At 45.3% G+C, this 142,683-nt stretch overlaps 8 protein-coding genes and 1 pseudogene across 13 annotated transcripts in view; 5 read left to right on the top strand and 4 right to left on the bottom strand.

The window, feature by feature from the left end:
- Window positions 1-2,405: 2,405 nt before the first annotated feature.
- Window positions 2,406-9,192, bottom strand: LOC136496436 (SWI/SNF complex subunit SWI3A homolog). The gene is made up of 12 exons (XM_066492105.1): window positions 8,974-9,192; window positions 8,310-8,848; window positions 7,092-7,583; window positions 6,824-6,987; window positions 6,676-6,728; window positions 6,416-6,567; window positions 5,553-5,737; window positions 4,619-4,759; window positions 4,142-4,239; window positions 3,675-3,956; window positions 2,780-2,864; window positions 2,406-2,701 (listed from the first exon to the last, which is right to left on the bottom strand). Exons 1-12 carry the CDS (start codon window positions 9,062-9,064, stop codon window positions 2,620-2,622), a joined length of 2,364 nt encoding a protein of 787 aa, XP_066348202.1. The 5' UTR covers window positions 9,065-9,192; the 3' UTR covers window positions 2,406-2,619.
- A 5,722-nt stretch (window positions 9,193-14,914) lies between these two features.
- LOC136497785 (probable high-affinity nitrate transporter-activating protein 2.2) lies at window positions 14,915-17,099 on the top strand. The gene is made up of 2 exons (XM_066493645.1): window positions 14,915-15,196; window positions 16,451-17,099. Exons 1-2 carry the CDS (start codon window positions 15,043-15,045, stop codon window positions 16,927-16,929), a joined length of 633 nt encoding a protein of 210 aa, XP_066349742.1. The 5' UTR covers window positions 14,915-15,042; the 3' UTR covers window positions 16,930-17,099.
- A 5,539-nt stretch (window positions 17,100-22,638) lies between these two features.
- Window positions 22,639-27,107, bottom strand: LOC136497011 (eukaryotic translation initiation factor 4B1-like). Its single transcript, XM_066492795.1, has 3 exons — window positions 25,876-27,107; window positions 23,457-23,849; window positions 22,639-22,993 (listed from the first exon to the last, which is right to left on the bottom strand). Exons 1-3 carry the CDS (start codon window positions 27,033-27,035, stop codon window positions 22,969-22,971), a joined length of 1,578 nt encoding a protein of 525 aa, XP_066348892.1. The 5' UTR covers window positions 27,036-27,107; the 3' UTR covers window positions 22,639-22,968.
- A 21,102-nt stretch (window positions 27,108-48,209) lies between these two features.
- On the top strand, window positions 48,210-51,598 carry LOC136496691 (isocitrate dehydrogenase [NAD] regulatory subunit 1, mitochondrial-like). Of its 2 annotated transcripts, none has more exons than XM_066492431.1 (4): window positions 48,210-48,865; window positions 49,619-49,846; window positions 50,625-50,703; window positions 50,957-51,598. In XM_066492431.1, exons 1-4 carry the CDS (start codon window positions 48,338-48,340, stop codon window positions 51,229-51,231), a joined length of 1,110 nt encoding a protein of 369 aa, XP_066348528.1. In that variant the 5' UTR covers window positions 48,210-48,337; the 3' UTR covers window positions 51,232-51,598. The 2 variants fall into 2 exon arrangements, with proteins under 2 accessions (XP_066348528.1, XP_066348527.1); XM_066492430.1 differs by having other exon boundaries at window positions 49,607-49,846; window positions 50,957-51,590.
- Window positions 51,599-68,769: 17,171 nt separating this feature from the next.
- LOC136496618 (protein FLX-like 4) lies at window positions 68,770-72,747 on the top strand. Of its 2 annotated transcripts, none has more exons than XM_066492347.1 (4): window positions 68,770-68,933; window positions 69,596-70,144; window positions 70,231-70,370; window positions 71,913-72,747. In XM_066492347.1, the coding sequence occupies exons 2-4, from the start codon at window positions 69,600-69,602 to the stop codon at window positions 72,476-72,478; spliced, it is 1,251 nt and encodes a 416-aa protein (XP_066348444.1). In that variant the 5' UTR covers window positions 68,770-68,933; window positions 69,596-69,599; the 3' UTR covers window positions 72,479-72,747. The 2 variants fall into 2 exon arrangements, with proteins under 2 accessions (XP_066348444.1, XP_066348442.1); XM_066492345.1 differs by having other exon boundaries at window positions 68,773-68,933; window positions 71,910-72,747.
- A 2,305-nt stretch (window positions 72,748-75,052) lies between these two features.
- Window positions 75,053-79,479, top strand: LOC136498109 (uncharacterized). Its single transcript, XM_066494047.1, has 10 exons — window positions 75,053-75,315; window positions 75,439-75,509; window positions 75,904-75,968; window positions 76,050-76,094; window positions 76,177-76,231; window positions 76,479-76,519; window positions 77,397-77,468; window positions 77,705-77,749; window positions 78,602-78,762; window positions 79,128-79,479. Exons 1-10 carry the CDS (start codon window positions 75,122-75,124, stop codon window positions 79,189-79,191), a joined length of 813 nt encoding a protein of 270 aa, XP_066350144.1. The 5' UTR covers window positions 75,053-75,121; the 3' UTR covers window positions 79,192-79,479.
- A 15,984-nt stretch (window positions 79,480-95,463) lies between these two features.
- On the bottom strand, window positions 95,464-100,511 carry LOC136498213 (pachytene checkpoint protein 2 homolog). The gene is made up of 14 exons (XM_066494161.1): window positions 100,208-100,511; window positions 100,033-100,096; window positions 98,965-99,071; window positions 98,808-98,875; window positions 98,349-98,452; window positions 98,173-98,277; window positions 97,957-98,046; window positions 97,812-97,887; window positions 97,350-97,419; window positions 96,968-97,038; window positions 96,788-96,878; window positions 96,268-96,395; window positions 95,936-96,061; window positions 95,464-95,839 (listed from the first exon to the last, which is right to left on the bottom strand). Exons 1-14 carry the CDS (start codon window positions 100,419-100,421, stop codon window positions 95,699-95,701), a joined length of 1,455 nt encoding a protein of 484 aa, XP_066350258.1. The 5' UTR covers window positions 100,422-100,511; the 3' UTR covers window positions 95,464-95,698.
- Window positions 100,512-135,194: 34,683 nt separating this feature from the next.
- LOC136495884 (nicotianamine synthase 9-like) lies at window positions 135,195-136,158 on the bottom strand (annotated as a pseudogene).
- A 4,293-nt stretch (window positions 136,159-140,451) lies between these two features.
- Window positions 140,452-142,683, top strand: part of LOC136498220 (uncharacterized) — a 4,709-nt gene continuing 2,477 nt past the window's right edge. For 3 of the 4 annotated variants that reach the window (XR_010769541.1, XR_010769539.1, XM_066494166.1), the window contains exon 1: window positions 140,712-140,946. Coding sequence is in view for 1 of the 4 variants with exons in the window: in XM_066494166.1 (XP_066350263.1) it covers window positions 140,897-140,946 (50 nt within the window). In the remaining 3 variants the exon portion in view is untranslated. Of the gene's footprint in view, window positions 140,688-140,711; window positions 140,947-142,683 lie in introns of those variants that run through there. The other variant, XR_010769540.1, reaches the window with a different exon arrangement.

Below are 142,683 nucleotides of genomic sequence, written 5' to 3'. Positions count from 1 at the left end.
AAATAACAATGAGTACTATGGCGACTTGTGAGCCGGAAACAGCAAAAAGATTCTAAACTTTGGCTCCCGTGAAGTGCGTGGCCCGTTATTAAACAAACGTGGCAGCTGCCGCACCCTTGGAGTCTTGGAGAAAAACGACGTCGACCGTCCGTGTCGCGGTCCGTCGTCCTTACAATTAATCAGCCTGCTATAGCTAGAGACTGGACCATCGATCGGTGTTGTCGTCTCTCCGTTTTTTTTACTGCAAATATATGTACGAATCCAGATGTGACACATGACACATACTCGTAATACTATATTCCTACTGTGCGTGTCAGCTCAGTTCGATGGAATCGACCCAATCAGTGCTGGAGTCAGGAAGCCTTGCTGCACTTAGCTTGCACATGATGGTTATGGTGTGTTTGATATGATGCCCGGTTCGCTTATCTTGTAATTCGTTTTTTCAACTTATTTTTTTAGTCGGAATAGTATTTTTCTCTCGTAACAAATCAGCCAGAACAGTGTTTTGGTTTGTTTTTTCAGCGAAGCGAAAGGGGAAAAGAAAGTGACTAGTCAAGAAGCCGAAAAATGCTTATAAAAATGTAGCAAAACAAAATTCAACCGGGGTTCGAGCCTAGGTCTTTGAGTTAAGTCGTGCATGTCCTAACCAGTTAAACCGCAATGACATCGTAGCATGTTCCTCAGAACAATTATACTTGTTTCATTTCAAACGCCAAGATCTATAGGGTAACAGCTCGGCGTCAAGATCTATGGCGCCGAGGCCTTGTCCACGTCGGCGTCAGGTCACCGCCACGTCCGAACGCCTCGCCAAGACCCCGGCGCCATTGGCCATGGCGTCGAGACATGTTTCCTCGGCGCCAAAAGCCATGGCGCCGAGGTCAGGGTCCATAAACAAAAAAAAAAAAAACCAAACCACCAGAGATCTATTTGTGAATATTTTTCAAAAAAAAAAAACTGAAAAATAAAAAAAAAATTGGGCGGATCCACTGGCCCACAGAGGCGTTCGGCCGTCCATTCAGCACAACAGTGATCGTTGCCCAGCCTCATCTGCCAGCAAGCACACTGCCCACATCACGACGCCGCCCGCCGATGGTTAGCTAGGAGGGCACACACCCACAAGACAACTAGAAGGTAGAAGCCTAGGTAGATCTCAAATTCACGATTCGATTTCTTCCTTGATCAAATTTAGAGGTAAAATCTCAAATCTCCTTTGGTCTTTGCTTAACCAACTTTGAAATCCTGGGTCCGCCACTGCTCCTGCGTTAGGAATCGGATTCGAGGAGCTGTGTACGTGCTCCGTTACGCATTCATGTGTGAAACGACGAGCGCTTCCGGATCGGTGCACGACGTCATTCTCGAACTGATATGGCAAGTATGGTAGATGATGACCTATACTAGTTGCACATCGGCAACAGGAGTTTTGTTTGTTTTTCTAGAGTGCCGCCGTCACGAGACGCGGACGGCGCGACGGGCGCTGCTCCAAAGCAATCAGCGGTGCGCAAGGGCCCGTTTGTCAGTTTTCGCGTCTGTAATGGCCGGTTTGGGCTCCGACAATCGGACTGCGGACTACGCTCGTAGCTAGGCCTTTGTGCCCTTGCAAAGTCCAAAAAATGACAAAGGCGTGTAACCACTTCGCTGAAAAAACAAGCCGAAACATTGTTCCGGCTGATTTGTTGGGAGAGAAAAACACTCTTCCGACTGAAAAAACAAGCTGAAAAAGACAGATTATAAGATAAGCGGGCCGTGTGTTGCAATAAAACTACAGTAGTATATAGAATATAGATGGAAGTGTGTTGCAACAATACATACGAACTAGCAGTATACTATAGATGGAAGAAAGTAAGAAACTTTCGAGTGAACTAGGAATATATCAAGGTTTGAGCTTCTGGCAAAATGAATGAAGCTTGGCTGATTGGATCAGTTAAGTTTTGTCTACTATTACTAGTGTTCTGCGCAAGTGTGGATGGGCCATTATGTGACCACTGTTGTGTAATTGCTTTGCATATTAATTTTGTTTTATCAATACATTCCCAGTCCAGTGTTTCAAAAACAAGAAAGTCTAAGGAGGTATTTTTTTTAATAAAAAACATTCTATGGCAGGTCAGGTAAAGACACATTTCAAGTTAATAGCTTTGCTAAAATATTTGTCACTGAATAGAACCTTTGGCAGTAACAGCTTATACTTCTTGCATTGTAGTGAACAAGTGAGCTTTTTTTAAGGACGTGCTGACCAGTGTAAATTACCAGCAATTCTAGCTTCCCATCTCCTCGAGAATAGGTAACTGCAAAAAAGTGTTTGTTTGTGCAGTATGTGTATTAATCGATTCTGTATTCACTCAATGAGCAAAAAGTGATTGATCCAACCAAAATCTTGAGTCACGCAGCAACGCAAAGGCAACTGATAGTTGACCCTCAATGTTTTCCAAAAAATTCTTGTAAGGTACGTGCAAATGTAGATGTATCAAAGCTGACAAGTGACAAGCGTTAACCAGAAACATGCTAACACAAATCCAGTCATTGATTACCCAAATCTCAGGAAACACAACCCAACAGATAACGCTTCTTCCTCTCATCGATACCAAATTCTACATTTGAGTCTCAATATAAATCGTCAATGCCTTACTGCTCCTTCTTGGGTTTTTTCTTCCTTGAAGCGAAGCTACTTGGCCCAACTGCTTCTATTGACATTCGCTTTGTCCTGCTACAATAGTTGAAAACCTTGCTTATTTATGTGACAGCAGGCATTATTCATTGAATCGAGCAAAAGGTATGAAGATACCTTTCAAGTTCCCTTGATTCAGCATCATCCTTGTCAGCCGTAGCATCCTCATCACCACCGTCATTATCACCACCACCATCATCATCTATGATACGAGACAAGGAAAATGTCATGGTTTAACAGCTGATCTCGTCATGATTGAAAAAGAGACTATTACACAAATTTCAGAAGCAGGGAGATAACTTCTGAACAGCATTAGGTAGGTACAATCTAATTACAACATGAACCTCACATCTGTACAGTTGGATAAAAACGGACTGTAAACTTCAGTATGCTAGGGGACATCCAATAAATATGTACCAAAAGTGCAAGCATAAAACGAAATTTCTTATCCATAACCAACATCTGGAGTGTGGATGATCTTCTTAGGGCTGTTTAATGTGTATATCATAGTTCAGCAACAAACAACCTTTTATAAAAAAAAGGGTGTACCCAGTGCAGAGAGCTCCCGCTCTGTGCGGGGTATGGGGAAGGGTGTCAGTGGCAAGCCTTACCCTCGCCTGTGCAATGCGAGGAGACCGCGACTCGAACCCGGGACCTTCCGGTCACAGGCGGTAAGAGTAAGACTCTACCGCTTGCACCAGGCCCGCCCTTCACAAACAACCTTTTATGGACATGGAATATTTCGATGTTTTTTTTTTACATGTTGGGGATGGTTATTCTCAAGCTGGATTCAAGAAAATATTTTCCAAGGAACCCTTCATGTTACCAATAAATTCCCAGTCCCAGTGTTTCATAAACAAGAAGTCTAAGAAAAGTGATTGATTTAACAACTAAAATATTGAGCAAAAGTTACCTATGCAACAAAAATTTCTAGAAAATGTGATATAAACTATTGATCATTACTAACTTCAGGGATTGCCTATGCAGTTTAGTCTAACAAACTCAGACATACCAGAACCACCTTCGTTCTTTGCTGAGTTGGGCTTTCCTGGTGATGACTCCCATCTGTCTTTCCCGTCGTCGTCATCCCAGCGACTTCCAACAGGAGGCACCCAGAAATCTGGATCATCTGAATCATCCATCTCTGGTTTAGGTTCTCTTGGCAAAGAAGGACTGGCAACATTAGCTTTCTTCTTGTCCTTCTTTCTTGACTTGCTCTTCTTTGCCACTTCATTTGACTTCACAGGTTCTCCATCAGCCATCTCGCCAGAAGCCATCTGGTCTTCTAGTTTTTCTGTTACACAGTGATGGGCACGTTAAATGGGTTATGCGTACAAATATTCTGGTGCAGGCTTTATGCAGCTGGTTGCATTGGTAGCATAATTCCAGCCAAGTTCTACTGGAATCTGCGTTTGATAATAATGAATTGTTCTCAGCAAGGTACAAACAATTTGTCTGACATTAACAGTTAACTTTTACCTAGCTTGTTAAGAAATCTCTTCCCATTGATGTGCTTCCATATGTGATCCTCCAACTTGTTAACCGTATCCCCTGTAATCTTGCATACCAGCTTCGATCTTGGACAAAAAGGCTAGCTCAGATTATATATAAATGACCCAAATCGCAATAGTAGTGCATGTTATGATTCATCAAAAGGATGCACATCAACTTTTTGTCACTAATTTATCTCGGGGTAAGATGTGACATCACCACAGCATCATGCCAAAATACATTTTGATGCAGAACTCTAACATCATTTTTAGTGCAGCGCACTGCACCAATGCGTAGCCAGTTGAGCCCCTGGGCTTGCACTAGCACTAATGGATGTCCAATTGAACCCCTCGGGGTCGCATCAGGGTAAGTGTTCGCGAACAAATTCACATGAGCTACGAGTAGGCACAGGCACCGATACAGAGCAGAATAGCAGCAGAAGGAGCAGAGGGGGCCAGTACGTACTTGTGCTCGGGGTGGGGCTTGAAGGCGTTAAGCGGCGGCTTCTTGCGCGCGACGGCGTGGTCAATGAGCGCGAGGCGGCAGGCGCGGGACCGCGCGTAGGCCTCCTTCTCCCGCTCCGGCAGCTCGTGCCCCGTCTCCGCGCACCGCCACCGCCCGCCGCCGGCGTCCTCCCAGGTTGGCTCCCCCAGAAGGAAGGCGCCCTCCTTCTCCCCGGCGCCCTCGCTGCCGTGGGCGGAGCCCTGGGGACTCGCGACGCCCGTCTCATCCGCCGCCGCCGCCGCCGCGGGGGCCGGGCCTTTGCTCTTCTTCGCCATCAGGTTGTTTGCAACTGGACTACTGGAGGATGGAATAGATTTGGGAACGAGGGTTTTGGCCGTTCTGCGTGATGTCGAGGGCCTTGAAAATTTACAATTCTCCTGACATGACTACGATGAACACTCTCCATCCTGGCCGTCCATTCGAAATCTCAAAATTCCAGATTGGTTGAAAACTCGAAATAGTAAAAACAAAATGCTAGATTGCTCGTCACCATAAAGTTGCAAAAATGGTACACGTCAACCCTCGGGTTGGCGATTTTAGAGGCCACATCTCCCCATACAACATTGCCAAAGCAATCTGCTAACAGATCAAGCAACATGTGAAACTCCAAAACTGAAGTAACATTTCCACATCCATACCAACGAAACCATACATGTCAACTACAGGAAAATTTCAGCAATTTTGTCATCTAACCTAGTTGGTACAACAGGGCAAAGATGTTACAAAGGGTGGTTGTGATCCCGGTCCCAAAATTCTGAGAAATCGAAAGCTCAATCAGCACCTTTACAGACGCGCCCTCATACACGCAGGAAGCTATCAACCAGCAACAGTCAGGGTGATGCACATCAGAGGAGGGCTACTCGACTGCGGCCAGCTTCCTCATGGGGTGGGCTAGTTCAGGAACAGCTTTGTGAGCAATTCATCTCTCGGTAGTGAGACTCCAGCCCGGAATGCATGCTCGAGGACCTTTAGCCATTCATTCATGAGGGATCCCTTCATTTGCTGTATAGTGGTGTACTCTTGATCCATGACTGACTCTAGCTCCTCAAAGTGTTTGATCTTGTATTGCATCTTTCTTAACTGGTAAACATAGACAGACAGACCAAAAAAACTTCAGTGATCAAACAAATTCCATATTAGTTTTTGAAATGATATGTAAAGGTGTGTTTGGTTTGAGTAATGGGGTGATCCATCATCTCACGCCACTTTTTTTTTGTTTGGTTTGTGGAATGGAATGGGCTGATTCTCCTCCACAATCCCTCACAACCTAATAATTAGTACAACCATAAGGAATGAGGTGATTCCAGTATTCCACCAAAATTCATGGAATAAATAAACTCATGATGCACCACCTGTTCCTCAAACCAAGCACCCTTAAAGTTTGTTCCACTCCAAATAAAAAAGATGGCAATGTACTAGTCGATCACCAAGACTACATATAGAAGCTATTAATAACTTCTGTTATAAGCACAAGGTAACTGGGTGGGAGCGGAATGTGAAATCTAAGTGAACACAGTGCCGAACCAACTTTAGCTCATTATTAGTGACATCCTAGAGCTATACAATATTGATATCCTACTCTAAACTTATCATGTCCATTAGCCATTGATTAATAAGCTATGAAGCCAAAATTGTTTGTGGAATTCTGATGAATTTTGCTCGGAATATATCGTTTCACACATGCGGTTAGCAAGTAAAAACTAAAATCCAGAATACTGTCGTGGCAGAAGTTTAGGCAGGAAAGGACTAAAGTTTCACCTGAGTTTCAATCACAGATGCCATTAGGAGCTCCATTTCTCGCTCCTCCTGATCTGCAAGCATTTTAGCACGGGCAGCAGCTACACCAACAGCAGTAGCAACAGCTGCCCTCAATTGATATGCGTTAGCAATGAACTTCTTTTCCTGCTTATCTGAATCACGAATGGAAGACAACAGATTTTAGATGAGCAAAGTAGAAAAGATGAGGTGGATACTGTATTTATATTAGCTTGGAATGTGAGAAAATAAATTTGACCAACCAGAACCAGGCTGGCCATGCATTTTCACATCCTTATCGCCAATTTTGCGGTCGCTGTAAGCATGCCGTGCAAAAAAATAAAATAAATAGAAGATCGCACCACCTCTGGCCACAAAATGAACATATGAATAATACAAACTCATTCTTACATCTGTTGGACATGATTAGAAGCGAAGGCATTAGTCTTATATTCTCGTTCGCTGAGGCGAAAGGCTTTCCTTGCTTGTGGGTTTTCATTGCTGAACGCTTTAATTGCAACATCAGCAGCTGCAGCAACAACATCTGGACTAGCTGTTGTGGTCAGGAGCGCTAACTGAGGTAGCATAAACAAATGTTAGTATCCTTCTCATTTAAAACTTATAAGCATCCTTACACTAGCACGTGAGTTTCATGACATTTTGTCGTAGATCTAGTTACCTGCTCCATTAATGAAGTGGTAGCATCCATTGAAGGAAATAACCGTCTGCGTTTTGTAGGATATTCTTCAACTGAGTTATCAGCACTATCTTCATTTCCATCAATCTGCATGCCATCAGCCATTTCAGTTGTGTGGCTTGAAGACTCCTTCATAATGTGCTGGTTTGTTTTTCCATCAGTTGCCTGGTTTATGTGGAGCCTGCTAACGGATTTACCATTTATTGTGCCCAGCATATGTTCGCCAAAAGGTAACTGAATAAGCCTTGCTATGCATTCTGATTTATTCTTTGTACGGACATGCTGGGCAATAAGATCCCAGTCATCTCCATGTTTTAGGACTCCTTCCAAAAGGAGTAACGTCTCCGCGTCTGTCCATGCACTGGAAGCATGATTTTCCATACTGTCCTTTTTGTCACCAGGACATTTATTCGCTTCTTCCTTGTTATTATCATTATTGCTTTTGGAACATTTTGAACATACTTTAAAACCATCCTGAAAGTGAATGTGAGAAATGTTAATGAATACAGAGCAGATATTTCCCAATTTTCATCACTGCTTGATGCACCCATAAGACCAAAATGTACCACTCAGTCAATGCGTAGCTGATACCACAGCTTAGTGAAAAGAGCCACTTTGCAATACGACAAATATCCACTAGAGCTGAGTGAGCAGATTGTGTGTGCATTTTATCATCTACCAACCTCACGTTGTCAGCTAGTCCACAGAAAAAATATATACTTCTTTTTTCATATTCCATAGCAACTATTATCTACAAAACATGCTAATGAGTGAATTCTCGGATGTTACCAAGTGAAAATTGTAGGTTTCAAAATATTCCGATCCTAGAACCTAGGGACTAGACATTTACATAGCACCCCTATCAACTTAATAATATACAGTAGCACCACAGTTATCATTTGCCCCCTCTTTCATTTTCTTGAATCGAACGCTAGGTTACCTGTTTTAACAAAAATGGATATATTGGTTCAAAACAACCTTCACAAGTTTGCAATGTTTCTCAAGCATGTTTGAAACGTCCATGAACCTATACCTGAGACAGTATGAGTTGCTTTGATCTGAGCTGTAGCTTTTGGCACTGCATATTCCACATTCTACCTTCTAGGTTTTAGCACTTCATAGTCCTAAACCCAAAATCTACTAAAAAAACAACAATCATGGAAAAAATCCTCAGACAGTTTTTTGGAGCTTTAATAGTACCTGCAGCGTCTCAACTTTCGCACCATTGCACTCCTCACCGCAAAAACCACATATACACGCCTTCCCAGGCGCCCATTCCCCAAACACATCACTGTATGAGGTCAGTGGCGGCAACCGGAATCCGTTCTCCTTCTCCCCGCTCGCCGCTCCACGCTTCTCCTCGGCAAAGTAGGACGCTGGCGGCCGCGGTGTCACCTGCAGACCCACGGGCGCCTCCACGACGACCCCCACCTCCTGCTTCCGCGAAGCGGGGCCAGAGGACGAGGAGGAGGCCGAGAAGTTGATGAGGCCAGAGGAGTCGAGGAAGGCGAAGAGCTTCCGGAGAAGCGTGACGTCCCCGACAAGCGCCCTGCGGACCTCGGTGAAAGTGAGGCGGCGCGCCGGGTCCTCCCGGTACTTGGCGATGATGAAGTCGCGGTACTCGCGGTAGATCCGCGGGTTCCGCGTCGCCGTCCCGAACCCAGCGCCGCCTGCCCCGCCGAAGAACTCCGGCAGCGCCCGCCGCTCCGTCTCGTGGATCCCGTCCCACCGGAACCAACCTGTGGGGTGGCGGAAGCAGACACGGAATTCGGTCAGGCGGCCGGCTCAGCGGGGGGTCACCCCTGTAACCCTAGGAGGAGCACGACGGGGAAGAAGGGCGCGTCGAGAGAGAGAAAATTCTTACCGGATGATGCCGGGATGGTGTAGAGCTCGCGCGGCGACGGCGGTGGCCCGTCGCCGGAGGTGGCGGCCGCGCCGGCAGCCGGCGGTGACATGGCGAGAGGGCGGGAAGATGGGGAACGGACGGGCAGAGGGAGACGAGAGATCTGGGCCGTCGGATCTCGGATTGACGGGGTTTAAGGCGTGGTTTGGCTTCGGGGTCGGGCGGTCGGAACTCGGAAAGAGCAAGAGACTTTTCCCTGTGTGCCCTTATAAAAGATCGCAATCCCCTCTGTGCCCCTGGAAAAATTCAGCGGTCTTCAGCGCCACTACTTCAACTTTTTCGGGTCCTCCATGCCACTTCCGTCAGTTCAGGCTCTAACGCCGTCAAACTGCTGGTGTGAAAAGACGAAAATGCCCTTAAGTTCAAATATGTTATTAATTTTTTTTGAGCATCTTAACGACTTCAAATGAAAAAACTCAAAACTAGAAAGTTGTAGATCTCGTCGAGATCTATAATTTTTATATAAAAATTATTTTCATTTAATTCCGCAAAAAAAATATGATTTGATATGATTAATATATCTTAGAAAAATCATCATAGTTTTTTTGCAGAATTAAATGAAAATAATTTTTATATGAAAATTATAGATCTCGACGAGATCTACAACTTTCTAGTTTTGAGTTTTTTCATTTGAAGTCGTTAAGATGCTCAAAAAAATTAATAACATATTTGAACTTAAGGGCATTTTCGTCTTTTCACACCAGCAGTTTGACGGCGTTAGAGCCTGAACTGACGGAAGTGGCATGGAGGACCCGAAAAAGTTGAAGTAGTGGCGCTGAAGACCGCTGAATTTTTCTAGGGGCACAGAGGGGATTGCGATCTTTTATAAGGGCACACAGGGAAAAGTCTCAAAGAGCAATGACCGGGCAGGAGCCGCAAGACGTGCGGCCTGCGGTGGGCGGTGGCGGCGTGGTCTGCGCATAAACAGCCTCCTCGATTAGGCTGTTCGTACAGTTGTTGATTGGTTTACATGAGAGAGAAGTATTTCTGTTTGGTTTATGTAAATAGTATCTATGTGAGGGGCTGGTCAGCCAGTCCAGCCAGCCAGCCCCAGCCGATCACGCTGAAAGATGGCAACGGGCTCTCATACCCGATACCCGATACCCGACCGGTATTTGATTCATTAGGAGATAGGATGGGATATATCTTTACTCGTGGGTATTTAAATGGGTAAAAATTTATTTCCGATGGGTATAGCGGGTACGGGAACATTTCATGTTTATCCGTTCCTGGTACCTGTTGGGGAACCCGACTATTTAAACTGTCATGCGAGCATTAGGCAAAAAAAAAAAACTTAATATAGGTATTTTGGTCCAAATCTAAACAATCATATATATAGTTTATGTGTTCTAGGAACTCGAGTTCAATTTTTCCTCATCATCTCCGCCAGCAGCATAAGCACGTCAGCCTCACGAGCGCTCGTGCCCCTCGTTTCCTCAGTTCGGTCTCTCTACCACCTTTGCTCGTCCTCCTCGTAATCTTGCTCCTTCTTCTCGGCATCTCCGAGACTCCGACACTTTTAACCGGATAAAGAAAAAACGTCTCTGATCGTAAATCTATAACCCCAAGTATCCTTGTTTATCGGGTATATAGTACCCAACGGATATCTGTTACCTGACCGATATCTGACGGATATGAAAATAGACAAAAATCTATACACGAGACAGTTAACGAGGACGAAGACGGAATGAATTCCTCGTAACGGGAACGAAAATGTTCCGACGATACCCGATCGCTACGTCCGGTTGCCATCCTTATCTGCGCAAGGTCGCAAGGATGACGAGGATTTCTATGTCTTCGTACTTCGTAGGGCCACGTGTGTAAGTTGGTCCCGTGGTATGGGCCTTAACTGGCCTGGCTTCAATTATGTTGGGCCGGGATGGAAAATTTCGCAAAGCGGAATCCATTCTCCTTCTCCATGATGGACTTGTGCAAAATTAAAATTTAAAATTAGCACAATTAAAATTTACTATGCACAAATAATCGTCCACGAGGGAATTTAGCATGTTGGACTTGTGCAAAAAGCAACTTTGGTCGACCAAAAGTCTCAATCACTTCCAAGCCAACGTAGCCAAATTGAAAAATCAATACACCTTGTGGTTTTTCTTTTCGTGCCCACCAGTAGAGAAAAAATGATGATGGAGCCAATTTCCTAAAACCTCGGTAAATGAAAACATGGCATAAATAGGGACAGCTTGGGTACCAGCTCTAATCAAGATTCTCTTCCAGATGTTAGGGCATGTTTGGTTCAAGAGACTAGAGACTAAAGCAGGAACTAAACTATAGCCCCATATCCTATTTGGTTCAAGGGTAAAAGGGACTAAAGGCCATTAAAGTTGTTGGACAATGACCAAAATATCCCTATTCAATGCTTTTTGAGATACCTGGGAGGCCAATAGTTGAGGGGCGTGGGCTGTTCTTTTGGGCCAGAAGTCCCAAATAACTATCCTCAAGTGACTACTGGACTAGAGACTATTAGTCCCTTATAAGTACCTCCTGTTTGGCAAACTAGGGACTAGAAGGAATTAAAGTAAGCTCACTAGTCTCTAGTCCCTTATAATCAAACAGGCTCTTAACATCAATTAGGCATGGTTTAGAACCAAGGAGATAGTAGTTAGCTGTTAATAATTAGTTCCTTCGATCCAAACAGGTCTAACCAATAGTTTAGCTAGTGTTAGCTGAATACTCAACTAACAACTATTTCACTAGTTAGATCAAAATAGCTAATAGCAGCTAATAATAGTTGTGACCTATTAGCGATATATCTAACTATTATCCGCTAATAGATCCAAATAGATACTTCTCATTTTTATCAACGATGCCAAGAAGCTGCTAGGTCCTCCATCCTTGCCAACTCCAATGGGTAGCAAGGCAAGGAGCAAAAAGGAGTGTGATGTGTGGAGTGATGGCGTGTAGAGATAGATGCATCGTAGATAGATATGGAAGGACACATGAGGTTTCATCGTGATGGATGGATAAGGGCGATGAAGGGGGGGGGGAGGGAGAGAGAGAGAGTGCAGGGATGACACTGTGGATGGAAAAGGGAGGGCAACATCTGGTGAATTGGAAAGGGAGAAGTAGTGTTGGTTGACTGGTGGGCTGGGCCAGACTTTCTTCCTTCCTCACCAGAAAAAAAACGGTGGAGACAACATGCATTGCGCGTCCGTGCATACCGCCTACAGATTCTTGCCACGTGGACACAAAAAATAATCTGACGAACGCCACTCGCTTGGCTCGCAACTCTCCCACACGATGCCTGATGGCTTGCACGATCGCACAACTCCCTCGTCTCCCAGCCAACAAGCAGCGTCGTGCGATTTGTTTCAACTTGGGCGTTTGATTTTAACCGACGGTTCGGTTCGGTTTTTTTCGGTTTTCCAAAATTTCGGTTTCCAGAAAATGACCCCCGATCGGTTTGCTAAAATTCCAAAAACCGACCAATTTCGGTTCGGTTTTTTAGTTCGGTTTTTCGGTTAAAACCGAATAAACCGATGCAAGAAAACATCAGACAGGATTTAGAACTGACAACACAGCACAGTATATTATTTGAAGACTCAAGACTGTTACAAACTTAACAATTCAATGCTCAAATCAAATATTACAAATTTGCAGTTCATTCTTGATAATAAACCACAGTACTCCATCAGTTTTGATAAACAACAGGAAAAAAAACAGGGTTCGGTTCGGTTTTTTGGTACTTCGGTTTGGTATTGCATAGAAACCGAAGCCGAACACCGAACTTCACAGAACTAGAAATCGAAACCGAACCGAAAAACCGAACTACCGACTATTCGGTTCGATTTGGTTCGGTGTTCGGTTTTCGGTGAAAAAGTGCCCAGACTGAGATTTGTTTCACGAACACGCGACACAAATCTAGAGGTGGTATGCACGGACGCGTTGTGCATGCTGTCTCCACCGGATTTTTTTTCCTCCTCACCTCTCCTTTTTTTCGCCCTCCTTGTTGCTATTTTGCTGCTTCACATGTTATGGTATTGCCTCACCTCGTCTTATGAACACCTAGTCATTCTAAGAAAAAGGATACAGGTCGTCACACTTCGTCTTACCGCCTTAAAAATCATGGTCATCATCTCTAGGTCATGGTAGACGTACTGTTATCAAATGGTAAATCCCCGCTATACATAGGAGCAATCGGATTAATGGGACACATAATGCATCTAATATGGAGTTCGGTCTATCGTGAGCAAGGATGGAGGTTTCCTTGTTGTAGAGAAATGACTTATAGGCTATAATTATGATTGTAGTGGTTGGGTGATAAATCAATAACCGGTACTAACATGGTTGTTAACTTGTTATTTACACGTCTTAGTTTAGCGGTACTAACCGGTACTAACACAAGACGAGAAACAACCCAAGCCAACATGAAATTTGTTGGTACGGTTGAATGTGAGGAAGTCGCAATAAATATGTTCTCAACAGATAGTTTAGCGGTTAGAAAAAACACGAGAGCACCAAATAAATAATGCATATCATCTTAGGTACGGTGTAGAAATCTCTACATCCAAAGGGCTGCTCCCGTGAGCACCGAACATTCACTATAGAGATCTCTTCACTATATGGGCATATATGAATACTCCCTCGTTATAAATCCTAAGTTATTTTTTTTTCTAATTTTAATCAAGTTTTTAGAGAAAAATTACATCAACAACTAGGACATGATTATTAGTGTAGTTGATTATATTTTTCTAAAAACTTTGGTACTAACTATGGATAATGATACTAAAATGATTTATAATTTGGAAGATTGCCGTCGGATGAGCATTGGAAAAATGTCCAACACCAGAGGATGTACAATACCATTCCAATGGACGTATTATTTTCTGAATGTAAACAGCAGGAACTCTGCCTTTTCATTGAAACAAGATCCAATGGCAATGTTGACCAGGTGTCCATAAAGTCTTATTTGTTCGGTCACCTCTACCTCATGGATGGCGCTCGAAGCCATCGTACTACATGATGCCATGGCGGCACTGCCCGAAGCCCGATCCGTAGTTCCACACTGTTACCCTTTGTTCCGTGCCAAGGAACGAAGTACTCCATCCGTAAAAAAAAATGCAATTCAAATAAAACAGTTTAAATTTTGATTAAAATTATATAAAAAAGTACGATATTCATGAGATAAAATAAATATCATTAGATTAGCTATACAATATGTTTTTATAATAATTTTATTTGGAGATATAAATGATAATAATATTTACTATAAACTTAATATATCTAGTTTGATCGGCATTTTTTCATAATTGCATTCTTTTACCACAGAGTGCGTATAGTACGGCGGTAAGATTTGTCAGGCTAACGCACCTGCGACGACAGTCTATGCGTAACTGGTCTGGTCGGTGTGACGGTGTGTACTCGGTACAATCTTCGTCAACGCCCAGAGGCAGCCGTCTTTGGCCCCGTTCGCTGGTCTGAATCTTGGCTGAAACTGGCTGAAAAACACTGTTCCGATTGAATTGTTTTGAGAGAAAAATACTGTTCCAGCTGAAAAAAACAAGTCAAACAAGCCGAATATGGAGTAAGCCGAACGAGGCCTTTGTCGCCGTCAGACACTGAACTGACTACGCGAGAGCTACTGGAGCAGCAGCTACTAACATCTGAATTCAACGGCGGAAGGTTGAAAAAGTCGGCGGTGTGTTACTCTCGACCCTGACTCTTTGATTGGCTCGGCGTCAAAGAGCAGGCCAGGCGACGATACTGTTCGCCGCGAGCACGAGGACCAGAGAGCCCAGCCCCGACCCCTCGATCAGTGACCAGGCAAGCTCGTGCTGTCGTGCAGGCGCAGCTGCATTGGTGCCGCTTCACATGCGTCGTCCCGTCCGCCCGCCCAAGCGCTAAGCTAGCAGAACCAGCTCCGGTCAGTCGTCACTCGACAGCCACCTTTTGTGAGTCTCCGGCCGCTTGCCACGAGTCATCGGGCGCGAACGCACGGCACACCGACGCGCGGACATATTAGCGGCCCATCTCGTCTTCTCAGCGGCCTCAACTGTTTCGAGCGCTAGACCACCTGGCATGATGGCTCGTTCTGGGGCGGCTTTGCCGCCGTTGTTGCTGCTGCTGCTGCTGGTCGTGGTCGGCGCTTGCTTCGCGAGGCCGGCGGCGGCGGCGCACCTCTCCGCGCTCGGCAGGACACTCGTCGTCGAGGCGTCGCCAAAGGCCGGCCAAGGTGCGTTCTTGTTTCCGCGCTCGGGAGATCGATTCTGCCGTGTGACGACGGAACCTGGATTATCGTTCGCTTCTTTCGGTTCCATTGAACTCAGCAGGCAGCGCAGTCGTTCGACGATACTATTTGCATTATTGCATATATATACTTTCTCCATCCTAAAATTTATTCCAAGGTATTATGAATTGTCAACCTTATCTATACGTGTCTACCTTTTAGACATCTTCTCGCTCAAAATGAGTCATGTAATTAGTAACCAAAATGAATGACATGTATACATGTCTTTTAAAGCTACACCTTACTAGAAAATTAAAGTTAACAATGGAACTAACTGAAGGACAAGTTAGTCTTCTGCTAGATTCTTTATTTGTTCTTAAAATTGCTTGGATATCTTGTATTTTAGGATGGAGTGAGTATTGTATATAGAGACTATTAGAGCAACCTTAGTGTTTAGCATATATAACAGATTGCTAGAACATGTCCACGCCATAAAGCTTAGGTAAGCAAAATTTGCTCCAAAGCACTTAAATATGAATCCATCTTCTCCTTTCAATTCTTGTGGTCACTATGCAAAAGAGGGAGAATGTGTTTTTCTATTTTATTGCACCTGGTGCAAAATCTAGCACGGGTGCCTTAGCAATTATAGAATCTAGCAGGAACTACCGAAGTAGGCAAGTAGCTCTCCTCCTGCCGGAACGCGAGTTCCACGTGAAAGCTGAAAGAACGGTTACGTGCTGCCGATTGTGGGAAGCGCATTAGTGGTAGAGGTTACAGCGATAAACTGATATGATGTTTGGTTTATTTTTAGTATTGTGCATGGAGCTTTCTAATGGCTACTTTCTCCACACAAATAGCCCATCATCTCTTCGAAAAAGAAAATCAACAGATCTGGTAGGAGCAATTACAACAGAGTAGATTTGGGCCTTAAGTTTTTCTCAGCACAAGAATAAGGAAATTTGGGTCTGTAGCTTTGATTCTGCTGCTGCTAGCTCAACAGACTCGTCACAAAAGAGACGGGACAGAAACAAAATGGGTACCAGCTAGCCCATTGCAGTGATTGCAGAGCAAGGATTTTTGGGTTCTTGTTCTAGTGCCTGATATTGTTGACTTGTTTGGCACAGTAGTTTGTCTCATGTGTATAACGCGCTTGTTTTTAGCGCAGCAAATAGAAAATGCACGCAAACGTGCGAGAGCGCAGACTCTTGATGTGATGGACAAATTCAAACATTCATGCTGGCATTCCTGTCAAATTCACAGTCCTGTACGCCGGCGAGGACACGATCACCGTGACATGGCGCCTCAACGCGTCAGCGCCGGCCGGCGCGGACGCCGGGTACAAGGCGGTGAAGGCGACGCTCTGCTACGCGCCGGCGAGCCAGGAGGACCGCGGGTGGCGCAAGGCCAACGACGACCTGAGCAAGGACAAGGCATGCCAGTTCGAGATCGCCCAGCCGCAGCCGTACGCGTACGCCGCCGGCGGCCCGGGCACGCGCACGCTCCGGTACAGGGTCGCCCGCGACGTCCCCAGCGCGTCCTACCACGTGCGCGCCTACGCGCTGGACGAGTCCGGGGCGCCCGTGGGCTACGGCCAGACCGCGGCCGCTTACTACTTCCGCGTCGCGGGCGACACGGGCGTCCACGCGTCCCTCCGGGTCGCCGCCGCCGTGCTCTCCGCGCTCTCCGTCGCCGCGCTCGCCTTCTTCGCCGTCGTCGAGAAGAGGAGGAAGGACGAGTGAGCGCTAATACACGGTGTCAGGCAAGCGCCACCGTGCGAGCGCTTGGTGAACCGTACGTCGTGCTGCGGTGCAGTTGTAATTGTAAGTTGTAACACGAGGACGTAGTAGAAATGGCTCGGAAGTGATACTGTAATAATCAAATCAGGGGACAAATTATCTCCAGTTCTCCATCATCCTTGCACAAATTAAACTGAAACCGAAACCAAACGGCAGTCACAACTCAACCATCGCAACAGTTTCTTTACAGAGGAATCGGCAACCTCAAACTGACTGGCACAAAGTTTAAGAGCGAAACTGAAAACAAGGTTAAGACGCACTGGTCCATCTCACAAACATGAACTCGATCAACAAAGCACAATGCAGCTAGTGACCCATTCAAGTAGCAATCTGTTCGACGCTGTCATGCTCTTCCAATACGGCCTCCCGAACCGGTCGCAGCCGCAGGGACTCGATCAACGTCACCCTCAGCGTGGCCAGCGCGGGCTTGAGGGCCGCGACGGCGTCGGCGTCCGTGGCGGCCGGCCGGGTCGTAGGAGGAGAGCACGCGGATGGCAAGCTGATGACTAACCACCGATCTGGTTGCAGAGCAAAACACGGGAATCGAAAATGTCCAGGAAACTGAAACTGCAACGGTCGATCGCAAATTGTAGACGCGCCTGTTCAGCTTTACTCTGGGTCTCTGGTTCAAAACACTCTGAACGTAACCAACTGCGAAATCGGAGTACATCTCCTCTTATTAAGCCAGTTTGGTTTGGCCGATGTTCAGGGCATCCACGTCGCTATAAATTTCTCCAGCCGTTCGATCTCGCGTTTAACGGCCAAGATCGCTTGAAGTGGATTCTCGCCTGTAGCCGATGTTCAGGGCATCCACGTCGCTCCAAATTCCCCCGGTCGTTCAATCTCGCGTTTGACGGCCAAGATCGCTTGAAATGGATTCTCGTTCGATCTCGCGTTTGACGGCCAAGATCGCTTCAAGTGGATTCTCGCCTGTAGCCACTTCTGGTTAGCTTCTCCCATTTCTCATCTGCTTCTCCCGCTTCTCCTCAGAATCCCTAGAACCAAATATATATCGCGTCTCCTGCTTCTCCTTGCAGATTCTTTCCCCTCCTCTCTCCATCTCATCGCTCTCTCTCCGTCTTCCTCCCGACGCAGATAGGGGCGACGGCGCTGGCCGCCAGCGGCCTACGGCGGCGGCGTCCACCCTCCTCCTCCTCCTCCCTCCCTCCCTCCCTCCCTCACCTGCCTCTGACTCCGTTTCCCCCTCACCTTCCTTTCTCTCTCTCTCCCCTTCCCTCCAGACACGGCGGCGGACACGACGCGTGGCCGCGGCCGCGCCCCCTGCGGGCGGCGCTCCTGCTCGGGTGGGGCCCGGCGGCTCACCTACCTCTTCCCCATCCTCTGCACGCGTGCTTCGCTCCTCCATGAAACCCTAGCTTCGTTAGGGTTCCTGCATTGTTCCTGTTCTCCGTTTATCTACGGCGCCAGTTAACTATTCTAGCTTCACAGATAAGTGTGCTCCATCTCCAACCCCAGCACCATTTATGTTTTGTTACGTTTTGTACTTGATCTTAATCCCATGTCTCGTGTTGTACTGTTTAACATCAAAATATAATTAATTGCTAAACTATTTCCAAATAATTGTCTTCTGCCTTAATCAATCAGCTACAGCTCTTGCATCTCATATATTGAGTACCTGAGGATATGATTGTGCTCAATAATGACACACGGAAAAAGTTCTATTCATATTTTATGCCATACATAGATTGTCTTGTGTCTTAATTAATCAGGTACCTGTGTTGCATCTTAAATATAGAGTAGCTGAGGATATACAGCCTTGCTATTGCCATCTAGATCATGATATTTTCTATTTTCCATTGCGAAAATACGTGTTCTCATCTTTGTTTCACCTCTTTGAACCTGAACGTAGAGCATAATGTTTTCTATTTTCCATTGGAAATACATGTGCTCATCTTTGTTTCACCTTTTCAGCCTGATCTTTGTTTATCAAAACGGAATATGGGGTCATGGTCCGATGGATCAGGAATATTAAAACATATGCCGCTATCACTGCTTACCTTGCATTATGTTGCTTCCTTTCTTTTATTGAGATCTTTCGTATTTAACTATTGACAGAAACTTATATGTATACCTTATGACATCAATGGTTTGCAGTGGCAGTAGACTCCTGCGTAAGTTTTTTCCTTCAATTCCCTAGGATTGATTGATATGGACAGACGGCGATGTCGTATTACTACATGTCTTTCTTGCAGCCAATAATTATTTCTGATATTATAAGTCACCTTAATTGGTTATTTATGAGTTTGACACATCCATGTCACCTTAGTTGGTTATTCCCATTGTCACCCTTCTCGTTCACTAAGACTAATCCTTTATTACGATACAATATAATGAACAAATAGTAAATACATTACTTTTATGGGATTACTTGGTTTCCTTTATATGTATGCTCTTTGTCATTGCATGTCCCTTTTAGTTAGCTTGTTGGTCACAGGAATTTTTGAGTGCTGAACTTTTCCTTCTTGATTTATACACTAAAAGTGTTCCATCAAGTGCCATGATTTTCTACCATCCGCGACCCTGTTTTTTGTTTGTTACTGAAAAAAAATTTCTATAGATTTTTTAGCCTGGCATCCGCAACCCCGCTATTTATTTGGTACTGATAAATGTTTTGTCCTCGGCTGTTTTCTCTCTCCAAATCATCCTGGTAGAAATACTTGCAATTATATATCTTCACCTCAAGTATTTGAATGGGTCCATCAATAATACTGATGTGAGACTGTCAGCATAGGTAGATTTCCTTTTAGAGTTTCGATTAGAGAACTATGAGTTTGCATCGTAGATTTTTTAAATCAGTTCTTCAACCTTACATACCTTATTTTGGATTTTAGGGACCTACTCATGCAGCAAGACATTGATGGGCTACCTACGTCACTTCCGCCTGTATCTGCTTATGGTCTAATGTTTTCTTCTTTACAAATTTCTCCTAACACATGCCACTGTTTGTTACCTGAAACACATGCCTACTATATGCCTGCGATGAAAATTCAGTATCCATTGCTCAAGGATACGATGTGATGTTCGTTTGCCTGTGAGGTACTGGACATGGCCTGTTACCTATATTATGGAGTTTTTTTAGAGTTACCCAGCTGTCAGCATGCCCTGAAGTTATAGGTTCATGAATAAATGATGATTGAGACATTACTGAGGCCTTTAAGAATCTCTGTCAACTTTCTATATGTTCTAAGCCTATTTGCTAATAATCTCTTGTCCTACCCATTTGCCAATTCATCTTGTGCATTCCACATTCGTTAATGGTCTCATGTTCAGACCATTTGCCATTTGCTATTTTTTTCCTACTTTGGCCTGCTATGAAAATTTGGCATTCGTTACTTATGTTTTTTACTTTTATGCCTCTGATTACGTCATCTGACACGGTGTGAGGGATTTCTGGTGGTCATCTTTCATGTTTTCTAATTTAAGTCAGCTAATTGGGTTTTGATGGATTTCTTGCTGGCGTTGCTTAGAGCATGTTGATCCCAGTTGCAAAGTTGTATTCATGTTTTTGGGTTCTATAGTCGGCCAACAAATGCTACTTACATTCTCTCTCAAATATTTCTAGATAAAGTACCACCAAGGTCTGTCCATCAATATTGATAAGCCTTACAACCCTTACGTACTCTTATAACCCATCCGATATGTGGGCTTAATTGCTGGAGCATTTTCTATCTGCATATACAAAACTATATTTACACGTTACCGTCAAACGCTGTACAAACAGGAAAAAGGAACTCTTATCCAATGCTAGTTCAAGGTTATAACCTCTTCATGTCTCGATTTAGTTCTATTAATCATGCTATATCGACAAGCACAAAAGCCTAGACAATTATTGCTTATATGTAAAGCTCTTTGAGTGTATGGTCATGCTATGTCTATTTTTTTGCTGTGTAATTAGTTCTCCCATGCCTATTTCGTTAGTAGTAAAGAATTATTACTCACGTCTTACATGTTACCTTTCTTGTTATAATAAATGACGAAATTCAGAGCTAGGATCACGTAAAGTTAGTGCTATATCTACATAGTCTACTCTTCAAAATTGAAACTATATCTATTTTGCCAGTCTTTAAAATTCCCGATGCAAACAGATTAATGAGTTCCATCCTCTACTCTTGCCATTTCATTAGTTTCTTCTATAATTTCTATACCTAATGTGCAACTTACCCTTGCAATCGGGTGTTCTGAGATGCGACCCCCACAGGTAATGCTTGCAGCTATTTTTCTTCACATATAAAAAAGTGTTCATTCTAGACCACTATTTATAGCTACAGTCAATGCGATAATTACAAATGGCACGTACTTACGGTCAATGAGATACAATACGATTACTAACTTTAAAATCAGCATATAGTTCTACAAAACTTCTCCAAAGTTCCTAGACTTCAATTGATTACAAACTCTTCTTGATCTTCATGTTTCCCATTTTTTTAGACCTCACTTTTTAAGGTATAAAACTATTCGTTTCTTTCAACGATGTTTTAGAGATGACCTGCCTATGCCAAATACCATCTTGAAATTCATAGATCCTCATATGTATTGTTTTTATTTTGCTGAGTCGGTGGCAAAGGTCTAAAATATCAGCCCAGATGTTCATGTGCAGATTTTCGTCTTTTTGCTGTGTGTGTGCGCATGTGCCTTTTTATTTTGTCATTCTGTTTGTTTGCAACTGAGGTAACATGTCTTGCCACTTCAGAATCAAACTACATCTTGAAGTCTGGTGTACAATGGGGGAGGGTGCTAGCCTGGCTTGGCGCTTTACAATTATGGCGGCGGCTTCTGCCTTGACCCAATAGAAGATCACACGCCAACGGCCGCTTCTTCCTTGGAGGTATGCTATTTTTTAATTGTTCCTACATTTGTCCTTTCTTTACTATCCTAAATGTGATTGAAGGTATGTTTATAAAATATTTATGGTTTGGGAAAGTAATATTTTAATCTAATATAGCTTTAGTTTTCCCTCTCAATGCCGCTTCATTGAGGGTACCTTGACAAAGTTCATGTCTCGGGATGATTAGTATAGTTATAGCTTACCTTATTTGTGGAAGACAGAAAAATCTAGATTTTAACATCCCATCAATTTTAAGGTATAAACGTCGTTACCTGCATGGTTTGATTTCCGTTTAATCGCCTACGCGCGTGATGGACTGGTGAGATTCAAGACAAGCAATGGAGAACACTGCTGGTGGTCCCACGTGTACTCAAGATCCTTGCAGGGCTGCAGCTTCAAGCTTCCTACAAGACTCAACAAGCTCTACACTACTGCAGTTACCAGATTTAGCAGAGGTCCGACGCTCGTATCATGAATCCGAGACAAGTAAAGTAATCAACCAATATGCCCGACCACGCTTCTCTTTCAACTTCCAGCAGAGGATGAGAAAAGCCTGGCCATCTGGGGAAGCACAAAGCATTTCACACCATGTGGGAAACTGAGCCATCAGCCAATCGCCCACATATAGAACTTGAATACAAAACTCGCTAAAAAAAATATTCGCACATCATCTGAAACCAACCCAGCGCACGGCATGACTTCGCAAGACAGATGTTTACAAGGCAAAAACGACTGGGAATCACATCTTCTTGCCTCGATATACAGACACTGGTTAAAAAACGAGCAGAAGGATGACACAGCATTAGTAGAAGTGCAAATTCAAGGTTTCCATTACTCAATGCACGAACAAACGACCTGTGACAAAAGCTGAACTGGAATTCAGTAAGCATGAATAACAGTTAGTATCGGAGGTTGCCGGATACTGTTTTGACATGGAAGGCGGCAAAAGGGAAATGTAAAACATCCTACGGCATACAGAGTTGACAACCAATAACTTCATGTGGAGTTATCTCCATCCTCAACAATCTTCTAGACAAAACACGACAAATAGAAAACGACTTATTTTGCCCATCTTTTCAAACAAAAAAGGGACTGGGAAGCAGAAGTATCCCTATGAGATGCTTGTTGTCACAATTTCACCATCTCTGTCTTGCCATTGGCCTGAAAAGAAAAAATGATGAAGAATAGAATGATTACAAATCCCAACAGCATGATGTTTAACTGCACAACAATAGAAAGATGATTGATTTGCATTCTAAAAGGGACAGATTACACTATGTTGACACCTTTGAAACCTACACATTAAACAAAGCACAGGCACAATGAACTCAGGCCATAATATCTGAAGGATGATTATGCCAAAATCATGCTCATGATTAATTGATTAATCTACAACCTCAGTCTACCAATGTGCATCGATCCTGAAACAGAATCACTGGCTTGGCATGTGATGATGAGAAATAACATAAGAGGGCAGGCATTTAACCTAAAACATGATGAACCATCAAAGCACAGGTTTCCAAAACTTCACGCATGCTACTTTCTAAAAAAATAAGTTCCTGAGCAAAGCATCTTGATTCTTGAGATAATACATGATCAAGTTAAGCAAGCAAAATGCACAAACCTGTCTGAATTTCTGCTTCCAACAAAAGAGCCCCTTTCTCTGCTTCCTTGAAATCCCCATCTTTCTTCCTGCCTTGGGGGTGGTTCCATACCACCACGAGAACGCGGTCTGTCCACCACTGTAGCCTGTGGTTCCTCCCCAAAACTAGTTGGTGCAAGTGTTGTAACCCTGCCTGCACCAGAACGTGGCCTTTGCCCAAATCGAATCTTGTCATCCAACTCCCTTGAAAGCTGCTCAAGCTGGCTTTCCAACTGGGATATCTTCTCAGACAAATCTTTTGCATCTACCGATGTCTGGTCAGAACCATTACTCATCTTTCCCTCAATTTCTTTAAGATCCACCTTCAGAAGGTTGATTTCTTCTTTCAAATTTCTTTCTTCATCAGACTCTGGCCTGAAAGGTTTGGTGCATGAATATTCAAATCACATGGTAATACGTCCACAGAAACTAAATGGAAGGATTTTCAAAGAAAAGGAATCAATTTTGACAGGATATAAAGTACCAAAGTAGTTAATTTACTTCAAATTCTTAACAGTTCAGGGAGGATTCAAAAAAATACTGAAACTGAATTGCCCTAAAAAATACTGAAGCTGATTTAGATGAACAAAAAAAATGTTATTTTCCCAAATAAAATTTGTTAGTATCAGATCATGTTGAGAATCATTTAAACACCGACAGCGAAAGGGTGGAATAAAAGAAAATTCATTTACCCTAACATCTTATCCCAAACTTAGGTGTGTTGAAAGTGGTTTAATAATCAGCAGTTTCAGACATCAAGCCTTAGCATAATATAATAGAAGATAAAACCAGAGGCGATCCCACGATCATCAGTAAGTTATAAGAGTTCAAGAAGACATAGCACCATTGTGTGGAATCCCAATTATACAAAATCACAGAAGAAAATGCAGGTGTGTTTTTTGAGTGGGACACAGGAAAATATTGCCATATCAATGTGGAACAAAAGTAGAAAACAGAACCTTTACATTGAAAAAATTTCAGCAGCCTGAAGGTCTGCTAGTAGAAACTATAAAAATTAGATATACAAATTTTTAATGCTTGTTTAGATGCCTCAAATCAGCACAAATTCACATGAAATGTGCTAGGATCCAGGCAACCCAAACAGGACCTAAGTGTATGTAGAAAGAAAAGCTCCAACTGACAACTGAAAAGAGATGTACTCGTGGCAACAGTGTCAAATATAAAATTATACAAACATCTTCTGATGGATATTATGTGCACAAGTTCACTTGAGTGTGTCAGCATATTAAAACAAAAAAATACTAAATTTTTATTTGTAGTCAGATAAATTAAAATAAACCCCACCAATGGTAACCAAACCATCAACAAAGATCACAACATGCACGTTTTAACTATAGTTAATGCGCTTCACATATCACACTTAACCAGAGGCAAATAAATAACATAAACATTATCAACCCTGTTCGCTTGAACTTATTAGCCCGGCTTATCAGCCATGGTACAGTGTTTTTCTCTCACAACAAAACAGCATCAGCCGCAGAAACCATCAGCCGAAAAGCCCGTAAAGTGCTACCAGATTAGCAAGGCAGAGCTGTTGATGTGGAGGATGGGGTGCTTGGGTTTGTTCAATCATCTAAAAATCTATTTAGAGTTGTTTTGTTCTAATGCTTATTCAGGACAAGGAAATTATACAGCAGTGAGTGATGTAAACAAAAACTCCAAGTGATAGAAATACAACTTTACCAATATACCACTACAATCCCACCAAAAATGTCACACCAGATATCATTTCAAACATTTGCTTCACTTGCTATTGCTGCAGGTCCATGACCATGACCTTAACAACACACATGATTAATGATTTACTAACAAGGATGCTACATTATGACAAGTATATCAAGAATAAAATTCACTAAAATAAGCATTGATTAACTGCACAATGTTCAAATAATTATGAGTAAGGATGACATTATACGATCAAGGGTCACACATCAATATCCAATGCCTCAGGCATGACAAACCCAGTGTATTGCTGATGGCCATATGGTGAGCTGTGGTGGTGGTAGCATTCTATCACATAATGCCTCAGTGCAAACATAGTACCTTAGTGTTGACCCACTTACATGGAGTGAGAACAAATGCATGTGATACCAGTGTGTAGGCATGTCAAGATTATGCTTGGATGTACTAAGCACCAGGGTGCTACAACAAAACATGACTCACTTGTGACTGGAACATACCAGTAGTGGTGTTCAGTTTTAGCAAAGCGAACTTGTATGATACAACAGATAAAAGATATGCCATAAGCAAGTGCTTCCATTACAAAATCGAGGTTGAGTGAGGTTGTAGCTTTCTAACTTATGCCAGTACTCGGCATTGCATTGCCACAAGTAACAGAAATTCTATGCATAATCAAGTGGTAATTCCACGGACATCATACCTATTTATAGCACGATGCTCGAGCTCAAGATCAATCTTCCTCCAATCTTTCCCTTTTTCCTGCAACACCAATTCTCTTGGCTTGGCATCACCAAATGGGTTAACCTTTGGCCGTGCCCTCGGAGCTCCTTCACTCCCAACGGCAGAAACCTGCGACCCAGGGGTCCCCGGGCGGGAGGAATGAGCGCTATTCGGCCTGCTGGAGTGCGAGCTGTTAGGCCGGCTGGTCTTCTGCTCAATCTCATTCTCAAACTTCCTCCAGTCCACCCCCTTCTCGGCCAGCACATCCTCCCGGGGCCTTGCAGCCCCAAACGGGCTTGGGCGGTTGCGGGCCACCTCAGCAGGTGGGGTGGAGGCAGCTGCCGTCGGGTCACGTTTAGGAGGATTGAGGACGATGCGCGGCCTCTCCCCCGCCCCCTGGCCGTTGTGTGGCATCGGGGTGGCTCCACGGACCCAACGGTCAGAATCAGAAGCAGCTGATGAGTCGCGGAAGCCCGGCGAGTCACGGAAGCCACCTCCAGAACCGAGGCTGGGGTAGCGCGACGGGAGCGGCTTCTTGTCGCGCGACCAGTCGTCAATGTCATCAGCACGGCCGAGAGGGGAAGGCCCGCCGAACCTATCACGGCGGCCAGAGTCGGCGGGAGCCGGGGTGAACTTCTTAGTGGCGCCCCAGTCGTCAGCCTCGTCGGCGCGGGAGGGCATGTCAAGATCCGAGCTTCTGCCCGGCCCGCGGCGGTCCTCGTCGTCGAAGCCGCCGCGGCGCTCCCCTCCGGCGCCGAAGCCGCCGCCGCCGCCGTAGGAGCGGAACCCGCGGGAGCGGTCCAGCTCCTCGGCCGAGCGCTCCCGGGGTCCCGTGGGCAGCATCATCATCTCCTGGTGGGTCAGGCCCTTGGGCTCAACGGGCGCCGCGCGCCGCTGGGCCGCGGCCGCGCCGTAGGTGGTGAACTCGGACAGCGACAGCGTGGTGCCCTTCTTGTTCTTCTTCGACTTGCCCCCGGCGGCCGCGGCGGCCGCCTCGCGGAGGCTCGGGAAGCTGGCGGCGCCGCCCGCGGCCGCGGGCGGCTCGGGCGCCGGGAAGGACAGGGCCTGCTCGCGCTCCTCCTCCTCGGCGCGCTCGGCGTCCAGCGCCCACGCGCCGACGCCACCCCAGGGCTTCGACATGGCTGGCTGCCGCCGGTGCGAGATCTAGGGTTTGGTGGTGCTCGGAGGCGGAGGGAGGTGGGGTGTGGGTGGGTGGAATCGAGGCGAGCCGGGGGTCTTGTTGGCTCGGGTCGTGGGGTAAAAGGCCGGGTGGTGCACGCTAAATCCCGCGGTTCCCAGGGTCGGAACCGAAAAACGGCGTGCCCGTGTCGTGTGCGTTGCGAGCTGTGGTTTGTGGGCGTCTCGATTCCTTCGAGAGGACGCGTGACCAGACTAGCGACCTGGGCCGTCCGATCAGGCATCGAAGGCTCAAAGCACTTCTTTTCCGAGGAGGATAAGGCCACTATCAGTGGGGGTTTCATCTCCCAGTTTTCAACATACCTATATTTTGAAAATAGTGCAGAAGAGTTTTATCTCCATGAAACTCTCTCTACTCCCATTAAACTTTTATCTTCTCTCTTCATCAAGACAGTGTTATATCAGCATATTTAATGCCCATAAAACTCTATAAAATCTCCATTAAGACTAGCCTAAGAGGCACGAGAGGAGGTCTGCCGGGGCTGGAAGCACTTGGATCGTACAGGGGAAAAGACAAGTTCAGAAGATTAAAAGGCTCAGCACCACGCCAAATGAAGCTTTTCGCTGTCAGCAAAGATCGATTTGATTTGGATCCACGTGTACTCCTACATGCCTTTAGGTTTTAACGATCGCATTAAGCAAATAATTGAAAAGCTATGCCAAGGAGAGAGATTTGTCAAATAATTAGGTGATTTGTCATCAAAGAATTCACTACGGAGGAGAGAGGTTGGCACGAGAAAGCATAAAGCTATGCCAAGGAAAGAATTGGAAAAAAAAACGTAAGATTGAAGAATTGAAGGGAATCAAAAAAAATCTTGAACACATTAAGCACATGAGTAGAGAGGGAATCTCATGAATATTTAGATGTTTATAAATTCATGATGTGCATCTTATATGATTGTTTGCATAGAAGTTTAAACGAATATATTTGTGTGATGATTTGCTAGAACCATATAAACTTGCCTGAATGTGATGAGAACCGGAGATAGGGTTTAGATTCATTTGTGCTCTATTATGTTTATTTCCAAATTCTAAGTGGTATCTAGCAAATGTTGATGCTAAGAGTGTTTTTTTCCATGTGGTATATGTTGGAGTTGTTCCAAATTCACTCCAGGATATAGGCCAGGCTTCTGACGGAGCGAAGCGGAGGCCCGTCGCCGGAGGCTTGGGCCGGAGCGTAGCGGAGTCTGAAGCCGGCCCATCGGGTCTCGCCCCTGTGTTCGGGGGGTGCGGGGGGCGGAGCCCCCCGCGGTACGGTACGGTATATATACCCTTGCTAGGGTTTCGTGGAGACTTGATTCTCTTGTAAGCCGCCATAGGCGTGTAACCCAAAACTCTTGAGATAGTGAGATTGTTGCTGGCTGGTGCCCGTGGTTTTTCCCCTTCACATCGGAGGGGTTTTCCACGTTAAATCGTGTGTCTCCTCTGTGGTTTGATTCTTTACTTCATATTCCTATACGTCGTTCATAACAAGTGGTACCAGAGCTTTGGTTGCTGTTAGGGTTCATGACGACGTCGATGAAGTTCGATCTTCCGCTGCTGAACTACGACACGCGGTTCTCGCTATGGCAAGTCAAGATGCGGGGGATTCTGGCGCAGACTCATGACTATGATGAGGCGCTGGATAGTTTCGGAAAGAGGAAGGCCGAGTGGACTCCAGAAGAGATCCGCAAGGATCAGAAGGCGCTCGCCCTAATTCAGTTGCATCTTCATAATGATATTTTGCAGGAGTGTCTGAAAGAGAAAACTGCTGCAGAACTATGGCTGAAACTGGAATCGATCTGTATGTCCAAGGATCTAACCAGTAAGATGCAGATGAAGATGAAGCTGTTCACCCTGAAGATGAAGGAGGAGGATTCAGTGATGAGCCACATCGCTGAATTCAAGAAGATCGTCGCCGACCTAGTGTCGATGGAGGTGAAGTATGATGATGAGGACTTAGGTCTTTTGCTGCTATGTTCTTTGCCAAATTCGTATGCAAATTTTCGTGACACCATACTTTTGAGCCGTGATGAACTAACCCTAAAGGAAGTTTATGAGGCTCTCCAGTCTAGGGAGAAGATGAGAGGCATGGTGCAGAATGACGGGACGTCGTCCTCCAAGGGCGATGCTTTGCATGTGAGAGGCAGAACTGAAAACAGATCCTCCAATGATGGCAATGATGGTAGAAAGAACTACGAAAGGAGAGGCCGTTCAAAGTCCAAGCCACATGGTAATAAAAAGTTCTGTGTTTATTGCAAGTTGACAAATCATAATATTGAGGATTGCAGAAAAGTACAGAATAAGGAGAAGAGGAAAAACAAGTCGGCTGGTAAGGTCTCTGTTGCTGCTGCTGCGTCTGATGATGATTCTGGAGATTGTCTGGTAGTATTTGCTGGTTGTGTTGCTGGTCATGATGAATGGATTCTCGATTCCGCATGTTCATTTCATATTTGCACTAACAGAAATTGGTTTAGCTCGTATAAGTCTGTGCAGAAAGGGGATGTTGTGCGGATGGGAGATGATAACCCGTGTGACATTGTGGGGATTGGATCAGTTCAGATCAAGACTGATGATGGCATGACACGCACGCTGAAAAACGTCAGGTATATACCAGGGATGTCCAGAAATCTTATCTCATTGAGCACGCTTGATGCAGAAGGTTACAAATATTCCGGTTCAGATGGCGTTCTGAAGGTATCAAAAGGTTCTCTTATTTGCTTGAAAGGTGATCTTAATTCTGCAAAGTTATATGTCCTTAGAGGGTGTACTTTACCTGGTTCTGATTCCGTTGTTGCTGCTATTACTAATGATGAACCTAGTAAAACTAACCTTTGGCATATGCGTTTGGGACATATGAGTCACCATGGTATGGCAGAATTGATGAAGAGAAACCTGCTGGATGGCTGCACTTCGAGTAAAATAAAGTTTTGTGAGCATTGTATTTTCGGGAAGCATAAAAGGGTACATTTCAACACTTCAGTTCACACCACTAAAGGTACTCTTGATTATGTTCATGCTGATTTATGGGGTCCTTCCCGTAAGTCCTCACTTGGTGGTGCTCGTTATATGCTTACAATTATTGATGATTACTCTAGAAGGGTTTGGCCTTATTTTCTGAAACAGAAAGATGATACTTTTGTTGCTTTTAAGGACTGGAAAGTAATGATAGAAAGGCAAACTGAAAGGAAGGTAAAATTGCTTCGTACTGATAATGGTGGAGAATTTTGTTCGCGTGAATTTAATGATTATTGCAGATCGGAAGGCATTGTTAGGCATCACACCATACCCCATACTCCACAACAGAATGGTGTGGCCGAACGCATGAACAGAACCATCATGTCCAAGGCCCGTTGCATGCTGTCTAATGCCAGGATGAGCAAGCATTTTTGGGCTGAAGCTGCTAATACTGCCTGTTACTTGATAAACAGGTCGCCTTCTATTCCACTAAATAAAAGAACTCCCATTGAGGTATGGTCTGGTACGCCTGCTGATTATTCACAGTTGAAAGTTTTTGGATGCACTGCTTATGCTCATGTTGATAATGGAAAATTAGAGCCTAGAGCTGTTAAGTGTCTTTTCCTTGGTTATAGTTCGGGAGTCAAAGGCTATAAATTGTGGAATCCTGAAACAGGAAAGACTTTTATGAGCAGGAGTGTTGTTTTCAATGAATCTGTGATGTTTACTGACAGTTTGCCCTCAGATCATGTTCCAGAAAAAGAGCTGCAGCGTATGCGCATGCAGGTGGAGCATGTTGATGATGATACAGGTGTGCAGGTGGAGCCTGTTGATGAGCATGGTGACCATGATAATGATGTTGCTGAGGATGATGCTCATGATGATGTTCAGCAAACTCCTCCTATTTTGCAGTTAGAGGAGGATTTACCTATTGCTCAACGCAAGTCAAAAAGGACAATTGCACCTCCTAAGCGTCTTATTGAAGAGTGTAATTTGTCTTACTATGCTTTGAGTTGTGCTGAACAGGTGGAGAATGTTCATGAGCCAGCAACCTATAAAGAAGCTATTCGTTGTGGTGATACTGAGAATTGGATTTCTGCTATGCATGAGGAGATGCAGTCTCTTGAGAAGAACAGTACATGGGAGATTGTACCTTTGCCTAAGAATAAGAAGACCATCAGCTGCAAATGGATCTTCAAGAGAAAGGAGGGTTTATCTCCAAGCGAGCCTCCAAAGTATAAGGCAAGGTTAGTTGCTAAAGGCTACAGTCAAATTCCGGGTGTTGACTACAATGATGTGTTCTCTCCAGTGGTAAAACACAGTTCAATTCGTACTTTCCTTAGTATTGTTGCTTCACATGATCTTGAGCTTGAGCAGTTAGATGTGAAGACTGCGTTTTTGCATGGAGAGCTTGAGGAGGACATATACATGGACCAACCAGAAGGGTTCATAGTGCCTGGCAAGGAAAAATATGTGTGCAAGTTGAAGAGATCCTTGTATGGTTTGAAACAGTCCCCTCGTCAGTGGAACAAGAGGTTTGATTCATTTATGTTAGCACACAGTTTTAAAAGATCTAAGTATGATAGCTGTGTTTACATCAAGCATGTTAATGGATCACCTATATATTTGCTGTTATATGTTGATGATATGCTGATTGCTGCCAAGAGCAAGATTGAAATCACTAAGTTAAAGAAGCTATTGAGTAGTGGTTTTGATATGAAAGATCTTGGTAGTGCTAAGAAAATTCTTGGTATGGAAATTAGTAGAGACAGAAAATCTGGTTTGCTATTTCTTAGTCAACAAAATTATATCAAGAAAGTTCTTCAGCGTTTCAACATGCAAAATGCTAAGGTTGTTAGTACCCCTATTGCACCTCACTTTAAGTTGTCAGCTACTCAGTGTCCTAGTACAGATGCAGAGATTGAATACATGTCAAGGGTTCCTTATTCTAGTGCTGTTGGGTCTTTGATGTATGCCATGGTTTGCTCTCGTCCAGATTTGTCATATGCTATGAGTCTTGTTAGTAGATATATGTCTAATCCTGGCAAAGAACATTGGAGGGCAGTTCAGTGGATTTTCAGGTACCTCAGAGGCACAGCAGATTCCTGTTTAAAGTTTGGAAGAACTGATAAGGGTCTTATTGGCTATGTGGATTCTGATTATGCTGCTGATCTAGACAGGCGAAGATCACTTACAGGTTATGTGTTTACTGTTGGCAGTTGTGCTGTGAGTTGGAGGGCTACTTTACAGTCAGTTGTTGCTTTGTCTACTACTGAAGCAGAATATATGGCTATTTGTGAAGCGTGCAAAGAATTAATTTGGCTGAAAGGTTTGTACGCTGAGCTTTGTGGAGTTGAATCTTGCATAAGTTTGCACTGTGACAGTCAAAGTGCAATTTACCTCACTAAAGATCAGATGTTCCATGAGAGAACTAAGCACATAGATATCAAGTATCATTTTGTGCGTGATGTGATTGAAGAAGGTAAGCTGAAGGTATGCAAAATTAGTACTCATGATAATCCTGCTGATATGATGACAAAGCCTGTTCCTGTTGCTAAGTTTGAGCTGTGCTCAAGCTTAGTTGGTTTAATTGGATAGTCCAAGAGAATATTGTTGGCACCAGTGGTTTTCTATCTTTGTTATGTTCAGGATGAAGGGTTGATTTATGATACAAGATGAATTTGTCTCAAGGCGGAGTTTGTTGGAGTTGTTCCAAATTCACTCCAGGATATAGGCCAGGCTTCTGACGGAGCGAAGCGGAGGCCCGTCGCCGGAGGCTTGGGCCGGAGCGTAGCGGAGTCTGAAGCCGGCCCATCGGGTCTCGCCCCTGTGTTCGGGGGGTGCGGGGGGCGGAGCCCCCCGCGGTACGGTACGGTATATATACCCTTGCTAGGGTTTCGTGGAGACTTGATTCTCTTGTAAGCCGCCATAGGCGTGTAACCCAAAACTCTTGAGATAGTGAGATTGTTGCTGGCTGGTGCCCGTGGTTTTTCCCCTTCACATCGGAGGGGTTTTCCACGTTAAATCGTGTGTCTCCTCTGTGGTTTGATTCTTTACTTCATATTCCTATACGTCGTTCATAACAGTATACACTCTACACAGGTACATTCTAAATCTGTAGACCTTAGCATCACTTAGAAGTGAGATCTTTCCCATAGTTTTCACATTAATACATATGTGCATGACTTGAAATCGAACCATATATGTAGGTTAAGTTGTCGCTAGTAAGTTGAATTTTGTGAATTTTATCAATCATATACCATGATCTTCATACTATGGTACAAAACACAAATTCGAATCGCAATACACACGTGTGTGTGTGTGTATAGTGTGATCTTAGAAATTTTAATTGTCTCTATACCTTTTAGAGTTGTCATCAATTACAAAAAAATGGAGAGATTGAAAGAATCGGTTTGATTTTGGTAATTGAGTGACAACATTAGTGGACTAATGCATTTCATATAAGTAGAATAGGTGATTTAGTTCACAAGCATGTTAAACAACATGAAGACCATGGTCACGAAGATGATGTTGATCGTGGATGCGCATGTGCTCAATATGTGAAGATGAAGTGATGGAGATGAAAGCAAGGTCCCAAGGCAAAGATATATGAATAGGTTTTTGCTTTCACTGGCCTAAGGTGTCTAGAGAAGACAATGGCCAATGTTACTGTAGATAGAGAACGTACTATAAAGAGAGAAAATCTTGGTTAATGTTGTTGTCTATTGCCACTGGGTGAGCTCTAACAATGCATATGTCTTGGATTGAGTGGCATGGTGTGGAAGCAAGCAAAAACCTTTAAAAATAATATGAAAATGTAATGCTAAAGGTGTTGGTTATCCTGTGAGTGCGAGCAGTGAGCACCCTCTAAATTAGTTAAGCTAAATCAAGGATCTTCCCTTGATCACTCTCAGTTTAACCTAACCAATCTGGATTGTCCTTAAGCATCATCACCCATCTTTGCAACCTTCATCTAGGATCTATTACAAATCAAGAGGCATTCATAGTTTACACCATTATACTGCCGCCTAACTCCTGTTGTTTCTTCACTTGTACGAGTGTGACTGCCTTCCCCTACTATTTCTCCTCTTGCTCGCCAACCCTAGGAGTTGGATCATCCATTCGAGCACCGACAACATCCCCCATTCACAAGCATCGAAGGTACATTCTATGCACTGAATCCCAAACAATAATGCAGGGTATTATAACCATCGCGCAGCAAAGGTCAACAAATCCTAGCTTCCTATAATTCAGAATGCCAAACAACACTGACTTTTTACAATCCAGATTTTCCGTAATCCACAATCTATACCATGTTTTTCACAATATGTAGTGGGGACAAAAGAGCCTAGATTTGTATTTTTCGACGTTTTTGTTAATTCTGGCAATTAAAGCATAAAAGCGGTTCTTAGCATAGGGGACTAAAAGAGGAGATGAATTTGTCGTGAGCTTAATTGTGCTTGGCGTCGCTTTTCGGGATTTTAGAAAGGACAGGCCTCATTAAGTAATGACGACCCAAGGGTGTATTTTTGGAAGAGCTTTAGCGTCAAAACAGGTGCAATAGCCATAAGAATATTTTCCTTCTAGGAACAAAAAAATCTTTGGTATTTTCCAGGTTGCTGCGGGGTACCAGAATAATTTGTTGGTTTCCCTCATCCTTCAATTCTTCATAACATACTTGTTAAAAAGCTCTTTTTTACCTAATTTTTACAAAAGTTATGCACCGTCATATTCTACTTAATCTTTATAAATGCGACGTTCTTCATCATTAACTTTTGCAAAACTTTGGACGTACCGTCATATATTCTACTTATTTAGCTGGCTTCTGGTCGAGAAGACCATGTAAGTCAGCTCTGCGCGGTCGATTGAAAGTATTTTGTAAATGCGTCGTCGTTGACTTTTGAGAATTTAAAGGAACAATAAAATCGTCAGCTTTCCACAGACGCATGGAACTGAATCACTGGCGATGAAGAACGAGAGGAGATAACGATTGGAGGCCAACCGGTAGGGGGTTGGTAATGGCGTAAGGCAGTTAGCTTTGCTATTTGTTGATCTGATCAACCAATTCGCATTTGTTTTTGTTTTCGTTTTCGTATGCGCCGCCATCGCCATGCAATCGCAAGGTGCGGTAGTGGCATCCCTGCTCTGACGGCTGACCAGCTGACGCTGCAGCACGAACTCCTGCAACTTTTGGCTTCCAAAGCCTACCTGAAAAAGTGAAAAGGAATTTTACGACGACGCAGTCTAGCAGACCAGGCCTAAGAGCAGTTTTAGGAGAGAAAATGGTAAAAGAAAAAGCAACATATCGAAGAGGAAAGAAAGAGTTGTGGAGATAATAAAAATATAATACCTTTATTGGATAGATGATAGCTTCAAAAATTTTCCATTCTTATTTGGACATACTATTTTTAAATGAACTCAGTATTACTGTAAATCTGCATTGGACATGTCCAAACCTGAATATGTGATACTTGCAGAAACCACTAGTTGAAGGGAGCTTTTCATCGTGGGCGAACACTAAGGGAACGGTATGTGCCAGCGTGGAGATCAGCATACCGATACCGTGGATGGCATTGGACAGACCACACCACCGTTTCCCAACCTGATTGAAGCGAAGGTGGTGGGATGAGATGCCATGAGCCGAACTTTCACGAAGAAGGTTTCTGAAGCTGACGCAAAAGCAAGTAAAATAACACGAGACAGCTTCAGAAATGCCATCTATCTTCGCCTTTTCAAGAAGGGAACCTTCAGAATCCCAAAAATGTTATTCAACAAGTGTACGCGCGGAATTGATCATTTGATCGGTATCCACATGATGTACAGCGCAGAGAGCTCCCGCTCTGTGCGGGGTCTGAGGAAGAGTGTTAGTGGCAAGCCTTACTCTCGCCTGTGTAATACGAGGAGACCGCGACTCGAACCCGGGACCTTCCGGTCACAGATGGTAAGACTCTACCGCTTGCACCAGGTCCGCCCTTATGGTATCCACATCATGTATAATCTTTTTTTCTAACATGCTCAAGTTCACGTCAGCTCTACTGGCTGATCTTTTTTTTTTTTGAATGGGACTGGCTGAATTTATTGGGAATGAGCCATCTGTACCTACATCCTGTTCCATCCAAATATTCTAGTAATCAGCAGGTTATATAAGATGTAAAAAGGTTCTGGCACACTCCATACCATGGGCTAACATGTGATAAAAATGAGCGGCCCAAAATGGCTAAAGTCTATGGGTCTGTTCCTGTTCAGAAGTACTTGCCGCAACCACACAAGAAGTCAAGAACTACTGTTTTTTTAGGACCTGGAACATTGCCGGCTTGTATTTTCAATAAGAGCAGCGAAGTTTTACACGTGCGAAAGGCGCAACAAGCCCGACCTGTTGACCACAAGGCGGGCTTGAGAACAAGAAAGCTAATTACTCATCGAACTTTTGAACCACGAGGGCTCCTAGTGAGTTTGTTCCTCCCCTGCACCAAATGGACACTTCGTCGTGTATCTCACAAAAAAAGCTCATAAAGTCATAAGTATGGATGTGTATAGCTTCAAATTTTTTGAGAAAACTCATAAGTATGTTTTTCTAAAAGATTTTCACGGTTCAATTGAGTAGAGGGTTTGCACCGAATATTTTTTGGAGCAGTAAGCGAAGAATGTGTGTTAGTCAGCTTGGTGAAGTTTGTTTGTATGCAGGGATGGATCCAGCGCCCCCGCCCCCCCCCCCCCCCCCCCCCCCCCCCTAGCCCTCCTAGAAAGTTTTGCCATGGATGCACCTGGAGGAGCTGTCTAGAGGTTGAAGAAGGCCCGCCTAACATTTATCTTAGATCCGTCCCTGTTTGTATGTATTACACTGATCCTTTGTTGTCCCGATTAACTCTAGAAACAAAATTTTAGATGCATTTGCGCTAGAAGACACAAAAATCTAAAAATTTGGCTTCTAGTATATATGCATCTGAAATTTGTTATTTTCATATTATTTTTCTAAAAAAATATATTTGAATCTCAAATTTTGCTATAATGTTCATCTCTGTATCCAATATGGATGTGCATAGTTTCATTTTTTTTTAAACTCATAATTATGTTTTTTCTAAAATATTTTTTATGATTCCACTGAATAGAGGGTCTGCCCTGAATATTTCGCTTACTCCTCAACGAGCATCGTAGAAATGCAAACGCCTTGCAAGCTGCAATGTTATTCATTCTGGAGATTGCATCTCAGAGAGTCTCCCCCTCTTTTAGTTGTCACTCTCCCAAGCTAAGCAGGGGTCAAAGTTTCATTTGTTCTTGAAAATGCTTCTCATGTTACGGTTAATTGCATCTTTGCACACTTTCACCTGACAGCTGAGCATTGATTCATCATCAGTTGGTTACTAAATCATTATATTGAATTCATCACTTGGTCTGTTCTGATATCTCCTTGTTAGCTTGTATATATGCATGTCTAAACTAAATAAAAATCATATTGTTTTTTTTCCTTTGCTCACATCAGCTAGTAAATAATAATTATTCTCATTCCAGTTGTAAGGTTTTATATGCTTGAACATCGGCAGAGAAAACTGTCGAGGCATTATCGTGACCGGTTGGGCTTTCAATTCTTGCACGTTGATTATCACAGCGTGTTCCTATTCGATCCACTTGATGGCGTGTATATGGGTTGTAAAATAGGGCGTAAACAGTGACAAAACTATAGTAAATTGAAACACAGTCTGGATCTCAAGGTTCAACCAATCCACTTTGAAGACCCACGCTGCCGGTTTTTGCCAGATACCTCGAGCCAGGACAGCAACCGTCCCCAACTTCCACAACTGTGGCCTAATCCTGTCCCGACACCAGAAGAAAAAGATGCGGCACAAGTGCTTGCTGAAGTGGCACACGCTTAACAGTGGGAGATGAGCAGGGGTCTGCGAGCCTGAAGGAGACAGAAATTGATCCAAACAGCGAAGTTGGTGATGGCACTGAGAAATCTAAAGAACCGCAAGATGTTGTAGCTGAGATTAATCAAAGTCTGTACAATGAGGATAATGGTAAGATAATCACTGAACAACTAGTACCAAGTCTGACTGAGAAAAAGAAGGGTTGGAAACGTCAGGAACGCGAGGACCTAGGAGTGAAGGGGCATAACAAAAACAGTCTGACTTTAGGCTCTGGTGAGGTAAAGGGTGCAGGAGATGTACGCCGAAGGGAAGAGAACTCAGATGCTTACAGTGACTCAAAGAGTGGAGAGGAGGACAGTGATGATGAGGCTGTTATCATGGGGAAGAATGGCAAGAAGCTGAAGGAAGACCTGGATGGTAGGGCAGCGACCGGTCCTGGGGCTACCGGCGAACTGCTGGGCGCTATGGTGAGCGCCCAGCACAGGAACCATGAATCCGTGTGGTTGGAACTACCGTGGCCTCGGACATCCACGTCTAGTTCTAGAGTTCGTCCAGCTAGTCCGTAGAATAAATCCCTGTTTGATGTATCTCCCAGAAAATATGAATAAAAAAAGTTTTCTTTGCTTATGTCTTTGTGTACTGTCTCTTTGCTCTATGTTCTTGGTTTGTGCTAGAAGATAGGAGTGTTGGTGTTGTTCTGCTTGGTGTAGCAAAGGAGTTGTTTCTGGATAGGAGAGTGGTCCAGCTTACTCCAAACCTGACGGGTGCTCACCGCGAGCCCTGTCAGGAGAAATGAATTGCTTGAGTTGGAACTGTCGGGGGTTGGGGCGCTCCCGTACAGTTCAGTATCTTGTTCGCCTAGTGCGAACCCATAGCCCAAAGTTGGTGTTCCTATCAGAGACAAGACGGAGTGAAGATCAAGTTAAAAATCTTCGCTGCAGACTAGGATTGAGACATTGTTTAACAATTAAAGGAGAAGGAAAGGGAGGGGGTCTGGCTCTATTCTGGGATGAGAGTTTGATAGTTGATTTACAGTCCATCAGTGAACGTCACATAGACATTCTCATCAATGAAGTTGGTCAGTCTTTCAGATGGAGGGGCACTTTTGTTTATGGGAAACCAAAGGTACAGGACAGATATCGAATGTGGAATTTATTAAGACAGCTGAACACAAGTCTGAATTTTCCATGGATGATGGTGGGAGATTTCAATGAAGCGATGTGGTCCTTTGAGCATTTCTCAAATACAAAAAAGAAAGGAAAAGCAAATATTGGATTTTCGTACAGTTCTAACTTAATGTAATTTGCATGACATTGGATTTTCAGGACTACCATGGACTTATGACAATAAGCAAGAAGGTGTCAACAATGTGAGAGTGAGACTGGACCGGGTTGTGGCTTCGCCTGAATGGTCATATCATTTTTCAAGTGCTCTGCTACAACATCTTGTATCATCAAGATCAGACCATTGCCCCCTGTTGCTTCGATTCGAAGTAGAACAAAGACATGCAATAGTGAGAAAACCTATGAGATATGAAATTATGTGGGAACGTGTAGAATCTTTGCCGGAGGCTATCAGGCAAGCATGGACAAAGGGATACACAGCCACTAATTTGGGTGATGTGGCTAGAAAATTGAGCTCAGTAATGGATACTTTAAGACTATGGAGTAAGGAACATTTTGGGCCAGCGACAAGAGAACTGGAAGAGAGACGCAAAAAAATAGAACATCTAGAAACGCAAGACCACTCAGGTAACCAAAATTTAATTAAGCTTTTGTACAACCGTATGGATGAACTGCTGTACAGGGAAGAGATGATGTGGTTACAACGATCAAGAATTTCCTGGCTGCAAGATGGGGACAGAAACACAGTTTTTTTCCACCGTAAAGCAGTTTGGAGAGCAAAGAAGAATAAGATTAAGAGACTGATTGCAGAGGATAATAGGTATATTGAAAGCAAAGAGGAGATGGAGGCTATGGCCGCTTCTTTTTTTTCAAAACCTATACACCAGAGATGACACTGTTCAGCCAGAACCTTTACTGAACCTTGTTGGCAGCAAAATAACAGCAGAGATGAATTTTGCGCTTTGCAAACCGTTCACAGATGAAGAAATCTCAGATGCACTCTTCCAAATAGGTCCTTTAAAAGCTCCTGGACCGGACAGCTTTCCAACCCGATTCTTTCAAAGAAATTGGGAGTTGCTTAGAGATGAGGTGATTGGAGCAGTGCGCGAGTTATTCACTTCTGGAGTGATGCCAGAGGGAGCAAACACAACTGCTATTGTTATCATACCAAAGAAAGAGCAGGCTGAGAATCTGAAGGACTTCAAGCCGATTAGCTTATGCAATGTGATTTTATAAAATTGTCTCCAAATGTATGGTTAACCGCTTAAGGCCTGTGTTGCAGAAAGTCATTTCTCCAAATCAAAGCGCTTTCATTCCTGGGAGGTTAATTACAGACAACGCCTTGATTGCCTTTGAATGTGTGCATGCCATCCAGAAGGGTCAAAGTGAGAGAACTAATTTTTGTGCATATAAGCTCGATATGTCAAAAGCCTACGACCGGGCAGACTGGAATTTTATGCAAGGTATAATGGCTAGATTGGGCTTTCATGAACAATGGATTCGATGGGTAATGGCTTGCGCTACGTCAGTTCGTTATGCAGTGAAATTTAATGGTAACATGCTGAGATCTTTCACACCTTCTCGCGGCTTGCGACAAGGTGATCCTTTGTCACCATATCTATTTTTGCTTGTTGCTGAGGGACTATCATGCTTATTAAATAAAGCGACGCAGGACGATATGCTTCGCCAATTAAAAATATGCAGGAGGGCACCAGGGATCTCACATCTCTTGTTCGCTGATGACAGTCTACTATTTTTCCATGCAAACCTACAGCAAGCCAAGGTAATCATAGATGTGACACAAAAATATGAAAGGTCAACAAGTCAGAGGGTTAATGAAGCAAAGTGTTCTATGCTGTTTGGGCCTCAATGTCAACAAGAAGTACAGGAGCAAATCAAAATGGAATTAGCAGTGGAGCATTCTTCCTTTGAAGAGAAATATTTGGGTCTGCCGGTACCGGAAGGGCGAATGAAAGCGGGACGTTTCCAAACAACAAAAGAGAGATTTGTGAAGAGACTTAATGCTTGGTCAGAAAAGTATATGTCTGCAGGAGGAAAAGAGGTGCTAATTAAATCAGTGGCCCAGGCCATACCAATGTATATTATGGGGGTGTTTAAACTCACGGGAGGCTTCTGTGATGATTACATGAAGATGATTCAAGATTTCTGGTGGGGAGATGAACCAGATCACAGGAAAATACACTGGATAGCCTGGGAGAAAATGATGACACCTAAATGTATTGGGGGGGGGGGGGGGGGGGGGGGGGGGGGGGGGGGGGGTGATGAGAGATTTTACGCCTTTTCAACCAAGCTTTACTTGCTAGACAAGCATGGCGGTTAATCCAATATCCAGATAGCCTCTGTGCGAGACTGCTAAAAGCTCGCTACTTCCCAAATGGGGAATTCATTGCCACTGTTTTCCCTGCTGACTCATCGCCCTCATGGAAGGGCGTGGAGTTTGGCCTAGACCTCCTAAAGAAAGGGCTAATATGGCGTGTTGGGAGTGGAAACCAAATAAGAATATGGAGACATAACTGGATTCCTAGAATTCCAACAATGAAGGTGACAGAAAAGAAGGTAAATTGCAGACTTCGATGGGTATCAAAGCTAATGCGTCCTGATGGTCGAGAATGGGATGAAGCTTTGATCAAGATGATAGTAACTGGCTTAGTACTATCCATTCATTGAGCAATAGTTTAAATAGAGATTACATGACTCTTCATATGATTACATGACTCTTCACATAATGGGACTCTTCAATCTGGACTTATCATATTCTAGACCATACGTATTCTAATACCCTCCTGCAGTATCAACCGGGAGAAAAGCGAACGTTGAGACTGGAGCGGAAGTTGATGAAGATAGCAGTATGCAAACCCTTAGTAAATATATCGACATATTGAAGGGACGTCGGAACATGAAGAACACGTATAGCTCCAAGTGCCACATGCTCCCGCACAAAATAGAGATCGATCTCCACATGCTTGGTTCTTTGGTGATGAACTGGATTTGTTGACAAATACACGATATTGATGTTGTCACAATATACAAGAGTAGCACGTGTTAGAGGACGACGAAGTTTGCCCAAGAGTTGACGAATCCAGCATGCCTCAGCCACGGCATTAGCCACACCCCTGTATTTGGCTTCAGCACTAGAGCGTGAGACGGTGTGTTGGCGCTTAGAGGACCAAGATATAAGGTTATCACCAAGAAACACACAATATCCATAAGTGGAGCGACGGGTGTCGGGGCAGCCGGCCCAATCCGCATCCGAGTAAACAACTAACTCATGTGACCGACTGCGAGAAATAGCAAATCCATACTCTATAGTGCCTTTGATATAACACAAAATGCGTTTGATGAGAGAAAAGTGAGACTCCTGAGGGTCATGCATATATAAACAGACTTGTTGAACGGCATGAGCAATATCTGGCTATGTAAGAGTCAAGTATTGTAAGGCACCAACAAGACTGCGATAATAGAGAGTTGGATTGGCAACTAGTGGTCCATCTTGGGAGGACAGTTTGGAATGAACCTCAAGCGGGGTTTGACAAGGATTACATGAAGACATGTTTGCCTTAGCTAAAATTTGAGCAGCATATTTAGCTTGAGATAGAAAGAGACCTGTGGATGATCGTTGAGCATAAACTCCCAAGAAGTAATAAAGTTTACCAAGATCCAGTCATGGCAAATTCCTGTTGTAGAGAGCCAATAATATGTTGAAGAAGATGTTGAGAGGAAGCCGTCAATATGATATCATCCAAATACAACAATAGGTAGGCCACATCTGCCCCATTAGTGTAGATGAACAATGAGTTGTCACAATGAGAAGCCCGAAAACCATACGTATTCTAGTACAAGAGAGTGTTCCTTGACCATGATGCTGAAGAGATTTTGAGAATAAGAATACCGGAGATGAGAGGATATCTTGGCATGGCATTATGAGAAGAGCGCCATATTCACTGTCCGCGGCGCTTATCGGGTGGCATTGCAGGATTTTCTAGGTGAGCAGGACATTGGGTGCACAAGCACTTCTACGAATGGTAGCCGCCGGATATGGGCAAAATTGTGGTCAACGCCGGTTCCACAAAAAATAAAAATCTTTGCATGGAGATTGGCAAATGATGGCCTAGCTACTATGCAAAACAGGAAGCGAAGGAACCTGGAAACAGATGGGACACGTCGTTTATGTGGTCAAGAGGAGGAAGATGGCTTCCATGCAGTGATAGCTTGTACCAAACCAAGGGCACTCAGGGCGGAGTTCAGAAAGAGCTGGGACATGGTACCAGAACAGAATCTCCAAAATACAGGTCCAGAATGGTTTTTGATCCTACTAGATAATATCGAGATAGAGGAAAGAGCGCAGTTCCTGTTTTATTTACGGAGGGCTTGGCATCTACGAAATGATGCTGTTCATGGCAGTGGCACAGCTTCCATTGTGGGTTCAGCAAGGTTTATTGTAAGCTATTGGCAATGTTTATTAAACATTCATCATGGCAGAAAGGAAGATGCAAAAGGGAAAGCACCGGAACTCATCAAATGGAAACCCAAGGGAACTGTACAAAAGAAATTTTTCGGAGAGGGATGCGAGAAATGGTCGGCACCACCAGAGGGATGGGTAAAACTAAATATTGATGCTTCTTTCTCGGTGACAATAGGCCAACAGGGGAGAATTTTAGTGGAGCCATTATCAGAGACCATTCGGGTAGAGTATTTTTCTCATCATGCAGTGTAAATAAAAAGTGTGCCATAGTTGAAGAAGCAGAAGCTGAAGCCTGTTATGAAGGCATCAAGCAAGCAGCGGAATGGATAAAAAGGCCAACTATAATTGAGTCGGATTGCCTTTGTTTAGTGGAGGCTCTTAAAACACCTATGGAGGGCACGTCCAGGTATTCAAATATTGTGAAGGAGATTAAACATGCTAAGAGGATGCTTCCTGATGTAAGGTTTAGTAAAATTGGGAGAGAGTGCAATAGAGTAGCTCACGAATTAGCTCAATTAGCAAGACGTACTTTGCTTAGTGCGGTCTGGAGAGAAAACTTCCCTTCATGTATTAGTGAGCTTCTGAAACTAGAATGTAATTTCTCTGTTGATGAATGAATGCACTTTTTCTCTCGCAAAAAAAAATAGTATACTCGCCTTGTGGGTACATATATAAACTAATATGATATGCATTTCTCATATAATCATTATTTTTACCTTTTAGCTAATAAATTCAACTCCATTTGTTCTAAATTATAAGAAGTTCTGGCTTTTCTGGATACATTGTTTTATTATGTATTTAGACATAATGTATATTTAAATAAAAAACTATGTATTAAAAAAACCAAAATATCTTAATAATTTGGAAAAGACGAGGGAGTATAAAGCGTCGCCTCCAGGCATAAAGGTCCTAACTCCCAAGGCAGAAGGGTGTGCGAGCTGTATGTTCATCTTTCCACTCACGCTGAATCTCTCTATGCACCTTGTCAACTCGAGTTGAAATCATGTGAAGATAAAACGGTGAAAGTCTTCTGCCTACAGGGAGGAGTGAAACAACGGTGAAAGAATCGGGGGTGAAAGGGCTGAACCAATCATAGAACCAGTGAGATGTTGTAAAGGTGTTGTATGTATTGTACGCATCAAAATGGACAACGTAGTTTCTTTCATGATACGCTACACTGAAGAAGATTCGTTCCCAATTTTGTACCAAAAAGGAAGGCCAACTTCGCTACCTCCAAGGCTTCAACTGACGATGTCACGATTGAGACTTGTTGGTTGTTGCGATGGGCTCTCGTTTGTTGAAAGGCCAATTGAAATTGACCCGAATATATGAATTAGGAGAAGTTTTGAGAAGCTGGGTCAATTTGATGGCGACGGCCACCCATCTTGCCTAGAATCTGGCATCGCTGAACAGTTGTTATATTTTTGTGCGTATATATATAGGAGTTCGTGCACCATTTCGAATGCGGAACGCGAAGACGAATTTTCTCTGTCAGGATGAGGATATCTGAAATTCCCTTCCGTGTGGGCCCACTTGTCAGGGGCCCTTCATTATGCTTGGGAAATAAGCCGAATCAGGGTCAATTAGTGGCAAATGCCGAGGAACCCGACGGCTAAACCGTGAAACAATACCCATCTCCACCTTCCCTTTCTAGGATATTTAACTTTTTACCATTATAACGGATGTCACCTCTTTAGATAGCACTTTTAAAATTGTTCCTACATATTTACCATCGAGAGAGAGCATTTGATACATTCTTGTCATTTTTGCTGACGTGGCACGCCAACTCAACCTGACAGCATAGATCGGCCATGGGAAATGACATTTTTGCCCCTCATCTATTTCTTCTATCTCTATCCTTTCCTCGCTCGAGCTCTAGCCATGGCCGACGATGAGATCCATGGCGGCGGCTGACGGGACATAGGGGAAGTTGGGGGCAAGGCGGCCGGGGCGGCCACGGCTTGCACGGTCCACAGCCGCGCCCGACGCCGGCAACGAACATGGCGGCACCTGGAGCACACGCAGGAGCACGGCCTCCTCGGCTGAAAGCTTTAGTTTGGTTTTGGTGAATTGATGAAACCCTAAGTTCTAACCTAGTTTATCAAGTGATCATGAGATAGATAGCACACTCCAAGTGGTGAAGCAAATAAAGATCATAGCATGATGATGATGATGGCATGGTGATGATCAAGTGCTTCGACTTGGAAAGAAGAAAGAGAAAAATAAAAAGCTCAAGGCAAAGGTATATTTTGTAGGAGCTATTTTGTTTTGGTGATCTAGACACTTAGAGAGTGTGATCACATTTAGGTTTGATAGCCGTACTATTAAGAGGGGTAAAACTCGTATCGGAATGCGGTTATCAAAGTGCCACTAGATGCTCTAACTCATTGCATATGCATTTAGGATCTAGTGGAGTGTTAACATCCTTGAAAATGTTTGTGAAAATATGCTAACACATGTGCACAAGGTGATACACTTGGTGGTTGGCACATTTGATCAAGGGTGGTGAAGTTTGGGTACAAGGGTAAGAAACTCCACCGGTGGAGTGGTCGCCCATAGAGTGCGGACAGTCCGACGGTGCCACCGACGTCCTAGACAGAAAAGATGGAGGTCACTGTGAGTGACCGGACGCTGGACTCGGTTGGACCGGAGCGTCTGGTCAGTGGCAGCAGAGGACGTACGTTTTGGTCTCATGACCGGACGCTAAGTCACTCAGCGACCAGACGCTGGCAGGGTGCGTCCGGTCAGTGCTGACGTATGCTAACGTAGGGCATATAGAGGAGATATTGTGTGACCAGACGCTGGCTGTGTCCGGTCAAGCATGACCGGACGCGTCCGATCGGGAAAAATCGCGTTTGGAACCTTACTAGAAACGACCGGACGCTAAGGTCCAGCGTCCGGTCACTTTCTAACTGACGCGTCCGGTCAACAGACGACCGTTGAAATCTGACGAACAGTATTTGAAGCAGGGGACACGTGCGCGTGAATCACGTGACCGGACGCTGAGGGCCAGCGTCCGGTCGATCGGACCAGAGCGTCCGGTCACCCCGCGTTGTACCCAGTGAAGGGGTACAACGACTCTATTTCGTGGGGGCTTCTATTTAAGCCCCATAGCCGGCTCAAGCTCACTCTCTTGGCCATTTGCATTGACATAGCAACCTTGTGAGCTTAGCCAAAGCCCTCCCACTCATCTCCATTATTGATTCATCATCATAGTGAGATTGGGAGTGATCCAAGTGCATTGCTTGAGTGATTGGATCTAGAGGCACTTGGTGTTCGTGTTTCGCTGCGGATTTCGCTTGTTACTCTTGGTGGTTGCCGCCACCTAGACGGCTTGGAGCAGCGAGGATCGTTGAGCGGAGGGTGGTGATTATCTCCGGCTCCGGTCGTGGTGATTGTGAGGGGTTCTTGACCTTTCCCCAACGAAGCGCCAAAAGGTACTCTAGTGGATTGCTCGTGGCTTGTGTGATTCTCATCTTGTGTTGGTTGTGCGGCACCCTATTTAGAATTTGGCGTGTGAAGCCAATTACCACGTGAACCTCCAAGTGAGTGTACCGCCACATCGAGGACTAGCTTGCCGACAAGCAAGTGAACCTCGGTAAAAATCATTGTGTTCATCATTGATTCCGAGGTGATTGGTCTTTATTGTTATTCATCTTTGTGATTGATTGGTTCTTTTATCTACACGGCGGTATAACCTTCTTGATCACTCTCTTTACTTTACCGCAAACTAGTTGACAAGCTCTTTAGTGTAGCTAGTTGTGAGAGCTTATATGTTTAGTTGGTGTGGCTCTTTAGTTAGCCTTTGAGAGCACACTAACATAGGGTAGTGTCATAGCTATTGTGTGAATAGACACTATCTAAACTAGAATTGTGGTAGGTGGCTTGCATTTGAGTAGGCTAGCGCAACACTTGCTTCGCCTCATAATTGTCTAACCATTTTGTTAAGTGTTGTTGTAGAAATTTTATTAGGCTATTCACCCCCCCTCTAGCCATTAGAACCTTTCATCGGCGGCGGCGACGAACATGGCGGCCCCGTGCCTCCTCGTGCTCGTGCTCCTTTGCTTCCTCGCTGGTGGAGGACGCGCATCCCCGGCCACAGACGAGCTGCGCCGCGTCTCTTCGTGCGCGGTCGCTGCCGGTACCGGCAAGCCAGCTCCCCCCGCCGACGGCGAACATGGTGGCACCTCGCTGGACCTAGGAGCTCGCGCGGCTAGAAGGGGAGGAGCCGGACCTCGCACGCGCCGCTGGGGATGGGGGAGCAGCGACCGGGAAGGGATGAGCTAGACCTCGCGCGGTCGACCATGGGGGAGGCACGCCGAGGATAGGGACGCACGCGTGGTAGAGCCCACGCTCGCGGCAGAGCCCACGCGCGGCAGATCTCGTGCCTACGTTCGCCATCGGAGCAGCGCTGCTAGCTGGGGTGATGCGCAGACCTCGTGCTCGTCGAGCTACTGCTCGCGTCTGGAAGGGAGGAGGAGACGGAACTGAGAGACGCGTAGGTCGGGATGCATCTTTACTAAGCGATGAGAATGAAACGGATAAAGAAGAAATAGCTATGTGTCCTGCCATGTATGCAAAAATAATTTAAAATTATAAATTCTTCTCTCTTCTTAGTAAATAGGTAAGAGCAAATTTAAAAATGCTATCTGAACACGTGACCCTCAGTTATAACGGTAAAAGGTTAAATATCCCTCCCTTTCTCCTCTCTCCCGGATTCCCGGCGACTTCGTTCCCTCTTTTCCTTCCCTCCCGGCCGCCCGCCTCCGCCTCCGTGATCGCAATTCGCACCTGCCTGCCCGCGCGGCCCCGACGACCCCCTCTTCCTCCCCACCCATGGCGCGGCGATCCGCCCCTCTCCTGCGCCGCCTCGTCTCCGCGTCCTCCCCGCCCGCGCCGCAGCCCCACCCAGGCCTCGCGCGGCGCACGGTGACCTACATGCCCCGGCCCGGGGATGGCGCCCCGCGCGCCGTCACGCTCATCCCGGGCGACGGCATCGGGCCCCTCGTCACGGGCGCCGTGCGGCAGGTCATGGAGGCGATGCACGCGCCCGTCTACTTCGAGACCTACGACGTCCACGGCGACATGCCCACGGTCCCGCCCGCCGTCATCGACTCCATCCGCCGCAACAAGGTCTGCATCAAGGGCGGCCTCGCCACGCCCGTCGGCGGCGGGGTCTCCTCCCTCAACATGCAGCTGCGCAAGGAGCTCGACCTCTACGCATCGCTCGTCCACTGCTCCAACCTCCCAAGCCTGCCCACCAGGCACCAGGGTGTCGACATCGTCGTCATCAGGGAGAACACCGAGGGAGAGTACTCGGGGCTCGAGCACGAGGTCGTGCCCGGGGTCGTTGAGAGCCTCAAGGTACGACGGAGTCTCGGTTGGGGTTGGGGGATCGGTTATGTGCGTTTCATGTTTATGATATGATTTTCCCAATATATATTATAAAATTCGTGGGGCCACCTATTACTTCCGCGTATTAAAGTTGGTCGATAGATTTTGCAGGTCATGGTTTCACGTAAATGACCAAACAGTTTTTTATCAATAATTTGCCACCATTTGAGTACTCCCATGATCTATTTGCAGTGGTAGTAATGTTAGCTTATTAGCTCAATCAGCACGAACTTGGTTTCATCTGAATTTGTGATCACCAAAATTTCTTTAGGAAAGAAGATTACTTTTTATCAATACCTTGTATCATTGTAATGATCACTTTATGTTTCGAAAGGTTGCAGATGCAGCTATAGGACATGTCGTCAGCTTAGCATCATGTTCGAATGTTTGGACAGTAGGGAATTGGGTTATATTCACTGTGTTCATTTATTGATGCACACACACATATATATAAATATATTGCCAACGTGTGAATAAAATGTGCGGGTACTGTCTTTACTCAATGATCCACATTTTTCATGTCTTGTCTTATATTTCTTTCTTTGGGTTAAGCCATTTAAGCAATTTTCTCCTATGCTTTGTGAGTTCCCTTGAGACTTTGCCCAAGAAACTGTTGTTGAAATAGAATCCACTCATTTAGTGTTTGTGATCCGTTTCAGTTCTTATCTGAACTTTTCTTCCATTATTACTCTTACTGAATGGATTTCCTAGGTGATCACAAAGTTTTGCTCTGAGAGGATTGCCAAATATGCGTTCGAGTATGCTTACCTTAACAACCGAAAGAAAGTCACTGCAGTGCATAAAGCAAACATTATGAAGCTTGCCGATGGTTTGTTCTTGGAGTCTTGCCGCGAGGTTGCTTCAAAGTATCCTGGTATTCAGTACAATGAAATGATTGTTGACAACTGCTCTATGCAACTTGTTTCAAAGCCAGAACAATTTGATGTCATGGTATGCATCTAAATTTCTGAGCATTTTTCTGTATATATGCCATTTAATTTGGAACATCACATTTTTGTTCAAGCAAACCTTGGATTACCTTTTTCTGTTCTGCACCGAGTTCATTTTCATCTACATTGTGCAATTTTAAACTATCAAATGTTTATTTGTATATTGTTGAGTACTTGAGTTGCAAAGTAGTGGTTTCAATGCCAAAATTATAAAACTATTGAATAGTTATTATTATAGGTTTGTTTGATCTTGCTAGAAGAACAGTTCCTGAACTTTACCAATTCAAGCATATGTAAATTTTGTGTAAACAGTAATTGCTCCTTTTTCTTTATTGACAAATTTGAGATCCTTTTCTTTTGGGGTAAAACTAGAAAAGCTTGTGGCTTGTGGGGAGTTTGGAACTTCAGAATGTGAGAAATTATGGGGAATGCTCTGCTTGAGTACCGAGCTTGCCATGTAATAAAGATAACGTTTCTCTGAGACATATCAAACCAAGATATATTGGGCTAATCAAAATCCCATTGTTCTTAAGGAATAGAAATTGATATTATTGAGAATTTATAAGATTTGTGACTAGTTTGCAGTATTTAAGTGAGGGAAGCACATCATTGGCAAGCTAAGCTAAATGCAATGTAAAAAGCATGTGCTTACTAAACGTCTTTTCTATTTGTTATCTCATTTCTTTTCTGTTTTCCTAATTTTCTCAATTGCTTCCTTGCAAGTATACCATGGATTAGGATTACCTGCAGGTTTCAAACTTTTTTTTTTCTTTTTGTAGGTTACGCCTAATCTTTATGGCAATTTGGTGGCTAACACGGCTGCAGGTATTGTTGGAGGGACAGGCATCATGCCTGGAGGTAGGGGTTGCAGCTCATTCTTTATTATTTGTGGTTCTCTCCTCTGGCAAATGGTTCTGGTACCGTTCCATTTTTGTAATTTGCTGCAGAAATAATATTTTGGGCATGACTTATCTCCCTCTGTGCCTACATTGTTACATATTTGTAAAAACTTTGTGGTATATGGAGCATCTCTTGGCGCTTTTAATTAATTTTGAGTTGCAATAAGTTTGATGCTCAGCGTACTAATCCTCGGTACTGCATTATGTTCTAGGCAATGTGGGTCAGGACTATGCTGTCTTTGAGCAAGGTGCTTCTGCAGGAAATGTTGGAAACGAGAACATCGTGGAGCAGAAGAAAGCAAACCCTGTCGCGCTGCTTCTGTCATCCGCTATGATGTTGAGGCATTTGCAGTTCCCATCATTTGCTGACCGGCTGGAGACAGCGGTGAAGCGCGTCGTTGCAGAAGGCACCTACAGAACAAAGGATTTGGGCGGTAGCAGCACCACCCAGGAAGTTACCGATGCTGTGATTGCCAGTCTGGATTAGATTCCTAGTGCACGCCTGAAAAAAAAGTTAATTCTTTGGGGTGACTAGTTGGCTAGTCTTGACTTCTGAGTGTTATTTATCTTCTTACATAGATTTAGAATGCTTCACATTTTCGAGGGATTACAAGGTATCCCTTGTTTCAGATTTTGTTTAGAAATAATTATTGAGGAACCCACGATGATTGTGTTCATGTGATACTTTGCACTTATCATCAAGGAGGAAGACCTTGAGTTGCAAAAGCCAAAGGGAATGGGTGGCAGTAAAAAAAATAACATGAATTGAGAGTTGACTCTCAGATTGGAGCTTTGGCCCATGGTTGCCACTACATTGAATGTCTCTTTGGATTATTCCCTGAGACTCACTGTTACGGACGTTGTGGTTTTACTTGGGAAGGTAATGTGCATGTTTGTTGGCTGTGCGTCTGGTGATCAATGGACCCAGCCATGAAAAGCTTTAATTTGTATATATTCACATCAAATTTTCGTTAATGGTGTCTTCCTCTACTTCAATCTTACTCTGCCATTGCATGATAAATTTTTATATGGCAGGGAGTACTTTTCTGTGAAGATAGTGACATGTACGATATCGATCAAGAGTTGAGGTGGACAACGAGACCAGCCACCATCTTAGTGCCTCTTAGAATTATTATCTGTTAAATACACCTTATATTATTTAATGTACTCCTTCCATTTCAAATTATGTCATTCCAATTATCTTGGAGCGTCTCAAGTTTGACTGGAATTATAGAGAGAATTATAAAGATTTATGATATCAAATAGATAATTATAAAAATATATAATTAATGAAGAATCTAGTGATACTTATTTGGTGTCATAAATATTATTTTATTATATAGTCAAATTTGAGATGCTTTGACTCTCCAAGTTGAAATGACTTATAATTTAGAACGGAGGGAGTATATTATATCATATTAAAACAAACAAAATGCTATTTTCTATTCCGTCCGTTCTAAATTATAAGTCGCTTTAACTTTTTTGGTACACTCATTTTGTTATGCATCTAAATATAATATATGTCTAGATATATAGCAAAGTGGATGTGCCAAGCTAACTTATAATTTGGAATGGAGGGAGTCGAAAAATATTAAAAATATTTATTTCATATACTTAACTTACCCGTCTCCTTATACTAAACTTAAGAGTATGGTTGGCTGGTGTCTAAACTTACTGCACCTAACCTTAGCTTTGAACCGGCGGCGGATCTAGGAAAAATTTTAGAGGGGCTGAACAAAAGTGCGACAGCAACGTCCTTCCGACTGCTGCTCGATCTTAAATCTCAATCCCACCTACACGATAGAACTTTGCCTAAAAATTCAGAGGTGCTCGAGCATGGCACGATTGGTTGAGGCAATGCATCCAAAGGAGCTAGACTATTCAGTTTATTCACGTCACAAATATTTAAATAAGAGAAACAATATTTTACTTTGTGGCATTGAGGCTAGTAGGAGCATCGAGGTTCCAAGCATCGCCCCTCAAAGCATCGACGATTCTTCTTCTCTCTTTTCACGGGGAGCATCATTTTTTTCCAACACCGCGGGCACCGACATATTCCTAAATAAAAAGAAAAATAATTCGGAAACATATATCATATACTCTTACAAAGCTAAACTCCACTAGATGATTTTTCTCTTTATACAAGGTGTCCACATCATTCCCCACTAAATGATCCCACTATATATTCTATCTCTTCATACAAGGTGTCCACATCATTCCCCACTAAGTCCATATCATTCCTTATTAATTACAAAAAATATCCACATCATCGTTATCATGTGCAATACTTTTAATCTTTAATTTTTCTCTTTATGCAAAGTGTCCACATCATTCCTCACTAAGTGAACCACTAGATGTTCTATCTCTTCATACAAGGTGTCCACATCATTCCCTATTAAGTTCATGTCACCCCTATCATGTGCAATACTTTTAATCTTTAATCTATTAACATAAAAGTCATCTACATACGCTATTTATTTCATCACATATTCATATAAATCCCACTAGATGATTTCTCTCTTCATGCAAGGTGTCCACATCATTCCCCACTAAGTGATCCCACCAGATGTTCTATCTCTTCCTGCAAGGTGTCCACATCATTCCCCACTAAGTCCATACCATCCCTTATTAATTAAAAAAAATATCCACGTCATCGCTATCATGTGCAATACTTTTAATCTTTAATTTTTCTCTTCATGCAAGGTGTCCACATCATTTCCACTAAGTGAACCCACTAGATGTTCTATCTCTTTATGCAAGGTGTCCACATCATTCCCTACTAAGTTCATGTCACCCCTATCACGTGCAATACTTTTAATCTTTAATCTATTAACATAAAAGTCATCTACATACGCTATTTATTTCATCGCATATTCATCTATAATAATAAAATCAAATAAACTATTAGTTTTTCTTCTATTAGCTTACCAATTTTTTAGCAGATCTGATACAATAAAATAGCATGCAAGTCAAATTATATATATACAGAATGGCCCTGTTCGTTTGGAGGAATTTGAAGAAATTTGGAGGAATTTGTGAGAGCGTGAACAGTGATTTTCAGCAGTGAACAGTGATTTCGGCTGGTTTTTGCACCAGCCGAACGGCGCCAATATAGAATACCATATAGTATGCTATGTATATAATAGATTTATTTTTAAGAAAATCCCACCACAACGCGTGAGATATGTTTCAAGTATAAAAGAATGAGAAAGTCAGAACTTAACTTCCATCTACATATATGTGACACTAATGGTACAATGCTTATAAATAAGTAGAGTGCATCATTATACAAGATAGCGTTCAAGCACCCAAATAGGGGTGGGCATTTGGTCCTAGGTTCGGTTCCTCGCTTATTAATGAAATTCGGTTCCTAGTAAATAAGAATCGACCGGTTCAAAGAAAAACTGAGCATTTTGATTTTTTGTTATTTCAATTCGTTTCCGGTTCTAACCGAATAAACTGATTTTTTTAGCAGATGTTAAAACAACACCAAAATATATAGGTTTTAAAGCAAATTTAGACAACACTATCTCTATTTTAGACAATAATAATAGATAAGATAACAATAGCAATATAGCAACACAAATACATAGCAACTCAATATGAGACTTCACAAATAAATCGAACATAGTCTTACAAAATACAAGTAAGTGAATTCGGATAATCGATTATCTGAGAATAGGAACCGAAATTTCCTCAGTTATTTTGTTTTCTCGCAGTCTGGAACCAAATACGGAATTGGCTTTTTCGATTTCGGTTATTTTGGTTTGGTTTTCGGTTCTTGGTTAAAAATGCCCGGACCTACCCAAACGATCTGTTTTGTTTTAGATGCCTGAGCCTATACGCGCCGCTAGTCCCAAACGCACTTCACTAGAAAAATGTTTTTTTTTGCAATTTCATGAGAAAATTTTCCAGTTTCATGACCAAATGTTTCATGTTGAGGAGAAATTTATTCCGGCATTACGAGAGAATTTGTTCCAATGTCACAATAAAAACGTTCCAACATCACGCGGAAAAACTACAGATTGAGACAAAAATGTTTATTTGAAATAAAAGTATTATAAAAGAAAACAGACCACAATTTAAAAAGTCCAATAACCAAATTTACCCTTGGCTAGTTATAGAAAAGGGAAAATTATTACTAGTGGATATTAAAACAAATATAATTACTAGTTACAAGTTATGATAATGTAGGTGTCGGGTTCATAAACCCGGGGTCCCCAATGGGCCTGCTTCTCAGCGAAAACTCGGTCCAGCAGACGGCGTAGCGACAACGCGCGACTCCTGGGTCGGCCCAGTTACCCAATGACCGGCCAGGAGAAAGATCCGGTCTCCGACCAGAAAGCTTGGCCAAGGAGGAGATATAGTCCGACTCCGACCTCCTTTTCCGACCGGGAATACAACGGACCTCCGCTCGTGATTCTTCCCCGACCGACACGGTCGGAGCCGACCGAGAACGACCGACCGGGGACGCCCGCTCGATAAAGACCCAAGGATCAGGCGGAGCAGATAAAGTAAAGCGCTCAAGTCAACCGCAATACCAAGGATCGTACTCTACCATACCCTACACACCTGCAGAGCAGTGCCACCAGGCCATGCCAGACAGATACTATGCAACCTTCTAGGCGTGTCAGAACCCAAACAATATTATGGGCGTCGACATTTGCATTACAGTATTGTAGGTGCCGACATTTACCATACCAGGCGAACACGGTAAAACCTGTCAGACGCGTCTGGGCATGAACAGTATTGTGGGCGTCGATAATCGTCTCGTACCCGATGGCATGAGCAACAAGACTAGGTAGCACACGTACTCTCACTCTCTCTAACTTGTAAGGCCATCCCCTTCACCTATAAAAGGGGATGCGCTCTCTCCCAATAGGGACGGTCATTCAGACTCTCTCAGGCTAGCTCTAGACAATCTGAGCATTCGAACAGCTCTATAGCTCTAGAACTCTAAGGCTACACAGAGCATACGCTCCAATATTTAGCGCACGTTAGAGCTCTCGTCACTCTTGGCCCTTCAGTTTTAGAGTCCGATCGGACCTTTAACACCTCCCTTCTTATTCCCACTCGTTTGTAACCACATAGCAAACTTCGAGCACCTAGGCTCAGGAATAAAGTCATCGACCGACCGAAACTAGACGTAGGGCACGTTGCCTAAATCAGTATAAATCCTGTGTCATTGAGTGCTAGGCCACATCCGATCACAACGCACAGCAAAACTACAAATATTTACTTGTTGGTCACTTTTCGCACCGACAGTTGGCGCCGTCCGTGGGGAGGACGCCGTGCGTTCACGCTTTTAGTTATCGGATGGCCCATCTTTCCACCATCTTCGACATGGCGGGCTCAAGCGATACGATTCGCTTCGGCTCGCTGGAGTTTCCCATGCTTCCACCTGTTGGGATGTAGGTTCCTCCCATCTTCAAGCCGCTCTAGACCTTCCTCTTCGGAAGCCTGGACTTTGTCGCTGACCAGCTCGGCGTACTCTGCCTTCACAAGGAGGCACCTGTCCCGGTGCCCACTAGAGGAGGAGCGCCCTCCGCTGTCCTCGGGCCACTCATCGACCTCAATGTCGAGACACCTGCGCTTCGCTTTGAGCCTATGCTAGCCTCGAACCCCACTATGAGTAATATACATATTGTTCTTTACTCGTTGTTTAATACCTTCCGTAGGCTCTCCGAAGGGACCTTGTTGTCCCCACCACGACCGCCGTGCGACCGGTTCTTCTACGGTTTCACGTCCCCTATGTACGCATATGCGTCGGGACTCCGAAGGATGCTGACACTGCCCCCTCTCATATCTGAATTCATGGTGATGGCGGGCTACGCTCCCGCTTCCTTTCATGACCACATGGATGACGAGGTCGATAGCGATGGCTCCAGCATCGGTGACGTTGCGGCACCTAGCCACCCTCTGTCCCAAGAGTGCGCTATGGCGGATGCTCTGGGACAACCACCGGTGGTAGCAGAGTCTTTATAGACTCACACCCCTCTGAACCCTCATGTGGAGGCCCTCGCATATGTGCAGGAGCACGTCGAGGAGTTATGACAAAGGTGGTAGAGCTAGCCGCCACCTACGCTGGCACGCTCGGCACAACACGCTATGCCATATGAGCATAACCCAGCAAGTGGAGCCTAGGGTCATGCCTATCAGGTCTAGCGCAACATCCTGGATGGAAGGAACGACCCCCCTTAGTTTGCTCGAGCTGGCTAGAACATCGCTGCTACGACGATGCTTCTGTGCGGCCTCCCTAAGCCGGCCGACCCTCAGGAGCAAGCAATCCACTAGAACCTCCGGGCGCTAGTGGAGACCGCCGCCATCAACAGGCAGAGAGCTCCACGTCGCGACATCGGTTCGTGGCCTCTTTCCCCACCGGGGGACAGGGGCCGCACCAGTCGAATCGCTCCGTCCACTCACCACTACAGTGCTAGAGGTGGGGTAGGAGGCCGTGGCTGCACCACAGCCCAACCCAACACCTACTCCACACCGACCACCGGTGTGTGAACGCCTCGGGCCAAACCATGACGCTCATAGCGTCATCAACAATCAACGCCATGCCTGGCACAATGATGACGCCTACCGGATGGTGGCAAGAGCAGGCAATATAGGCCCCCGCCTAACCATTGAGGAGTGTGGGGACATGCACCCTAGGCATGGTCGCTGACCAGATGATCGAAGTCCCAGCCTAGATGGCCTAGGACTACAGGCCTTTGTTCGTTGCATCTAGAAAGTGTCGTTCCTACAGCGCTTTCGACCACCCACCAATATAGCTAGATACACCAGGGAGACCAACCCCGGTATATGGCTTAAAGACTTCTGGCTCGCCTACCAAGCCGGAGGAGTAGATGATGACCACTTCATCGTCCAGTACCTCTCCATCTGCATAGGGAAACATGTTCGAGCATGGCTCGAAATCCTTTCGCCCAACAGCATCCGCGACTAGGTGGATCTCAAGAGAGTCTTCGTTGGGAATTTTTAGGAGACATATGTCCATCCTGGGAATTCCTGGGACCTCAAGAGCTGCCAGTAGGAGCCCAATGAGTCCCTACAGGATTACATTGTAGGTTCTCAAAATAGTGCAACTTCATTCCTAATGTTGTTGACGTGGACGTCATCAATGCATTCCTCTCTGGGACAACCTATGAGTCCTTGATCCGCAAGCTCGGCTGTCTAAAGCGCTGGACCACCCACGATCTGCTCGACATCGCCATAAACCATGCCTCCGGTGAGGAGGCGGTTAGGGCAGTCTTCAGCGGCGGTCGGGATAGGGGTAAGGCTAAGTGCGAGGACCAAGGTGAAGACCCCTCCACACAAAGAGGCAAGAAGAACAAGAAGGATCAACACTGACCGGTCAACCTGGCTTTGGTCGCTATAGCCGATCGTGTGGGCAAGCAGCCCCAGCAGGGCCAGCCTAACCATTTCGACAAGCTCATGGAGAGTCCATGCACCAACCACGCCTACCCCGTCAAGCACCTCTACAAGGACTACAAGCTCCTCAAGCACTTTTTGCAATAGGCCGACATGCCAAAGAAAGAAAAGGGTGAGGAGACAGTGGCTAAGAAAGGAGGCGTGGCGGACGAGGATGATGATGGCTTCCCTGACCCTAAGGAATGCCTTATGATCTTTGGGGGATCTGACGCCATCCACTCTAAGCGCTAGCAAAAGGTACGCTATAGAGAGGCATATGCCACCAAGATGGCTGTCCCCTCTTTCTTTAGTGGGTTGAACTCCCTGATCACTTTTGATTAGAGAGACCATCATTCCCATGTCGCCCGACCGGGTCGCTACTCGCTCATCGTCGATCCCATCATCCGCAAGAAGTGACTCACCAAGGTGCTAATGGACGGAGGCGGTGGCCTCAACATTCTCTACGTTGACACCCTTGACACCATGCACATCCCCTAGTTGGAGCTCCGCCTAGTGAGCTCTCCTTTCCACGACGTGATCCCAGAGGCTCAGGCATACCCGCTCGGGCAGATCGACCTACCCGTCATGTTTGGCGACCGAGCCAACTACTGCTCGAAGGTCCTCACCTTCGAGGTGGTGGACTTACCATGCCATCTTGGGGTGACCATTCTATGCCAAGTTCATGGTGATCTCCAACTACACCTACCTCATGTTGAAGATGTCGAGATCGAACAGTGTCATCACCGTGGGTAGCACCTTTTCGCACGCCTACACATGTGACTGCAAGCATTACGAGCTCACCACTGCCATCATCAACTCCACCGAGCTCCTAGAGCTCAGGAATTCATCGACTCTAGCAGTCCTAGACTGCAATGAGCTGACCTCCATGAGTGCCTTCCACTCGATCGAGGAAACCAAGGCATTGGGGATCAACCCCGCCGACCCGACCAAGACGGTGTGGATCAGGACCAAGCTCCTAGCAAATAGGAAAGCGAGCTCGCTGACTTTCTACGTGCCAACCGTAATGTCTTCGCATGGAAACCTTCTGACATGCCGAGCATACTAAGGGAGGTCACTGAGCATGCATTATGTCTTATCCCGGGCTCAAAGCTCACCAAGCAATGCCTGCGTTGCTTTGACGATGAGAGGCATAGGGCCATAGGCGAGGAGATCACCAAACTCCTGGTAGCCAAATTCATCAAAGAGGTATACCACTCCGACTGGCTAGCCAATCATGTTCTTATGAAAAATAAGACCGGGAAATAGAGAATATGTGTTGATTATACTAGCCTCAACAAAGCATGTCCAAAGGACCATTTTCCTTTGCCACGCATAGACCAGATAATTAACTCCACCTCAGGATGCAAAATCCTCTCCTTTCTGGATGACTACTCTGGCTACCACCAGATCATGACTTCGTTCATCACCCCGTATGGTTCATACTGCTACATAAACATGCCTTTTGGTTTGAAGAACGCTGGCGCCACCTATCAACGGTGTATGCAGCGATGCTTCACTGACCAAATCGACCCGCTCGACCAGCCTGACCAAGTCAAGTCCAGCTCCTGACCTCAGATGTCACCCATGAGTACAAGACGATGTACTTTGATGGGTCGATCATGGCTCCTGGCTCAAGGGTTGGAGTCGTTCTGATCTCCCCAGATGGGAGCAGGCTCCGCTACATGATCCATCTCCATTTTTTAGCCTCAAACAACACCGCAGAATACGAGGCCCTTATCAACAGACTATGCATCACTGTCGAGCTCGATGTCACGCAGTTGTATGTCTGTAGCGACTCAGAGTTGGTCATCGACCAAGTCATGAAGGAGTCCTCTAGCAAGAGCCCTCTCATGGTAGTATATTGCCAGGAGGTGCACAAGCTCGAGGACAAATTCTGAGGGATCGAACTGCATCATGTACCCCAAAAGGACAACGATGCCACCAATTTTCTCATAAAATTGGCTACCAGGCGGGTGCCATCTCCAGATGGGGTCTTCATCAATGATCTCCATGAGCCATCTACCCATGTTCTAGAGGCTCCGACCTAGACGCACTCTAGCGCTAATCTAGCACGTGGGGGCTCTAACCTCCCAACGTGCCTCGACCCCGATCAAGTGCTCGAGATCTCCGACCTTGGTGCCTCTATGGTAGCATCACCTGCCAACATCGCTATGGTGGTGCTTGATCTGGTCGACTAGAGAGCACCACTGCTCACCTACCTCCTCAAGGAGGTTCTCCCACCAGAAAGGACTAAAGCACGATGAATCGCTCAACGTGCCAAGACGTTCGTCGCCATTGGTCATGAACTTTATAAACAAAGCTCGTCGGGAGTACTCATGAGGTGCATCTCGACCAACCAAGGGAAATAGCTTCTCCTCGAAATCCATGCTGGAATCTATGGACACCATGCGGCCCCATGATCGCTGGTCGGAAAAGCCTTCCGCCAAGGTTTTTACTGGCCCACTACACTACAAGATGTAGAGAAGGTCATCTATAGGTGTGAGGGATGCCAGTTCTACGCTCGGCAAACTCATTTGCTAGCACAAGAGCTTCAAACCATCCTCATCACCTGGCTAATGCGGCCTGGGGCCTCGACATGGTCGGACCCCTAAAAAAGGCCCTGAGCGGCTTCACTCACCTGCTCATAGTGGTGGACAAATTCACCAAGTGGATAGAGGCGAAGCCCATGACCAATATCTACTTGGAGGCGGTCAAGTTCTTCCTCGACATCGTCTATCGGTTTGGTGTTCCAAGCTATATCATCACCGACCATAGAACAAACTTCATTGGGAAGAAGTTCATGGACTTCTGTGATGGATACGGCATCAAGATTGATTGGGCCTTGGTCAAACATCTGTGTACTAACGATCAGGTCAAGCGGGCCAATGGCATGGTCCTCTAAGGACTCAAGCCCTGCATCTTCGACCGACTCAATAAGTATGCTGGGCGATGGGTTGCAGAGGTCCCGATGATCCTCTAGAGCCTAAGAACGAACCCAAACCAATCCATGGGGTTCACACCTTTCTTCCTGACCTACAGAGCTAAAATAGTGTTGCCCTCTGACCTCGATCATGGTGCCCTAAGAGTGAAGGCTTTCAACCCACACTGAGCCATGGAGGCTCAGTAGGACGTAGTCGACCTACTTGAGGAGGCTCATGAGACGACTATCATCTACTCCGCTCGCTACCTGCAAACTCTCCATAGGTACCATGAAAGAAAAATCAGGGGGAGGATCCTCGAGGTCGGTGATCTCGTGCTCCGGAGAACCCAATCGACCATGGAGAAAACATAAACTCTCTCCACCATGGGAAGGACCCTACACGGTGATTGAGGTGGTCCGACCGGGCGCCTACTGACTGAAGGACGACAACGGCAACGTTCTCACCAACACATAGAATGTCAAACAGTTATGTTGTTTCTTCCCCTAAAGCTCAGTCTTATCGGTTTGTTTCCATTCAACGTTCGCTCCTATAGCACCCCAGCTCGAGCACTCTTGGCCTAGGTCGCTCGGGGGCTCCATGGGGTGCGATACCACCATTCCTTTTTACTATCATATAACAATATTTTTCGCCCAAATGAAAGGGCGGTCCATTCCTTTGTTTACCCTTGTAACTTATGTTTTAAAACTCCCGACCAATCACACCCCACCACAACCTACGGTTACGAGCAGCTGAGCCTCGTGGGCCACGCACGGTTCTTAAGGTAGCAGCCTATGGGTCAATGGGTAGGTGAGAAAAAGAAAGGATAAAAAATAAAAGCTATGCTAGGGTAAAAATAAGGGCGGATGGGACAAGCTTCCCCTCACGAGTGATTTTATCACAAAAATGAACTCAAAATAGTCATGAGTGTAAAACTGTTTATACAGGGGCTTCCCCACGAACTCATCTTTTACATCTACTGACTATTTCTACTCTAAACTCTATTATGGCCGCCCGATGACATTAGCTGATGGCACGTTCGACGAAGACGAAGGTAGCTCGCTTCCGGCTGGGACGACATTCGGCTCTGTTGGGGGCAGGACAATGCTCGCCTCTGACCCAGTCTGCACTTCTTCCATAGTCTGGATGACATCTTCAGCCATGCTCGAACGATGAGCCTCCATCACCCACTGCGTGGAGACTTGCTCGGCAACCATCCATGCATATGGCACCACGCTCTCCCCCAGCGCATGGATTTCATCTGCGCTCCACCCGTCAGTGTATCGTCTATAGATGGCAGTGAAGTCTAGATCAGGGTGATGGGTCACCACCGAGGTCAATACCCCTGACGTCCCGTAGAACATGCCGTCGGAGATGAGTGCCCAAACTTCGTTTGGGACCTCTGCCAACTGGACGATGGGTTTACTGGTGCTCGGCCCTGACCCAAACACCTCAGAGACGACCACCGGCATGATGTTGCAAATCTAGTCGAGCTCTCCCTCGGGAGCACATCGCTCTGCAAGGGACCTAGCTAGCACCTTCATGCCCCGACCGACCGCCGCCTTGGCTATCTCCAGCTCTTGCTCCAGAGAGCCGATCTTTCCACCCAGTTCTAGAAAAAGGCAACAAAATCAAAAGCAAAGGAAAGGAAAAATCAAGGCATCAACTAAAGGCAGAACAAATACATACCACGGTGGGCGCTTTTAATAATGGAGAGTCCTTCCTCTTGCTAGGTCACCTTCTCGAGCAGTCGAGCGTTCGACTCCTCTGCCCTGAGCACTTCCCCCAAAGCGTGACCACTTCTTGTTTAGCATCTGACCGTGCCTTTCGCTCTACCTCTAGGGCCTCCAAGGACTTCTGAAGCGTCACCTTGGTCTTCGCCAGGTGGACCTTCACCACATCAAGTTCTCGCTCGGCACTAGTCGCCCGCTCGACCGCACACAGCTCTGAAGCTCGTGCTCCCGTTGCCTCAACCGCTCAGTCTTGGGACTCATGGTGGGTGGATTCCAGTTGGTGCCTGAGCTCATCAACCTACCATGATGTCATTGCTTCCTGCTCCATCCGCCCATGTTCCTCCCTAAGAAATCGGGACTAACGGATCGACATCATCTCTAGATCTTGTGAGACAAGAAGCAGGCATGGTGAGACAACAATTGAAAGGCCAAGGAGTCAAGGGCAAACACCAAAAATGAAGAGAATTTACCTCTGTAATGCATGGTAGGTCAATGTCATGGCCTAATGGATGAGCTCAACCCTCTCCAAGGCCTCCTTGAACCTTGCCTTCGTATGGGTGAGATCGAACTCCATCAATAGTCCTCTCTCCTAGAGCAAGTGCTAGAGCTTCACCTCCTCCTCATCATGAAGGACGAACTAGGCCTTTCCTGGCTTGCTAGGGTAAGGCCACACCAGCTCTTAGGTCACCCCTGACCCACTGGAAGATCTAGCAATCATAGCGTCATGTGATGACTAGATCATCACCAACTCCTATGACGGCAGGATGGCGGGTGGCTCCACCCCAGTACCTACCTCACCAGAATAGGGGATTTCCACCTCCTAGACTCCACGACTCACTAGCAGATGCTCTACCTCTAGTTTGGCTGTGTCTCCTCTCGATCCCTCTAGCTCTGACCAGGAGGGTGAACCGTGCGCACCTCCGGCGGGCGAGGCATGGAGCCTAGTCTCCCTCCTCTCCTCCTCCATAGTTGTTGGGAGAGGGATCGCAAGGGTCACCTCTAACCCAACCTCCACCATCACCATGGGGATCGCTGCCATCACCACCGCTGTCGCTGTTGATGTGCTCACAATTGGTTAGGAAGATGCAACCCCTAGTAAGGAAGGTCACGCCATTGTCAGCCTGCTTCCTCTGCCACTTGTCATGACTCGCTACAGGTTGGGTCTCCACTCTTCTCACACGGGAGGTGGGGAGACTCCTAGTCTCACCAGCCCTTGGCTTTTATCAAACAAGCACGAGTTAGTCACACTCAAAAAGCTCTACTATGAGAATGGGAGAGAGCATGGATGCTTACCTAGATGAAAGCGGTAGAGCCCTGAAGCCCCGACCAGCTGACAGTGGGCTGACTAGACAAGGACCGCTCCTGGGTCACAACCCACGCCCCTTCATATCGACCAAGGCAGGAGCCGACCCGATCAATTCTTGATCGATCATGAATGGCCACGGTAGCCAGCTTGTGGTGAAACCACCGGAGCAATGGGTGGGACATCCCCTCATTGGGGGTCACGCACACACACCGACCCTGAAGATGTAGGGGAATGAACACATTCCTCTGACTGGCCGACGTGCTCCAACACACTTGGAGCAGGGGGTGTGGAGCCAATGACACCTCCGAAGGGCACGACAACCATGCTCGCTTTGCCTCTCGTTCGACGGCGGTGTCTTCACTCGCGGCATGCTTCCTTGACTCAGGAACATCGCCGAACATCTCCATATCATGTTTGTCGCTGACGGGTGTGACCGTAGGCTCATGTCCCTCCACTAAGGTCACAACAGCGCCCCTATCTCCTTTGTCCTCAGAGGCACTCGCGTCGCCACCCATCTTCGTGGGCTCCTCTGACTCGAGCTCTGCCTCCACGTCGCTCTGGCTCTCACCACCTCGGATCTACCAGCTAATTTCCTTCTCCTTCTCGAACCTCCTCTGGGCCTTCTCAGCTCTCTTCTTCTTCTTGGCAAGTGCCACCTCCTTCTAGGTAGCTTGCTGAGTTGTGCCCTTTGGTCCCCTCAGAAGGTGCAGCTGGGATTTGTAACCCATGAGTTCCAACAAAACGAGCAACTCAAAATCAAAACAAGGAAAAACAAGGAGGATAAGGTCATGGGAAAAGGGGGCATACTGGATTAGATAGCTTCATGGCGTGAAGAGGTCCGGGCATCCCTTAGAGGGAGTCTTTATCCCTCAGCTGCAACACCCGATCAAGTCAACTCCAGACTTCATCCTTTGGCAACTCCTCCGACAATGTGCGGTCAGGATCCATCAGGAAGAAGGTGTGGAAGACCTGCAACCCATCGAGGCCATGCCGCACAAGCTTCTGAAGCTCTGCCTCGATAACCTCCAACTTATTCTACCGACCGGTAGGACCCCACGCCTAGCTTCCCCTCCTCTTCAGCCTTCTTCCAGTGAACGGCGGGTATGGCACCTCCACTAGGTTCCTAATGTAGAACCACTCACCGTGCCACCCCCCGATTAGAGTCATAGAGGGACTACACAGGGTAGGGGGTCAGTGTCTTCGGCTTCTTCTACAAAGTGAATCCCCCAACTGGCGTAGTTTCGGGCAGCTTCCCCTCGGATGGGGCTCGCCAACTAAAGATCCACCTAGAAGAGGTCCACGTGCAGCTCCATCCTAAGGAAGACCTCACAGACGGTGATGAAGTCGGTGATGTGCAGCACCCCAGTTAGGTTGAGGTGCTGCAGCTCTAGGCCCCACTCATTGAGGAGCCCACACGGGAACAAGTGCGTGGGATACTCAAGCCCGCACTCATAGAAGGCAAGAAAGGAGACGACCTCATCGATTCGGTGTTATGGAACAACTTCCCCCAGCGCAGGAGCTCTCCAATGCACCACCTCCTTCGACAGGAGCAGCCCCTTCTCGGCGAAGGCAGCCAACACCTCCTCATCCATGGTGGAAGGCCTCCAGTTCAACATCACGCCTCAGATTCACAAACGGATCTTTAAGTTCTCCTCTCCCTCGCTTTACTCTCTCTCTCTCCTAGAAACCACCACGATGCACAAATGGGCTTGGCGAAAAGGAAGAAGGAGAAGAGACAATAGTTGGAGAAATGTGAAAGAATGGGAGGAAAACCATCTCCCTTTTCCCCTATTTAATGCGGATAGGCATGCGGTGGGACACGTCCTAACTGATGGGACACGTCCTGACCGATGAAACGTCGCCTGGTTGAACAGGACATGGCCTAGGTAGGGCCCACCACTACCGCAACCTGTGCGTAAGATACAAGGCGCAACCACACATAAATGACCCTCCGCCTTCCCAAGCAGGGATTGGAAGGGCCCACCAATGGGATCTCCATCGAGGAGAGACCAACGGGTCATCCAAGTCGATCGGATGGCTCAGGCAGCTACCAAGAGACAGGAAAGGAGCAGTGGGATGCCCTATGTGGGTCATGTTGACTCCGTCACGAACGATGGGCCCGGGTTTCATTCGGACATATCCGATAAAAAGCTCCCTGAACCCGTCACTCGAGCCATCGAGGTAACTTAACCAAAACCCCTTTTTTGTTTTCTGGTGCATGATCATTCATTCATCCATGTTCATGCATGCATTCGTACATTCATCCATACATTCATCCCATACATCCAAGCATTGCATATGCAATTGTTACATCACAACGCTTCACGTTGCGTCACGAAGCGGTAGTCGCCTCATTCGATATGAGCGATGACCGATCGGGGTTCAAAGGCTGGCCCGCGAAGGGCTCGAGGCCGCCTCACATCAAATAGAGCCACGGGAGAAAACCCAGATGTGCCCCAGCAGCCCTCGTCCAATTTGCTTTGAAGCAAACGGGGTTATCTCGACCTTCTGGTTTGATCCTAACCTTAAGCCATGCCCACAGAATCTCTATCGATAGGAGGCCAGCGGGCCACTTTAGTTGGTCTTCGAAATAGCTCGGGCATCTGCCAGGAGATGGGTTAAGGAGCAGTGGAATACCACATGAGGGCTATGCCGACCCTATTATGAACGATGGACCCAGATTCCACTCAAACGTACCCGTTATTGAGCTCACCGAGCGCGTCGCTCGAGCCATCGAGGCAAGCGACGTTAGCTCAACCCCTTCGATTGCGGAAATCGCGGATACGGTAACGCATGAAACTAAACTGCCCCTCGGCCACGTTCGACGCTTGGGTTGGCGACTCTACCTTGCCCGACCCCTTAGGCGCGCCCAACGCTTGGGTTGGTGCTCTATCTCTCCCGACCCCTCGGCCACGCCTGACGCCTGGGTTGGTGCTCCATCTCGCCCAACCCATTGGTCGCGCCCGATGCTCAGGTTAGCGACTCCGTCTCGCTCGACCCCTCGACCGTGCCCAATGCCTAGGATGGCGCTTCATCTCGCTCGACCCCTTTGCCACGCCCAACGCCTGGGTTGGCGACTCTGTCTCGCTCGACCCCTCGGCCACGCCTGACGCCTAGGTTGGCGTTCCGTCTCATCCGATGCCTCGGCCGCGCCCGATGCCTGGGATGGCTCGCCCAACGCTTCGGGTTGGCGCTCCGCCTCGCCCGACGGTGACCCACAATCTTATACCCACCGGATGCGCTCATAAAACGAGTGTAAACAACCCCTTCACGACTTTATAGAAGTCCCAAAAGGGTTCGGGGGCTCCTATCAGGTACATAAACCCGGGATCCCTAATGGGCCCGCTTTCTAGCAAAAACTTGGTCCAGCAGATGGTGTAGCGACAACGCGTGCCTCCTGGGCTAGGCCAGTTACCTAACGACCGGTCGGGAGAAAGATCCGATCTCCAACCGGAAAGCTTGGCCAAGGAGGAGATATAGTTCAACTCCAACCTCCTTTTCCGACTAGAAATACATCGGACCTCCACTCGTGATTCTTCCCCGACCAGGGACGTCCGTTCGATAAGGACCCAAGGATCAGGCGGAGCAAATAAGGTAAGGCGCTCAAGTCAACGGCAATACCAAGGATCGTACCCTACCATACTCTGCACACCTGTAGAGCAGTGCCACCAGGCATGCTAGACGGGTACTATGCAACCCTCCAGGCGTGTTAGAACACAAACAGTGTTGTGAACATCGACATTTGCCTTACAGTATTATAGGCGCTGACATTTACCATATCAGACGAACACGGTAAAACCTGTCAGACGCGTCTGGGCAAGAACAGTATTGTGGGCGTCGACAATCGTCTCGTACCCGATGGCGTGAGCAACAAGACTAGGTAGCACACGTACACACTCTCTCTCTAACTTGTAAGGCCATCCCCTTCACCTATAAAAGGAGATGCGCTCTCTCTCAACAGGGACGGTCGTTCAAACTCTCTCCGGCTAGCTTTAGACAATCTGAGCATTCGAACAGCTCTGTAGCTCTAGAACTCTAAGGCTATACAGAGCATACGCTTCAATACTTAGCGCACGTTAGAGCTCACGTCACTCTCGGCCCTTTGGTTCAGAGTCCGACCGGACCTTTAACACTCCCCTTCTTATTCTCACTCGTTTATAACCACACGGCAAACTTCGAGTGCTTGGGCTTAGGAATAAAGCCACCGACCGACTGAAACTGGACGTAGGGCACGTTGCCTGAATCTAGTATAAATCCTGTGTTATTGAGTGCTAGGCCACATCCGATCACAACGCACGATAAAACTATAAATATTTACTTCTTAGTCATTTTTTGCACCGAGAGTAGGAAACAGTTGGAAGCAAAATAAAAAGCAGAAAAAAAAGGAAAAGAACAACCAAGTGGACGAAAGAAAAAAGAAAAAGGGAACGGAGAAAGGGTGAGCCAGTTTCATGGGCCGCTTTCTGCCTCTAGTCATGCGCGTGCATAAATCGGCCCAGCAGTCCGCGCGAGCGCGGAGAAGCAAGCTGTAAACAGCCCCGGAATCGGCACATGCGCGGGCCCCACTCCACAAGCGACAGAAGCCCCATCCGCAGCCGTACACGCCAGAATCGGACGGCCTGCCGCGCATCTCGCCCGCCCGCGGCGCCGTTGCCCGAACCGAACCCTACCGATTGCTCTCTCCTGCGTGGCTGCGTTGCTCTTCTCCGGTTCACCTCGCGTGCGCGAGCGGCGAGCCAACTAGGGCGACCGCCGCCGCCCTACGCCCAGCTTCCCAGGTCTTCGTCGGGGCTTTGCCGGCGACGAGAACCCACACCAGGTATGTCCGCTCCTTCTCTTCCCTTGCTGCTGTGCAAAATTGAGCACCCGAACCCTAACTTCTATTTGCCTATTGTATGCGGATCTGATATAATCACAAGTTTTGTACCTACTAACTTCGTTTTTTTTATCGGGGTGTAGCTGTACATGTTTACACTCATGTCCCTTATTGGGTTCGCCTCTGATTTGATGTATCCAGATCCTACTTATGGGTTTTCAGGCCATCATATCTAGATGCTTTTTATGTCCTTGTAGTGGGAGATAGGTTTGTCTTATTCCTTTTTATGTTCACTTCTCTAGGATTCATGTATGAAATGTTTACATACCTGCACTAATTGCATCAATGCAATGTCCTTCAGCTGCGTTGATTATATTGTAGTTTTTCTTTTCCTGCTTTCCTTGGATAGGAATCTCACTGTCCCTATCCTTGCTCCATGGATACATATCTTGGAACATGATGTATGGCCAAAATACGAAGTAGGCTAGAAGGTAGTAGCTGCAATCTTTCAAATAAAATACTGAGTGTGGAATTTGCTAAACGCTTTTCTAATCTCTGGCAGTGGCATGTTAATTGATCTGATGTAATTATGTGTTTATTTGTTACTTGCATTTGTTGAAAGCACCTTTTATTTTCATCTTCCCTTACAATATTTGTATTTTCAGGATAATGGCTCGCCGTGGACACCTGGATGGACTGACTGCCCAAGCTCCAGCTCTGATGCGCCATGGTTCCTTCGCTGCAGGCAGCCTCTCTAGCCACTCACCTTTGCAGTCTTCATCCACACTGGAGATGCTGGAGAGCAAGCTTGCCATGCAAACTGCAGAAGTGGAAAAGCTTATCATGGAGAATCAGCGGTTAGCATCAAGCCATGTGGTCTTGAGGCAGGACATTGTTGATACGGAGAAAGAGATGCAAATGATCCGCACCCACCTAGGTGAAGTTCAGACAGAGACTGATTTGCAGATTAGAGATTTATTGGAGCGAATCAGATTAATGGAGGCAGACATACATAGTGGTGATGCAGTGAAGAAGGAGCTTCACCAAGTGCATATGGAGGCAAAGAGACTTATTACTGAAAGGCAGATGCTAACCCTTGACATAGATAATGCGACTAAAGAATTACAGAAATTCTCTGCCTCTGGTGACGGTAAAAGCCTTCCTGAATTGCTTGCTGAGCTAGATGGGCTACGGAAAGAGCATCATAATTTACGGTTTGTGACAATGTTCCTTCCTTACATTTTTTGCAACTGCCTGAGCTTTGTGTTAATATGTCTGTGTTTTCCCTTTCCATTGGAAGATCTCAATTTGAATTTGAGAAAAATACAAACATCAAGCAAGTTGAGCAGATGCGGACAATGGAAATGAACCTGATAACCATGACTAAACAAGCTGAGAAGTTGCGTGGTGATGTGACAAATGCTGAAAGGCGGGCACAGGGTAAGAATTCTCATCCTCTTGATTTGGGCTGCAAGCTATCCTCATTCCTGTAATTGTTAGGTTTTGAGTTGAACCTTACTGGGCTGTACTATTAGATGGGAGCAGTATTATTTCTATTCCATCTGTTTTGTGTTTAGTTTGTGAAGACTGCTAGGTTTTTTTCCTAGTAGTGTGAATCTCAAAACTGCTCGTTCATAGGTTTCCCATCTGAATCCTGATTTCCCTACTTTCAACAGAATTTGCAGTGTGATATTATCATTTGTAGGTCTTACCGTCTTAGTAGGAGCGGAGTAGTGGAGGTGAATCTGGGCCTCCGCATAGAAGTTCCATGGCCCATAGATCCCCAACAGGCTGAACTGCAGGCCTATTTAATATCTCACCATGGATTACTGTTGTAATGAGCAATTTGGCTCCCCTTACTACACCATTGTGTCTTGGGTTAATGACGCGTGGGTTGCATGTATTTGGAGATAGTGTAAAGTGTCCGTAGTGGATAGTCTCTTGTACAGGAGGGACAGCATCATGGTCTAGATTTGCAGACATAAATCAGAACAATACTTTATGAAGTATGATTAATTTTAATCCTTTATCAAGTTTTTGCCCATTGTGTGCTGCAGAGCACAGTTGGGGTTGGTGGTGGTGGTGTGTGTGTTGGGGGGGGGGGGGGGGGGGTGCTGACCAACGGAAAAAATCATTAGTCAACAAATGAAATAAATGTAGTTCTCATGAGTCATGAGTGCTGACCTTTCTAATTTAAAAATGCAATACAATATTACAGTTACATACATATTGTTTTCGAAAAGTCAAGTTGGATATCCAGTTTGACATTTTTTTAGAAGAGTGGATATAGGAACAAACTGAATCTATTGTTTATCATTCCACATTCTGTGTTAGTAGCTTAGTACAATGTGGAGTAACCACTGCCATTGTATTGACTGGTTCTCATTATAGTTCATTGTTGTGACACAGTATAAATACATAGCTATATTTTCCTCTGGAAATGAATAATTGTGTTGTTTACAGTCTAGAAAGGTAGGCATAAGTTACGTATCAATCCTCTGAAATTGTCCATGTTTTTATTGCACTTTAGCGCATACTAATCTATCATTAGCAATATGGCACCAAAAGTGATTGGCCTAAACTAAGCTTCAACTTATCTAGCAAATTTGTGACCTGATTTCTGTGGTGCAGCTTAACTGGAAGCTTTTGGTAGCTGACATGTGAGTGATAGGTTTTCTTTTTCAAACTTACCTGAGGAGATCTTGCCTAAGCTTTTCCAATTTTTATATCACAAGCATTTTATTTGGGCTTAAATATCATAGCTGCATATAGGACAATAGCAAACTGCTCTGTAGCTCAAGGCCTCTAATGTAATAGAGAGAAAACCTTTGCATATGCAATTTATGAGAAACTGAAATGATTAATTTTCTGTGTATGTGTGCATGATTTTTCTCGAGATATACTTGCACATATTTTACTCGTTAATTGCATAATACCATACTCTAATATTTTATTTCCATCTTTTTTCTCAATGAACAGCAGCTGCGGCTCAAGCAGCGGCACATGCAGCTGGTGCACAGGTGACAGCTTCGCAGCCTGGGACAGCTCAAGCTACAGCGGTTTCAGCAGCAGCTACAGACCCATATGCAGGTGCATATGCCAGTTACCCCTCGGCGTATCAGCAGGGAGCCCAGGCTGGGGCATATCAGCAGGGAGCCCAGGCTGGGGCATATCAGCAGGGAACCCAGGCTGGGGCATATCAGCAGGGAACCCAGGTTGGGGCATATCAGCAGGGAACCCAGGCTGGAGCATACACCTATGCTTATGATGCTGCCACGGCTTACGCATATGCAGGTTACTCTGGCTATGCAGTTGCTGGCTATGCGCAAAGTTCAGTGCCCAATTATTCCTATGCCGTACCTCCGCAGCCAAGCAGCGGTGCAGCTACAGACGCCGCAAGCCTGTATGGCGCAGCTGGTAGTGCTGGATATCCTACTGGGCAAGTTCTGCCAAGCAGTGCCACTGCAAATGCAGCGCAACCACCTCCACCACGGCCGACAGCACCATATCCTAGCACATATGACGAAACCAGAGGAGCCCAGAGGTGAAATCTGGGATCTAAAACCAGATGGCTGTTTGCCATGCACATTTGTTGAGCAGACAATTATATAGATTCTGTCATGTCCCTTTTGTAGATTGATTACTGGTTCAGTTATGTAGATTCAGTCGCGGATAGCTTAATTGACATGATGGAAGAGTTGATGTATGCTCAACTGTTGGTACATGGGTTGATTGGATTAGCTGTTGGTTAAGGATGATTGGGTTAGCAATGCGGCATTAATAAACCACAAAAAAAGTGTAGCGTCGTTATTCAGTATTCTTTTATATCATCTATTTGCAAGTATAGTGTAGGACTGTAGGTTATGGTTTGTGTATATGTTGATGTAGTCAGGTCCAACCAAAAGCCTACACGCAAAGATGCAGCGCTATGCTGAGAACCTGGGTATAGTTGCAGGCCCTTACTTTTTCTTCATTAGATTAGCTGTAACCATTGTTGGATCTGGTAGCATCTCTGTTTTTGCCATATATTGCATTGATATGGTTAGGAACAGGATGGCATGGAGCTACTGTATGCACGTCACCAAAGAATATGAAAATTGTGAATATAATAATAACTAGTAAGATGCAGCAGCGTGTGATTTTCCATGACCATTTAGCGCCTATGGTCCCAGCGCTTAAAGTCGTTTTATTGTGCTTTTGCCGCTGACACACTAGTTTCTTACTACCTCTGCCCGGGGGGAAAAAAATTGCAACTCTAGAGGGCTGTTTGGATCTTTCATTTGGAGGAATTGAAATATACTTAATAAACAAGACTATTTAGTTTGGAATTTGATATTCCACTACTTTTCAAAAGTTCACGTATAAACCTATCTCATATTTATAGGATGGTAGGAGATGGGAATTTATTCTATAGATTATTATACTATGTTTCTAATTTACAACTTATAACACACTCTTCAACTCACTCCTCTACGGTAAAAATGCAACACATTTTATCTCTCTCATATAGCCAACAATAATATACAAATATAATCCATATACACCCATATTAGCTTAATTAATATGTTTAAATTATGACTATTAAAATGAATTCAATTCCAAGGATCTAAACGTGGCCTAAATGTTTTTTTAAAAGTGTCTAAAGTTTAACTAACCATATACTTAAAATACTAATGTCTACAACGCCAAACGAATATATTATTAAAATATATCTTATGACAAATCTAACTATACTTATTTAATATTATAACTATTTATAATCTATATCTATATCTAATAATAATCTATACCTAAAATTCTAGACCATCTTTTTTCGTCCATCTATTTTTTTCGTCCACCTCCTTCTAACTAACTTTGTGTCGTCTATAGCTCTCCTGATTTATATGGTAGGTTCCGGATAGCTATGAATCCAAATCCAAATAGAACTCTGCCGTATCAAACAAACTGAATAGGAATCCTAATATCTAACATTTCTATCTATCTATACCAAATATTAAGCCTAGGATCCTGACTAACCTGAATAGAAATCATAATCCAAATAAATCTATATCTGCCTATATATCTTATTATAATCTATCTTTTCTTTCTACCGTGTTATCTTTTTTTCAATTCCATTTTCACACAGCCTCCTAAAAAATATTGCTCCAATCGCCCGTAAATACAAGGTATCCTAGGATTGATTTTAGGTGAAGTTAAGGGAGGTAAGAAAAGTCAAATGTACCCCCACATCAAAGTAAAATGTACAATCTCTGATTTGATTGGCGTATATATGAGGAAAGAAAGAGGTGGGAGATATACATTATATAATTAATAATGATGGAGTCTTAGTTTATACCAATATAATAACCAAAAAATCAAATCATTTTTTTTTTTCAAAAGTTAAGCAATAAATCAATATTTTTTTTTGCCTATATGCTATCTCCACCAAAAATTGCATTGTGGAGTGGTTATACAAGATAAGTAGAAGAGACACACGTGAATCGTTAAGTTTTGTTTGTCTGATCTCTACTTTTGAGTATGGGAAGAAAGTGCTTTGGATGAATTTCCAAATATAAACTATATTTTCTAAAAAAAGGTAGTATATACTAATATTAAGGTATGGAGATTTTAATCATTTGCTCTCTCCCATACTTTTACGGGTTAGAGCGGTGTGTCAAGACACGATGGAAAAGTTCGATTCCAATATAAATTGAAACACATGACCCAATCAATAAATAAATGTTCAAGCGTCCTTTGCCTATATGAATGCGAGTAGAGTTTGTTCGCACCCCCGTTCAGCTTACCCAGAAACTAGCTTGTTCGGCTTGTTTTTTATCGGGAACAGTGTTTTTCTGTCACAACAATTCAGACAGAACAGTGTTTTTCAGCCAGTTTCAGCCAGCCGAACGGGGCCATTATAGAGTTTGGTTCCCAGATGAATAAAAACACATGACTTAATAGTTGAATAAATCGTCTGAGATTCATGTGGTTCAAGTGATTATAAACTATACATCTCGTAGCAATACACGGGTATTTTTACTAGTATATATATAATTGAGATATTTTAAACTGCTAATGCGTTAGACTTGCATTTTTTTTATGGAGGGAGTACATACACAAATTCATAAACAGTGACAGTTTTTCTTTGGAAATTCGTGTTTTATGCTCGTCCTCCCTCCCTCCAGGCTCCAGAGCCTGCTGCGGTCCTCTCCATGGCCTGGATCTGGATGGTCCCCGTCCCCGTGGCGGGAGCCGTGCTCCTGTGGGCGATCTCTCTGGGGCGGATCCTCTCCTACCCCGCGCCGTCCTGTGTGCCCCCGAGCCTGCAGTTCATGCCCCCTCTCCGCGACGACAGTAGGAGCCGAAGCGTGCTGCTGGTCGTCGCCCACCCCGACGACGAGTCCATGTATGCTACTTCTCCTTGTGTTTTGAATGCCCAATTGCCATGTCTGTGAAACATCTTCTTAGTTCTCGTTTGCTATGTTGCTTCGTTCTTATTGTTTTATTATCATCTTTAGTGTTGCTACAGGTTCTTTGCTCCAACCATTCTTTTCCTCAAGTCAAAAGGTCACAATATTCACATTCTGTGCATGTCTCGAGGTTAGATGGCAAGCAGCTGACGCTGTATGTTTATTTATGTTGCCCTATATATTTGTTCATCTGAGTCCAGCGCCGAACAGGAATGGCCAATGCCCAATTGGCCATTGTAATGTCTGCTAGGATGCATCATAAAATCGTCATAGGCAACCATGATGTCTGCTTACTTTATGCTTGACAGCACAGATCAGATATTCATCTCTGATGCATGCATGGTGCTTAAACATTCAGTGGCACCGTGTATACATGTTTTTTAGTGAATTAATAGCCAATGAAGTAAAAATAGTACCCCGCACATCTCAAGCGCTATGGAAGCTTTTGGCAGTAAGTATAATAGTATTTTGTAACCGTGACATTTGAACAACAATCACTAAGAACTAACTTACTCCTTCCACAGGTAATGCTGATGGTCTCGGAAATACTCGTAAAGAAGAATTGTACCATGCCTGTGACACCCTTAAGGTACTCAAATTGTTAACTAGCTCATTTTACCCTCAAAGAGCAAGCTTTGTACAGTTGCTGAATCAGCTCATGTCATTACAGATTCCACATGAACAAGTTAAAGTCTTGGACCACCCGAAATTGCAGGTACTCTGTTTTGAGTCCATACTTGCATACTTGTACATACTGTCTCAAAAAACATCTGATCTTGACCCTATACATTTTACAGGATGGATTTCATGAGAAATGGGGCCATGGGCTAGTAGCAGAACTTACTCCCTCCGGTTCTCTAAAACAAGTCGTTTTGGACACCGACACGGTCTTTAAGAAACGACTTTGACTGTAACTTTTTGCTATAAAATATTTATAAAATATAGTCAATATATACTTTTATGAAACTACATTTCGAGATGAATCTACTTACATCACTTTTATGTTTTCAAACTTAACCCAAAAAAAGTTATTTGTAGTCAAAGTTTAAAATATTTGACTTAAGACAACCTCAAAACGACTTGTTTTAGAGAACCGGAGGGAGTACTATGGAGCATGTCCAACTATGGGCCATTGACACGGTAGCGGCTACATCTTAGAGACCTTATGAACTTCAAAATACATGACATTTTAAGTATTTTTTCATTGAACACGCAGGAGAGCTGTGTATCATTAAATATCATTATGGGGATTAGAGCCCCACACAGTTCATACACATACCTAAAAGGGCATACCTAGTGCAGAGAGCTCCTGCTCTGTGCGGAGTCTGAGGAAGAGTGTCAGGGCAATGAGAGGAGACCGCGACTCGAACCCGGGACCTTCCAATCACAGGCGGTAAGACTCTACCGCTTGCCCCAGGCCCGCCCTTCTTCATACACATACCTAGCAGAAAATAAAACTCATGTGGCTAGTAAACTTGAAAAACAACCCTGACCAATCATTAAATTCCAAGCATTTTAAGTATGCTACCAGCTTCTCCTCTCGCTCTTATTCTTGAGTCATTGAGTGTGCTTGTTTCTTTGATCCTCCATATTATAGTGTTGAAGTAACATGAGTAGTTGAGTACACAAATGTGTGGGTCTGCATTATATGTAATACACGACATGTTTACAAAGCAAATCTCACAAATTGCCAGTTCTTGTTTTTAACCTCGGAATAATTTAGCAAATGACATATTGGGGTGATGCTTGTTCAAACGTTCTCATCTTTTCTTCAGAAAAAGAACACTTGTGACTACAGTTTGCGAATTCTACTTAAAAATCCTGAGAGTGAATCCTTGGTATCTGATACATCTGAATAAATTTCCATAATTTCAAATCTCAATATGATTTCCTTGCTAATACTGTACACCATATTCAGCTGCTTTACCTTCATTTGCTATGTACTTAAATTTTTTTGTACTTATTTTGTTTTCCTTTCTAGGCCCTACTTACTGATGCAATATTTGATTCCATTTAGATTGTGACATTTGATTCATATGGAGTATCAGGGCACCCAAACCACAAAGATCTTCATCACGGCATATGGTTAGTTCAGTTATCTGGTTTAACACTGCATGATTAGCCACATGCATGAATTGCTGAAAACATTGGGATTCCAATATGTTGGGAATCAGAACTGTTGTTGTTCTTTGATTGTACACAACTTGTTCTCATTTCATTTACTTTTGCATTTTTTACTACACATATGCATGTCACATTTATGAGATAGTTTTGTATTTTTATCACTCAGAGTCTAAAAAACTCTATTTCTATATGAACATCAAGTTTCTCCATGCAAACAGTCAAGGAAACGTTGAAGCTTGGGAACTAGTAAGTTTTTCCCTTAAATCCTTTGACAACCTTCTTTAGATTTACTTCTCAGAGTGATTTTCACTGTGGAGAGGAAGATAATATGTGTTACTTTCTTGACTTTGTCAGTGCTATATTTAGCAAAAGCTACGGATCTCACTTCGGTCGCAAAAGTGGTTTCTTTAGATACTACAACAGCGTGTGTTCCACCGTTGTAGCGGTGCCTTGTGCTAGTGCTCACCCCATTGCTTGGTGGCATCTCGCCATCTTGCGATGACGGCCGTGTAAAACATTCTAACTTCTTAATGAAACACGTGCTAAGCACGTCCCCGAAAAAAAAAGTCAGAAACTGATAATCTATAATGTTACAGCATATGTTTGCCATCTCTATCGGGGTGATGACCTAGTATTTTTAATATTATTTTTTTCAGAGACTTTGGCACTAGAGTCTTACCGCCTGTGACCGGAAGGTCCCGGGTTCGAGTCGCGGTCTCCTCGCATTGCACAGGCGAGGGTAAGGCTTGCCACTGACACCCTTCCCCAGACCCCGCAAAGAGCGGGAGCTCTCTGCACTGGTTACGCCCTTAGAGACTTTGGCACTAGGATAATTAACGTCCTAGTTGATTTTTACATGGGAAAATTAAGCTGTTGCGTTCTTAATTCTTATGCTATATGGATACTGGATAAAGACAAAGCTAGTGACTTTACTATTTAACATCATTTCTGTATTGCTAAACTTCCTGGCCACCTTATCTTTAGTTTACCCTCTCATTTTTCTTTTGGTCTTGATTGCATCATGTTTTTTCTTCTTGCTGGAAGTAGCACATTAGTGTGGAGGAAAGACGATCCATGCTGGATTATTTGTAAATGCAGGCAAGCCTGAATATTCTTCGCAAGTACAGTGGTCGGGTTGACATATGGCTTTCTTCGTTGATATCCTTCTCAAGGTCAAAGCAATCAATCTATACTCTAGTTAACAGTAGACCGTCCAAAAGCTATGAGGCAATGGCTGCACACAGAAGTCAGTGGGTTTGGTAAGTATAAGAGTTTCATATTTGCATTTTCATGGAGAAAGCATTGTTTCTGTCAACTTTAATAGAGTGCTGGAGATCAATCCACGTAGCCACTATAAGTTCATATTGAAGTTTCTGATTGTGTCATATTTATATCGTTGCACACAGTATATAATGGCCAACATATAATGAGTCAGCGACTTGCTAATTGCTGCCAATACAGTATATCATCAATATGGCATCTATCAATACCTTTTAGTTGTATCAGGAAACAATATGGGCTATGTTTAACTCAGCAGTTACGGAATGTGTGTTTTTTTCTTCTCAAATATAGGGAAGCTTTTTTTTGAATTAAAGATATCAACATATTCCATGTGTCTTCGCAGGTTTAGAAGATTGTTTGTCATCTTCTCGAGCTATATGTATGTAAATGTGCTACAGAAAATTTAACATGTGATCTAATGTCATGTCAAAGCTGTCCGCCATTCTCGTCTCCACTGTCGTACCTATACATTGTCAATTGTATGTATCAAGGGATTCAGTTGTACATTTTCTGTCCATAGCCAGTGCTCATAGGGTGACAGTAGGACTTAGTGCCTGTTTAGTTCTCAAAATTTTGCAAAATTTTTCAAGATTCCCCGTCACATCGAATCTTTGGACGCATGCATGAAGCATTAAATATAAATAAAAAATAAAACTAATTACACAGTTTAGACGAAATTCACGAGACGAATCTTTTAAGCTTAATTAGACTATGATTGGACATTAATTATCAAATAACAACGAAAGTACTACAGTATCATTCCCTAAAAAAATTCGCCAACTAAACAAGGCCTTATTCCCAATTTTGTAGTACTACAGAATTTGTAAGTTCTTGGCACTGGAGTATGCTCAGTAGCTTATGGGTGTGGTCAAACGATTTCTGGTTCAAGTTTGATGTCCTTAATGAACTGATCTGCTAATCCTTTTGTACTACCTGCCACTAACAGAATCCTTGAAAAAATAATCACATAACCGTTCGCTGGAGGTCAGTTGACAAATCATTAAGAATCAAGGGGCCTATAGGAAAGACTCCCCGTTTGAAGATGCAGACCCCAATGCGATGAGTTGAACGATCCAAATAAGTACACGATAAATCTTCTTCCTTCCTTTCTCCCCACTATGGGAGTGTTTGGTTGCTAGGCTATCCCTGTTCAAGCTTTACGATGTAACTTTTAAGTGTTTGGTGGCCTTGTCAAGGCTCGTAGCCGGTGCATGAACACCCCCTTAGCCAGGCTTAGCAAAAATGTGTTGAGTGACTGTTTTCGCGGAGCAAGCTTGGCTAGTGTTTGCCTCACCTCCTGACTCCGGTCCTTGCTGCCTCACCTCCTGCCCTTAGGTCCCTGCACCCGCATCTCCCACACCTCCGAGCACCGTGCCAAGCTCCAAGAGCACCCCGCGCTGCTGTTGGGCGACTGTTTTCACAGAGGAGCATGCTCGTGACAGTGGTAGTTTGACATCTGTGCTCGTCACATGTTCGTTAAAATGTCTCAAAGGTAAGCTTACCAACGCAAGGATAGGGTGATTCTATGCAAGACAAACAAGGTAACTAAACATATAATTTCTTATGAATGCTAAGCTAGTCAATGCAACCAAACAAATGTATCTTGCATTGCCGAAGTCAGTCTTTAGCTATCAAGGCTTAGTTGACTAGCCAGGCTAAGTCTTAAACATGAACCAAGCACATGCTATGTGGTTTTCCTCTGTCCTCATCCTACAGTTGTTATTAGGATCTAGAAATATGCTAGAGGGAAGTGAATAGCCAGATGCCCACTAAAACCAAATACACTAAGTAATTTTGATTACAAACATAAATGACCCTAATAATGTTATTTCTAGCTAGAGATTTGCTTTCTAAGATGACAAGTGCGAGCAAAACAATTCTAGGAATGTAAACAACACAATGTAGGTACTAGAATTGATAGTGAGCTTCAAGAGATACCACACAAGGTATATCTTCGTGGTATTAGTGACTTACCGGTCACCCCTAGTCCATGTTGAGGTGAGCTCTTGGTTCATCACTCCTCTATCAAGCTTCCAACCCACAAAGGTTGTCTAGGTGCCTTGAGCACTTGATCTCGAGTAGGATAGAACAAGAAGAAGATACTCAATACCTCTTTTAAACTAGAGTCGCTCTTTGCCTTCTCCCACAATAGCCCCTCAAAAATCCTCCTCCAGAGCACCAACACAATCTTCTTTATGTTTCACAGAGTCTGCAAGCTCGAGGTCGTCTAGGCGGCAGTGAAAGCATCTAGGCCCCTAGTTGGATTTCGGTGATTAATGTCAATATGAGATTACTATGACTAACGTGTGTTTTGCAGAGACAATTAAGTTAGATCATAGTAATGGTGATCGATTGGGCAATCGAGATGGTCATGCCCCTACGATGGAAATCGTTTTGGTTTTCAAATGATGGACGACAAGGTTAAGGATGACTAGTTCTAAGTGTCGATTGGAGTTAGAGTGACACTTAGAGTAGTTTAGGACTTTGTTTTTCCTTTGGTCGTACTATTAAGGGGGGTATGAACGGGTAGCTTGACCTAGTTGAGTCTAGTGAGTTAGGTGTGGTGCACACTTGTTAAAACTAGCTCTAGGTAGCTCCTATGAATGCCTAAGATCTTTTGGAGCAAACTTCATTCACATATGATCGAGAGTTGGAAGTGAATGAAGGGCAAATGCTGATCGGACGCTGGCTCTGGTGCGACCGGACGCTGGCTGCAGGGTCCGGTCAGTTCATTTGATCAAGCAGACAGCGTTCGGTGTGACCGGACGCTGAAAGGCAGCGTCCGATCGACTCCAGTAAGGTTCCAGAGAAGGGAATCTGTGACCGGACGCATCCGGTCAGTACTGACCGGACCCTGAGGGTTCAGTGTTCGGTCGAGTCCAGTAAGCATCCAGTGAGGGTTTCATGCGACCGGACGCGTCCGGTCAGTGGTGACCGGACCCTGCCAGCGTCCGGTCAACACATTTCCACTGAATCACGGGTTGAACTGACCGGAGCGTCCGGTCAACATGACCGGAGCGTCCGGTCACCCCGCAGAAGCTCATAACGGTTCGTTTTTCAGGCTGCCTTATAAATAGAAGCTCCACTCGTGTGTGGAGTGACTTTTGCTCATTTCAACAGCTGAGAAACACGTTTGTGAGTGCCAAGAAGAGCAAGGTCCTAGTGAGATGATTGAGATTTGAGAATCCAAGAGAGTAGCCTCATTAGTGAATTAAGAGTAGTCAAGTGTGCATCCATCTTCTCATTAGGCTATGCGTGGTCAAGTGAGAGTTCGTGCTTGTTACTTTTGGTGATCGCCATCACCTAGACGGCTTGGTGGTGATTGGGAGCTTGGTGATCACCCGGCGGAGCTTGTGGGTGACCCAACTCAAGTTGTGAGCGGCTTTGGGTGATTCGCCGCGACGAAGTGTCGAAGAATCAACCCGTAGAGAGCACTTGATCCTTGCGCGGATCAAGGGGGAGCTACACCCTTATGCGGGTGCTCCAACGAGGACTAGTGGGGAGTGGTGACTCTCCGATACCTCGGCAAAACATCGCCGCGTTCCTCTGTCTCTTTACTTTGAGCATTTACCTTGAGTATTTACTTTGAGCAATTCAATACTTGTCTTTACATTCTTAGAATTGCTATGTTAGAGTAAGTTTGGAACATAGGTTGCAAGTCTTTTGTGCGTTAGTTTGATAGAAACACTTTTCTAGGCACAAGGGGTTAATTGGGCTATCCGTAGGATTTGATTATTGTAAGAAAATTTAGAATTAGCCCAATTCACCCCCCCTCTTGGGCATCTTGATTCTTTCAATTGGTATCAGAGCCTCGTGCTCACGTTTTTAAGCTTAACCGCTTAGAGCAAGATGTCTCACAGGGATGGACCTCCTCCTATCTTTGAGGGAGATGACTTTCCATATTGGAAAATCTGCAATGGAGGCGTACTTAGAAGCTCTAGATGTTGGTATTCTTAGAGCCACCTCTCAAGGCTTCCCAAAACCTCATGATGCTACTAACCTACAAGGCAATGAGGTTAACTATGAAAAATGGAATGCAAAGGCTCGAAACACCATCTTTAGAGGCCTTTGCAAAGATGTGTTTAACCATGTAAGGAACTACAAAGACGCCCATGCACTATGGTCGGACGTTTGTGCGCTCTATGAGGGAACCAAGAGTGAGCGTGAGGAACGCTATCATCTTGTGATTAAAAAGCTAAATTCTTTTGAGATGCTTCCCAAAGAAAGTGCTAATGAAATGTATTCTCGTTTAAATGTTCTTGTAGAGAAAGTCAATGGGCTTGGACTTACTCAAATGTCACCATCCGATGTTGTGAGAAAGATCTTGAGTGTCCTTCCCATTGACAAATATGGGCACATTGTGATCGTGCTACATCAAGGTGATCTTTCTGTCGCTACACCGACATAAATCTTGGGAAAGATCAATGCTCATGAGATGTACATGCACATCACGCCACAAGATGGCTCATCCTCTACAAAGAAGAAAGAGAAGGACTTAGCATTCAAAGCTAGCCAAGATAAGGGCAAGGCAAGACTTGAATGTGAGAGCTCAAGTGATGAAGATGATGAAGAAAGTCTTACTCTCATGGTGAAGAAGACCGCCAAGATGCTAAAGAAGCTCAATAAGAGTGGCATCAAGTTTGACGGCAAGAAGAAGAAGTTCTTCACTAGCTCAAGAAGAAAGCCAATCTCCGAGATGGATTGCTACAATTGTGGCGAACTTGGCCATCTAGCTCATCAATGCACAAAGCCCAAGAAAGACAAGTTCAAGAATAAGAACAAGGGCAAGAAAGATGACTCAAGCAATGAAGATGAAGATGAGAAGAAAAAGAACAAGCCATACAAGAAGAGAGATGGCAAAAAGAGGGACTTCTACAAGAAGAAGAAAGGTGAAAAGGCCTACATTGTCAGTGATTGGCTCACGGACATTGATTCATCAAGTGGATCATCCGATGATGATAGTGACAATGAGAAGGTGGCTGCCATTACTATTGATCTTGCATCTTCACTGCCACCATTGCCATCATCCTCTACACACCTATGCCTTATGGCCAAGGGTGAACGCAAGGTAACTAAGAGTGATGATAGTAGTGATGATGAGCAAGTTAGTGATGATGATAGCGATAGCGATGATGATTCACCTACATATGATGATCTTGTCAAAATTCTAAGAAAATACACTAAGATCATTAGAAAGAGTAGAGCTACAAATAAAAAACTTGATGCTAAAAATGATTCACTCTTAGCTAAGTGTGATACATTGGAAAAGGCTAATGATGAGCTCAAAGAAATAAATGATTCTATATCATCCAAACTCAAGGAGCTTAAATCTTCTAAGAAAGAGCTTAAAGATAAACATGATAAACTTGAGTGGGTGCACAATGAGCTCATCACTAGTCACAAGCTAAAATATGAATATACAACTCTAAAGATCAATTATGATACTCTTGTTATTGCTCAAGAATTCTTACCAAATAAGCCACATGATGCTACTAACCATGTTGTTAAGATTGATATAGCTACCTCATGTGATGATTTAATTGATGAGAGCATTAAGCATGGATCTAGTAGTAAAGGCAAGCAAGTGGTTGAGTGCAATGACTGTGATGAGTATGTCAAGCTCAAGAGTGATAATGAGAATCTTATGAAAGATCTTGAAGAGATGAAGAGCAACAATATCATTGTGCTAGAAACTCTTGATCATGACAAAGAGTTGATCCTTGAGAATGAGAAGCTCAAGGAAGAGAACAAGAAGCTCAAGGAAGAGAAGAACAATGAGGTTCTCAAGGAAGAGAACAAAAAGCTCAAGATGGAGAAAGAACATCTCAAGATTGGGTTGAGCAAGTTTGCTAGAGGCAAACATCTCCAAAGTGAGCTACTCATGAACACCATCATGAAGATGGATAGAAGTGGCATTGGATATGTGGCAAGTGTAGAGAAGAAGAAGGCTCAAGCTCAACAACAACAATCAAAGCCAAAGCCAAAGCCAAAGAGATGTTTTGAGTGTGGACAAGAAGGCCACTTTGCTCATGAATGTCAAACTCCACCATCACAACCCTTGCCTAAGCAAGCTAGACCCTTTGCTTTCAATGCTCACTACATGCTTAGAAAAGATTCTAATGGAAAGATAAAAATCATGTTCTTAGGACCCCCAACAAGAGTAGACCTAAGAAGATTTGGGTGGCTAAGTCACTTGTTGAGAAGGTGAAGGGCCCTCAATAAGTTTGGATTCCTAAAGTTTGAATCTCATGTGTGTAGGTGAACTATAAGACCGGTGAAAGTCATTGGGTTATTGATAGTGGTTGCACTCAACATATAACCAGTGATCCTCGTATGTTCACCTCACTAGATGAAAAGGTAGATGGACAAGAGAAAATAACATTTGGAGATAATTCAAAGGGTAAGGTTAAATGATTGGGCAAAGTGGCAATATCAAATGATCATTCCATCTCCAATGTGCTCTATGTTGCTTCATTGAGCTTCAACTTGCTATCCGTTGGGCAATTGTGTGATCTTGACTTTCAATGCTTGTTCACCGAGAAGGAGATTGTTGTATCCAAGGTAGATGACAATCAAGTGATATTCAATGGATTTAGATATAACAACTTATATCTAGTTGACTTCACCTCCGAAGATGCAAACTTAAAGACTTGCCTATTCACCAAAACAACACTTGGGTGGCTATGGCATAGAAGACTTACTCATGTTGGGATGAGCTCACTCAAGAAGCTTATGAAGAATGATTTGGTGAGAGGGTTGAAGGATGTGAAGTTTGAAAAGGACAAGCTTTGTAGTGCATGTCAAGCCGGCAAGCAAGTTGCAAACACTCATCCAACCAAAGCTTTCATGCCAACCACAAGAGTGCTAGAACTCCTACACATGGATTTATTTGGACCAACAACATACAAGAGTTTGGGAGGGAATCTCTATTGTCTTGTGATTGTGGATGACTATTCAAGGTATACATGGGTGTTCTTCCTTCATGACAAATCCGAAGTTGCTTCTTGCTTCAAGAAGTTTGCCAAGAGAGCTCAAAATGAATTTGAAGTGAAGCTCAAGAAGATTAGAAGTGACAATGGCAAAGAATTTGACAACACAAATATTGAAGCCTATTGTGATGAAGTTGGAATCAAACATGAAGTCTCCGCAACTTATACTTCTCAATAAAATGGTGTAGTTGAGAGGAAGAACCGAACTTTGATCACTCTTACAAGGACAATGCTAAATGAGTACAACACCCCCGAAGCTCTATGGGCGGAAGCAATCAACACCGCATATTATGCATCCAACCGCCTATTCCTTCAAAAGTTCCTTGGCAAGACACCTTATGAGTTGCTCAATAGGAAGAAGCCGGACGTCTCATTCTTTAGGGTGTTTGGTTGCAAGTGCTACATCTACAAGAAGCGACAACACCTAGGGAAGTTCTAAAGATATTGTGATATAGGCTTTCTTGTTGATTACTCATTGAAGTCCAAAGCATATAGAGTATTTAATCATGCCACCGGCTTGGTTGAAGAAACATATGATGTGGAATTTGATGAATCTAACGGCTCCCAAGGAGCATATGAGAATCTTGATGATGTAGGTGATGAACCATTAAGGGAGGCTATGAAGAATATTCCGATGGGAGACATCAAGCCAAAAGATGATGAAGATGATGAAGATTATGTACAAGTCATTAACCAACCTTCTTCATCAAGTGTACCACAAGATGGTGAAAAAGATGGGAGAGTAGAAAATAAAGATACTCATATCTCCCGTGAACAAATGGTGGTACAAGCACAAGATGTTGATGCTCCACAATCTCCTCCTCAAGTGGTCAATAGAAGAAATACACCTCTCCTACAAGATCATCCACAAGATCTCATCATAGGGAGTCCATCAAAGGGTGTAATGACTCGATCTCAAAAACTTGCTTCATTTATTGCTTACCACTCTTTTGTCTCTTGCTATGAGCCTACCAAGGTAGAAAAAGCTCTTAAAGATCCGGATTGGATCAATGCCATGCATGATGAGTTGAACAACTTCACTCGCAATGAAGTTTGGACTCTTGAAGAGCGACCAAAAGGTGCAAGAGTCATTGGAACAAAGTGGGTGTTCCACAACAAGCAAGATGATCAAGATGTTGTTGTGAGGAACAAGGCAAGACTAGTTGCAAAGGGGTTCTCCCAAGTTGAAGGTTTGGATTTTGGAGAGACCTTTGCACTGGTTGCAAGATTAGAAGCCATCCGTATCCTTCTTGCATATGCATCACATCATAAAATGAAGCTATATCAAATGGATGTGAAAAGTGTATTTTTAAATGGCTTTATTAATGAACTAGTCTATGTTGATCAACCTCCCAGGTTTGAAGACCCTAGATATCCTAATCATGTTTATAGGTTGTCCAAGGCACTATATGGGCTTAAGCAAGCCCCAAGAGCTTGGTATGAGCGCCTTCGAGACTTCCTTATTGAGAAGGGCTTTACCATTGAGAAGGTCGATACCACACTATTCACCAAGAAGCTTGATCGGCATATCTTCATTTGTCAAGTATATCTTCATTTGTCAAGTATATGTTGATGATATCATTTTTGGATCATCAAATGAAGACTCATGCAAAGAATTTGGTAAATTGATATCGAAGGAGTTCGAGATGTCAATGATTGGTGAGCTTATATTCTTTCTTGGTTTTCAAGTCAAGCAAATGAAAGAAGGCATTTTCATCTCTCAAGAGAAATACACAAAAGATCTTCTCAAGAGATTCAAGATGGATGAATGTAAGTCAATCAAGACACTAATGCCTACCAATGGACATCTCGACCTAGATGAGGGAGGTAACCCTGTTGATCAAACTCTCTACCATTCTATGATTGGTAGCTTGTTATATTTAACCGCATCTAGGCCTGACATCATGTTTAGTGTGTGTATGTGTGCTAGATTTCAAGCTAGTCCTAAGGAAACACATTTAATTACCGTAAAAAGAATCCTTAGGTATCTTAAGCACATACCAAGCATTGGCCTTTGGTATCCCAAAGGAGCTTTATTTGAATTAATTGGCTATTTCAATTCGGATTACGCCGGATGCAAAGTTGATAGAAAGAGCACATCCGGAGGGTGTCATTTGCTTGGTAGATCACTTGTGTCTTGGTCCTCCAAGAAATAAAATAGTGTGGCTCTGTCCACCGCCAAAGCGGAATACATTGCCGTGGGTGCTTGTTGTGCACAAATATTATACATGAAACAAACTTTGCTAGACTATGATGTAGTTCTAGAAAAGGTACCTCTTTTGTGCGACAATGAAAGTGTGGTAAAACTTGCAAATAATCTGGTTCAACACTCTCGCACCAAGCACATAGATATCTGTCGTCACTTTCTAAGAGATTATGTTGCTAAAAATGATATATCACTAGAAGGTGTAAGAACCGAAGATCAATTAGCGGATATCTTCACTAAACCGCTACATGAGGCTATATTTTGTAGATTACGGAATGAGCTCAATGTACTTGATTTTAGCAACTTCACTAAAAATTGAGCTTGTGTTATCCCTTGCATTCATTGTAATATACAACATGTTTAATATTTGGCAATGCATATAGGGCTTGTCTAACATGGTTAAGATAACCGCCAAAAATCGTGTGAAGAAGCTTAACCTTGGATCAAACTTGACAAGCAACTAGATTTACTTACAAGTATTGCATATGCATGAATGTTGTTTTTGTCGTTTTGTTCCATTTGCCCTCTTATTACCTATTCTCTTAAAAAGAATTATAGCCTAAGGCAACATATTTTGAAAAATATGAGGGTTTGAGAGAGGTCACTCACATCAGTCCCAATTAGTGTTTATTTGGATCTTATTCAAGTTGGGACTTGATTGGGAATAGGCAGCGTGGAGGGACTTTGAAGATTTGCTAGAATAGGTGTACCGGATGCTGCACCGGACGCTACTGTCCAGCGTCCGGTCAGTTCACAGGAGGTGAATTGCGGATGAAGGAGTGACCGGACGCTGCATTTGTGCGTCCGGTCAGGAAGGGATCCAGCGTCCGGTCGATTGAAGGAAGAACAGGTTGTACTGACCGGACCCTGCCTGCGTCCGATCATGGACCACCGGACGCGTCCGGTCCCAATTCCAGAGGAATTGGACCTCTCTGGAATCGACCGGACGCTGGGTGGTAGCGTCCGGTCAGTGGATCCCGCGCGGCTTTAGGACTCTTTTCCGTTTCCTTTCTTGTCACGTTTGGGGAATCTATTTAACCGAACCGCCGTACCCTTTTCCCCGCATCCCGCCGTGACCAAGCCGAGCCCTAGCTAGTGTCGCTGCTCCCACGCCCAAGCCTCCACGCCGCCGCAGCTCACCGTGCCACCGCAATCCCATGCCTGAGCGCCGCACCGCTGCAGCCGCCATCTCCAAGCCGTCGCTGTCCCACGCCTTCGACTCTACACAGCCGCGTCTGCGCCGCACCACCACGCCAACCCTAGCCCGCGTGCCACCAAGCAGTGCCACCACCTCACTCGCTGTCGATCACCAGCGCCGCTTCCGTGCTTCTTTGTGCCCTGGTGTGCCCTACGTCGTCGACTCACAACCGTTGTGCCATCGATTTCGCCGGTAAGGCCATGCCCTAGCAACCACATTATGCTGCTCGTGACCTAGATTGATTCAATCACTGATGTCAAATCACATCCAGGGCCGCCAATTCTTTGCAGAGCTTCGCGAACCCTAACCCCGGTTCAGTGTTTCCCCCGCGCGACGTTTTTTCTTTTCCCAGATCGCTATTCGTCAGGTAGCTTGCCCGTCGTCTCAATTTCGTACCTATAGTGCTTGCTTCCTAGGTTTTCGCATCTATTAGATATATTGTATTTATTTGTATATCCATCTATTCTATCGTGCAGTGAGTCGGTGCTGTTGAGGTTCTTGTGGCAGTTGGCAATCAACTCGGAGCCAAGCTCGTGAGTAAGGATCGAGGCCAAGCCTCGGGAGTGTCAATTTGACAGTTGATCTTCATCAGTGGCAGTTCATCCTCTTGTCAGATCAGATGGCTCGCACCAAGAACGTTGGTGGAGGTCCGGGGGATGACGATTGGAGGCCCCCACCTCGCTAGCCTGCAGGACCGAAGGGAAAGGCAACAAAGCAGTTGACATCCAAGAAGCGCAAGTACCCCGACGCAGAGACAGCGAGAGCAGCTATAGTCGCTGAGGCCACAGAGCGTGTTGAGAGAGGCGGTGCCCGCAGTGGAGTTGTCATAGCAGATCAGCTGGCACCAGATGCGCAGGATAGACTGAGGGAGATTGAGTGACTTCATGGTAGTCCACCTAGGACTGTCATGATGGCAGGTCGTCGTCTAGCTATTGAGGAGCCTTAGTGTCAGGGGGAGCCCCAGCAGGAGGCACAGCAGCAGCCCCACCAGCAGAGCCTCAGCCAGCTCAGGAGACTCAGGAGGGCCAGCAGGCCAAGGAGACTGAGCTGGCACCCCAGCTACGCCGCTCTGGTCGGACCAGTGCTATAGTTCCACCGAGGCTAGCTACACAGCGCAGGGGTTCATGCCCACCGCCCAGACCATAGGGTCCGCCTCTAGTGGTACACCTCGACTTGAGGGCCGCCACAGCCAGACAAGTTCGCCAGCTGTGTTTTGTTGAGTTCGACGTGTGGTTCCCTCTGAGGAGGGATGAGAGAGCAGCAGAGGGGTTCTATACACCGCTCCAGGAGGACTTCTACAACGCATATATGAACAGTGGGGCAGTGTTCAGATCTCAGAGAGTCTACAGCTTAGAGTCTATTGTGGCAGTAGCTAGAGAGCATATCCGCCCCTACTTGTCATATTTGTCGAGGCTCGCAGATCTGATTGGCCGGACAGGAGTATATGTACCATCTTGGGTCCAGTAGTTTTATGCTTCACTCTACGTTGATCCACACCACAACTTCATTCATTTTGCATTCAATGGCAGAGATTACAGGGTGATGAGCTTTAGGGCCCAGGAGATACTGCGGCTATAGGATCAGCCTATCAAGCTGCATGAGGTATGCTATAGACAGCAGGAGCCTCCCAGGCGTCCTCATGGAGGGATGGTGCCTCCTATAGATCTGGTGAGACATTGCTTCAAGGAGCCCTTTGGTGAGGGGTCGAGCAGGAACCCCAATAACCTGACTCGTATAGCTCGTGTGCTAGAGGCCATTATCAGGAGGACACTACTTCCTAGGTTGGGATACAGAGAGGGTCTGACTCGCCTACAGCTCTGGCTCCTAAATGCCCTGATGCAGCAGACCGTGTTCGACATTTGGGACCTCCTTCTATCAGAGATGGAGGATACTATTACTGAGGGCTTCAAGGGTCACAGATAGCTTCTATATGCACACTGGATTACTTTCTTGTTGCTTAAGTGTGTGCAAGTCAGGACCCCAGAGATAGTTGCCGAGTATAGGGCTACCACCACAGAGTTTCTAGCATACAACATGTCATAGAGGATCAGGCACAGCACTCCACAGGCATCTGCTCAACCCAGCCATCGTCCAGATGTTCTAGAGTCAGTAGCTCAGTAAGATGAGATCATCAGAGGCATAGCCGCTATAGAGGAGGAGCAGCTTGAGGCACAGTAGGGGATGACCGAGTCCAGTGATAGCTCGAATGATGACTATCAGCCGATACCTCAGATGCCTCCATGTAGACATGATGCAGAGGCCGACAGTTCCAGCTCAGCACCACCTACACCGCAGACGGACCCCGCATTGATTGCCATTCTTGAGCGGATGCAGCAGGAGCAGGCACGACAGGCTCAGGAGACAGCTGCCAACTTCGCACAATTTCAAGCTCGTCAGGACGAGTTCCAGCGGCAGCAACAACTCCTTCAGCACCAGCAATTACTTATGCAGCAGCAGCTCATGGGATTTATGCAGCATGTTGTCACAGCACTTGGGGCCCCATAGCCACAGCTTTCGCCCCAGCTTGCTCCACCTGCCACCACTTTGATGACTCCAGCAGTACAGCCCAGCGGGCTTCAGAGTCAGGGATAGCCTCTAGCTCCATTTGCTTCACCTACAGTTTAGGTATCCCAGTGGTTGTCCTCACTAGTGGTAGCCCTGTAGTTCATGCCTCTTTAGATGGGCTTCACACCAGAGTAGTCTTCCTCGCTATTCGTGCCTGACATGTCAGTCTCTAGGAGTCTTGGAGCATCCTTTAGCGAGTTGACCGGCATGCCTACTCCGCCACACATGCATACCGCCGGTCCTTCTATAGCAGCTCCAGTTGCAGTGACTACTCAGAGGCTCCCCTCGTCTATCGCCTCTTTAGATCCTATGATAGATGTACTAGCAGCTTCCCAGGCAGCACCTGCCCCAGCTCAAACCCAGACCGCTTCAGTGACACTTCTTGTTTCAGAGGGTCAGTCAGTTTAGAGCTCAGGGTCAGATGATGATGGCACCCAGTTCTATCTTGCTCCACGTACTTCAGCGCCCGGCTCGTCCGCTGCAGCCCCGCCGACCGACCCTTAGGTTTTGGTGTTTGACGCCAAAGGGGGAGAGGGTTCGAGTATGTAGACTCAGGGGGAGCAAGATTTAGGGGGAGCTAGTTATATAGTATTAGCTTATTATATGCATTTGGAGTTTTATTTGTGTGATACACTATTACTTATGCATTCGTGTGTTTACTTTCATGCATATTATTATATATATGTGATAGTGTTATCTACGTGATTGTGATATATGACATATGTGCTTTCTACTTTGTATTTTTTTAAATGTCATATCACTTGTGTTATGCTCATTTGCTTTTGCTTCCACGTTTATACTTCGAAGTAAATGAGAATTGTTATTTGTACTCATGCTTAATTCATATCCTTTGAGTACATTGTGTTGGCTTGGATCATATAAGCTTGACTAACACTTTTGTTCTTATTGACAAAAGCTTATATGAACCAAGCCCGTCAAAAACCTCACTCTTTCACATACTCGAGGTGGTATTGTCATCAATCACCAAAAAGGGGGAGATTGAAAGCATAGGCCCCTAGTTAGATTTCGGTGATTAATGTCAATACGAGATTACTATGACTAACGTGTGTTTTGCAAAGGCAATTAAGTTAGGTCATAGTAATGGTAATCGATTGGGCAATCGAGATGGTCATGCCCCTACGATGGAAATCGTTTCAGTTTTCAAAGGATGGACGACAAGGTTAAGGATGACTAGTTCTAAGTATCGATTGGAGTTGGAGTGACACTTAGAGTAGTTTAGGACTTTGTTTTTCCTTTGACCGTACTATTAAGGGGGGTATGAACGGGTAGCTTGACCTAATTGAGTCTAGTGAGTTAGGTGTGGTGCACACTTATTAAAACTAGCTCTAGGTAGCTCCTATGAATGCCTAAGATCCTTTGGAGCAAACTTCATTCACATATGATCGAGAGTTGCAAGTGAATGGAGGGCAAATGCTGACCGGACGCTGGCTCCGGTGCGACCGGACGCTGGCCGAAGGGTCCGGTCAGTTCATTTGATCAAGCAGACAACGTTCGGTGTGATCGGACGTTGGATCGGTCAAGTGACCGGACGCTGAAAGGCAGCGTCTGGTCGACTCTAGTAAGGTTCCAGAGAAGGAAATCTGTGACCGGACGCATCCGGTCAGTACTGACCGGACCCTGAGGGTTCAGCGTCCGGTCGAGTCCAGTAAGCATCCAGTGAGGGTTTCATGCGACTGGACGCGTTCGGTCAGTGGTGACCGGACCCTGCCAGCGTCCGGTCAACACATTTCCACTGGATCGCGGGTTGAACTGACCGGAGCGTCCGGTCAACATGACCGAAGCGTCCGGTCACCCCGCAGAAGCTCATAACGGTTCGTTTTTCAGGTTGCCTTATAAATAGAAGCTCCACTCGTGTGTGGAGTGACTTTTGCTCATTCCAACAGCTGAGAAACACGTTTGTGAGTGCCAAGAAGAGCAAGGTTCTAGTGAGGTGATTGAGATTTGAGAATCCAAGAGAGTAGCCTCATTAGTGAATCAAGAGTAGTCAAGTGTGCATCCATCTTCTCATTAGGCTTCGCGTGGTCAAGTGAGAGTTCGTGCTTGTTACTCTTGGTGATCGCCATCATCTAAACGGCTTGGTGGTGATTGGGAGCTTGGTGATCAACCGACGGAGCTTGTGGGTGACCCAACTCAAGTTGTGAGCGGCTTTGGGTGATTCGCCGCGACGGAGTGTCGAAGAATCAACCCGTAGAGAGCACTTGATCCTTGCGCGGATCAAGGAGGAGCTACACCTTTGCGCGGGTGCTCCAACGAGGACTAGTGGGGAGTGGCGACTCTCCGATACCTCGGCAAAACATCGTCGCGTTCATCTCTCTCTTTACTTTGAGCATTTACCTTGAGTATTTACTTTGAGCAATTCAATACTTGTCTTTACATTCTTAGAATTGCTATGCTAGAGTAAGTTTGGAACATAGGTTGCAAGTACTTTGTGCGTTAGTTTGATAGAAACACTTTTCTAGGCACAAGGGGTTAATTGGGCTATCCGTAGGATTTGATTATTGCAAGAAAATTTAGAATTAGCCCAATTCAACCCCCTCTTGGGCATCTTGATCCTTTCAGGTGGCAACCACCAAGAGTAACAAGAAAATTGCTTCCAATATGAAATAACTCAATGCTATGCACTAGAATCTTGATCTCGCACTCAACTGATGAAATCCAAAACAAGTATGTGAGTGAAGTGACTTAGAGTATGCTCAAGTGATGATATATTACGATCTTTATAAAAAATGTAACCTGTTGATACGCTTGATAAATGGCAGTCGAGGGAAATGAAAAATTCCAATGGCACTCAAGGGACTCATATAAATTTTAGTGGCATTGAGGGAATTATCTCAATTAAATGGAGCCTAGAGTGACCACCCAGAAAAACAGTGCAACCACAAGACTACATGGGCAATGGTCTTGATTAAGTAATTATATTTCTCTAGTTTGTCAGTAGCTTATCGAAAGATGCAAGAGACTGTGATGTAGTGATACTTGTTACTTGGTCCGTGAAAGGTGTTTTATTTGTTTGATCTTTGTCTCCTCTTGGGGGAGGGTTCACTCACGCAAATGAGGTGAAACTAAAGAGAGGGGATAAGAAAATGAGGTGAAATCAACGTATGGGCAAAATTGCCACTTTAGGTCTGATATTTGGCCAAAAAAGGCCCCGTTCGGCTTACCCAGAAACTGGCTTATTCGGCTTGTTTTTTTAACCGAAATATTATTTTTCTCTTACAACAATTCAGCCAGAACAGTGTTTTCAGTCAGTTTCAGCCAAGATTCTACTAGTCGAACGGGGCCTCATGAAAATGCATTTTAGTGGATGTGTATTGTTTCATAAGGGCAACCTGACAACCCACAAATTTGATGACATTTTGGCAATGGCACTGTTTTTCAGCAGTACTTTTCAGCGAACGAATAGTGTTTTCCTCTCATAACAAATCAACATAAGCATCAGCCAAATTTCAGCGAAACGAACAGGGCCGATCCACTTGCCATAGGTGCAAATTTTCAGTTCTCTCATTTGTTTTTGTGAAGTTGTCTTGAATTCTTTATCCCTGTGACATAAGACATGTGGGGTATTGTCAAAGCACACGCGTGCAATCGTCTATCAGGAACTATAAGGGAAACTTTGGCTTTAATATAAGCCGCTTGTTCACGTGTCTAGTTTAGAGGCTGTACAATTACGACTGTTTAGGATGATGTTAGAAAAGGAACAAGACGGTACGCACTAAACGATCTGGTTTCAAGTTGCAATGATGGAGACGATTTTCATTCATTCTTTGTTCTTGTCTCTTTACATTTAAACACTAACCTAACCCTAGAGATGGGATGGACTTTCTTATCCTCGACCTGGCAATTGACCATAATATCAGGGACAACCGGAACATGGCATTTGGAATGAACTGTTAGCATTTTGCTCTTCCAAAAGATGCCAAGGTCTCAAGGTTGAACTAACCACGCGCCTCCAAGACTTCTCTTTGCGCAGTCTTTATCAATGTATGCAAGAAAGTAGAAGCATCGCAGCATGAAGGGTTGGTGACAGAGGCATGTGCCAGGAAAGGGAGTTTCCTCAATGAACGGCCACTAAGTCCCTGCAAAGAGAGATGAACCACCACCATTTAACGAGAACGAGAGATGGAGAAGCCTTGGTTACAGCAAACAGCACGTGGGTCAGCTACGTTATTTACCTCACACAGTTTTGCGGCTTCATAGAGTAGACTGGATAACTGAAACGCACCATAGGGTTCTGTAGCCTCAGGACAGTGCTTCTCCTCCAGGGTCGAATAGTTCAGAATACATGGCACACTACTACCCTACAATTGGAGAATTTCAAGGTTACCAATAGTTGCAATAAATAAAATTGAAAAGCAAAGTGCTACCACTGAGATCAAGAAAAAAGATTTGCTCATAGTTCTGCATGATCAAAGCAACCATCATGAGCTCTGGTACGCTGATACAGTGACAGTAACGCCATGAAAAGTTGGCAAGTTGGGCACCAAATTGGCAAAGCAGGACGTACCTGAGGATATGTAAGAATGCCAACTCTTAAGAGTTCTTGTATGCATGACCTCAAGATCTCGTATCGTGCTTGAAGCATAGGGGGTCCGACATATGCCTTAATGTCTGCCCTGTCAACAAATGCAATATCTGCCAGTAGACAGTAAGCATTAGGTAATTACAGAAGTCCTTATACAGAGTGTTCTCAGAAACAAACTGCGAGATCAAATCATGAGTGCCCATAAAAAAACATGACTGTAGTCGATCCAAGAGAAAGAAATTCTACAGAGCACACATGATTTGTATTTTGATGGCAAGAAGATATTTATAAGTTAGCTATAATATTATTTTAATCATAAAAATTAGGAAAATTGCTTCCATGGAAATGGATAGTTCATCAACCCTAAAGAATAATATTATGTTTAGTGGTGTGACTGCAGAACTGCTTTCTCATAATAAAGGGATTCACTCAACCAACTAATAATGTGTGATTGTCAAGATGATCATTCATAGCCCCACGGTTAAAGAGTCAAATCTAGTACCTATTGCTGTAGTGATATTTGATGTTGTCAAAATGATAACATTTGGCCAAGACTTCAGTTTGTCCATTTGTGTTAGCAGCGCATTCACAACCTGAAGTTGCACAAGAGAAGAATATAGTGTAAACATTAGCCAAGAAATAATACATGATCAGGAAAAAAAAAGTAGGATGAAAGCTTTACTCTAATGGAGTCTGAAGGTTCAGAGCCAGATATGGCAGCTTGTCTGGCAGCAGCAAGGCTTTCAACTTCATCTACAATATATATACATATCATATATAAGATTGAGGTTTCAAATATATAGCATGCACCAAATCAAGTACTCTATTTTCTCAAGCCTTAGGTAGCACTCTATAGGACTACTGCTTGTGTTATGTACTTATGTGTTTGCTTGCTTCAACTAGGAGACAATGCTGAAGTTAAGTGAAACTGTGCTGGATTCAGGGTCCATGCGCCTATGCACATACAGGATGTGATCAGGGGGGTGGACTCATATCTAATTCAGACCAAGGTACCAAACAAAGCAGACTCATTCAGGGTCAGCTGTCACGACTCAAGAACATACCTATCAATACAAATACCAGGTTGCCTTCTTCCTCCACCATCTCCTGGATCTTTTGGAAAAGTTTGGCAACCTAAAGGACAATGGATAGAATGTGGATTGTCAGATGTAACTATGGGTGAGTAAGACAATAGTTCCAGAATATAATTCGGATTTGTTGGCGAAAAAAGGAGAAGAAATAGGTTGTCATTCCATTACAATATCATCAAACAAGAGAAAGAGCTAATTTCCCGTTTTGGTATTTCAATTGAAATACCTTTTGTGGGTGTTTTATGTAGAAATACTGTTTTTCTTATTTTGACAATCACCATACAGAAAAGATAAAAGTGGTTCAGGAACTATTAAATTAGGGAGCTCATGCAAAAAGGTGCAGCCATAAAAAAAACAAGTCTGATTAGACGCTAAATAGCTAAAGTGATCTCAGCATATGAACATATGATAACAGCTTAGCACAAAAAGGCATACCAATTTTCCACTTTCAGAAAACCACTTGCTGAACAACGAATGAGCATTCACTTCAATCAATTGACACATAGAATACCTAGTATATACAAGTGTCAGCGAAGAATAACACATCTAGTAAAAAAAGTATATCTCATTTAGCACGGACCTTGACTTGAAACGAATGGAAAGTTTCTGTGCTAGTGCTTTACACAAGGAAGTCTTTCCTGTTCCAGGCGGACCATGCAAAAGTACAATCCTGTAATTTGTAAAAACTAAAAGCATGAAGAATCATTTCACTCTATAGAGTACACAATCTTTTACTTTGTTTTTTGTAAAACAAATAGTGACTGCAAATGTGTATAACAGTGTTATAGATGCTTACCGGTTCCATGAAACCAGACATGTATCGACACCTCTTTCAGTAAAAAGCAAAGCACTGGCAGCATATCTCAGCAACCTCTGCTTGAGACCAACTTCATATAGTAAACTGCAAACACTAATGAGATCATCCACAGAACAAAAATGGAGATTGAAGTGGTTAAGATAAACAGTATTTACCTTTCCCACAAACCATCAAATTCTTTGGCGGGTAAGGCCCACTCGTTAAAGCTAGAGAGCGTATCATCCTCGCTTGGTTCCTCACCAGGACCATCTTCACTCAGCTACAGCATAGCCAAATGAGCTTGAGGTGAATAAACTGGACAGCAGCTAGTATATTGAATGGATACAAAATATGGAACGATTTTTGTTTCGGAACGAAACCATTCCTCAGGATCAATATTAGGATGTAAAATGTCCCCAGAGAAAACAACTGTAACTTGAACTCAAAACAACAGCTAAAATTCAGCAGTGATGGAAGTATGTCCAGATAAAACAGCTATAGCATTTTACTGAGTGAAGAAGCAAGATAACCAACATGGTCACATGGAATCATAATGACATAAAACAAATGACATCAGTTTTGGATAGAACTGCAAGTGATTAGGAAGTAAACGTAAAACATTAAGAATCTCATACCTGGAACACATGCACAACAGGCTTAACTTGCCAAAATAAGAGAACTTTGCGATTCTCAGCCCACTCATCTGCTTAAATGTTTAGCACTCAGAATAAGGATGTTATGAGTAACAGAGCACAAGTAACCATAATTCCCAGCCTAAGTGAATGACCATACCAGTGTCACATATTCGTATCCTTTTGACATTTTCAAGAAGAAAAGAATTATCAGCAGGAATTGGCACAGGCCCATCAACATAGCTTAAGCATCGAGCTTCTAGCATCCTGATTGAGCAAGTGAGTACAAAACTATAAGCATGAGCAACAGTAAATTTTAATATCTCATGATAAAAGATGGCAGTTAGTGTGAAAAAGTTTAATAAAGCACTTAAGCCAGCATTAAAATGCAGAAAGTTTCTTCAGAAAACTATGTTAGGTCCATGGCTTTTTTACACCACCAATTCACATGTTGATAAGAAAGAGACGAGCCTTTTGGCACTATTTTCTTAGCATACCACTACTAACAACAGGATTTAGAGAACACTTGATTTCTTTATAATTTCATTAAGCCAATGACTGTCTTATAAGCATTTCACAAACCAATAATCTCCACCTAACCACTAATCAATCACAGGACTTAGAAATTGTATGACATTTTTTTCTTTCCAAATTTGCTCCTACTCCATAGTCTGGGCTCTGATTACTAATTTGTGAATGGCAATGGCAGGAGTGTGGATTACTGACATAGTACTAGTCTGGGCTCTGGGATCTGCTTCAGTGGCAAACTGGTGACTGGTGCCTGTGGTCTGCACTGCCCTCTGCAGCTGAACTGGTGACTGACTGACTGGTACCCAGTTGTTAGTACCAAACAAAACTTTGTAGACTATGTACAAACTGTCTAGTTGACATTTCTACTTCATATTAGCTATTTGTCAGGTGATTTGACTGTTTAGCATTTGGGTGCACACTGGGAACCTATTAGAAGATCTTGAAAACTCAGTCCTGATTTGCCACATTGTTTCATCTTTGATTTCTGCCACTTCCTCCAGAAATACAAGTTACTTATCAGACATTCTAAGAATGGATCAGTGCAAAATAAGGCCGTCAACACTTAATTCCACATTTTTCAGAGCCCAAACCATCTCTAAACCAACTCACGTGCATTGCTCATACTACTCATCAAATCACAAAACAACGATAAGAGTTTTTTTTTTCTGAACAAAGTCTAGCTAGATCAAGCACGAACCTCTCGACAGCCACCTGGACGTCCTCGTGGCGAGCCGCGCTCGCTGCGTGCAACAGTACCTCAACTGCAGCAGGCACAAAATGAAAAAAATGGGAAACACACGAAATCGGCGTGTCAACAGCACTCGAATTCGAAATTGCTAGGATGATGCTAACGAGAGCGTCGCGGCGCCCACCTGACACGAGGACCTTGTCGTCGGCCGGGGAAGGAGCAACCACGGCCGCAGCCACAGCCGCCTGCTGCTGCAGCGGCGGCGAGGAGGAGACCACGGCGACAGGGGGCAGCACCTGGGCGGCGGCAGGTGCCAGCAACGGGGCAGCGGTGGCGGCACACGCGGCATCCGGAGGGGGTGGGGGCGCGGAGAAGGAGATCTCCATAGGGGCGCTCATGGTGAGCGGACCAAGCTGCACGGGCGAGATTTTTCTAGGGTTTTGGGGAAATTGGGGGGGAGGACTGGGGAATGGAGGAGAGGTTGTGGACTGGGGGATGGAGGAGGTGATTTTGAGCGGATTTGGGGTTTCCCGCCCTTGAGAAGTCGTGAAGCGAGATGGGCTTGCGGGTGAAATAGGCGCTGGGTCGGTGGCTTCCCTGTGTAGAATTGTTATTGGGCTCGTTTCAAGACCGGCCGAAAATCCTCCAGTCTAGCCTGGACCAAGAGGCCCTACCACGTGACTTTTTCAGTCAATAAATAGTATTTTTCTTTCACAATAAATTAGCCAACAATATTTTCAGCCATGGCTTATCAGTCAAGTGAACATGGCAATGGTTGTTGTTGCTAAAAAAAGATATATGGCTGCTAAAAAAAGGCTTATGTACGGATTTCAGTGTTCTCTGTTTTAGAAACCAGAGACAAATTGCTTAGGTTTGGCAAGCGGAGAGGCTAGCGCCCAGACGTCCCGACGCCGTGCCTGTTGCCCGTCCGTTTTCAATAACAATACCCTCAAACACTACAACGTATGCAACATTTAGATAAAACACTCGTCTCGTGCTCCGCTCCTACCGCCTGCCCATGGATGCTTCGTGCTCCACGCCTGCTGCCTGCCCATGGACGCAGCTTCATGCTCCGCTTCGTCTCGTGCTCCACGCCTTCTTCCCGCACATGGATGTGGCTTCGTGCTCCGCGCCTGCTGCCACGTCCATGGATACAACTTTGTACTCCGCTGCCTGCTGTCATGCTCGCTTCGCTTTCTGGGCGCACACGGGGACCACTGCGCCCGAGGGGACCACCTTTACCTGCGCCCCCTTGCCATGCCTGCTCATGAAACACTTGCAATATAAAAGCATTTGTTGCAGTATACGTCCGAAATAGATAAAACATTTATAACATACGCTTGTAACATATATGTATGGGCGCTGCAACATATGCAACGTCTAGATAAAACACTTGCAACATACGTTTAAAAACAGCTGAAATATTTGAAACATACACTTGCAACATACGTGTATAGTCATTGCAATATATGCAACACCAGATCTACTTTTGTAACATCAAGATGAAACAACATGAAACATACGATTGCAACATGTGCTCATCTACTTGCTGTCCTCCGATGGACGCTCGTTGACGCAGAGCTTGACGCCAGCACGGAGCTCAATGCCACGCAGCGCGAGTCCGGGCGGAAGGTGCGGCAGGAGCGCAGCGCTGGGCGCAGGCGACACGAGGCGAGAGCAGGAGCGCGCGAGGCACGAGGCACGTGTGGGGCACGTGGCACAAAGCGTGGGGGCAGGCGGGTCTGTCATGTTCGACTAGATGAACGCTCGGTAGAGAGCGTTACCGTTTGGCAAGTAGAAACCTACAAAATCGAAATCCAAAAGATTTAAACCCTAATTTTACACAAGTGCAATGTGAACAGATGCACTTCATTTCTATAGTTAATTTGTTTGCTTCTAGTTTTATACGATCTCTCATGCTTTAGTCAGTTTTTTAAGAGCTTCTCTTCATTAACTGAAAGTCGGAACGTTATAATAAATAGATAATTGAATGCAAAAGTGGACTGGTGCTACATAATAATAATAAGATGTGCTGCAATAGCGGACCGGTGCTACACGGCACATGCCGCCCCAACACTGGTCTGAACTCCACGGCACACATACAGCTGACAGCTCTTTCATTTGGCATGAACATATTATTATTAATTAATACTTCTCCATTTGGGCGGAGAAAAAGGATATATACGACCGAATTTTTTATTATTTGGTCATTTTTTCGAAAGTTTCTCTTAAATAGATCTTTGGCGGAAAGAATTTCAGAAATGGACCCTTGGCTCGGCGCCAGAGTGAGAGTGACTGGCGCCGAGCTCGGCGCCACGGACACTGGCGCCGAGGTCCTGGGCACGGGGAAATGGCCTGCTAGGGGCTCGGCGCCAGAGTGACTGGCGCCGAGCTCGGCACCGTAGATCTTGGGGCCGAGCTCGGCGCCAGTCACTCTAGCGCCGAGCCCCCTAAATATCTACCGGCCAGTCCTTCTTCTCCATCTCGCCCTAGCCACCCCTGCCCGCGCCGTCGCCGCTCCACCGCCGCGCCCGCGCCCACGCCTGCGCCCGCCCGCGCCGCTGCTGCTCCGGCGGCCGAGCCCGCGCTGCGCCGCCGCCTCCGCTCCCTCGCTCGAGCCCGCACGCGCGCCGCCGTGCCCTCGCGCTGTTCCCCGTTAGTTGGCTGCAGCACCGAGCCGCCACGCCCTCCACCGTCGTCCTCGCCTTTGTCTCCACCGGCGGCCACGGCCTCACCCCGCCTTGCCCCCTCCACCGCCGGCCTCGCCCCGCCTTGCCGACGTCCACCGCCGCCCTCGCCTCGCCCCGCCTCCCGTGCCCGTCGAGCCGGTCTCGCCGCGCGGAGCGCCGGGCACCCCACGACCGCCGCGCGCCACCTCTGTCGTTGGCCGCGCCACCGCAGGCCCGGATCTTCTCCTTGACCTACGCCCATCGTCCGTCGACCCGGAAAGGTAAAAAATATGAATATGCAATGTACCTATTTAGTTGGTGTTTGTTATTTACTAGTTATACTGTGATGACTTAGTTAGTTGATTTAGTGAGATATATATGTAGATAGATAGAAACATAGATACATTAGTAAATAGATATAGTTAGATAGCTACTTAGATATGTAGTTATATTTGTAGTTAACTACATATGATCTTGCTATTTAGTGAGTACATTATAAATATATACGTAGTTATTATCATGATTACTTAGTTTATAGTTAGAAAGTACTTGTTAGGTACTATCTATCGTCTAGTTTGTACTAAAGGACATGTGTTTCGTTACGTTTTTGAAATAGATGGATAACCTAGTGACCATATATCATGGAGGCACGGTTGAAAGCGATCGTTATGGATATGTTGAGTTTCTTGACATGCAAAGCGTGCCTGTGCTATTCAATGATAGGCCTTCATTTAGTGATATGGTTGCAAGGGCTCGGGAGGAGTTGCATTGCTTTGGAGATGATGATATTGCAGTTGATGGTGTACTGCACCTAGGTTGTCCTCCGAACATCTTCAGGCGAATGATCTCAATTGGTTGTGCGGATCAGTGGGACAACTATATGAGATCGGCTATGAAGAGCCAGCTGCAATGTTTGGACGTGGTTGTTCGTTGGGTGTTAGTTGATCCAATCCCTCATGGGTTTACCCCAGCAATGGATCATCCGGCACACATCGACCCTCCCGTTCTGGAACCTTACCTGCATGTGCAGATTGCGCCTATGGTTCTTAATGCTCAATCTGCCCCCAATGCGTTATTTGGAGATGGTTGTCATACTCATGTTTTCATGGCAGATCCTCCTTATGAGATCCCTTTGACACAGAATCATCCGAATAAGTGTCTTAACCGTATGGTTTTTGGGAGCTTATCCCGTTCCTTACATCTATTTCTTTCATTCTTTCCTTATTTCTGTAATGACGTTGCAGGAGACATTCCTGAGAATATGGATGTGCCCCATATTGCTGCGCAAGTGCACTTTTTAGATGGATTTCGTGGCTCCAATAATGTTGAAATTATGAATGATTCAGAGCCATATGAGATGGCTAGGGCTCTTGAATCTGATGATGATCGTCCTGTTGGAGAGCTGACAGAGAGTGATGTTGAGATGATGAGGCGTATCTTTCCCGACCGCCGTGATCATAGAGTTCATGAGTTTTGTGATCTTGCTCATTCTGATCTGGCATTTGTAGAAGGACGTGATGATGAGCTCCTAGAAGCTCCTAAGGCTGGTCCTAACATGGTAATTGAGGAGGGGAGGGTGTTCAGTGACCTCCCTGCTTTGAAGAGGTGGTTGCAGGCTTTTGCAGTGATACGAAAGAGGCCTTATAGGGTATTGCATTTATATGTGGAGCGTCGTTACACAGTTGTGTATGACAAGGAATGCTGCCCATGGAGGGTTTGTGCAAGGAAGCAATAGGTGACCGGAAAATGGAAGATCACAAAAGTTGTTGGGCCACACAATTGTGCTGACCATGAGCTAACACTGTGGCATCGGCAGTTGACATCTATCCTCATTGCCAAGCGGTTGATGGGAATTTTGCAGGGAGAACCCAACATGAAGGTGAGAACAATTATCAGGACCATTGAGGCATTGTATGGAGGATATATGATAACTTATGACAAAGCATGGAAGGCTAAGTAGCGAGCGTGGAAGATGATATATGGGGACTGGGAGGATGGGTATGAGCAGCTGCCAGTTCTTTTCAATGCAATCAAAGCGGTGAATCTAGGCATGCATTATGAGTACATCCCAAAACCTAATGCATGGAAGGATGGGAGGTAGATATTTTTCCATGCCTCCTGGTGCTTTCCTCAGTGTGTCGAGGCCTTTAGGCACTGTCGTCCTGTCTTCTCCATTAATGGTACATTCTTGATTGGCAAATACCAGGACACACTTCTTATAGCCATATCCTGTGACGTGAACAACAAGTTGGTTCCTTTGGCATTTGCTTTGGTTGAGAAGGAGAACAATGATAGTTGGGGATGGTTCTTGAGACTAGTCCGGATACACGTGGTTGGCCCTGGCAGGGAGGTTGGCATCATATCTGATAGGCATTAGGGCATACTTAATACCGTGCGAGAGCAGTTAGAGGGGTATGCACCTTTGCACCATCATTGGTGTACTCGACACCTTGCCAAGAATCTACTACGGAAGGACGGTGTCAAGAAAAACTTTGATCTATTCTAGGAGGCTGCTCGACAGCTTGAGGACAAGTACTTTAGGGAAAAGTTAGAGCAGGTCAGAACCGCATCAAATGCAGAAGGTAGACAATGGCTCACAGGTTTAATGAGGGATTTGGAGAAATGGACGAGAGCTCATGACAACGGTGGCTGGAGGTACGAGTTTTAGTGCAGCAACATGGCAGAGTCATTCAATAAGTTACTATTGGGGATACGTGGTATGCCCATGAATGCAATTGTTCAATTCACCTTCTATAAGCTTATTGCCTGGTTCAACGATAGACACGCCCATGCATTGCAGTTGAGGAGTGATGGAGAGATATGGGCTCTGAAACCAAAGGCACACCTAGAGAAGGCAAGAGAAAGGGCTGACACACATGAGGTTGCATGCTTTGACCACGCCACAGGGACTTATTAGGTTGAGCATAGGGGCGGTACAACGTCCGATGGCGTGGTCCGAGAGTCGAGGATACATGTGGTTGTCCTCCAAGATTTCAAGTGCACTTGTGGTAAACCAAGGCAATACCACTTTGTATGTTCGCATTTGCTGGCAGCAGCTAGGCATCGCAACTATAATATCGAGAGGAGGATACCTCATGAGTTCAGTGTCAATATGGTTGTGAACACATGGAGCCCTCGCTTCGTGCCTTTCCAGGACCCTAGAGAGTGGCCTCCATATGATGGGCCGAAGTACATCGCGGATCCAGCTTACCGTTGGAACAAGCGTGGATCAAGGCAGAGGACGAGGCATAGGATGGTTATGGATCAGATACCCGGAAGAACTAGGCGTGGGAGAGGAACTCCATTTATTACTGATCCTGAGCAGTACGAGTGCGGCAAGTGCGGTAGACTTGGCCACAACTCATGAAGTTGCCATTGGCAGATTAGTGAGGTAGGACTATTGGTTTATAGTATTATTTTATATTTGTCGTATCATATATTTAATTATGCATGTCTCAATTTATGCTTGTATTTGTGTCAATTACCTATACATTTATAAGTTCATGTTTCATTGTACATTGCAATTCTAATTCATTCACTTTTTTTGTAGGATGGAGCAATTCCACCTGCTCGACCCAACATACGAGGAGACCCACCGAGGACGTCTCGTTGTGCTGGGATAGGTAATAATCTATAAGTTTTATTCGTATATATGTTCGTGAAGTAACATGTGACTATGTTATATTCGATGTAGGACCTTCCGCACCTTTGTTCTAGGACCCACAGTGGGTTCTTGGACATTTGGTACGATGATAGGTACACTCCTTTCCTGCAAAGAGCTGGCCTAGATGTCATCTCCTTTCAGGTTCATCGTGGGTTGCCCAAGTTCAACTCAGCAGCGATAATTACATTGGTAGACAGGTATTAAAGTGAATCATTGCCTCCATTCATGGCCATTTGTTCATACGATTAACTGTTTGACAAGTAATCTTACTTGGTCTTAAATATAGGTGGCGGCCGGAGACTCGCAGCTTCCACCTACCTTTCGGGGAGATGACAGTCTCGCTTCAGGACTGTCAGAAGATGCTAGGCCTAAGGATTCATGGGAACTCAGTCACCGGGCAGTGTAGGTCAGAGGGCTGGAGAGCACGAGTGGAGGTCTTCCTTAGGCGTGAGCTTGGCGAGCAAGGGGCTCACACTTCTGGAGTTCCCATCTCATGGCTACGTACAGAGTTCGCTCAGTGCCCCGAGGAGGCAGATGAGTAGATGGTTAGGTACTACTGCTGGGCGTGGATCCTACACCTTTTTGCTTGCGTTCTCTTTCCCGACGCGACAGGTGATAATGCGTCCTGGATGTGGATCTACTGCCTCAGTGACTAGGACCAGGCAGGTCAGTACAGCTAGGGCTCTACAGTCTTGTGTTTTCTATACCGGTAGCTGTGCGAGGGGTGTCGTCGGTCTACGGCAAACCCGTCACTTGGTGGATGCAGGGGCGGATCCAGCGGTGGGGCGGGGGAGGGGGGGCTCAAGCCCCCCCTATCCAAACCGAATCAGTGCAAATTACTATAGAGCCCCTATGAATTTTTAGGCAAAGTTCTATAGTATAGGGGGGCTGAGACTTAAGATCGAGCAGCAGTGTTGTTCAGTCCCCCCTAAAATATTTTCTGGATCCGCCGCTGGGTGGATGCATGTACCTATTACAGCTGTGGATGTGGGCTCGTTTTCCAGTTGGTCATCCAGAGGTACTGGCTCATCGTGAGTGGTTCCAAGGTCAGCCTCCAAGTCACCAGCCAACGTGGGCGTACCTTTAGGACCAGGTCAGGGTTTCACACATGAGGATAGACCGGGCGTACATTGAGTACACGAACGAGCTAGATTCGCTGACGGCGTCTAGTGTAAGTAAATTTTATTTTCCATGCTGCTTTTAAAAGGATTAGTATACCATCTAACATCTTATTTGGACATGATGCAGGTGGAGTGGGAGCTGTATGGTGGAGAGGACGCACTTCCTTTTCAACTGAGCAACGTATGTGGGGCTGACGACTACTTCTATAGGATGAGGTGCCCTCTAATCTGCTTCTATGCTGTCGAGTACCACCTACCAGATAGGGTTGCACGCCAATTTGGAGTGAGACAACTTTGGCCTAAGCCTCTGTTCTTGACTAGCGTTGACTTACACAAGTAAGTGTTTTGATATTTCAAATGTCTCATGATGATGGTCCATTTCTTATAATATGGTGCCACGTACGTGGATTAATGTAACGATGACATACGTGCAGGTTGGATCGTCAGAGGAACAAGAAGATTTTTGACTGGGAGAGGCACCACCAGTCCTACATTGAGGGATGGGAGGAGATGCACGACAACCTGGATGACAACAATGAGCCGCACACGAACCGTGAGTTTAGGCGGTACCAAGCTTGGTACCAGCATTCGACAAGGTGCAGGATCAGGCTACAGTGGACCGAAACTGACTACGCCGACATCGAGTCCTCCGACGATGAAGACACGACGTACGACCGGTCCACTCATGCAGGAAGGCAGGTGGAGGCAGGACCGATCTTGGACAGAGTGGTAAGCTAATCGACTTATTTTGTTACGTTTAGTTACATAACAATACATTAGGCATTCTTGGACCGACATTAGGAGTTATCTATTGTAGTTATTGCAACCTTCGAGCCATATAACCCTTATAATAAGTTACATTCTTGTACAAAAGAAGACAAAACTAAATGATATCTGTTCAGAAGTCTTATTATTGAAAACTTTGTTGCAGGGCAATACACTAAGAAGCTCAGTTGAAGAGATCGAGCGCGTTCGGCCTAGAGTCAATGATGACTACATACTTGGCTTCCTAGATGTAAGATTAAAAATATTCTTTCAAACAAATCATTAATACGTTATATTCTTTCAGTTAACATAGTTTTGTACAACAGAGGCTGTCACGTCGTTTACGCCGTGCGGCTGGTCGTTGTGGTTGCAGGACAAACACGACGCATGACGTGTACGATCCTTCCGCAGGAAGAGGAGCCTTGGGTTCCTCTAGTCAAGTAGCTACAGGGGACGAGGAGGAGGACGAGGAGGCCGACGACGATGATGACATGGACAAGAGGCACGATGAGCTTGGGCCCTCTCAGCTCCATGACGCTCCATTGACTCATCCTACACTGCCTCTAGGCACTAGGCGACGCCGTCCGCGTGACCCTTACACTCCAGGCACCAGCGCTCTGGGTCACAAGGGTAGGGGCAAGAGTAGGAGACAGTGAGGGACATGGTAGGTGTTACTATGAACTATTGTGAATTTTGTATTTACTTTTCTTTAACTATTCGGGACTGTATGGACATTGTGGACTATTTGGACTTTGCATGACATATTATGTTGGTTGTGATATTCGTTGTGGTTGCATTATGCTTGTTGGATGATTAAATGTTTAGAATATATATTGATGTCTCTGTTTGTAACTGTGGATGCTTCTAATACAAGATCGTATCTTGCGAATTTTTTGCGTGAACCTTTAATCATACTACACTTGTACAAAGGCACAAATGTACATACGCTGTGTAGAAGAATCTAGGATTACCAAGCAACAGTGAACGAATCTATGCTTTTCAGACAATAAACATAGACTTTTCAGATACACGGACAACATTGAATTATCACATCACTGATATAGACCTTTCAGATGCACGGACAACATGCAAGGAAGCACAACTAAACTCTATCTCCACCATCCATCTTATGACTGTTTGATCCAAGGGCTGAGGTGAAGAGGCACACGGATCGCTGACATGGCACATTGACAGGCCTTCATTCTTCCTCAACCTATAAATAACCACTCACTCCCTCTCATTCACACAAACAATAAGGAAGAAGAACACTCCTCAGCATTTGCTTTCGTTGTAGTACCAATGTCTGGAGGGTCGTCCAGAGGGAGAGGAAAGGGGAAGAAAACTACCTAGGGGTGGAAGGGTCCTCTTGGTCCCAATTTCTTTGAGGAAGCTCTTTATGAGAGGTTCCTAGTTGAGAGCAAAAGTGATTTCACCAAAGAGGCACCACTGACAGGATACGATGAAAGGAAAGAAGAGTGGCCAAAATGCATGCATGGTGAGGACTGCCTAGTGCAGATGTTCACCGAGGGAATAGATGGAGGTCGTCGTTTCTTCAAATGCCCGCGAGCATGGGTAATTGCTATTACTATTTGTTTCTTTAATATGTTTGTCTTGTATATCACTTACACGACATACTTTTTGTAGTCTTCCTTGGTCGAAGAAAACTGTGGGTTCAGTAGGTGGGTCGATCCTCGACCTATTTATCCGCATGCGGAGTACATCTACTACCTACAAGACCGTATCTTCGATCTAGAAAGGGAAGTTAGCAGCGGTTACAAGGACGACGAACAGGACGACAACAACAATAGTGCCGATTCATAGGAGGCACTCTGCAATGATCCATATTGCACCTGCCCTAACCACAAGAAAAAAGGGGTCTCCCCCATCACCCCCGCCACCACCACCAACAACAACGGGAGGCTACTATGGAGAAGGTGCAACACAATTTGCTATATGGCCACACTGTTAGGATGACTTTATCTTTTTCTTGTAGAGAACCCCAGGTTGAATTACCTAAGGCATATTAGGTTTAATTACCGAAGGCATGGTTTAATTACCTAAGGCATGTTAGGTATAGTCAAAGAAAACTATGTACCCAGATTCGGTACATGTAGTCACATGCCATTTAATGTGTTTCGTGTGTTGATTTCTATAATGTCGTATGTCGTTAACTGTTTTTTGCAGCACGTGTTCAAATGGAAATACGTCCGTATCATTAAGCGGAATATTAAGACCATTGATAATGAAAACAACCACATAATGAAAAGTTCGATACTATGTCACATTACACAACATTCGCACATGACAGGAGGTGCTTTGTAGATTACCTGTTCTTTCTTCTTTTCCTTAACCCTCCGCGGTTCTTTCGGCCATTGGTTCTTAGGACCATATAACCACTCCTTGAAACGACACTTCGCCATTGAATACACTTAAATAATGAGACATTAGTACATAAACATATATAGCTCAAGATTTTAACACACACACTTTGTACTTACTTCATGCTTGTTTGGACACACAAACTCCAACGTATTCTCAGGGTTTATCACAGCTCGATCTCCACAATCGCACAGAGTAGGTTCCTCGAGTCGTCTAATTACGGCTAGGTGCTTCTCCTTAGCCGTCATTGCCGGAGGATTAGGGGGTGGAACCCACCGCTTGAAGTGCTCACGTGGATGTCTCCCTCTAAACCAATCGTCGAAAAAGAGGTACCTAGGATCAAACTTGTCTGCACCATCGATCCACTGAAAAAAAGCACATCTCATGATCCTACACAACGAGATTCCAATAAAATATTAGTACCATACTTAAACAAATAAAGAAAAAGGATAGTACAAATAATTTCTTACATTAAACCGACTACATGTGTAGAAGCAACGCGCGACTGTGTCCGGATATTTCGATTGAAAAACATGGGCTGAGAAACCACAGTCACAGTTAGGGACAGGAAGGTCAAGAGGAACGGGGGCATCTTTGCTAGACGCGTCGGGGTATAATTCTCGAGGACGACCCTGTTTTCACCAAAACTCCTCCCGAAACATTTCTTGCATCTAACAAATAGGATGTAATTTAGCAAACATAAATAAAAACATCACAACAAAATATCAGTGAGAACCATAACTACAATACAATCAATTTCGTTCTAAGAACGAAAAGCAATTAACATTATACCCTAAACCTAGGGTTTCTCATTTCATCCACAACAATAAACCCATAACATAACTACATGCGGCTTGGTTTGCTAGCTTTTTCCACGCCTTGAAATGAACCTACGGTTGTATAATACATATATTGAGGGATACAATGAAACCCTAAGTGATGACGATTCTTAGGTTCAAAAATCCGACTAATATGTACCGAATCGATGCGAGAAAAACAAGAAGGTGAGCGAGTATACCTTGCTCTCGAAGATCTACGGATCAAATCAAGGTTTTTAAGGTCCAATATGTCGATTCGTGAGGTAGGGTAAAGTGGTGAGAAAAAATCCCGAGGAGAAATAAGAGGAAGAACGCTCGGGAAAGAAGTGTAGGCTGGGTTAAATGCAGGTGGCTCGGCGCCATTCACTATAGCGCCGAGCTCGGCGCCGGGCTCGGCGCCAGTCACTCTGGCGCCGAGCCCCTGGCAGGCCATTTCCCCGTGTCCAGGACCTCGGCGCCAGTGACCGTGGCGCCGAGCTCGGCGCCAGTCACTCTAACACCGAGCCAAGAGTCCATTTCTAAAATTCTTTCCGCCAGGGGTCTATTTGAGAGAAACTTCAAAAAAAAAAAAGGTCAAATAGTAAAAAATTCGGTATATACGACAACCCTACTATTTCCTCGCGATTTTGCAAGGAGGATCATGTTTTGAGCATCTTTATCGTGACAATGTTGCTCTAGCAATCTTGTGGGATCATGCCATGCGTCGCCGTGTGCGCCCCTTCCATCCGACCATCCCTGTCGTGCGCAAGTCGGCGACACAGGGGGCGACCCCCGACCACCGCCGTGTCCCGTGTGGATATTCCCAAACCGTGCCACGGCAGTCCTGGAACATTCCCGCCAAGCCCTGGCAGACAGTCTATACAGCTACGTATACGGACATTTCACTCGTCACTGGCAGCTCAACAGCTGTGCAGTGCAGGCGCAGGTGCGTCCTGAAAAACCTGCTGCTCTGAAGGTTGCTCGCGATGCATAGAGCCATAGATACGGCGCTACGTACTTGTACGTACTAGTAGTACTACAAGAAGCCATGAGATACGTCGTCCCGTATGTTGGAGCTTTCGGCTCTGTTGGCTTGAATTTATGAGTCATATTTTTTTAGTAAAACAATAATATTTTCCTCTTACAATAAATTTACACCAATATTAACATCAACCGTTTTTCAAACTAGCAGGCAGCACCTTCGTTGAGTAGCTAGGTGCCGACTGCCGGGCCGCCGAGGCTCTTCTCGTATCACACTGCCATGGCGTCTGCGTGTGCTCGCGATTTGCTGCTCGGTGCTATCAGAGAGGAAGTGCAGTAAGGGCATGTTTAGATTCCAAAAATTTTTACGCAGTACTTGTCACATCGAATCTTGCGGCACATGCATGTAGTACTAAATATAGACGAAAAAATTAATTGCACAGTTGGGTGAGAAATCGCGAGACGAAACTTTTGAACCTAATTAGTCCATAATTAGACACTAATTGCCAAATACAAACGGAAATGCTACCATAGCCAAAATCCAAATATTTTTGGATCTAAACGGGGCCTAACTGACTCTTGCGTGTCGTGGGCTCTGTGGTTCCAGGGAGACTCGACAGACCTGTCGATGCCATAATCCAGCAGATGCCGAGACCAAGCACTAAATAGTTACCCTATTGCTTACGCTAAAATGTTACGAGAGAAAAATATTATTAGAGCCGAACTGGATTAGTATCAGTGACGCCGCGAGCGATCGACTCCGACCGGGTGTAGCAAGAGGCGGTGGCAGTTGAACACAGGTTACATAGCAAGTGAAGTGACGGCGATGCGCATGTGCCGGGCACGCCGACCACGGAACCCCATAGGACCAGGGCTACTACTCTACTAGGAGCTGGTTCGAGAGCAGTCTGACCGGGCCCAGACAGACTGCTCCGGAGCCCGGCCTCCCCTCCTCTTGTTCCTACGAGACAGAAAAAAGTCAGGGCATCGTGGAGAGCAAAAAAAGACGGTTAAAAAGAATCTTTACCTCTTTAACATTAGGATTAAGTCTACTTTTGGTCCCTCAACTCTCATGTCGGTCTAATTTTTACTCCCAAGTACAAAACTGTCTGATCTGGGCACCGGAACTTGCAAACCCGTTCAATTTAAGACCCTCGGCGAGTTTGAGGCAGTTTGTGGTGACGTGTTCCCGGTTTTGAGTGGCCACGCTGGATCTCCATGCGGGTAAAAAAATGAGCCGCCCCGATCAGCTCTCTCTCTCCCTCTCAGTTCCTCTCCCCCAAACCCTAGACGCCGCCGCCGCCGCCTCCATCGCTGCCGCTGCCGCCTCCATCGCTGTAGCCGCTACCACATCCTCTCCTCCGGTGCCTCTACGTCCGCAGTCTCCCCTCCGCCTGGGAGTCCTCCGCCGCCGCCTTCGCAGTCGTATGGGCTTGGAGGATTGAAACGAACACGCTCAGGTACGATTGAACCATTCTGCATTTCTGGATGTAGGGATAGAAGTACTCTTAGGTTAGTAACCTCAGATCCGTAGTCCTAAGACTCTACTATCTGTTGTAGGAATGAACCCTTTGGAATTTCTTTGTGTTCGATTTCACTTTGGTTGGGAGTTTTTCAATGATGGGAAGAAGCTTCATTATCTAGGTGGAAATGAGGAGTTGTCATTCATCGAGCATGACAAAATATCTTTGCCTGAAGTAATTGGACATCTTAAAGACCATTACAATGCTTCAGAGCCTGTTCTTCTCCATTGGTTGTTCCCTAGCAAGGATTTACTGAATGGGCTTAGGGTTTTGGTAGATGACAAGGCTTGTTTGGACATGTCTGAATGTGTTACTAATGGTGGGGTTGCAGATGTATTTGTTGAGCTTATTGAAGTGAAAGCTGATGGCATGGAGACTGAGGAGGAAGAGGATGGGGAGGACCAGTGTAGTGACTGGGAGGAAGATGCTCAAATGGAGAGTGAAAGAGCAGACAGTGAAAGCACTGGGATGGAAACACCTCATGAAGACAATGTGGTGGTTGAGGATTTGGCTATAATGAACATGTCATCACCAGAACAACTGAAGAAGGACTTAGTAGGTGCTACTAAGTATTTGCATTGGGTTAGAGAGAAAGAGGCTCCTGTACAGAAGTTAGTTATGCAAGAAGAAGTGTCTGTTCATGAAGAGGCTCCTGTACAGAAGGAACACAGTTCAGATATGGATGATTCCAGTGACCAGGATTACTTGCCTAGTGATGATGAGAGCAGTGGAGAGGATGAGAAGGTAATCCAGATTAGAGCTAAGCTAAAGGAGTTAAAGAAGAAATTAAAAGTTGGAGGCATGTTGGTGGTTGATGAGGAAAGGCATGAAGTCAATGTGGAATGTGCTAATGAAGAGGATGGTTGTGATCCCATGCTATGGATACTGATGAAGAGGATGATTCATATGATGAAACATCTGATGGAGAGTTGGTTAGGAAGGAGAAGAAATTCCCCAAGTTTGATGCCAATGCTCCAGTGCCAGTATTCACTATTGGGATGGCTTTAAGTGATAAGTCAACATTCAGGGAGGCTGTCATCAAGTATGGGCTTGTAGAAAGGAAGGTGATTAAGTTTGTGAAGAATGAGAGCACAAGGTGTAGAGTAGTTTGTTCATGGCCAAAGTGCCCTTGGGTTTTGCATCTGTCAAAGACATCAAGGGCAAGTAGTTGGCTTATAGCCACATGTAAAGATGTGCACACATGCCCACCAAGGAGAGATAACTCTTTGGTGACATCAAGGAGAGTAGCAGATAAATATGAGAAGTTGATATTGGCTAACCCATAGTGGTCAGTTGAGAGTATAAGAGAGACAATTCAGGAGGAAATGTTTGCAGATGTCATTATTTCAAAGATTAAGAGAGCCAAATCAATTGTGATGCAAAGGATGTATGATGCAACCAAGGGGGAGTATGCTCTGGTGTTTGACTACCAGCTTGAACTGCTGAGAAGTAATCCTAGGAGTACAATAGTAGCGAAGCTTGACACTGAAGAACTTGAACCCATGTTCATGAGGTTTTATGTCTGCTTTGATGCATGCAAGAAGGGGTTCCTTGCTGGTTGCAGGAAGGTTATTGGACTGGATGGTTGTTTTTTAAGGGATTAACCAATGGAGAATTGCTTTGTGCACTAGGTAGAGATGCCAACAATCAAATGTACCCAATAGCTTGGGTAGTTGTAGAGAGGGAGACCAAGGAGTCCTAGGACTTTCTCTTATCTTTGCTGAGCACTGACCTGCAGTTTAGTGATGGTGATGGCTAGGTATTCATTTCTGACCAACAGAAGGGGCTCATCAATGCTGTAAACAAGTGGGCACCTAAGGTGGAGCATAGGATGTGTGCCAGGCATATCTATGCTAACTGGAGGAAGAAGTTCACTAACAAGAAGTATCAGAAGCTTTTTTGGAGATGTGCAAAGTCTTCATCAATGAATCTATTCAACTACAACATGAACAAGCTAAGGGCAGAGACACCACAGGGGGCTGATGCTATTTTGAGAACTGATCCTGAGCATTGGAGTAGAGCATGGTTCAAAATTGGGTCATTCTGTGATTCTGTGGACAATAACATGTGTGAGTGCTTCAACCACTGGATTCTGAAAGCAAAGTTCCTTCCAATCATAAGTATGCTTGAAGGTATAAGGCGCCAAGTTATGGTAAGAATCCATGAGAACAGGAACAAGGCAGAAAGGTGGACAAGTCTCATCTGTCCAAACACCTACAAGAAGCTGATGACATATGTCACAGCTAGTGGGTTCTACCATGCTATCAGTAATGGCAACAATTGCTATGAAGTAACCTACTGGGATCATAGATTCACTATGAATTTGGATGAGAGAACTTGCTCCTGTAGGTTTTGGCAGTTGTCAGGTTTGCCCTGCCCTCATGCTATTTCCTACATCTACTATGCATCCAGGCCTTTAGAAGAATTCATAGCCAAGTGTTATTCCATTGAGGAGTACAACAAGACATATGCACACTGCCTACAACCAGTGGAAGGCAAGGCCTTCTGGCCAGTATCAAATAGAGAAAAGCCATTGCCCCCTAGGTATGTAAGGATGCCTAGAAGACCAAAGAAGGAGAGGAAAAGACAAGATGGGGAGAAGAAGAAGCCACCTCAGGGTAAGCTATCCAAGAAAGGAACATCTGTAAGGTGCAGAGTATGTAAAGGGATTGGACACAACAGGACAACTTGTAGCAGGAGGACAAGTTCTGGTAATGCAAGTGGTGGTGCTTCACAGTCTAGTAATGCAAGTGGTGGTGCTTCATAGTCTGGTAATGCAATTGGTGGTGCTTCACAGTCTGTTAGAGGAGGTGATGGTGCTTCACAGTCTGGTAGAGGAGGCTCATCAAAAAGGAAGTCATGCCCTTCATCTACTGCTGGTAGTAGCAAAAGACACTGCAATGTAAGTTTAACTGCTGATTCCATGTGGTCATCCTTATTAGTAATATACTTTTTTTTGTCTTAGTTATATACTTCCTTTGTCTTGCAGGATGGGCAAAAAGCTATGAAGTCATCAGCAAGAGTGAAGACAACACTAAAGGAAGGGGCTCGGGCTAAGGTCACCCTAGAGGCCACTATACCAGGGATGTCTGGAAATCACAGTAAAGCAAGCCTCCAAGTTTTAGGTGCTTCTACCTCCAAGGCTGCTGTGTTAGTTGCAGGACCAGCGAAGCAGATTTATCCAGAGGAACAAAGACCAAGTGCAGCTGATCACAAGGGAGCCACACCTTCTACCTTACTGCTGACAGGCCCAAATCCTTGAGCCCATGTCTGTGTCTGTGTCGTATCTATGCTATTTGGAACTTTTGTAATGAACTACTTCATGTATGTGTCAAATTTCATGAGTCTGTGTGTGTGCAACCTGAACTATTGTAATGAACTTGTGAAAGGTCCTTGTTTGGTTTTGGTAATTGATTGACAACTTAGGTGGACTAATTGTGTTTATGTGAGATACACAGATGATTAGTCCATAGGTACATGTGTGTGAGCAACATATGCCATGGAGGTGAAAATGGCTTGGAGATGTTGCAAAGCTCACACATGTGATGATGAAGGAGCTTATTGCACATGAGACATGACATTGAGTCATGTGATCAAGGTGGAGAAGATCAAGACAAGACTTGGCTTGATGGACCGGTTGCAAGCGTGAAGGGCAAGTCGAAGGCTTTGGAGTGATGGACCACGTGGCGGTGAAGCTTGAGCAAGACTTGGCGCCGATGGACGATGGCAACGGTGAAGAGCAAGTAGAGTCAAGATCGATGAACCAATATGATCATGTGATGATATGAAGTGGATCATATCATTGTTGATCGTGTTGGTGCATGTGTTGCATCGACATTGAAGGAGATGGAATGGAATGCGCAAGGCAAAGGTATAACCTAGGGCATTTCATTTCACCGGTCATAGGTGTGTAGAGAAGTTTATGACCGGGTTTAGGATAGATGGCCGTACTATCAAGAGGGGCAAACTTGTTTGCATATCGGTCATCTAGTGCCACTCGAGTGATCTAACTTTGCATTGTCGCTAGGATCGAGTGGCGTGGCAAGTTGAGTGGCTAACATCCTTTGGGAAATGATTGTGAAAATGCTAACACACTTACACATGGTGGTGTACACTTGGTGGTGTTGGCACATTTACAAAGGCGGTGGTGTTTGCAGGGTTGAGATGGGTTTGGGTCCCTCTCTCCCTCCCGCCGAGCTTGCGAGGCGGGATTCGGCGCTTTCGGGAAAATGGAATGCCTATTTTCTATTGCGCCGGATGCAAGTTCTTGGTGGTTAGCACATTGGAGCAAGGGTGAAGAAGTTAGAAGTGAAAACGAGTTGGTCGCGAAGATGCCGGCGTCGGTCAACTGACCGGACGCTGGATCTGAATGCACCGGACGCTGGAAGGCTACGTCCGGTCAGGCTGACGTACGGTGACGCAGTAGCTAGAGAGTGACCGGACGCTGGCTACGTCCGATCGCGTTCGACCAGACGCGTCCGGTCATGCTCGGGAGCTTACTGGAAACGACCGGACGCTGGGGGTTCAGCGTCCGGTCAGTTGAGTGCTGGAGCATCCGGTCAGGTCAAGTGACCGTTGGAACCGGGACACGTGGTCGTCTGTGGGCGACCGGACGCTAGGGTCCAGCGTCCGGTCAACACAACCGGAGCGTCCGGTCGGCCCGACCGTTGCCCAGTGAAGGGGTAACGGCTAGTTTAGCCCTTGGGGCTATAAATAGAAGTGGCCTTCGGCCATGGCTGGTGTGGAGCACCTCAAGGGACTTAGTGTCCATGCTTGTGAGTGCTTGGGAGCCCTCCATCACACACATACTTGATAGTGATCATTCGATTGTGTGAGTGAGCGATTCTAGTGCGATTGCATCGTGAGGTTGCATCGAGTGGCACTAGGTGATCGAGTTGCAAGCCGGTGGTGCTTGTTACTCTTGGAGGTTGCCACCTCCTAGACGGCTTGGTGGTGGTCTCCGTCGAAGCGCGCAAGAAGCTTGTGCGGCGCTCCGGAGAAGTGCTTGTGAGGGGCATTGTGCTCGCCCCGCGGGAGCCGCGAAGAGCAACTCTAGTAAAGCGTGTCATTGAGCTACCCTCACTCAAGGGGTAGGTTCTTGCAGCGCCCGATGTGCGGGCTTAGCGGGTGATGCTAATTAGCCGCCGAACCACCAAGTGAGCGGTCGACACAACGGGGACTAGCGTGTTGGCAAACACGTGAACCTCGGGAGAAAAATCATCGTGTCAACCTTGTTCTTCCCGTTGGTTTGCATCCCCATTACACAAGCTTGCAATTACTTTTATACATATTAAGCTTGTGTAGTTGCTCTTGTAATTAGTTAGCTTGTGTAGCTTGCTAATTACCTTCATGCTTGTGTAGCATAGAAGTAGCTCCCTTGCGTGGCTAATTTGGTTTGTGTAACCTTGTTAGTCACATTACTTAGTTTGTGTAGCTAAGTAATTGCGCTCTCTAATTTGGCATTGATCGCCTTGTTATTGAGCATTGCTAGTGAGCTTTGTTAGCTTTGTGCTTTTGCTTACTAGCATGTGTAGGAGCTCCCTTGTTGCTTAAAAGTACTAGAGGCATAGGTTTGTGTGACCTTGCTCCTAGCTTTGGTTAAGAGAGCTCTAGCTAGCCCGGCACCTTTGTTGCATAATTGTTATCTTTGAAAGGTGCTAGTGAACATATATAGTGGGGTATAGTCTTGGCTAGACCAATAGTTTTAATTCCGCATTTGTATCGGTTAGCCAACGCAATTAAGTTTTAGAAAAGACTATTCACCCCCCCTCTAGTCGCCATCTCGACCCTTCAACTTGGATCTGTGTTAATCACTGAATGACATGTGTTAATCACTGAATGACATGTGTTGTATGGATTTGTGACTAAGGTACTAAGGTACTAAAAAATCTTTAGATGTTGTCTTGAGTCCAATATGTCTCTTTCCAAAGTATTTTTGACAAGTGTTTGTTGGTGCCTTCTTGTCTCTGTCATCTACTGTAGTGGTAAGTATATTTGCTCAATGAGTCCAATAGTCTAGCAAATTGTTTTCAGACATTAGTTAAGAATTTTGAGGATCTCCAATTATATGAATAGTCTGGCAAAAGGTTTCTCATGCAATTCTTTCATATATTTTCTCATCTATTGTTATGATCTGGAAAAAAATATTGGTTTTGTTTGAAAAACTGATATACTCATACATGGTCAACTTAACATTTAGTACATTTAGGGTGAACTGCCAGCTTAAGAAAATACATGTAGGGTGAACTTAACATTTAGTACATGGCCAAGTTAAACATATAAAAGGATTCACATATAAAAGGATTCATGCAACCACATGTCACTAAAACATTAGGACATGAGCATTAACCTAATACTCAAACATGGTCCTGAGCATTATGCTCATGCATTAAGCTGATACACAACCCATAATACAACCTGAGCAGGTTTTTAGTACCAACATGGATCCTAACTACAACTACACCAAGGCTAACACCACATTGACTTACATGATCCAATGCATCTAGGAAGCAACCACTAATCCAACACAAACAAATAGAGCACCAAACAAGAACTTCCCCTCCTTCTCCAATGTCCCTATCCTCACCTCTAACTCAACTCTAGATTTAGCTCCTAACTGCAATTCAGCTTGCATAATGGCCACATCTGTCCTGGCTGCAACAAACACGGCACCTTTGTCTTCATTGTACCTGACAGCGCCTTCTAGCTCAAGCTGCAGTCTTTGATTCTCCCTTGTGCCTTCCAGCTGAAGCTACAGTCTTTGATTCTCCCTTCTTGCACCTTCCAACAGTCTTGCAGTCTCCATTCTTGCATCTTCCAAACTCTGTTCAGTTACTCCAGTTGCATGCTTCTAGTACTACACTGCATCTCGCAAATCAAGCAGAAGTTGCTTCTTGAAGCTACTGTTTGGCGGATCCACCCAATTATAAAAGTCGCAACCACCATCCTATGAAACAAATCAATAACCAACAAATCAGAGACACACTCAATCATTGATGCATCTACAGACTATGAATCATGAAGAGAACAACTTACATGAGCCCGTGCACGCTTCAGATACCGCAATCCTGGGTTGAAATCACTCCAAGATATGAACCTAGCAGCTTTTGCATGCATTTGCATAGCACAGCTGGGGTATACTCCAGTGGTCCTTCATGATAGGGGATGGGTGAGGACGAATCGCCATGGGAATCGCCATGGCGACGCCATCACGACTCTTGGGTCCCCAAACTTCAGCTGGATCCGCTTGAGGTCAACATAGACGACTACGAAGGCGGCGGTGAAGGACTCCTAGGCAGAGGGGAGACTACAGACGCAGATGCACTGGAGGAGAGGATGTGGTAGCGGCTACGGCAATGGAGGCGGCAGCGGTGGCGATGGAGGCGGCGGTGGTGGCGTCTAGGGTTCGGGGGAGAGGAACTGAGAGGGAGAGAGAGCTGACCGGGGTGGCTTGTTTTTTACCCGCGCGGAGATCCAGCGTGTCCATCAACGCTAGCATGGCCACTCAAAACCGAGAACATGTCACCACAAACCACCTCAAACTCGTCGAGGGTCTTAAATTGAACGGGTTTGCAATTTCCGGTGCCCAGATCAGACGGTTTTGTACTTGGGGGTAAAAATTAGACCGACATGAGAGTTGAGGGGCCAAAAGTGGACTTAATCCTTAACATTATATAGTCATATAGTAGACATCTAGAGCTGTCAGTGCATCATGTGTGATCAAACATGACAGTACAAAGAATTGACTATATCTTTAATATTAGATATAGATATATGTTTAGATATAGATACAGATTGGGTAGTAAAATAAGATAGTTTAAAGAATTCATTCTATCTTTAATATTATACTAGGTAGCGTGTCCGTGCGTTGCTACGGGATAACTAATGATTTATACTAAAAACACATGGATCACACGATAAGATAACAATACTGTTAAATTAAATACCAATGTTAAAGTGACATTTAATCCAAAAAGCAAAGTTTATGAATTTAACACAGTCACGGAGTGCGCGACGTCGTAGGCTCACAAACTCTAGAGCTTTTAGAGATTGGGTTGAATCCAACCTAGAGCCTCGGAACCCTGCATCTTTTCCTAGACGAGCTTCACTTTGGATGCGCCGGTAGCAATATCAATGATCTCCAGTCGATGGACCAAGTTGTATGGATCCTCATACAATGGCTCAGACATGTAGATTTTGTTCTCCTTGTACTTGGATACACTTGTTCCACTGAAGCTTTCATTGAAATGTTTAGACACGATACTTGGATACACTTGTTCCACTGAAGCTTTCATTGAAATGTTTAGACACGAACAATGTCTGATCACCGATGTCCCTCACCCTGGACCACTCCGGTGTACGGTCATGGAGGTTGCACTTGTAGATCGCGCTGCTGTAGGTGAAGCTCTGTGTCTTGTGGAACATGCTCACCATGGCACCCACAATGTGCAGCTCATCATTTGATTCTAGGTAGCTGCGATGGTAGAGCCCCGCAGGTGGCGATAGCGATGGCAGTAGCATCGCGGTTGGAGTAGCGCTGACGGTGTTGCTGCTGCAAATGGAGATTTATCCAGTGCAGTCGATCGCCAAGAACTTGTCTTGGCAGTGGACGATGGACCCCATGGAGAACTCCTAGTTTGGTATCGAGCAGTGTCCATGCGCTGTTGACTCCAACCCGGCAGAACGTGACCACCGTGGAGCACCCAAGCATGGCCATGGCCACGCACTTACGGCCGACGACGTCAGGCAACGCTGAGAGCACAATCTCACGGAAGAACACGTTCCTCATGTCTTCTAGCTTGATGGCTCTATCTGCGGCATCCGCATCCCTATAGCCGTTGGTGGGATGGAGGACCCACCGACTGTGGACCCTAGACACGCATTTCCGATGAGGACAGTCACCGCAACGTGTTCGCCTACTGGCGGGAGCTCAACGCATGGGGGCACGGGCACTGGCGAATGGATTCAGCAGCGTCACGGATGTCGCCTCATCCATGAGCGCCAGCCACCCACATGAGGAGTCGCACGCCACCTTGCCGCGCACATCGGGCAGCATCTTGGACAAGACCTTCAGGATGTAGTAGAAGCCGATGCGGTCCGAGTCGGGGTCGAACGGGAGCAGCAGGAGCGGCCTGAAGGTCACGAATGGGACTGCGGTGCGCCATGGGGAGTAAGCGGATCGGAAGGACGCCGCGTCGTGGCCTGACGCGAGACGCTGCCCGATGGACTCGAGGAGATCCTCTGGTAGGTCGGATCTCTAGTCAGGGAGAGGTAGGGATATTCTCTTGGGATTAGGAGGCTGAGCCATGGAAGACAAATAACATCAATTATGGTTCACGCAAGAAACAACGAGCGAGGACGATGGAACACATGAGCGTGAAACCAAATGAAAGAAGGAAAAAGCTGTCCCTTTTGCAAGTGCAAAGAGGGAAAGTAATTACATGTAGACATATTTGGCAAGGTTCTCAGAAATGTAAAGATGTTCTTTTTGTCTTAATTCTCTTTCGTTCTGTGTTAATTCTTTTTTCTTTTGCTTGTTGCCATGTATGCTGGTGCATGCAAACATGCAATGTGTATATAGATAGCACAATAATTTTCTACTTTCTATTTTGCCATGATTCCTCATCACATGACAGGCAATATTCAATCAAGGAGATGTCGTGGGATCGCAAGCATGGGTAGACGGACGGACCAAAACAAATGTCGCACCAAAAAATGTCCACACTTTGTTCTTTTTAGTTGTAGGAGATATAAATATAGATCTAGATATAGACATACAAATAGAAATAGATATATATTGGGTAGTAAAATAAGATAGTTTGAAGAATTCATTCTATCTTTAATATTAGGTATAAATGTAGATGTAGATGTAGATATACAGGTAGAAATATATAGATATAGATATAGATATAGATATAGATATAGATATTTTAAAAATAACTCCTATTTTTTTTTTAAAAAGTTCTATCTTTAATGTTGAATATAGATATAGATATACAGATAAAAATATATAGAATATAGATATAGATATCTTAAAAATAACTCCAGTTTTAGAAAAAAAAACCTATCTTTTTAGTTGAGCCATCGTTTCTAACGCGACAAAACATATTATCACACCACATGCAATGATGCGGTAGTGTTTCCACCATGGTGGAAAAGGCATGAGCCCAAGCCTGATGTGGCATAAGGTACGGCGTAGCTAAGACCTGAATAAGAGGCATGCCTAGCCCTTTCCCTTCTTCTATCATTTTCTCCTTAGATCCGGATTTTCTTTATCTTTTTATCTATAAATCCGTGTTACTGGAGCAAAAAATTTCAAAAACCCTTAAGAGGATTCGGACCTACTAAAATGAACAACAAAAGTATGATATTACATGAACATCAGTTCAAACGTACTAACATGAACAACAATAAAATACATGGAGGGCTTTTACTCTTGTGTCCTATTCTAAAGTTAATGACCTTATTATTGTTCACTATCTCCGGAAGTGGTTGTCGTTCCGCCATGACTAATACGCACAATAATTCTCTTTCTTGATTGGTTAATGCCGTGCTTTAAGTCATATATATGCATCTAGAGATAGCAGCGGGGTGAATTTAGGTTGGGTGGAGCCCCCACACACCTACACCTAATGTAACACCCTTGGTGTTAAAGCATCACTAAAACTTGATCATATCATCATCATGCATAGTAATCATCCATGTTAGCTAACCATGCCTTGCATTCACTAAAATCAATGTTAATTTGTAGCAATGCAATGCATATGTGTGGTGTGTTGAGCTAAAACCAAAAATCATGTTAAGCTACTTTGTGACCTTTTAATTTTGAATTTCACCAAAATGCTTGGAATTATACCCCTAATAAACTTTGAGGTGTAAAGTATGTGCTTTACACTATTGTCAAGTGTAGGGTATGAATTCAAGTCCAACCCATTAAAATTTGAACTCCAAATTTGAAAACAAGAATTGAGTTTCAACATGATCAATTTGGCTGTCTTGGAATTCAGCTTTGGGATTCAATTTTGGGGGAATTATTCAAATGAATTTCATAAATAAACTTCTTCAAACAATAGTACCATTTAAAAGTATAAAGTTTTTACTTACCATGGTGCTATTAGTTCCGATGCTTGATCATTAACTAATCATTAACTAATTCACCAAAATAGCTAAGTTAACTGTTTTATCAAACCCTAATTGTAAATTAAAAAATCAGTTTCAATGTACCCTTATTCTTGATCCTAGATCTCTCTAACCACTTAGAATTAGGAGATGAGCCTTAAAGCAAAGTTGGAGACGACATCAAGATGAACAACTTTTATTTTTGGAGTTCATCGAGTTGCCATTTGAAATTGGGAGAAAAAGGAGGGAGAAGATGAAGGTTCAGACTGCTACAGTGCTCGCCGGAGAGCAGCCTGCCTGCTCAACGTCGATGGCCGTTGCCGACCATTTTTTGCCGCCTATGCACGTAGGCACACAGCAGCTGCTGGACGTCTCGACCTTTCATCCCCGCCCTTATAACGCCGAGTCGGTCGCCGTCCTCCTCTTCTTCTCTTTCTCGCCGCCGCCATCGAGCTCCAGTTTGCCAACGATTTCTCCGCCTTTGCTTCGCCCCTGCCCAATTCATCTCATAGCCAGCCTCACCTCGACCTTGTGCGTCTTCTAGGCCAGCTAGCGCTAACTCTAGCCACCGAAGCCGACTAGACATCATCTTCTTCCTCGTTGATGTCCTGAGCACCGCCTTGAGCCCCCTCGCCATGGACAGCTCTATGTGGCGCACCTCCGCTTCAACCATCTTGTGTTTTGGCTTTGCCTTGATGCCGCGATTGTGGTTGGCTCATCCTTTTCGCCGTTGCAAGTTCACGCCACCGCTTTCATCCCCGACGTCGACCACCGAGCTCTGCCTTGTCCCTATCTCAACCAGGACGCGCATCGAAGTCACGGTGAGCTCTGGGTGCTAACCGCGCCGCCCGTTTAACCTTAACCATGCCCTAGTGGTTGGGGCACCACCGCGCCGGCATGCTCTACTTCGCCGAGCCACTGTGGTCATGGGCAGCCACGATGCTAACTCTAGCGCGCCCAATAGAGCCCTTGGGTGTGCCCGTGTGAGAGAGGCGAGTGCGTTGGTGACTTTAGCGTCGTCGAAAACCTCATCGTCGGTCTTGTTCGCCATGCCGGAGTGCCGCCAGGCCACCATGTCTGTCGGCATGCTTGCTATCATGCCCTAGGTGTTCAACCACTACCACCAGCGTGTGCGCATGGGAGAGGGGAATCCGCCAGGGTAGGCCTCATCGCCGGCGAGGTCGCTGTCGGCGAGCACCCGCCGGTCAACGGCGCCAGCGCCGTGGTCAGCGTGGGTGCGACTCTGGGCCCAGTTGTTAGTGAGAGTGGGTAGAGGGAGGGTGAGTGAGAAAAGGGTTTTGTTTTTTTTCATTTTTTTTGAAAATGCTAATAAATGTTGATTCTTGTTTAATTCATAATTAAATAATTATAGGTGATAAAATTATGAAATTTTTTGTGTAGCTCTGTTATGATGTTCTTAATCTAGGAAAAATTTGAGTTAGGAATTTTCAGTAGTTTTGCTATGCCTAAAAATTACACTTGTTAATTATAAAATGGACATTGTATGATTTTTATAGGCTAAAATAATAATCCAAAAATCATGAAACTTGTTGTGTATACTTTATATGCTTAGATCTACCTTAATAAAAAGTTTGGTACTTTTTTGATGAAATTAAATTATCTAATTAATTTAGGTGTGTTTAAAATGCCTTTTCATTAATTAAATAAATACTTTTATGATTAAGATAAATACTTAAATGACTTGGGTGAATTTTATACCTTGATTGTAGACCTTGAAACATTAACACCTCTGATGTTCCTTAGAAAGTAAATTGCATTCTTATTGTGCTCACAATTAATTTATTAATAATAATAACTAAATTGCTTTATGAGTAATTAACTTGATTATTCGTGAAGGAAAGTTGTACTCAAGTTTATTAATCTTGTTTGATCATCATTATCCTTGTTGCATCTTTCATCCATCATGTTAAATACACCATCATTCTAAAGCATGCATCTTTATTTACGTTTAGTGGACGAGAGGAGTGATTCCATAGCTGAGTAAGTTCCAAAAGAGGGTTTTCAGGCTGTGAAGGTTGAATCTGGTAATTGTGGTAATTCAGACATGACTGACAACCCCAACACCGCAAGCAAGCCCCAGAGCATACCACCATTTTCCTTGTGTTTGATAAACGATATTCACATAAAGTCTTATGTTTTGGTGCATTAAGTAAGATAGGAATTGATTGAATACCAACTGCTGCATTCCTGCCTTGATATTGAATACTTATCCTTGTCACCATTTTTAGTAATGATGATAGGTTAGTAATGCTTAGCCATGCTTAGATGATAAGAGTTGAGTGATGAGTTCATCATTTGCAATGGTTCTAGACTCGGGTAATGTCCTAAGAGTTAATAATGAATTCAAGATAAACTAGAGATCGAACGAGACCTATGTTGTGTCTCTGGTGGTTAAGCCGATAGGGTTGCCTGGTCGTGCTTGTCCCATCTGTGTCGATTGAGGACCATTTGTTGTAGCCTTGTATGTGTTCGAGACTTTGTAGTACCGACCACATACTCTGGTAAGCCTAATACATTGGCTATTGTATTATGTGAAAAGACAACCGTGCACTGGGAGTGGGAGATGGCGAGAGTAGCAAGTACCCACCCTATGAAAACATCTATGATGCCATAGGGCGGTGGAGTACAGTCCCTCATGTAGTGCAGATGGGTTCACATTTTGGAGGATCGAAGTGAGGGTTCCTCCTGGTTTGGCTCAACCTCTAGCCACACTCCACTCATTCCAAACATTCCAACCTCCACTCCTAAGTCCCATCGTTTTTGGTTCGAGAATGCTTGGCTGAAATGCCCTAGCTTCCTCCCCTCTACCATCCCCGCCCGGTCTAACGCTTGGGTCCCGAACGAACTAGCTAGAGATCTTGTTGCGAGGGTCAAGGCCTTCAGGCATGCTACCAGGACCTGGTCCCATAAACATTTCTCATGCCCTTCGATTACCACAATGCTACTTTCATTGCATTAAAGCTAGATGTGTTCGAGGAAACCCGTCTATTGTCTACAGGAGAACGCATACTACGTTCATTATGCAGGAAGAGGATTACGCTCCTTGTGGCGCAGCGCGCTGCTTACTAGAAGCAACGCAAAAAGTTCTGAGCTCTACAAGAGGGCGACGTCAACACACTTGATACTTCCATGCTAGGGCTTCGGCGAGTTCTCGATAGAACACGATTTGTGTTCTCAAGATAGACAGCGTGCCCCAGGTCGCACATGATGACAAGGTGACTACACTCACCGCCTACTACACTAGCATTTTGGGCGGCGAGGCGATCACATCCTAGGAATTCGACCTCGACCGCGTATACGACAACCATGACCGAGCAGACCCGAGCACCTACTAACCCCGTTCACTGAGGATGAGGCTAGGTGTGTGGTGCGTGCCATGTGCCCATTCAACGCCCTAGGTCCAGATAGGGTTGGCCCTGGGTTCTATGGGACAGCCTGGACAAGCGTCAAGTCGGTGCTCATGCGCTTCCTCCATGCTTTCCACAACGGGGACGTCGACCTGTAGCGTGCAAACCGAGCGCTGATCGTTCTGATCCCAAAGATGGATGTTGTTGTCACTCCATCATCCTTCTGCCTGATTTTTTTAATTTTTTAGCCTTTTTTGAATTTTTTCACAAATATACCTCTGGAGGAAAGATTTCACAATTTGGACCCTTAGCTCGGCGCCATCGTTGCTGGCGCCGAGCTCTTGGGCTTGAAGCAAACGTGGTGGTGACATGGCAAGAAGCTCGGCGCCAGTCACCCTGACGCCAAGCTCGGCGCCATAGATCTTGGTGCCAAGCTTAGCGCCAGGGTGACCGGTGGCAAGCTTGTGTTTTAACCCCGTCCCCAACCTTCCTGCCCTAGCCTTCTTCCTCTTCTTTCTTCTTCCTCTTGGGTTTTTTTCTCTCCCCACCTCGCCCTACCTCACGAATCGGCATATTGGACCTTGGAAACTTTGATTGATCTGTAGATCTTCGAGAGCAAGGTATCATCGCTCCCTCCTAGTTTTTTTCGCATCGATTCGATATATATTAGTCAGATTTTTTAACCTACGAATCATCATTACTTAGGGTTTCATTCTATCCCTCAATATTTGTATTATACAACCATAGGATGATGCCAAGACGTGGAAAAGCTAGCAAACCTAGGTAACCACAGCGCATGTAGTTATGTTATGGGTTAATTGTTGTGCATCAAATGGGATACCCTAGGTTTATGGTTTAATGTTAATTGCTTTTAGTTCTTAGAATAAAATTTGTTGTATTGTAGTTATGGTTCTCATTGGCATTTATTTGTGATGTTTTGATTTTTGTTTGTTAAATTACATCTATTTTGTTAGATGCAAGAAATGTATCGGGAGGAGTTTTGGCGAAAATGGGGTAGTCCTCGAGAATTATACCCCAACGCGTCTATCAAAGATGCCCCCGTCCCTCCTGACCTCCCTGTCCCTAACTGTGACTGTGGTTTCCTGGCCCACATTTTTCAATCGAAACATCCGAACACAGCGGCACGGTGCTTCTACACATGCAGTCGTTTTAATGTAAGAAATTATTTCCACTATCTTTTTTCTTTATTTGTTAAGTATGCTACTAATATTTTGTTGGAATCTCATTATGTAGGACTATGAGAGGTGCTTTTTTCAGTGGATCAACGATCCAAACAAGTTTGACCCTAGGTACCTCCTTTTTGACGATTGGTTTAGAGGGAGACATCCACGTGAGCACTTTAAGCGGTGGGTTCCACCCGCCTAACCCTCCACCAATGATAGCTAAGGAGAAGCACCTAGCCATAGTTAGATGACTCGAGGAACCTCCTCTGTGCCATTGCGAAGATCGAGCTATGATAAACCCTTAGAATACGTTGGAGTTTGTGTGTCCAAACAAGCATGAAGTAAGTGCATAGTATATGTGTTGAAATGTTGAGCTATATGTGTTCATGTACTAATGTCACCTTATTTAGGTGTTTTTAATGGCAAAGTGTCGTTTCAAGGAGTGGTTGTATGGTCCTAAGAACCAATGGCTGGAAGAACCGCGAAAGGTTAAGGAAAAGAAGAAAGAAAGGGTAATTTACAAAGCACCTCCTGTCATGTGCGAATGTGGTGTTACATCCAACTATGGCATAGTCCCTTTGGAGCTTGGAATAGGCCATTATTATAGCCATATGGTTGACTGTGATGAGGTTGGTTATTTTTGTGGTAAACATGTGAAAGCTCTAGTTTGGTTTTGGTGAATTGATGAAACCCTAAGTGCTAACCTAGTTTATCAAGTGATCATGACATAGGTAGCACATTCCAAGTGGCGAAGCAAATGATCATGACATGATGATGGTCATGCCATGGTGATGATGAAGTGCTTAGACTTGAAAAGAAGAAAGAGAAAAACAAAAGGCTTAAGGCAAAGGTATAAATGGTAGGAGCCATTTTGTTTTGGTGATCGAGACACTTAGTGAGTGTGATCACATTTAGGATCGATAGCCATACTATTAAGAGGGGTGAAACTCGTATCAAAATATGGTTATCAAAGTGCCACTAGATGCTCTAACTCATTGCATATGCATTTAGGATCTTGTGGAGTGCTAACACCCTTGAAAATGTTTGTGAAAATATGCTAACACATGTGCACAAGGTGATATACTTGGTGGTTGGCATATTTGCGCAAGGGTTAGGAACTTCACCGGTAGAGTGTCCGCCCGTAGAGTGTGGACAGTCCGACGGTGCCACCGGCGCCCTAGATAGAAAAGACAGAGGTCATTGTAAATGACCAGATGCTGGTCTCGGTTGGACCGGCACATCCGGTCAGTGGCAACAGAGGGCGCGCAGCGTCAGTCTCTGACCAGACGCTGGGTCACTCAGTGACCGGATGCTGATAGGGTGTGTCCGGTCTTGCTGACGTGGCAGTGGACAGAGGAGTTGCCGAGTGACCAGACGCTAGGTGTGTCCAGTCAAGCATGACCGGACGCGTCCGGTCGTGAAAAGTCATCTCTGTATGCTTACTGGAAACGACCAGATGCTGGGGTTCAACATCTGGTCACTTTGAGCTGCTGCGTCCGGTCTTCACTTGACCGTTGAGATCGAGCGATCAACATTTGAAGAGAGGGGACACGTGGCACGCATCGCGTAACCGAACGCTGAGGTCCAGCGTCCGGTCACCCCATGTTATGCCCAGTGAAAAGGTAAAATGACTCTATTTCGTGGAGGCTTCTATTTAAGCCCTATGGCCAGCTCAAGCTCACACGCTTGGCCATTTGCATTGATATAGCAACCTTGAGAGCTTAGCCAAAGCCCTCTCACTCATCTCCATCATTAATTCATCATCTTTGTGAGATTGGGAGAGAATCCAAGTGCATTGCTTGAGTGTTTGCATCTAGAGACACTTGGTGTTCGTGTTTCGCTATGGGATTCGCTTGTTACTCTTGGTGGTTGCCATCACCTAGATGGCTTGGAGCAGCGAGGATCGTTGAGCGGAGGTTGGTGATTGTCTTCGGCTCCGATAGTGATGATTGTGAGGGATTCTTGACCTTTTCCCGGCAGAGAGCCAAAAGGTACTCTAGTGGATTGCTCGTGGCTTGTGTGATCCTTATCTTGTATTGGTTGTGCGGCACCCTATTGAGGGTTTGGCATGTGATGCCAATTAGCGCGTAAACCTCTAAGTGAGTGAATCACCACAACGAGGAGTAGCTTGCCGACAAGCAAGTGAACCTTGGTAAAAAAATCATTGTGTTCATCATTTGATTCCGAGGGGATTGGTCTTCATTGATATTGATTCTTGTGATTGATTGGTTCACTCATCGACACAGCGGTATAACTATCTTGCTCTCTCTTTACATTAACGGAAACTAGTTATTAAGCTCTTTAGTGTAGCTAGTTGTGAGAGCTTGTTAGATTGGTTAGTGTGGCTCTTTAGTTAGTCTTTGAGAGCACACTAACTTAGTATAGTGATATAGCCATTGCGTAGTTAGAGACAATAGAAACTAAAATTGTAGTAGGTGGCTTGCTTTTTAGTAGGCTAGTGCAACACTTGCTTCGCCTCATAATTGTCTAACCGGTTTGTTAAGTGTTGTTGTAGAATTTTTTATTAGGCTATTCACCCCCTCTAGTCATTAGGACCTTTCAACATGAAATCGTATTTTGTTTCTTTTACTAAGACATATATGATATAATTTTTTTGTTTGAACAGAGCACTAGGAAATACAGGTGGGAATGTTATGATGGTCAAGCTAAGTTCTTGGATGAACTGAAGGGGAGGCAAATAATTGCACGGAAGAGGGGATATGGACCTGACTATGTCAACCTATTCGTTAAACATCACAAAGAGAAGATGCGTGAGTTTGCTAGGCAGCGCAGTATTTGTAACCCGATCGATGTTGGGCTTGACAAATGGGGATTGGAGAGACGGATGACATTAGAGGAGGAGGGCAAAGAAGGAGGCAAGAGAGGAGACAAGAGTACAGATGCAGGTCTTGAACAAGCATGTTATTGCATTATGTGCCAGTGAGTGCTTGAAAGCCTTTTTTCGTTGCCTAATTTTAATTGTAATATAATCGCATTGCTAACTGATTGTATTTTATACATGAAGGGATTGGATGCAGCGAGGAATATGCCGCAGAGGTGGCTCGTGCAAGGTATGAGGAAAAGAAGTTAGATGAGCATAGACCATGAGCTGATCGCACCGTTCAATGACCGATTGTGTTGTCTGATGAGGGGGACGAGGATGAGGACAACACTGACAGACTAAGTGAGCTCATCGCTCTAGCAGAGGCAGGCTTGCAGGTGGAGGAGGCTGAGGACGACACTAGCAGACTAAGCGAGCTAACTCGGATGATTCTGTGTTAAAGAGATCTCATGAGGAGGATCTGTCACAACAACATGAGTCTGACAAGCATCTCCAACTACCGCATTGGGGACAGATTGAGCATCGGGAACCGTAGGTGCAACCTCCACATCCATATCAGGTTCTGGGACGGGAGGGTCGATATGTGCCTGCTGACCCATTGGTGAGGAAAACCCATGAGGGATGGGATCAACTAACACCCGATGCACAACCACATCCAAACATTGCAGCTGGCTCTTCATAGCCGATCTCACATAGTTCTCACACTGATCTGTACAACCAATTGGGATCATTCTCCTGAGGATGTTGGGAGGAGAACCTAGGTGCAGTACACTCTCAACTGCAATGCCATCATCTCCAAGGCAATGCAGCTCCTGCCGAGCCCTTATAACCATCTCACTAAATGAAGGCCTATCATTGAATAGCACAGGCACACTTTGTATGTTAACAAACTCAACATATCCATAGCGATCGTATTCAACGGTGCCTCCATGATATATGATCACTAGGTTGTCCATCTAGTTCAAACACATAATGAAACACATGTCCTTTAGTCCAAATTAGACGATACATAGTACCTAACAAGTACTTTCTAACTACAAACTAAGTAAATAAGATAACAACTACATACATAGATACAGTGTACTAACTAAATAGCTAGATCCTATTTAGTTAACTAAATATGTAACTACTTATCTAAGTAGCTATCTAACTATATCTATATACCTATGTATCTATATTTCTATATATCTTACTAAATCACTAACTAAATCAACTACCTGAGTCATCACATTAACTAGTAAATAATAAATACCAAAACTACTCCACTACAATTAAAGCTAACTAAGTACGCACATTGTAAATTCACAATTTTTACCTATCCGACGACGAAGTCGCGGACGTCGACGGAATCGCAGCGGACGACGGGCGTGGGTCAGGCCGATGAGCCAGGCCAGCGGTGGCACGGCCGACCGCTGTAGGTGCAGGGGCTGGCGGGGGCGCGGCCAACAACGACGGTGGCGGGCGACGGGCGTGGGATGCCTGGCGCTCCGCGCGGCGAGGCTGGCTCGGCGGGCGTGGGCGGCACGGCGTATGCGCCCTAGGCCAGTGGTGGCGGGCGGCACAGTCACGGTCACAGCACCGGCGTGGCGGGGCGCGGCCAAGGCGGGCACCGGCGGCACGTCGGGCGAGGCGCGGGCGCGGCGCGGGCGCAGGGACCGGCGAGGGGACCGGGGCGCGGCGCGGGCGTCCGGGCGCGAGGCGGGCGCGGGCGCGGGCGCGGCGGTCCTGCGTGGCCTCAGGGTGTGGCGCGGGCGTCTGGCCGCAGGCGCGGCGGTCCTGCACGGCCTTGGGGCGCGAGGCGTGGCGCGGCCATGGATGGCGCGGGCGCGGTGGCGGCGAGACGCGGCGAGGCGCGTGCGCGGGCGAGGGTGAGGCTGCGCGGGCGAGGACGGCCGGTGAAGGGAGAGGGCGCGGGCGGCTGCGGCGGTGCTCTACTCGGGCGAGGGAGATGCGAGAGAGGGGGGGAGAGGAAAAGAGAAATGAGTGTGGCCCATACGTAAGAAAGGCTCGGCGCTGGTCACCCTGGCGCCAAGCTCGGCGCCAAGATCTACGGTGCCGAGCTTCCTGCCATGTCACCGCCACGTTTGTTTTGAGCCCAAGAGCGCGGGTGCCGAGACGTGTTAGCTCGGCGCCAGCAACGATGGTGCCGAATTAAGGGTCCAGATTCTAAAATCTTTCCTCTATGAATATATTTGTGAAAGTTTTTTTTTAAAAAAAAGACTAAAAAATAAAAAAAAATCGATCCTTCCGCCCGGAATCACTGCAAAACTGCCCGGTCAAGATTCTAAAGAAACTGCTCACTTCACGCCTGCAGCAGCAGATCTATAAGCTCATTGACGTGGACCAAACAGGTTTCATCAACGGCCGCTCCATCTCTGAAAACTTCGTGCTTGCAACCGAGTTAGTACAGTGCTGCCACAAACGCCGAGTTCCAACACTGGTAATCAAACTGGACTTTGCTAAGGCGTTTGATTCAGTCAACTGGGCCCACTTGTTCAGGATCTTGGAAGCACGTGGGTTCCCAGCCAAGTGGATTAGATGGATGAAGCTGTTACTGTCAACATCAAAATCAGCAGTTCTCGTCAATGGAGTCCCTGGTCCTTGGATACAATGCAGACGAGGGCTTAGACACGGAGACGCCTTATCACCGTAACTCCTCTGGCCAGTGGCAGACGTGCTCGTTCTCGAGACAATTCCTTATTTGACACCAGATAAATGATCCGTTGTTTTTTTGGCTCTCGAAATTTTTTTCTTCCTTATTTAACACTGACTCCAACTTTCGTTCCCAAATTGACACTCTGTTCGATTTTCCATCCAACCACCGTTAAGTTCCCTGCAAAAAGACGATTTTACCCATGCTCCACACCCTTCTCCCTCCTCTCCTCTCCTTCTCCCTCTCCCAGCGATGGCGTGCACGTCGACGGCGGGGACAGGCTTGCGCGCGATGATGACGGAGTTGATCACCTTCCCCTCCGGGTGGTGCACGGCGAGCACGTCGAAGCCACCCCGACGGATCTCCTCGGGGTCCACGACGGGGTACAGGAACCAACGCGGCGCCGGGGGCCATGTGCTTCCCGAGGTGCTCCACCATGCGGGCCTTCTCCTTGGCGGCCATGCCCACAAGCGCTGCTAGGAAGACGACGTCGTATCCGGCCAGGTCCCTGGTGACGTCGGCCACGTTGGAGGTGCGGAACGCCATACGCGCGGCGAGCGCGGCGTCGGCGCTCACGAGGCGGCGCGCCCGGTCGTTGGCATCCCCGCAGATGTCGTAGTTGTCGAAGGCGGCGGCGGGGAGGTGGCGCACCGCGAGCACGAGGGAGCTGAGCGGGAGCGGGCCGGAGCCGACGAAGGCGACGCGGGCCCAGGACGTGGTGCGCCAGCAGGCCGTGCTCCAGCTGGCTCAGCAGCAGGTAGTTGCTAAAGTAGGGGAAGAGCGTCAGGTGGTCCAGCGGGTTGTCGAAGGTCGCCAGCAGGTCGGAGTAGTGCGCCTCCAGCAGGGCCTCGGCGTCGGCGCAGAGGCGGAGAGCGACGCGCGCATGCGCTGCAGCTCCGGGGCCAGGCGCTCCACGTCCACCGTGCTTCGTGGGATGCAGGCCGTCACGAGGTCGGTGAAGAGCGCGTTCACCTCCAGCGACAGGCTCAGCGACGGCAGCTTCGCGATGGCGGCGGCCAGGCCGGAGATCTTGTGCACCAGCGCCGCCTCGGCCTCCTCCGGCGAGTCCATGCCGCCGGGCTCGCCTTGTCCACCCCGGCGAGTCACCTCCGTGCACCAGGCCCATGCGCGTCCAGGCACCGGCGGCGCTTGCCCGAGCGTCGCCGGCAGGCGCAGACCGCCGAGGAGTCGCAGGGAGGCGCGGCCGCCTAGGAGGGAAGCTCCGGCGTGGCTGCAGGGGTAGGCTCCGGTGTGGAGGAGAGGAGGGAGAAGGGGAGGAAAGAAGGGAGAAGGGTGGTGGGACCCACATGGACAACATTGTCTTTTCGCAGGGCATTTGACGGTTCTACGACGGGAATTCCAACAAAATATCAATTTGGGAACGAAAGTTGAAGTCGGTGTCAAATAAGAAAGAAAAAAAATTCGAGAGCCAAAAAAAGGAATAGGTCATTTATTTGATGTCAAATAAGGAATTATCTCTTCTCATTAAGTCCGATGGGGGTGTCCGCCACCCAATAGCTGACAGGCCCTGCCCGGTGCTCCAATACGCAGATGACACTATCATCTTGGTACGGGCTGAGATTGAGGATGTCACAAGGCTAAAGCAACTGCTCCGGATGTTCTCCTTGGCTACAGGGCTAGCAATCAACTACGACAAAAGCACCGTCACCCCCAATGCACCTGCCTGACGGAGCTCTGGAACAATACATTGGTATTCTGCATTGCAAAGTAGGCTCCTTCCCTCAAACCTACTTGGGCCTCCCATTATCCAACGTGAAGCTCCCGCTATCGGCTTTTGCTCCTCTCATTGCCAAGGTTGACAAGTACTTAGCGAGTTGGCAGGCGCTGCTGCTCTCCACAGCGGGTCGGGTGATCCTGATCAACGCGGTGCTAACTGGCGTCCCAACCTATGCCATGGGAGCCATGCTTCTACCGCCGGGCGTTGTGGATGCCATCGATGCGCGACGCAGGGCGTTTCTGTGGACAGGCTCAGACAACGCCTCCGGAGCCAAATGCTTGGTTGCTTGGGAGACTGCCTGTCCAGCTAAAGAAGATGGTGGGCTCGGCATCAAACGCCTCGACACCCAGAATGCCTGCCTCCTACTGAAGCTTCTACATCGCCTACACCATCCGCAAGGCTCCTCCTGGGCTCAATGGGCAAACAATCACATCAACCTCTCGGACCTCACAGGCACTCTGGCCGGTACACACTGGTTGACGCTGAGGGACCTGCTGTCGGCGTATCAACAAATCACGGCGGTGTCTGTGGGGAATGGAGCGGCGACGTCGTTCTGGCATGACACTACCCCTAGCCCTCAAGATGCCGGCTCTCTTCAGTCACTTCGTTGGCCGCTCGTCCTCTGTGCACGACGTTCTGAACGCGGGCATCCATAACCTCTTCCAGCAGCGCCTTAGCCCCCAGGCCGCTGAAGAGCTCCAGGTGCTTGCCTCCCTTCTGAATGATGCTCAGCTCGATGATACTCCAGATCAGTGCACAAATTTCTTCCAGGATGAGGCTGGCAGACTAATGTCCGGGGTCATCTACTGGGTGTCCACGAAAATGGAACAGCCATGCCCCTCCTACAAGTTTGTCTGGCGTAACTTTGCGCCCCCAAGAGTCAAATTTTTCGCCTGGCTGCTAACGAAGAACAGGATCAACTGCAGAACAGCCCTGGTAACCAAAAACATCCTGCAGGAGGCGACCTGTGAAATTTGTGGACAAGCTGACGAAACTGCAGATCACATCTTCTCTGAATGCAACTTTGTGAGGAGCTTCTGGAGTCGAATTGGCTGGAACCCTGGCTATATTGCACCGGTTTCAGAACTTTGGCTCACCCAAACACCGCCAAGAGTCCATGCTGACACAGCTCATCCAACCATCCTTCTCTGCTGCTGGGAGATCTGGAAGCATAGGAATGAAGTTGTCTTCCGAGGGATGCAGCCAAAGATTGACCGCCTCGTCTCCGCTTGCAAAGAGGCAGCACGCTCTTGGGCCTGCAGGATCCCGCGACGGAATACTTCCCTTGCTAACAATTTGAGAAAATCGTTCGACATGTAATCTTACCTAACAATCTCAAATTGTTGTAATCATACTTGTACTGAGAGGGGCATCGCCCCTTCCACCCACCGGGTTTGTCGGAACCTGTGGAATGAAATCAGGTGGGATTTTTGATCCCCCGTCGTTTTGCCTAAAAAAAGTGAGGGTTGATATGTGTAGATCTAGAACCTGCATCTGTCGTGTGGTTGGGAATCCCTGGCTGTGTTTAATCGATTTGAATCACCGTTGCTTTTCGGAGAAGAAGACTCGACGATGCTCTGCCCTGCATCATAGTAATTAATGAAACAATAGTGCTTATGATCATGAGATGGAATGATTAAAAAGTGAATGAGTTAGATCAGGTGCAAATTGAAGACTTTTAATCATTTATCTTGGGCTAAAACATTGAAAGTAAGGATCAATCATTGGTAAGCTTTTATGTAAAAGTTAATCTTGATTCTTGCTTCAGACTTACCTCGATTCCCTGTAAGCCTGCATATCCTTAGAGTCTTTCCTTTTCGTCGGTTAAGTCTTGTTGAGTACCTTTGTACTCAGGGTTTGTTAACCCTGGTTGCAGGTGAGCCTCATCAGTAGCTAAGCTTTTGCCCCTGCTGCATGACGGTTCTGCAGGAAGAGAGTCAACACTAGAGAAAGTCTGTTGTGCACCCTTGGGCAGGGTGAACCTCTTTTGATGTGATGTATTATGTGGTACTATCACGCTACCCTACTGCCTTGATGGCTAAAACTTATGGTTTGTAATAACTAAATAAATGGTTTGTAAGAGTTCCATTGTTTATTTTGATGTAATATATTTGTATATTTGTATAAACTACTGTAGTACTGCAATGCCTTCTGTGATGTATCCTGCTCGGAAAGATAAAGGGGATGATTCGAGTTTTCCGAAGACACCCGACAGACTACCGGGGATTGTATGCTTATGTGTGCAGCAGTCAGAAGTCTGTGAGACAATGACGGACGCACGTGGGCCATATAATTTGAGCGGTTCTGCCACACCTAAACCCTGACCTTAAAACCCAAAACCGCCCCAAACACTACGCGACGCATGAATCCAGATCAATTCTGGAGAAAAACTACCATGATGCTTCACCTTGTGGATTTTTTGTTTCATGTCTCCTATGTATGTATTTCCTATGTTGCATCCTGAGGCCTATTAAAAACATTCTTGCATTTTCAATTCCTATAGGATCGAAAACGTGGTGCGACTACTTACCTCTATTTTCTGTTACTTGACACAAAACTGAAAACCTTTAACAATTTCAGCCATGCTTTTCTAATAAAAGCTTTTAGATACTTTCAATTTCATATATGTAAGATCTTTTTAATTGAGCATCCTTCATCATTGCTATACACTTTAAACAATCTAAGGACTTTATGTAGAAAAAAAAGGTGTATGGTGAAATTTGCTAGAGTAAAAGATTGGTGACAACTAAGCATAAACAGAGTGAAGTATAAATACGTAGGTTCATTCTACAAACTCAGCCTATTTGGATCGCCTAGGCTTAATTGCAATTGAAATTTAGAATGATAGTGGATGGAGTAAATCACAAGGACTTGCTCTGAAACAATGACCTATTTGGACCACCTAGGGTTAATTGTTGGGACTAAAGTTTAGTCCTCTACTAGTTGGATGCATGGACTAGTGGCTATTAGTCCATTCTAGCTTCCCTTTGCCAACTAGTTGGCTAGCTGTTCGTCAAGTGTAGACTAAATATTAGTCTATCAATTAGTTCACCGATTGTTTTTTTAAAAAAACTTATGTTCTTTCAAAACTATTGCACATGTTTGGATGGTCTAGAATTAACATTTATGTGACTCAAGTTTAGTTCAGTATCAGACCATAATGTTTTTCGTTACGACAAATGCACGGAAAGAAAGAGGGTTGTGAAAATCAAGCGCCACGTACATAAAAGAAGATCTGAAAAGAAAAATCCAAATACGTACCCGTCGTGCCGAGTTTTTTTTTCAAACCTGTTGGATTCCGGCTTGCATTGTCACTTGCGAGAGGCCCCATACCCAACTTCCAAACCGCGCACATCACAACCGGTACAAAAACAGACGGCAAGGCCGGCCTTTGGATCCGGCCACGAGCCGTACACATCTCCACTATAATGGATCAGTCGAAATTATACTAGGTCTCCTCATAAAAACACCCTCCGCTGAGAACCTTCGACCATTACATACTAAAAAAATGCACACAAGAATTCAGCACCATTAAAATCAAAGGCTAATCAAATACATTGACCAATGGCTATGATTCGATGCGGGACGCTGGGCTTCCCACCCCGCCTTTTCACCCCCGCAACCTGCTAGCACTTCAAATCCTCCGTCGATTGTCCCGTCCGAGAAGAACCGCAGAAACCAGAAATCTGCCGCCGCTTGTTTCATTCACCGTCGGCGCCGTGCGAACGGCAATAATCCCCACCCCGTGGATCCGCCACCCCCACCCCCCCACCCCAAATCCTGTGGTCTCGTGGCTTGTCAGATCCGCCATGGCGATGCGATAGCAGGGGACGAGGACGATGGCGCAATGAGACTCTAGGCGGTGAGGCTCTAACTTCTGGTGCCTCCCATCCGATTTAATCAGTAGTATCTAATCCCCTATTTGTGTTGTCGCCTTTTGAATCTAAATACAACAGAAAATCCTCAATCCGTTCGCAGGCTCAGACTCGAACCAGGTGGGGATTCATCCATCCACCATCGGCAAGGAACATCTGGTTCCGCGGGCGGCCCTTGCCATCCATTTACCAGTGCATGGCGTTGCCTCTGCTCATCATTCGAGCCAGTGGATACTGGATCCAAAGGTGAGCAACCGCTCAAATCCACGTGACTAATGGCTGAATACGAGTCTTTCTTTCTATCCCCGTACATGGATATGGTATTTGCTCCCAGTTTTCTACTTTCAGCCTGATTCATTGGTGAGATCCAACAAATATGTTTTAGATCTTTTTCGTTTGAACGAACACCTTTGTTTCAGATCTGATCGTGATATAGCTCATCATAATATTTTGGCTAGATTGATGAGTAAAAATTGTTATTGCATATCACGAGATGATAGTTCATTTTAGATCCAACACAATACATGCACCTGTACATGCTATTTAATTATTGTAAATTTGTTTGTCTTAAATCAGAGAGAAATTTACGATTTTTATTAATTTGCTTTGGGTTCTGTATCTCTAATAGGTTCTTTTATCAGAGCCGGCGACTAATTAAAATGTATGGGATCGGAATGGAATCTTGATTTTGTAGGAGACTAAGGCCGTGTTTAGTTGGCGATTTTTTTTGGGAAAATAGTACTGCAGCACTTTCGTTGTTATTTGGTAATTAGTATCAATCATAATCTAATTAGGTTTAAAAGATTCGTCTCGTGAATTTTGTCTAAACTATGTAATTAGTTTTATTTTTTATTTATATTTAATGCTTCATGCATGCGTCAAAGATTCGATGTGATGAGAAATTTTGAAAAATTTTACAAAATTTTGGAAACTAAACAGGCACTAACCTGAAATTTTCCTCCGCTTCACTTGGTCAGCAGCAGTGGATCCTCTGTTGGTAAGTAGTAGTACTCCTCATGGAGTGATTTTTTTTATTCCTCACACTTTCGTGGGTATTGAAAATTGATTCCTCATCAGCGAGAGTAGTATGGATTTTTAGTCCATTTCAGTTGACTCATACATATTAGCCTGTTCGGGAGGCCGTATCGTATCGTGGATTATTTACTGCTGGCTGGTTTGATGTGAGAGAAAAATACTGTTCCCGGCTGGAAATTTACGATCGTTTACGAGCAAGCGAACAGGCTTTATTGCTTCACTGTAGATCAACTTTATTAGTGTTTTTTGCTGCTCTGGTTAGGCGTGAAGATTTGGGAATTGTTGCAGTGACCATACCATCTGAACAATTTTATGCCATGGCAGGATATGCGATTTTCATCTGTTCACAATATGAAATTCTCGTAAATATTATTAGCTCAAATTTTTGTAAATATTATTAGTATTGTCGGATTGCCTTGCTTTGTTTGATTTGATCCATGTATGCAGAATAATTCTGATTCCATTAGGTTCTATCATTTTGCTTGATTTTATCCAGATATAAATATCTCTACTATAATGGACCAGTCGAAATTATACTAGGTCTCCTCAAGAAAACGCCGGTGGGAGGGGGCCGCGCAGGGCTGGCCGAGCAACGGCCAGCGACTCGAGCCGCATGAACCGCGCGAGTAGGCGCACCGGGGACACGGCGTAGCAGAAGGGCACCTGTGGCGTGCTTCCGCGAGAGCGCGTTGACGCGGTGCCACCGGCGGCACACCAGCGACGCGACCTCCCGGTCGCGTGGGTCCTCGATGAACCCCATCACCAGGTGCAACATCTCCTCGGGAACCCAGCCGCCGTCGATACTTATCGCGCGGGTCAGCCGCCGGGGCTCCGGCGCCTCCCCGCCCATCGATCCCTGATTGGGCTGCGGCATGCGGGCGGATCAGGCGCTCGCAGGCTCAGCTGGCTTTTCTACCGTAGCCACAGCAGCTCCACGCCGGCTCGCCG

Source organism: Miscanthus floridulus, chromosome 12, assembly GCF_019320115.1.
Source record: "Miscanthus floridulus cultivar M001 chromosome 12, ASM1932011v1, whole genome shotgun sequence".
NCBI lineage: Eukaryota > Viridiplantae > Streptophyta > Magnoliopsida > Poales > Poaceae > Miscanthus > Miscanthus floridulus.
The sequence above is the reverse complement of the archived record's forward strand: the minus strand, read 5'-3'. Positions and strand labels throughout refer to the sequence as shown.

Excerpts from the sequence above, each read along its gene's own strand:
- LOC136496436 (XM_066492105.1), bottom strand. The coding sequence starts at position 9,064 with ATGTCACCGCCGGCTGCCGGCGCGGCCGCCACCTCCGGCGACGGGCCA. Across the intron at positions 8,849-8,973 it reads CACCATCCCGGCATCATCCG|GTTGGTTCCGGTGGGACGGG; the intron begins GTAAGAATTTTC and ends GCCACCCCACAG. Across the intron at positions 3,957-4,141 it reads GAGATTTCTTAACAAGCTAG|AAAAACTAGAAGACCAGATG; the intron begins GTAAAAGTTAAC and ends ACTGTGTAACAG.
- LOC136497785 (XM_066493645.1), top strand. The coding sequence starts at position 15,043 with ATGATGGCTCGTTCTGGGGCGGCTTTGCCGCCGTTGTTGCTGCTGCTG. Across the intron at positions 15,197-16,450 it reads GTCGCCAAAGGCCGGCCAAG|TCCTGTACGCCGGCGAGGAC; the intron begins GTGCGTTCTTGT and ends TCAAATTCACAG.
- LOC136497011 (XM_066492795.1), bottom strand. The coding sequence starts at position 27,035 with ATGTCGAAGCCCTGGGGTGGCGTCGGCGCGTGGGCGCTGGACGCCGAG. Across the intron at positions 23,850-25,875 it reads GAGCATCGTGCTATAAATAG|GCCAGAGTCTGATGAAGAAA; the intron begins GTATGATGTCCG and ends CAAACCTTTCAG. Across the intron at positions 22,994-23,456 it reads GGAAGCAGAAATTCAGACAG|GCCAATGGCAAGACAGAGAT; the intron begins GTTTGTGCATTT and ends TTTTCTTTTCAG.
- LOC136496691 (XM_066492430.1), top strand. The coding sequence starts at position 48,338 with ATGGCGCGGCGATCCGCCCCTCTCCTGCGCCGCCTCGTCTCCGCGTCC. Across the intron at positions 48,866-49,606 it reads GGGTCGTTGAGAGCCTCAAG|GTGATCACAAAGTTTTGCTC; the intron begins GTACGACGGAGT and ends TGGATTTCCTAG. Across the intron at positions 49,847-50,624 it reads CAGAACAATTTGATGTCATG|GTTACGCCTAATCTTTATGG; the intron begins GTATGCATCTAA and ends TTCTTTTTGTAG.
- LOC136496618 (XM_066492345.1), top strand. The coding sequence starts at position 69,600 with ATGGCTCGCCGTGGACACCTGGATGGACTGACTGCCCAAGCTCCAGCT. Across the intron at positions 70,145-70,230 it reads AAAGAGCATCATAATTTACG|ATCTCAATTTGAATTTGAGA; the intron begins GTTTGTGACAAT and ends TTCCATTGGAAG. Across the intron at positions 70,371-71,909 it reads TGCTGAAAGGCGGGCACAGG|CAGCTGCGGCTCAAGCAGCG; the intron begins GTAAGAATTCTC and ends CTCAATGAACAG.
- LOC136498109 (XM_066494047.1), top strand. The coding sequence starts at position 75,122 with ATGGCCTGGATCTGGATGGTCCCCGTCCCCGTGGCGGGAGCCGTGCTC. Across the intron at positions 75,510-75,903 it reads CATTCTGTGCATGTCTCGAG|GTAATGCTGATGGTCTCGGA; the intron begins GTTAGATGGCAA and ends CTCCTTCCACAG. Across the intron at positions 77,750-78,601 it reads ACGTTGAAGCTTGGGAACTA|GCAAGCCTGAATATTCTTCG; the intron begins GTAAGTTTTTCC and ends TTGTAAATGCAG.
- LOC136498213 (XM_066494161.1), bottom strand. The coding sequence starts at position 100,421 with ATGAGCGCCCCTATGGAGATCTCCTTCTCCGCGCCCCCACCCCCTCCG. Across the intron at positions 100,097-100,207 it reads CGACAAGGTCCTCGTGTCAG|TTGAGGTACTGTTGCACGCA; the intron begins GTGGGCGCCGCG and ends TGCCTGCTGCAG. Across the intron at positions 97,420-97,811 it reads TTTCTGAAAGTGGAAAATTG|GTTGCCAAACTTTTCCAAAA; the intron begins GTATGCCTTTTT and ends ATTGTCCTTTAG.